Consider the following 143,845-nt stretch of genomic DNA (forward strand, 5'->3'; position numbering starts at 1 on the left):
GTAAGATAATATCAGCTTTATTATTAGTACAATATTATTAGTAACTTGCAAGAAACTGAGTAAAACACTCAGTTGTCAAGAAACTTAAAGAATTCCAGGCGCTTTTCTTTCCAAGTTTCTTAGACAGCACTGTAAGCAAATTCATCCAAGATTTTGGGGTGATCTGGTGACTTTGCCATAATTATGTTGTTTCATCAGTCAGTGAAAATGCTAGCTCAGTAAACCTTGATTGATCACTAGAGATGTGTTAGTTGGAAAGATACAAAATTTCTACCCCACTAAATGTGATCCATGATAGTCACTTAAGTGATAAGTCAGGTGGTATTGATTTCAGGCAACAGTAATGCAATGGTATAAAGCAAAACTGTGTAAGTAGGAATGTTCTTCCTCAGGGGTGGTTAGCCATTTAGGTATAAGCAGCTTATGTCATGGTCCTGCAGCCCTGGGCAGTATGTGACTTACTCTGAATATTCTTGCATCACAAGTTTTCTTTGGGTTTGGCAGACACAAAGTAAGTTGCATAAAAGGAGAGTTGATGTTGTCATGGTCCTGGGTCGGTGATCCAATGTTTTGTGTTTTATTAATTAATGCTTTCATTATTATTTATAATTTCTAGTCTCTTGGTTTCTGTGCATTCCCTGTGGTTCCGCGTTTAGTTACTCTTGTCTCCATGTCTCAGAGTCTAGTCTCGTCTCTCTTTTCATGCCCCCAGTCTCGGTGTAATGTCTGCCTCGACAGACATTACGGCATACTTCTAATTTAATCACACATTCAAACCATTTGGTGAATAATGATCAGTCAGTGACCATCTGGTAACCCCTTGTGGCTACTAAAATAATAATAATAATACTAGTAAAGTATATATTTTTTGGTGTAGAAGGAGGGGTACATACATTTTTTCTTTGACATTTAGCTTCATTTACTCTAATTCATTGAGAACTATCTTGCGAGTGCACTAAGCAGTATCGCTAAAGCTGGTTACTGCACTTTAGAATTAGTTATAAAAATGAATTTGTTTTTTGAACATAGAAGCATCTAAATGTCTTCCTGGAGGTTGGTAAAGATATTAGTTAATATATGAAGCTTTAAATACAAATGGAGTAGTTTTAGATAATAAATCCATGGTTCTGCCTTACGAAGGATTACACGACCTACCGAGGCCTCAAATACCTTGTTCCTTGTAAGTATAATTAATGAAAGTTTCTCATCCAGAGTCAGTTGTATCTGTGATTCAGTTATGAGGATGGCCTTTTTCTTAAAAAAAAAAAACTAAGCAAAAGAAAAACCACATGTAAAACCAAACAGCAGATTTATCACCTTAAAATTATGAATCTAATTTTGGTGTGACAGTAATGTTTTTACATCCTTCTCTGCTAACTTGTTTCTGTTGAATGAATTGTAAATACTAGTAATACCCCAGCTTGTGCCTTTGTGGGAAATAGAACGATCGTATCAATACTGTACTTGCGTTGTGTTACTAATTAAACTCAGTACACTACAACTTCAAGTGCTATGTACTCAACAGGATAAGAGATGCAAAACAAAAACTAGAAGCATGAATGCTGACTCAAGTGTTTTGATCGGCCAGTTATGCAACCCAGTTCCTGGAACTGCCTGTTGAGAATTATTCACCAAGAAGCAACAGGAAGACTATGACTACTGGAAAGTTTAGATATTATTTTGCCATAAAATGGTCTCAGAGAGCTGGATCTCAATTGAAAATAATTTGAATATGTTATTGAGAATGGTCTATGATTATCAATAGTGATATTTTTTTAAATATAATTTTCACTGAAGCAGATTTACATTTTGTGGATAATTTCAATGGATTGTTTTGTCAGTTGATGAATTAGTTTCAGTTTACAGAGGGATTACCCATTTTGTGTTTTCCACCTCTGTGTGTGTGTTTGAGAACCTTCATCATATCTAAAGGGGGTGTAAACAGGGATTTCAAGCGTAAACAGCAACCGTATCATTTGGTTAACTACCAGAGGAAATCCAGATAGTATATCTGTATGAGTATCAACCCACTGCCAACACAAGGAGCATAGTAACCCGAATACAGAAAACATGAGAGGCACTTTTTCCTCTTTCACCTACAGTAACACTTAAACTGTTAGTCAGTTTTCAAATAATAGATAAAACTTTATATTTAACATATTTAACTGAGTATTTATCTCTTTCCAGATTACAGATTGAACTGTCTGCAGCGCTACTTCATATAAAACATTAAAAAGCTTCTTTCATATTAAGATATTAATCACAAGCTCTCACTGAGATACAGTACTCTGCAAAAGTCTAATGCCATTTCTTCATCCACTCTTTTTGCTTCCAGATTTCTTTGAATGCTTTAAAATGGTTTTGATCAAAAGTTCTCTGGACTTTCCCAAGGTCTTTCTCAAGTTTTTCTTTGGACAGTGTTTGCTTTTTCACTCATTTTCAACGACAAAATCATTTCAGTAATGTTTTTTTTTTTTTTTTGTAAAGCCACTTTATATCTACAAAGGAATCATTGAAGGATAAAAACAGGCCCCTAACTCAAATAAGAACCAAATTTACATCTAAAAGATTGGAAATTTGGCTTATGTTAGCATGAGGAAATGAGAAAATTGGACAAGTGGTTAACAAAAAAAAGAAGTTACAGTATCTGAAAGTCATTTCTTCAATCATGAAAGCAGAAAAATGTCAGATTGTGATCCATCACGCAGTACTACTTGGAAAGCGTCTGATTGATAGCAGCTTCATTTTTAAGCACAACAGCGATTCCAAACACACTATTAGCCATTTTGGCCTCTCCAGAGCTTGAATGGGAAGAAAAGTTTGCCAACATTGAGAGCTTTGAATGTCCTTCATGAAACCTGGGAAATTATTCTTGAAGACTAAAGAAATTAAAAGGAACTTTTCTCAAGAGAGTTCAGGCTGTGCTGAAGAATGAAGGTGGACATACTAAATATTGACTTTTAAGCTAGTTAGAACTGTACAAACACGGTTTTTGCTTCATTTACATTATTTTTACTGTTTGTATGTTTAGGCGATTTAAAAAAATTCTTTTTTCAAATATACTGATTTTTCAAGTTTCCAGCAAACTGTCAATCCCATTTCATTTCAAGCAGTTCAGTGCACAGAGAGATGGTGATTTCCACAGGCAGCCTTTGTTGTCTGTTCTTCTGTTCTAGAAGCAGAACGTTGGCTACAAAGCCATAAATGCTCTAAAGGAGGGTGGAGCCTTGCATTTAATGGGTGCTTAGAGAGTTATGGTCACATAAGAAATGGAAATAAAGGATGTTTGAGCACAGGTGATAGCACACTTTCACAATCTTCCAGACATATATCTCTTAGTACATGTACTGCATCGAAAAAAAGGTTAAAGTTGATATTATTTTCTGTAAATGCAAAGTTTCAAATTAATAGGCTGCTTCTACTAACTGCAACCTCAGATTCTGGTTACGCAGAAAAAGAGTTCACATCACCAACTGCGTGTGCATATGCCATACATGCACAAGCACAAAAATAGACACTGCTGTCACCTATTGGGCACAACGAGGAATAACAGATAAAAGGGGAAACATAGCAGACAAAACAGAGTTTATCATTCTCCTTTGATTTCAATGCTTTGATTTGCTGCAATAGCTGCAAAATCCAGACATGCCAAATATGTTGTACATCACCTCACTGACTACTCTTTGATGCCTTCATCCACTCACCCTAAATGAGCTTCATACACAACAAAAGCTCTTTTCTTGTAACCTTCAGCAAACAAAAAGCTCTTGTATGTTCACATTTACAATTGGCCTTCAGTCTGAGCTTCAGAACACTCACAGAGCTTCTCTCACCTCCAACCTCAGCCTGCAGTTTGTACGCCTTCTTAATATTTTTCCCACTTCATAAATCACATATTTATTTGAAAAATAAAGTTTGGACACTGTGTAAAATGTAAATAACAACAGACTGAAATGATTTGTAAATCTCATAAACCCCCAATAGAACACAAAAAACATATCAGTTGTTTAAGGAAATGCAATATTTTAGGAAATATATTTGCTGATTTTGAAGCAACATATCTCAGTTTGTAGCATTGCCTCTTCTTTTAACAGCAGTGTGTAAACATCTGGAAATAAGGTAAGCACCTGCTGAACTTTTTGGGAGAGCACAGTGTTCCCATCTCTGTCTGATGTAGGACTAACAGTTCATTCATTCTGGGTCTTCTTTTCATTTCGTAATGCTCCACATATTTTTAACTGGTAAAAAGTCTGGACTGCAGGCAGGTCAGTTCAAAACTCTTCTACTATGAAGCCATTTTGCTGTAATAGATGCAATATGCGTTTTAGAATTGTCTTTGTTAAATATGCAAGGCCTTTTCTGAAAAAGATGCCACCTGAAAGCTACTATATCCAAAGGCACTGCCATACCTTCAGAGATGCTGGCTTTTACACTGAGAGCTGTTGACAAGCTGGATGACCCTTTTTTCCTTTTGACATGTTCCCCATGTTCTATAGAGAATAAAACAGGAGTTTGGGAGATTTGCAAATCACATTATCTGTTTTATTGACATTTTAGACAGTGTCCAAACATGTTCAGAAATAAGATTGTATATTATTTTTTCTTTCTCCAGGAACAGTTTGAGAAAACAGAAGTGACAGGACAACAGGTGTGTCTTGTGAAGTGTTTATGGAAGCATAGGTTGATTAGATATCACACATCACACACAAGAATGTTATAGGATAATATGAGTTCGTCAGTATTGAGCTACTGGGAGAGGCAACAATCTCACAATCTGTAAAGCAAACAGAGTGGAAGAGTGACATCTGGAGCTGGTTCATCTCCTGTTTTCCTTCATGCTGACTGTAAGTGACACCCTACACTACGTGCACTTCTTTGAAAAAACCCCACACACCAGTAATTCATGAATTTGGTGAAGAGTAAGTGCTTGAAAGATTTACACTACTTCGCTTACATGTTATTTCTGCTAATTTTTCATTCGAGGTCAAACACAAATGTAGAGCAAACAGTTAGGTGTACTTTGTTCTTTTCATTTCAATTTATGATTTAATTATTTTACTGTTCTTAATTTACTTAATTTACTTTATCTGAACCTTTGTATTTTACACTGGATGCAGTTATCTAAGAAAATAGGTCAGGGATTCCCGAAGCGTGGGCTGGGGCCCCTGGTGGGCTGCGAAGGTACTGCAGGTGGGCCATAGTAGTAAGAGAAATTCTGTTTAAATTTACTCTCAAGTATGTACAAGTAGATATTTATATAAATATATTATTTTATATAAAAAGCAAATTAAAACTGGTAATAGGAGGTGGGCAGTTTGTGATATTACTTGTTACTCCGACTTGCATATGACTGGATAGTATTTTATAAAAAACTGTTTGTGTTATTTATGATTTCTTAAAAAACTAATTATAAGGAAATATATCACTCTCTCGTTGGGACTTTGGGAAAAGCAGATGAAGATAATTTCCTGTCAAAGATTATTAATACTCATATGAGATTAAAACTGATCATTATTGTTTTTAGGGACATAGTCAAAGCCTAATCAAGCAAATGATTGTACTCTTAACTACACTTTTAATATTAAAATCAATTAAAGTATTCGAATTAACTTTAAGTGAAAGAATAATATTCCCCTCAGTCCTGAGCTGTGTCCATCCCCCTCAACCTCTTGACATGCTGGAAAGTGAAAGATACAGTTCTTCCAGAGAGTCTTTTGCAAGGCCATTTATGTGCATTTACTTGAGAGAGAACTCCAGCGGGATGCCATCCATTATCAGCGCAGGTGTAACACAACAAAAACACTGAGCACATGACCATTTTTGGTTAGTCGTAAGTTTTGGTCAGAGGTGTTGTCATTTCAGACTGACTGAGTCACCAGACATTCAGGACATCACTCCACCCACCTGCTCACCGGCTCACCTGTTCAGGTGAAACTTTATATTTAGGGAGTGGACCTGAAGAGCAGGTGCTGATGACGGTTCGCTGTTTCTCCATTGCCCCTCCTCCATCAGGCATTTGTACCTGCTCCACTCCTCACCCATTCAGCAGACTTGTCTGACCGGCAGAAAACTCGACTTCATCGCAAGGAAGAAACAAATATTCAACAGCCTGTATCACTCCACAGTGAGAACGTCGATACGCACTCAGAGCTTTATCAGCAACCTCTGAAAAGAGAAAGGACTTTAATTTGAAGCAGCTTGAAGAACAAATCTGACCAAAATGGTGTCTGCTGGCTTCCAAATGCTGGGTGCAGCCTTGGGGATCATTGGCTGGATTGGAGTCATCGTTGTGTGCGCTGTTCCCATGTGGAGGGTCACTGCTTTTATTGGCAGCAACATTGTCACCTCACAGGTCATCTGGGAAGGTATCTGGATGAGCTGTGTGGTCCAGAGCACAGGCCAGATGCAATGCAAGGTCTACGACTCCATGCTCGCCCTCACCGGAGACCTCCAGGGTGCTCGGGCCCTGACTATCATTTCCATTGTGGTAGGCGTCATGGCTATTCTGCTCGCTGTAGCTGGAGGAAGATGCACCAACTGTGTGGAGGATCAACAGCAAAAAGATAAAGTGGCTGTCGCAGCTGGGGTTATGTTCATCATCGCTGCGGTCCTCTGCCTTGTCCCTGTCTGCTGGACAGCCAACACTATTATCCAGGAGTTCTACAGCCCTCTTCTGAATGCGGCCCAGAAGAGAGAGATGGGTGCCTCGCTGTATATCGGATGGGGTGCTTCTGCTTTGATGCTTATCGGAGGGGGATTACTCTGTGCCAGCTGCCCCAAAAAAGAAAAAGAACCCTACAATGCAAGGTACACAGCTGCCACTAGGTCTGATGCCTCAGCACCAATATCTGGGAAAGGCTACGTCTGAAATATTTACTGGGACAGATGCACCAGAGTTTATGGGTTGTGTGTGTTGGTAATTCAGGTTACTTGATGAAACGTGACTCCTCATGAGAGTGTTGGAGTGTTTTGAGATGATGTTAACACCAAGAAAGGAACCACACCCAAGTCTACATAGTCTACAGCTGTGTGTGTGTGTTTGTGTCAAAAGTACTATGTTGTGTAAGTGCTAACAAGTCTAGTATATCCATATGCTTATGTATCTTTTTAAAATGTTCACTTTTGCTCCTGTGCTTGTAGATTGTTTTTCAGAACTATGTATACAAAATTCTCAATGCACCACTTCTACTGTAAATAAATATTTTTACTGTTTACAAATCTGAGAATATGTGTTACTGTTTTTTTGTTTCCACTCAATGTTTGTGTTCAACAGGATTCATTCAGTGGTCACCCACAATCACATTTAAAGGAAATTCTAACATTAAAAACAGTGTATTTACAGTATCCATACTCTTTTTATTGTGCGTTTGACACATTTTTAATGTATATTAATTGTAACATACATGTTCATTATGTAACACGGCATAATCAAAACAAGGATGCTTAAAAAACAAACGTCACAGTATGTGAGAAGCAACCATTCTCCGACTTTCTGGTTGAACAGGTTTGGGTGTGGCAAGCATAATACTGGCTGGAAACCGGCCTGTCTGGTTAAACTGTGAACCTACAACAAAGGTATTTGGACTTTGAATGTAGTCACAGAACCAAGTTTTATTTGTTAGGGGAGTAAATATTTAAAAAGAAACAAAGTCTTGTAGTAAGCAAACATTTCTGGAGTGTAAAACAATCCACGGTTCTTATATAGCGCTTTTCTACTCTATCTGAGCACTCAAAGCACTTTACACAACTAATTCATTCAGCCAATCACATTTTGTAAGTGTTTACTACATAACATTCATAGGCATTCACACTCCGATGGATGTATCTTGCCCAAGGATATTTGGCATGCAGACTAGAGGAGCCTGGGACTGAACCACCAGCCATCTGGTTAGTAGCTGACCTGCTCTACCACCTGAGCTACAGTCAGCTCTTAATTTATGTCTGTGAAGGTCTGTGAAGGTTTTCAGTCATCCAGGTCATCGTAGTCTAAGGAGCTTGGAAAGAAAAGCGTCTGGAGTTGCTTGAAGACATAGAAGAGCCACCTCCACAGGACAAGACTCGGCGGTCCATCTGCATCTAAAGGACAAAGGTCACTACTTAGATGATGCCAATGTTCACATTCTGGACAGAGAAAACAGATGGTTTGAAAGAGGAGTGAAAGAAGCCATCATTGTTCATTGTGAGCGACCATCTTTGAACAGAGGCGGGGGTTTACGACACCAACTCTCTGCCATCTATTATCCAGTTTTGAGATCCCTTCCCAGATGCCTTAACGCCCACTCACATCCTGGGCCATCTGACCACAGGAAATCACATGAAAGGGTGGGGCCAGGTTTCACAATTAGCTCACCTGAAACCTTGGCTGATTGTTTCAAGGTGATTCAAAGTGCTTTACAAAGACATTAGAAACAAAAACAAATAAAAAGCATGATTTAAAATTGATTAAAACAAGCAAACAAACAAACAAACTAATTAACAAACAAACAAACAATACAGTATATAAAATCAAAACAGATAAAATCAGAACAGTAGATAAAATCAGTAGTTAAATGTAAGTTTTGAAATTTAAGCTTAAAGTGTGGATTTGGTGCTTCATTCAAATGCAGCTGAGAACAGGTGAGTCTTCAACCTGGATTTAAATAAACTGAGTGTTTCAGCTGATCTGAGGCTTTCTGGGAGTTTGTTCCAGATATATGGAGCATAAAAGCTGAATGCAGCTTCTCCGTGTCTGGTTCTGACTCTGGGAACTGATAAAAGACCGGATCCAGATGACCTGAGGGATCTGGAAGGTTCATACTGGGTCAGAGGTAGAGGATCATCAGAGGCTCCATTGTCCCTCTTTGGAGGGACACACCCACAGGGCCACCATTTGACCCCAGAACTGAAGAAGCTTCTCGTGCGAGTTTGTTTTTGCTCAGAGACTGACCTTACCTTTGTGTGCATGCACGTTTGTAGGTGTGTGTGTAGAGAGAGTGTGCGTGTTTGTGTGAGGACACCTGAGGATCTGATAGCACTGTTGTTCCCACTGTTGAAGTCTTGAACGACTGAATAAAGCTTGTTTGTGTGAGGACAATGAAGGAAGCTAGAGAATAAGGTCTGTGGATATCAGGTCTCCAGTTTCCCGCTTTGTCTGAGGACACAGAAACTCCACCCTGAAACACAGCAGCAAGCATCTATCTTCTCACAGCTAGGCACAGGAACATTAGACCACAGCAAATCCATCATCAGGCAGGTGTATCTGCAGCACATACAAGACTGGAGTGTGGTTCAATTTTCTGTGGTGCCAACTTTTTCTTTTTCTTATTTCTTGAATTTTGCGTAGAAATCTGTTACAGCAGCATTTTCATGGCTTCTCAGGGCCTCCAGATCTTGGGTGTTTTACTGGCCTTCTTTGGTTGGCTGGGCGCCATTATCACCTGCGGTTTGCCCATGTGGAGAGTCACCGCTTTCGTGGGGGCGAATATCGTCACAGCCCAGGTGATCTGGGAAGGCTTGTGGATGAGCTGTGTGGTCCAGAGCACGGGGCAAATGCAGTGTAAGATGTACGACTCCATGCTGGCTCTGCCTCAGGACCTGCAGACTGCCAGGGCCATGGTGATCATCTCTGTGATTGTTGGGATATTCGGCATCCTCATGGCTGTGATCGGAGGAAAATGCACCAACTGCATGGAGGATGACGTGGCCAAAGCTAAAACCTGCATCGTGGCTGGAGTGATATTCATAATAACCGCCTTGCTGATTTTGATTCCTGTATCGTGGTCAGCTCATGCAGTAATCAGCGACTTTTATAACCCCCTATTGGTTGAGGCTCAAAGAAGGGAGCTTGGATCTTCACTTTACATAGGCTGGTGCTCTGCTGCGGTGCTGCTGATGGGAGGTGGTCTTCTCTGCAGCAGCTGTCCCCCAAAAGTTGGTGGCAGACCCTACATACCTGCCAAATTCACACCTGTAAGAAGCATATCTTCAAATGTTGACTATGTGTGAGTGTCTCAGCTACAATGCTAATAAAAAGGCACAGCAGTGTACTCGAACAATTCTGAAGGCTGAAGGCAGATAAAAAAAAATAAAACAGATCACATTTTACTACATTTAATAGGTTTCATACATGCCTTGATCATATCTTGATTCTTTTTTAAAGTATATTTTAGGTTACTGAATGAATGTCAATGCTATTTTTAGATGAAATGTGTATTTTTCACAAATAAATGTTTTGCATGAATACCACCAAGTTTGTCATATATATCTTGTAAGTTGCATGTGAAGAGAAATGGACTTGATTGTATGCAGAATTTTTTAAAGCTCCCACTAATAATGGACAATGAGCCTTCAATTGCCAGGAAATTTGAACCTTTTGAAGTGGGAGTGTTTATCTGAACCTTATTGAACCTTGTGACAAATGAAAAAAGAAACCCAACTTGCATATAATGTCTAAGTTGTATTGTTCACAGTTTAGCTCAAAAACATGAGTGACTTAGGGTTTGAAAAAAAAAAAAGATCCCACTGATGACGTCGAGGTCTGTAAAACTTGTGCATCAAATGTGACACACTTGGTGTTACAGGGTTTAAGTACCAAAAAGACAAAGCTTTGTTCATGCAGCTCCTCCTCCTTTCCTGGAACTCAGAGTACAGACACATTGTAACCCAAACTGGAACTATAAGCTACTTCTTAGTAACCTCTAATGACAAAGCGTTCAAGAATTCAAGGGAGTAGACTCCTAGGAAGTTGGCCGTGTAGTAAAGACAGGAATTTACAGTTCCTGTCTTCAGTAAAATGGACAGTCTGTTGTTCAGATTCGTGTTACTAAGGGAACCCCTTTTCACCTCTAAAGAATGGATATTTACACTTTGCCCAGTAAGAGGACATCTGCCAAGTCTTGGAAAGACGATATATCCTGAACCACCTGAATGGGGTTTTTTTTTGTTCCCTGATTCTCAGTTGAAACCAGTGAGGACAACACAAACACATCACTGTGATTTATAAACACTGTTCCTGGACCAGTTTTGGCCTCTTGGTAGATAGCAAGAGGATAAAGTAAAAGTAGCAGTACCATCAAATTTAAAAACAGCCCCCCACCAAAAAAAAAAGTTTGGCAAAGTGGTGTATACATTCAAAAGTAAAAGCAATGCAGAATTTATCTTAACTTTAATATTTTTGGGAAATTAAGTATTATCACGAGTTGTGTTTGAAAACCAAGTCTGAATTGTAAAAACAACTACCAGAGGGGTCGATCTGCTGATGGTGGTGGGGAATCAGATCCCAAAACATCTTAGTGAATTAAGCAGAATAACTACAATTAAAAAATTACATGTGGCAATAAACAGTTTATTGGTTAAAAATCACTTAAAGAACTTTAATATAGGAGTTAGAAAAAAAAACCCAGCACACCAATCCTGCAGTAATCTAACATCACACACACTTTGACAGACAAAAGGCCATAGTGTTAGTTACACCTGCACTATGCATACACTGTGATAAGAAACAGGTTTGTACTCTTTGTGAAAGAGGTCATGCTCATCCACTTCTCATGTAATGCAATATAATCTTAGACAAATTCCTTCCCGGGTGTTGTTGATTTAGGTGCCGAGTACTTCGCACCACTGTAGCGGTTGTCTCCTGCTGGGCACTGACAACAGAGAAGTGAACCACCAATCAGTAGTAACCCTGCTGCACCCCAGCCCACGTACAAACAGGCACCCAGCTCTCTCCTCTGAGCATCTGGAACCATGGGGTTGTAAAAGTCCTTTATGATGGTATTAGCAGGCAGCGATACAGTCACAAGACACAGAGCCCCACTCAGGATGAAGAAAAAGCCTGCAGAGATAGCAACTCTGGCTTTTGCCATTTTGTCCCCAACACAAGTGGTGCATTTACCTCCAACCACAGAAAGCAGCAGGCCAAACAAAGAAAACAGGATAGAGATGACGATCATGGCTCGAGCTGCCTGCAGGTCTGGAGGCAGGGCCAAAAGGGAATCGTAGACCTTGCACTGCATCTGGCCGGTGCTTTGCACCACACAGCTCATCCAGAGTCCTTCCCAGATGGTTTGAGCCACCACAATGTTATTTCCAATGAAAGCAGATACCTTCCACAAGGGCAGCATGCAGATCAGTATGTTTCCAATCCATCCAAGCACAGCCAGCCCAACACCCAGAATCTGCAACCCTAAAGAAGGCATAACAGCTTTTTCCCCCCCTTTTTTTTAGACGAGTCAGTTCTTTGCAGGGTTTCCAAATAAGAGTCCACTCTCAGCAGAAGTTTTATATGACCTACAAATCCCCCCAGAATACAGCCCTCCTCTGGGTGGGCTCTGGCTCCACTGCATCAATCACGCTCCATTTGATTTCAGAGGTTTTCTTGACAACAAAGAGGCCCACTTGTCCCCAAACAGAGCCCAGAGAAAGAAAAGAAGCTTTAACAGTGCAAATCAAGGGGGAATTCTTTTTAATTAATTTTAAATATATGGAATGATGCACAAACCCAACCACATCATGTTTGGTTTAATAAAAAAAAAATTCAAATGTCTGAGCAGCGACTCTAAAGAAGGGTAAACATTTTTATTGCCTCTGGAGAAAGAAAGTAAGAAATCCCACAATCATAAAAAAGTAGTAAGTTTGATTTGGTTAAAAATATCAAAACTATTAAAACCCATTACCTGATAAGATAGGCTCATTAAAAGAGAAACCAACCATACCAAGGAGGATCACAGGTTGAGAAACAACCAACGTGGTGCATGTCTAATTTAATACTGTTTGTTTCTTTTGTTTTTTTCCCCCAAGCCAATGCCTCACGCCTAATTACCACAGGTGGACTCACTCAGCTTGATTGCTGCACTGGTAAAAGAAAATGAAATCAGATGTAAAACCAAAAGCAATCATTATGAGCTCATATTGTTACACGAGATACTAAAGTCAATATTAAAATGCAATCTTTAAAATCACTCTTCTTCTCATTGTTATGTTCTTGGTAAAACTGCTACTTTTGTCTGAGTGAAATCATAGCCTCACAAAAAACACCCACAAAAAAATAATGAAAAAGACATTAATTTAGGTGGAAGATTTTTATTCTAAACATTCTTTTCATTTCAGTTTTCACAGCACTTTTGCAAACATTCATCCATTTTCTTATTGGCTTATCATAAGAAAATGGGTTGGAGGGGATCTGGGACATATGCCAGCTATCACTGGGCAGGAGGTCAGTCCTAATGACCACAGGTGTTTTCACTTTGAACACTTCTGAATAACCAATCAGGAGAAACCACGAGCCTCCCATGTGGATATAAAAGCTGCAGTTGAGGCAGTCATGTTGTCTTGTTGTGTTTCCAGTTGATTCTTTCTCACAGCTCTCTGGTGCGCCAGAAGAGACAGTATGGCATCTGCAGAACTTCAGATCTTGGGCATCATTTTGGCAGTGATTGGCTTTTCTGGAGACATAATTACATGTGCTTTGCCATTGTGGAAGGTGTCTGCTTTCATTGGAAACAACATTGTGACAGCACAAGTTTTCTGGGAGGGTCTCTGGATGAACTGTGTAATGCAGAGCACTGGCCAGATGCAGTGCAAGGTCTACGATTCCATGCTCGCTCTTCCTCAAGACCTGCAGGCAGCCCGTGCTCTGGTTGTGATCTCCATCTTGGTCACCCTAATGGGACTCCTGCTTGCCATCGCAGGTGGAAAGTGCACCAACTGCATTGAAGAGGAGACTGCCAAGAGTAAGGTGGCCATTGCTGCGGGGGTGGTGTTCATTGTTGGTGGCATCCTGTGCCTCATCCCTGTATCCTGGTCTGCTAATGAGGTCATCAGGAACTTCTACAACCCAATCATGTCTGACGGACAGAGGAGAGAGCTTGGAGCATCGCTGTTCATTGGCTGGGCTTCATCTGGACTCCTGATCATTGGAGGTGCACTCCTTTGTTGTCAGTGCAAGCAGCCTAAAGATGGTGGCTACTCTGTCAAATACTCTGCTCCACGCACTGCAACAGGTGGTGGAGCATATGTTTAAATGTCTGCAAGAGGTTGGAACGGCTGTAGACTGTCACCCTCAAGAGAAATGGACTAGGCTGTTTTTATGGACTAAATATTTAGGTGCTTTTACTTTACTTTTGATTTAATAAAACTCTATTCACTAACTTGACTATGGTTGTGCTTTTTTTTTTTTTTTTTAATTTTTTTTTTTAAATTAAAATTTAAACTTGGCTCTAGTGGAGGGTTTCAATGAGTAAAAGGCTGCTTTTGTAGACTGCACTTTCTAGCAAACATGGTAGACTTTACACTCCAGCTCACAACTAAAACTCTAACTCTAGGAATTTAGAAGGCAGCTAACCGTGTGCAAATTGTCTTGCAGAATTTAAACTAAAAGGCAACAAATGCCAAACCAGAATCAGCAAAAATGCGCTATAAATTCATGAGGTGCACTTGAATTGATATCGTATTTGAAGGGGGGGGGCAGTAGTACAAAATAAGCTAAAAATCTATCTGGCCCGTCTGACATACAACTGGTATGTTTGATGCTGGAGTGTTTGGTCTGCTTTTAATTGCTGGTTGCTAGATAACATGTCATGTAATGAAGGCTTTGTGGCTATCCGATTGTTCAGTCTGACGTCACTAGCAGTGTCTGGGTCTAAACTCGCTGCAGGTCCATATATCAAACGATTACTGAGAGTTGAGAAACTGTCTAAAGTCTTTGATCTTTAAAATGATCAGTGTTCTGCTCTACCAGGTGTAACAATTGAGTTTAACATCCAGGCATCCATGAAAACGGAATTTATGACATTTAACTGAGTTGAAGTTAGCAGGGAGTTAGCTCGCGCTTCTATCTAAATACAATATAGCATGTCCTGACTGCGGGGTTTTGGAAACAAATTAAAACGTACAGCTCTGCTATCACTTCCAGCATAAATGAAGACAGAAAACTAAACAGCAGAGGTGGGACCAAGTCATTGTTTTGCAAGTCTCAAGTAAGTCTCAAGTCTTTATCCTCAAGTCTCAAGTCAAGTCTCAAGTAATGTCAGGCAAGTCAGAGTCGAGTCTCAAGTCACTGGTGTAAAAGTCCGAGTCAAGTCAAAAGTCTGAAACTTTGAATTTCAAGTCCTTTCGAGTCTTTAAAAAAAAAAACGAAAAAAAGCATGTTGCAGTTATGCTAAATGTAAATATTAGACCATGTAATTTTTTAATCTGTTTTTCTCAACACATACAAAATAGTGAACTTAGAAAATATACACAAATTGTGAAATTGCACCTCTTTAAAATGCAGCTCAATTAAACCTAGCTCCAAGAATAATTTTCACCGACAGTTCTGAGATAAGCTGCATGTTATTCTTGGATGCGGTTGTAGGACCGGCTTTGAAATCGCATGACAAAAATATCATACATAAATAAATGATTTTTTTTTTTAAAATATCATTTAAAAAAAAAACTGCATCACCAACGTAGCCTTGAAAACATTTGCTAGTTAGATGAAGTCAGCTATCTCATCGTAGCATATTTATATGCATATTTATAATTATACGGTTCTTGGAGTGAGTGCATACACTCATGAAGTTTAGTAACTTCAGGTCACTGCAACAAGCCCAGGTACAGTTTACCGACGGATGGGTGCAGGACCTTGAAATGCACCGTGTAGAACGAAAGACCATCGTACGTATCATAAGTTTACCAGTCTCACAAATCGTCGTCATAAATACACATTCCTTAACCGTTTATTAATAGGACCTTTGAGCTCAACGGTAATTAATTAGTAGTGGAAATAATTTCTGGTACCCATCACAGAAATGTAGCAGTGACAATAATACTGTATGCTGTAATTGTACTGGGCAATTAGTGATACAAAAAACCTGTTTTATCCTGTGAATAAAAGTATATGTTTTTGTCAATGTACCATAATAACAGAAGCGAAACGCAATATTGTGTCAGGACAATTCACTATTTATGCACAATAAACAAAGGAGCATAGCGCGACCATTTCTGTTCAGCGCCAGACTTGCTTGTAACCTATATCACCAATTATGTTAACTACAACAGCAGACTGACCTTCGTGTAAATGCTTGGAGCAGACTAACCTGTGAGCTGGAGTGTTCTGGGACGTTATATTTGATCTTTGAATGGCTGCAATCCAGGCCACCCGTCGCGTCTTTGTCACTTCGGAAACATGGCTCGAACAATTTCTCTTCAACGACGTAATCCGATAACAACCGATCTCTTTACCCGTCGGCTTCCCGTGGCTGTCATGCGACCGGCTATTGCAGTTAATAATACAACAGCTTCTTGACATTTTTGTGTTTCTTTTTATCGCTGTGTGACTGATTTTAATTGAAAGCCTGCGTGCGCTAGTACCGCTTGCCACGAGTTCCCAGAATCCTTTGCGGTTCTACCCGTGAATGACGTCACATTTTCAATCTCTATATAATATGCATGTTAAATTTTATATTTGGGGTAAAATATCAAGTCTTTTCAAGTAAACCGGTTCAAGTCCAATTCAAGTCCCAAGTCATTGGTGTAAAAGTCCAAGTCAAGTCACAAGTCTTACAACATTTTTTCAAGTCAAGTCTAAAGTCATAAAATTAATGACTCGAGTCTGACTCGAGTCCAAGTCATGTGACTCGAGTCCACACCTCTGCTAAACAGCAGTGACGTTTGTAGGGTTACTGAAGTTTGGCTAGCTGGTATATAATGATGTGCTACGTGACCGCTAGCGACACAGCTATGTTAGCATAATATAAACAAGCTTTTTTTCCACTCGATAAAAGTTAATGTGAGTGTTCTCAGTGGTCAGGAACAAATGTAATTGCATGGCAGGATGCTGTAAAAGGACCAAACTTCAGCCAGGAGAACAACTGAGATAATCCATCCACAATACGAGGTTAGTCATTCATATACTGCTGCATGGGCTGGGCTGTAGTTACATCCTAAGGTTTTAAAAACTGAGCTTAAATAAATGATTAGTGGTAATAAAAGCCGAGGGAGGTCAACAGTGATCACTGACTGTTTTAGGAGCTTTTTGAGATCAAATAGAAGAAAATACATAACATTAAACATGTTAACAACACAAAAGCCATATTAAACGCAGACTACTTTAGGCCCGGAAGTAGGATTCGTCGCGTCATCACTGAACAACCGGATAGGTTCGAATATTGTGCTTTGGGACTTTATGTGATTGGTGCATAAAGTCCTAAATTGACAATTTTACCTTGTTATGTGGTTACTAGGCGACATCCTATCTGATATAGATTTAAAAAAATCTTCAGGGGCCTGTGATGTGTCTGTCTGCCAGTTTTGCTTGCTGACTTGATTTTGTAGAAAGAGGTCATGAGCTAACATAGGCTTTGTTTATTTAGTAAGATTAAAACATTTAAGTGCCAAGAAATATTCAGAAAAATGCATCAGTAATTTGATACTGGTCTAGTTTTTCATGCATTCTGGTAATATGTGAAAGTACTTTAAAATACAAGAAGTATACATCATGAAATCTGCAGTCTCTATATTGCTGGTTTAAATGAGCAATCTGTTTATTCTTTGCAATGACAAAGCAAGTTTTTATACACAATTGCTTCTGTTAATGGCCTTCTACTAGTTTTTCAGGTCAAGCAGGAATCAAGACAAACAGGAAACTTGCCACAGAACACCGTCCCCTCCCTGTTGCCTTTCTCATACCTGAGGAGCAAAACAACAAAGCAAAACCCAACCAGCAGCATTTACAGACAACTGAAAGCTGGAAGTAAAAATGATCTTAAACTCAACTGGAGGTTGATTTTGATGTCTTTTTTTTTTTTACTTTAAATATAGACTTTATTTTCTGAAAACATGAAGACTCAGCTCGTTGGTGTGTGTTTGGCAATCCTCGGTTTTCTTGGCACCATCCTCATCTGCGCACTGCCCATGTGGAAGGTGTCGGCATTTATACAGTCAAACATCATCACTGCTCAGGTGTTTTGGGAAGGCTTATGGATGAACTGTGTGTTCCAGAGCACGGGTCAGTCACAATGCAAAAACTATGACTCGGTTTTGGCTTTACCACAAGAGCTGCAAGCCTCCAGGGCTCTAATCTGCGTGTCTATTGCTGTCAGCGTGGTGGCCATCGGGCTCACAGTGGTTGGAGCTCGATGCACTTCTTTCTTTGATTATGACCAACTGACCAAATCCAATGCCGGCATTGCAGGAGGTGTGGTGTTTATCATAGCAGGGATCGTGTGTATTATTCCTGTCACCTGGTCGGCTTACAGCATCATCACAGGGTTTTATAATCCTGTGGCCACAACAGGAAGTCAAGGAGAGCTGGGAGCTTCTATATATTTTGGATGGGTATCTGGAGCACTCCTTGTCATTGGAGGAATTACTTTGTGCACCACCTACAGATGCTGTAGAGGATGAGAGAACATGCCGTAGAACATCCAATACATGCTGCAGTTAACAATTCACAAGACAATGTGTGCACTCTCAAAGACTTTTTTTGTTTTGGGCTTTGAACTTCTATTTTCATCATTTTTGTCAACCTGTAATTGCACAATATTGAAATTTTACAACAAATCATAATGAAATGTGACACATTAATATAGTAAATTGCATGTATAATTATGTATTTTAATATTTTTAAAGAGCTACAAGGAAAATGAAGTCTGTTTGAGCTGCTCTTGGATTGTATGTATGTTGCATATGATAATAAAAAATGTTTACTGAAAAAATGTCCGATATGCTGTGTAGAGCACATGTTTTAAAAATTTTAATGAATAGTATTTGTTTAAGGCTCATAATCTTACGCAATATTTGTATTACTGCATGTGTGAAAAAGTCTTTTTATACTTTTATACTTTCAGTGAATTTCAGTGATAGTTTTAGTGGAAGTTAGACAAAATGAAGTAAACCAGTCAGCTACAGAAAAATAAGCTATTACCGTTGATTAAAAAATTAGGTAAAAATAGGTATGAATTCAGTGGTAGACTTTGTAACATTTTTAAACGATGTGTTCTTCATTGTTTGTGCATGTTGTACTCTGTAAATGAAAAAAAAACCCCTTTGTGTATTTGTATCTTAACAAAAATTAAAAATTCACTGTATATTTGTACTTTGGATGACAATTTATTTATATTTTTGTCTTTTTATTTCTATTTTGTAAAACTGCTAATTGCACTTAGGACTGTTCGATATGACGATATATATCGGATAACGATATGAAAACATTTATAGTTTAATATCATACGCTATCATTTGTTTCGTGGTGTCGCAAAATAAACTGTTTACGGCAATATTTTTTCATCGTTTTGATGGTCCACGTAGTGGGTACATTAACTTCTTAAAGCTCTCTTTTTTTCTTATATTTAAAATAACCACACTACAGACGGATAAGCGACTGTTTTCATACATTGGTTTGTTAGCAACAACAATGGTAAACTCAGCGTGGAGCTCCGCCGTCCGCTTATTTATTTTCCACATGAACCTTTCACAATAAAGCTGAAGATCCTGTTGAGATTTTTCAAAATAAACTGAAATGATGACAAAATGCATTATTCTCAAACATAAAATTTCAGAATATGAAGATGAAACATTCACCGTACCAATTCTTCTTTTATGTTGCTCTATGTAGTAGATATACTGGTGCAGTTCTGTTGTTGAAACTAGAATGTATCCCATGATGTTCATGCTCAAAGCTAGTTGGCCTGAAACTTGCAAATATTGACGATATGAATATGAATATGAATAAAACGTTTTTACTTTGGCTTCAGTTAAACATGCTGCAATAAGTTGTCTGATCTGATTTTTATTTCCAAAGACCCCCTGCTTGATGGTTAGTCAGTTAAATTGCAATAGTAAAAGGTCTCATTTTGTGTAACAACTTATAAAAAAAAATTGGGAGTGAGTTGGGCTTCTGTTTCTTGTCTGTGGACTCTGCGGCACATAAAGGGGCTGGGAAGCCAACCTAGCAATGAGTGGTCAACCTAACCAGACCAAATACTACACAACACCAAATCCACATTTTAAGATCTGGTATGTTTTCTGTTCATTACATAGAGCAGATATTCACTGAATACATATCAAGAAATTCTATATGTAAGAGGTTGACTTTGCATTGCATCTCGCTCATACAAATTGTACCCTACAAGCCTACTCAACCCCTCCTACCTGTCACCATCACAAAGCATTACTGATGTTTCAAAGAGGAGGGGTGGCAGGAAGTGGTCAGTGTGAGATTTTTTTTAATTTAGGAAAGAAGGAGAAATCAAGAGCTTACTCAAAGAGAATCGCTGGGTTTCTGTCAATTGGCTTGGTGCTCTGAGGGCTCTGAGTGCTCTGAGGGCAGTCCATACCCTCCACCCTCCTAGCTCTTCTACTCCAAAAGGTGGAGTATATTATGTGACATGCATGAACTTGACAACTTTGCAGTCACAACACTTGATCCCACAAAAGATTTCTCACATGTTTTGCATGTGGCAGTTCACATGCAAAACACTCTGAAAACATCCAAAAGCCACAGCACCAGCCCCCCACTTCAGCCTGCCGCCAGTCCTGCTGACCCATTTAAAAAATATAGCTCTGAAGCAATGAACCACATGAAGCAAGTCTTAATCATCCACTGCAACTCCAAAAAAAGAAAAAGACATTCAACAGACTCTCATCTCCTTTAATTTCAAGTAGAGAGAAAGATGTTTTCTTAAACTGTTATACAACAGACAAGGAGCTCAATAATGATATGAATACATCCTTTGAAAAGAGGCAGCTTCTGAGCTGTTTGTGAATGTACGCATAAAACAAATATTCAAACACCTCTGGGCTACACAGTCAGGTTTTCAGGCTTTTACACTCATAGAAAGGGTTGATATTGAGCACTGAGCCTCTGAGATACTTTCATGTAGAAAGTGCAATTAGGGATGTGCGACATGACCAAAATCTCATCTCATATGAGACATTTATCGTCCTTACATTTTCTGTAAATTGTGTGAATCTCGGGCAACTCGTGAAGTGTTTCAGCTGGGTGTCATTTACCTGGAGTGTTTTGAGCCGCCATTTTCTTTGTGAGTATAACACGGTTTGCTTTCTGTTTGGAGCTACCTGGTTCTGCCTCATCTTCACTGGCCATGCCGGTATTCTCTGTGCCTGCATCCACGTGGTAACTGTAAGCGCCATTTATAGTTACTTCATGTTTTTATTTGAAGAATTGGTACGGTGAATGTTTCATCTTTGATTTTTATAATAATTTACTGAAGATAACATTAAAAAGTGCACATTGGGTAATCTTTCAAGATGTAGAATATGAAAAGTCTCATTTTTTGCTTACATTTTGATGCAAGCTTCTCCTTCTAGCCACGATTCCTTTTATTTGAAAAGAATTTTAATATAGTCATTTGTTAACACTTGCCATTGTATCTTATGGGTGTGAAATGTGGAAAAACTAATGGTGTTTACATGTTGTCATATTAATGAAGCAACGTTAGTTTCTTTAGTTTTCCAAAATCTTGTGGTATGGATGGAAAAGTTTCTCAGGATCAAATTTATCACTCTACCCTTGATGTATTCTGCATGTACACAATATTTACATGCACCACCCACAGATGCTAAACAAGAAGAGAAATCAGTACTGGAACAGACAGTGTTATCCACCAAATACAAAACAGTGCTGTAGTTGTCAGAGTACAATAATGTGTTCACTGATAGAATTCAGTTGTTTCAGACATTGATTGAAGCTCTACGTTAATTATGTATTATTATCTTGAACTTCACATCATATGAAAAATGCGGCAAATAGAGCTGTAAAGTAAATGGCTTTAGCATCTAGACCACAAATCATCAGTTCTGCAATAATATTGTCATGATGCAAGTGTATCTGGTATTATTCTGCTTGAATCCTGTGGTTTACTGTGTCCGCCCATGTGGGTGGAGCTCTGGGTGTTCACCTGTTTCTATCACCTGTAATCCATCAACAGCACTCAGCAGCTGACTCATAAGGCCAGCGCCGTCCTGTCAGTTTGTCAATGACCTCACAGCCTCCTTGCGGCTTGCGGGAGTGTTTTGTTGTTCCTTGCTTTGCATGTACCCTCATTTTCTTTGGTTGTTAGTTTTCCTGCATCTGATTAACCTCACCTATGTTTAATCTCATAAACAGTGGCTGCACCTGGTAAGAATCTCCAAACCTGCTTGCAAACCCCTTCTTGGAAATGCCACTACTCACGGGACTCGCCTTTCGTCACTCCTGGATTCTTGGAATCACCAGGTTGAAACCTCACCTTTTACCAGTGTTGGGCAAGTTACTTTGAAAAAGAAATTAGAGTTACTAGTTACTTCTGGAAAAAAGTAACTGAGTTAGTAACCTAGTTACAAGATTCTAAAAGTAATTAATTACTTGAAAAGTAACTATTGCGTTACTTTAAGAAAAATGTTTAACCCTCTGGGGTCCAGGGTATAAATCACCATTTTTGAGTACTTTTGATTTGATCTCTACATATTCCCTGTAAAAACTATTTACTTTGCCTTGTTTGGTATCATTCTTTTCAGCACAACCTCACGTGTCTGAATTTACAGTTATATTTTAATTTTGACATACTGTATTAACTAGAGATGGCACGATACCACTTTTTTATGTCCGATACCGATACCGATATCATAAATTTGGATATCTGCCGATACCGATATGAATCCGATATAGTGTTTTTTAATCAACAAAACTGTTTTTTAAAATATCTTGCTGCATTTTGCAAGTCTGCAAGTTCATACTCAAGTTTAAAACAACAACTACACTAAAGCTATTCTGTTATACCTGTATGCAAAAAAAATATTTCATAGTTCAGCAATACTGATCAATCTAATAAACTTAGACCTACACCATCCTCCCTATTCTGGTATTTTAAAGAGTACTTAGCGTAAATATTAAGCAACCTAACTAATAGGGTTCCAACTCCCAGCAACAACAAAAATAAATAAATAAAAAATAGGGAACCACCCCTCACGCTCCACCTCATGATGCTTAATCAACGTAATCAACCTTAATTTGATGCAGTGTGGAAAAAAAATGCACAGAAATCAATTATTTTTCAAGAAATATTAAATAGATTCAACATCTTTCTTCAACAAAATTGCAGACTGCACAGATGGTACCTTCCCAAAGGAAAATGTACTATAGCTTACTAGGGTATATATATTAGACTTAATAGTCACTATATACAGTAATTGACTTCTATTCATTTTACATCAAATTAAAACTTTGGGTGTCAGATAATTATTTATTAAAAGCTAGACATTTTAAATGAGAATAAGAAAGAAAAGTATGTCTTTGTGCCCCCTTTTCCCAGTTAATGCCCTATCGGCCCCCCTGGCTAAACTTTGCTAGATCCGCCCCTGCACAGTTACCAGCCGTCAGCTACGTAGAAAAAGATCCTGGTGTAGAAAGTAATATTAAATAAATTCTAACAACAGCTTATCAAGCTTAAACGTGCTGCTGTTGTTCAGCCGCTGGTTTCCTCTTTCTGGCGCAAAGTGGACCAAAAACAAACAAGAGAGACGGACTCACAACAGAAAAGCCGATCAGCTGATCATTAGCAGTTTCAGATTGAAGTAGCAGCCGGAGAGCGAGAGGCAGTCGCTAGTTAAGCTTAACGTGGGAATGCTTTACAAACATTCAGAGATGGACTTACACACTTGCTTTACTTCTCTCGGGGATAACTTTGTCGGAGATGAAATGCCGGGTTGCTAGCGAAGCTCCACATGCTATCCAGACCACCGACAGGTCCCGCATGCCACAGCTGCTCTATCACGTGATGCATACTGCTCCGACGTTCTGAGGTGAGTTACGGCGTGTTGCAAGTTTTGTGAGGTGCTTTCGTGATATTTAATGGATCGGATTACATTTTTTATTTTTCTCCGATATCCGATCCAGTAATTTAGGTCAGTATCGGACCGATACCGATATGTAATATCGGATCGGTCCATCTCTAGTATTAACAAAATGTATGGTTTTTTTTTTTTGTCTGAATTTAGATCAAATCTGAGTAGAAAAATCTATATTTCTTTACTGTAACAACCACAAACATGTTTATTGAATCATGTTTCATAATTTTAAATGCAAATATAAATTGTCAATTTTAAGATTGTATGCATAAGTTTTGCAAACAACGTTATTTGCAGCCATTTACTTTTTGCCCTTTTGTTAAAAAAACAAAACAATTTCAAACTGTTTACAGAACAATCAGGTGTTCTGCATTCAATAAGATGCCACACAAATTATTTGATGACATCAGTCATCTGCAACACAGCTCTGCACCTAACCACCTCTGCTTCAGTGCCTCGACGTCTGAGACCCTTGCTACATCCCCTCATTGTCTTTTGTACGTATTTCCTGTGCACAATAAAACCTGGTTAAATATGAACTTGTTTTGTCCATTTAGTCTGCTTCAGACTTTTGATAAACATTTTTCTACAATGTGTTATATTTACTAATGTGTTTTGGCAGTCATTGTCTAATTTAACTACACATGTTGTCCAAACGTGTGCTCCTGTTGTCATGTATAGAGAAAAAATAATAATAACACAATTTCTTTGGAGGTGCCTTTGAGAACACTCAAGGACACTGTACACAGCAGAATAATTAAAAGCAAGCAGTTTAATCAATCATAAAAGCACAAGACATGAAACAAATTTAAAATGGCAGAGTGGTTGGTTCTGTTGGATAACCATTTTATTTTAACAAGCCAAAAAATATACATTATATTTCTGCTTTTTAATGCATTTTTGTCTTACATGAAATGTATTTCAAATGTTTTTCATTTAGCAAACTAAGAGGAAAATAGCAGTTTGTCTCTGAGGCTCAGCACTCAACATAAACAATTTACATTTACAGACCGGTTTAAAGCTCCCCATCCCGGGACAACTTTTAAATATCTTGAGCTCGTTGTCTTAACCTTTAAAGCTAAAGCCAGCAGCTTTCTCTCTACTTACACAGCACAGTCAGCTTGCTTCTTTTGGTACAGTGGCTGTACTGTATTAGCAGATTATTATTGCATGAAATGAGAAACACACTAAGGATTAATATTTACAAATTTTGATGTAAGCTGGATTGAAGTGCCTGCCTGATGCTGGGACATCTGGGATATATATATATTTTTTTAAACTAAAGCGGGCCTTTTTCTAAATAAACGTAACAGCTCATCACCCCTCTACTAAAAAACAAAGATTAATGCTTATTGCCACTCCAATTATGAAAATACAGTCCATTGAAATACCTCAACATAAGGCACAATATAATATGTAGTAATATAACTAAAAAATTAACAACTAAAAAAAGCTTGAAAAGATGACAAATAAATAGCACACAACAACATGAAGCACAATGCAAAATACATTAAAAACAGTGCAGTGCAACAAGATGTAGTCATGTGAGAGTTCACTCTAAGTTAGTGGGTCTATATCTTACTTATTTTATAGTCAAACAGAGAAAGAACAAAGTATAAAATCAGCATCTAAGCAAGGAACCTTTTCACGTAATCCATCAAACTGACTAATATAACAATGGACATAAAAGGGAGACTGTTATTTATGTATTACCACTCAGTAAATCTAAACAAGTTCACCATTGTAACCAAGCTTTAATTTTATTCCCACTGTACGTCACCATGTTTTCCTTCACTATTGTTAGCTGCACATTTTTCTCCCTGTGTCTGTGTGGGTTCTCTCCAGGTACTCCAGCTGTCTCCACTCACCCCCCCCCCCCCCCCCCCACCCCCCATTTAGTTTTAATGTCCTTGCATTTAAAAATTATTATGAGTCACTAAATTTTCAACCAGTTTACAGGTACTTTAGTGTGAACATAATCCCCCTATGGGTGTGGTTACTTTTATGGGTAATCTACAAATGTTGACTACAAACTTTTCTAAACACAGTCAGTTTATTTCGACATGAGTTACCCAATCTTGCAACCCTGTGCAATTTATTGCATGGTTGCAAACTAAGAGGTAATATTCAATATTCAGCTGTGGGTAAGGTACTAACTGGGCAGGCACAGCTTGTTAGAATCAGAAAAAACAATTAATTTAGGTCACAAATTTATGGCACATGTAAGCATCCAGTGGCAGTTTTACAGTGGAAGTCATGATAATCTGATGTAGAACTGTAAGCAGTGCAACAATATTTTGATGTTACGTTCTGTAGCATTCTTGTCTTAACCTGTATTAGGCTTACATCTTTTCAAGGGATAAAGGTATTAGCTGATTTCAGTGAAGTATTTGTGAAGGTCCACCACTAAAAACAATCATGTGTTACATTCCAGGTCATACGGTTGAAACCGTGTGTGCTGTCAATGTCAATGCCTGAAATTATAACCATTTAATTTGTTTAATATTTCATTGTTTTCACTTGATTAATATTGTAAATACATTAATCAGAGCAAGAGCAAACAGCAGTGCGATACTATTAAATAAGAGATCAAAATGGAAAATTAACTGCTATTATGCCTGAGATCCATCCGAGGCTCGATTATGATCCATCCGAGGCTCGATTATTTTCAGGATAGGTTGAAAAGTCACTGTCATCATACCTCGGTTCTCTCTTTGAACACCATTGTGCAGGCTATGAAACACATAAGCCACAGTTAGTTGAAAGAGATGAAAAAGGTTTTATTGCCACTGGTATTGTTTGACTCCTTTTCATTGGAACAAAATTCACTGAGCAGATTAGGTGGCTTGGTGATCCATATAGTTTTTCCACCTCTTCATCTATCATTTCAAATATAAAGCAACACAGCTAATAGTTACCTGATCCAGTCTTAACTTTGCAAATTAAGAGAAATGGAGATTGGGAGAAATAAGGCCTCCCTTTGTCAACACGATTAGTACTTCTGCCATGACATTTTTGACCAACTGAAAGCTTTTAATAGAGCTTGATGCTAAAGAATGAAAATAGTCATGCCTTGAATTAACAAAAGCATGAACTAGTTTCTAGCATTGCTCAGTAATCAGGTGAAAGAAATCAGTGCTGCATATTTGTTTTAACATGTGGACTGGAGGATGAATCCTGGTCAAAAATGACTTCAAGATCACAGTGTAATAATAGGCGATAACTAATATTCATCCACATATAAAATACAGAAAGCTACATGAGGGTCATCCTTCCACATAAGACAGGGAGTTCTTTTCAGTTACACTTTATTTATTATTCAAAACAACAGTTGCATCAAGATTCTTTAAATTGTGGATTTGAAGACATTCAATACAACCATTAAAATGAAAATAAGCACCAGGACCAAACTCACACAGCACAAAACACAGGAGACAGAAAAAAGGAACAAAAAGGCAGACGTCAATATTTAATAACATAAAGGAAACAAAAAGAAATAAGCATAACCACAGAAACACAGGTAAAACAGACACCATGTCAAATATTTAAACAATTATTTAAACACTAAACATTAGAAGAGCAAGAGGCATCACAGACTTTGTGAATGCAACACAAATAGGGTTTCACATAAAAGAGTAAGGCTTCACCTAAAGCAGTCATCCGAGATCCAACATGCTCATTACAGGTCATAGGCTCCCACCTAGTGGCATCAACTGAATATCACATTCATATTCTGCTGGTGCAGCAAATAACACTGATTAACAAATAATCAACTGAACACAAAATATATCTTAATATTATTCAAGAGCCATTTTGAATTCCTAAAGAAGTCATCAAAAAGTAAACAGCTTGAATTTGTCTTTTCCCTGCTCCAAAATAAAAACACTCAAAGTACAGTAATTCATGGTAAATTTTGTTTTTGTTTGTGTTTTTAACAGCACTTTTCTACTCTGAGCACCCTTTGCTATGCTTAAGTGCTTTCTAGCTATGATTCAAACTCTGACGGATGGGTCAGCGATCAATTTGGGGCTAGTGTCTTGCTCAAGGATATCTGGACCTGCTAGTGACTGAACCACCAACCTTCCAGTTAGTAGATAACCTGGTGCCACCTGAGCTACAGCCATGTGGTAGAGCTATTCTTTTGCTACTGTGTATCACATTAATAACAATTCACCAAGTCACTAATCTCAGGGCACTTCATAATGTGAAGACTTTAAAACATTAAAGAGGTAATTCCAAATATTATCTCTGAGAAAGCACTTGGCACGTGCTCGGAAAAAGCTTTAGAAAAGCTATTATCAGGATGTGCCAAATGAAGCCCTTGAAGTGTCTTTGGAGAAGACCCTGAACCCCAGCTTGCTCCCAATGGCAGGTGAACACCTTGTTATGGAACTACCATGCAAGGTGGTGCACGAGTGTTTGTTTGAATGGGTGAATAAGAAAGTCAATATAAAGAGCTTAGTTTTGGGTACAAAAAAGAATAATTCTTCATAAAAATCACCCATAAAACAATGTTTTGGGGGGCAAAAGTTGCACCATGACACAGATTAACAGAAACAAACATGGGTACCTTGGATGACATCTGTTTTGTGATAATTCACTGGAGGAAACTTCAAAAGGTACAGCTTGGATAAACTTTCAATGGTCATATGAAATAACCGATTGGTCAAAACAAGTTATAAGATATATTTTTTTAAAATTCTAACATCAGGTTTGTCATGACTCCATGAGTCTTTTTCTATTATTATTTTTATACACTCACAAATGTAGCTTACACCTGTTAAACGGAGAAACAACATGTGCACATGAATTTTGTAATACTGCAATACCCCACTTTGCAGTTATTTATTTGTAAAAAATGTTTGGAATCATGTATGATTTTCGTTCCACTTCTCATGTGTACACCACTTTGTGTTGGTCTTTCACGTGGAATTCCAATAAAATTTATTCATGTTTGTGGCTGTAATGTGACAAAATGTGGGAAAGTTCAAGGGGGCCGAATACTTTTGCAAGCCACTGTATCCAAATGATTAATCTGTTTTTCCAAAGTCTGTTTTGCTTTTTTTTTTTTTACTTTCTTTCGCCTTCTTGGAACTATATCCCACACATTTGCCATTTACGATTGTAAATGGCAAATGGACTGATTCTTATCTAGCGCTTTTCTACTCTCCCTACTCAAAGCACTCTATACAACATGCCTCATTCACCCATTTGTACAAGCACTTCTATTCACAAGTGCAAACTAACCTGCATTCACACTCTGATGAACGCATTGGGGTTAGTATCTTGCCCAAGGATACTTGACATGCAGACTGGGGAAGCCAAGGATCGAACCACCGACCTTCCGATCAGTAGCTGATCTGTTCTACCACCTGAGCCACGACCACTAAAGTAAAACCGTCATAATGGTGGTTTTACTTTAGTGCAAACAACTTACGAGAATTTCAAAGCTGTTCTTAGCACTCCGACACTGGTCTCTCAATCTCCCGTTGGAGAGTCACGAGCTTCTCCGTGATGTTATCAAACTTGTGCTCAGAGAGCCGATTCTGAGAACTCACGACCGCAGTGAGCTGCTCCATGATGTGATCCAACTTTCGCTCAGAGGTGTTATTCTAAGTGGACTTCTCCTTGATGTAGTCCAATGTACGCTCAGAGGTCTTATTCTGAGTATTCACGGCAGCCGTAAGCTTCTCCAAGATCTAACCATGCTGCACTCAGTGAGCCCATTCTGAGAAGTCGCGCCTCGTCCCATCGTTTCAATCCCAGCGGGCAGCCTTGGGGGGGTTTGAACAGCCGGTTCCGCTTTCTTAATTCTCCGATAAGCCAGGGCCAAGCCAGCTCTGATCAGCAAGAACCCTGTTATCATGGTTCCAAATAGATAGATATCTTCAGCGTCCTCGATCGACAGTCCCGCCAGGCACACGACCCTCCAGTTATGCCACCCGTCCATCGTGTATCCGGCAGGGAAAGTACCTCCAGGACACTCAGGCTCACGCAAGCCCAGACTTCTCGTTGAGAAAAGGGTGTCAATAGCATTCAGAGACCAGTTGATCAAATCCATAATTCTGTTTAGGTTTTAGAGAACAGACTGTGAGAGAGTGTTCCAGGGAAAGTAATACAAAAAACATGAGACTAGACAAGGACATAAGAGCTAAGCAGGAAAGATAAGGGAGAGGAGGAGAGGAGAAAAGTGCGACCGCCTTCGCCAAGAGCCAAACGAGCTTATTATCTGTGGTACTTTTTGTGTCATAATCAGGAATCATTGAGATCATTTAGAAAATGGGAAACGTATACCTGACCTAGAAGATTTTGAGAAAAAGCATAAAGTGTAAGGAACAGAGACGTGTTTGATGTGCAGATTGTGAGAGCTCCGTCTTAAAATGTTCGTGCATAAAAGTCCCGTTTTTACCTACATTTTGATGCTCACCTGATTTCTGATCTACATTCAAATGCAGTCATATCAAGAAAGATATACTCATAAAATGAACAGAATTATAAGTCGAAGCAGTCAGATTTGCTTCTTTTTTGTTTTTTTTCCTCTGGGTCTTAATTTCAGTTTAGAGTTCAGCCAGCTGGGTAGCAATAATTTTCTGTCTGTCTTCAATTTGTTCTAAAGAGTCTTCTTTCAGCTCTCGGTCAAGAGTCTCTACCTTCAAATCATCAAGGGCCTTGTTGGAGCAGAGCTGGGATTTAAGGTCCCTGATTTCTGTGTTGAGTGTCTCTTGATCCTACCCATGTTTAACTGACTGCTCCTTCAGTTGATTTTGAGCTTCTAGGAGCTGTTGCTGGAGCATTTCTATCTGTTCTTGTTGATTCTTGCACTGGACCTCAAATTCAACCTCCTTAGAAGATTTCAGGCTTACAAAGTCTGTGTGTGAAGCCTCTGTGGTTTGAGTGGCAGACTCCGCTCTGTTGCAGGGTGGCTGATTTGTTGCTGCAGGGAAAGGATCACATCATCCAGTTTGGTAATATAAAGCAACCTTGTTAGCAACTTCCAGTTTCCAAAAAAAGCTGGTTCTGATGATAGTGGGAAGCTTGCAGTTGCTGTCTGAGAGCAGAAATCTTGTCCCATGGATTATACTGGCCTTTGCCCTTATGAAATCTAAATTTGAAATAGGGCTGATGTTGCCAAGTCCCTCCATTAGGCCTAGGGTTTTGTCCGCTGGGGTTATTCACATTTCCCTGTGTGTCCATATTCATGTCCTCCTTTGCTTCTGAAATAGTGAAGGATTCAGGGTTTCCTCTTACAGAAGTTGCTTAAGTGTTTTCTTGCATTTCTTGATTTTTAGGGCTTGTTCCTCAGCCATGCTGTTTTGCGAATCAAGAAGAGCCCGAGTATATGCCCGAGTAACTGCTCCTCAGGCACTTTTTCATTTTTTTGCACTTTTTTTTCCTTGGGTCTGGTGACCATTTTCATTTGTGCTTCTGCCATTGTAGATTCTTCAGCGTTTGCATCTACGTTTCTCTGCGTCTGCGTTTCTCTGCGTCTGCCTTATCTTAGTTTTAACAACCAGGTTGTTTTTACACTAAAAGCACTAAACAGTAAAAGCTACTCTAACAGAATTGCAGTAAAAAATAAAACAAAAGCAAAACATACGTTTTAATAAACGGATGTTAAAATAAACCTAACCGAAGTAGAAGATGACTGTTTAGCGGGAAAGTATTAGACTATCAAGAGATTCTCACTCATAATAAATTCTTTCATAATGTAAACTAAGACAGCGGTCCCCAACTCCCGGACCGGTACCGGTCCGTGAGAGTTGAGACTCGGGTGTGAAACTTATCGTTTTCAGGGTTTTTATTGGTTTTTAGCGTTATTTTGTTATCGTTTTTTTCCATTAACTCTGTTTTTCTGGTTGTGTTATGAATAAATCTTTTTTTCGGTACCGGTACTAGTTTTATTTTTGTTGTATTTATCCGCGACACCTTAAAGGCCGGTCCATGAAAATATTGTCGGGCACAAACTGGTCCGTGGCGCAAAAAAGGTTGGGGACCACTGAACTAGGACATGTAGAAAACTTTCATATTTTGGAAAAGAAATTTATTAACATTATCCAGTGATCATCATATTGTTCTGAGTGTTACTGAATGACTGTAGACAGTGGGATCTTGGTGGATGCCTAGGGGACAGAATGTCATCTATGTTTATTTTTAAATCTAATTTCATTGCTGAAACTATGAAACAACAGGCTGTAGAGGGAGACTTTAATACAGGTTGACTAATTCGTACTATCATATCTGATGTAGAAAAATCTGTATAGATTTAGCATAATATTTTAAAAGTTTATTTGAATAATCCAAGTATGCAAACTAAATAGCACAGGAGAGCTTATGAGACCCCAAATACTGACAAGGTCCAGTTCAGAGATGCAGGATTAGCAGAGGTGAAGCCTAGAAGACAGCTGGCAGCTGCAGCCATGCATGTCAGTACCCACCTGTCACAAAGAGCATTCCTAATTCTGCATAACTGTAAGCATTGAAGCAAACTGCCAATTGGATACTTCTTTACACTCTCACTGTCCTTTGGATGAACCCCCCCCCAAAATTCAGCCAACAAGATTTTGACTGGTCTCTTAATGCAATTGACACACACTCTTCGGCAAGCAGCCTGGGTTCGGAAGAGCCCAACCGTCCTACAGGGACGTTTCCTGTCGGATACACAATGGACGGGTGAAGGAATTGGTGCGTTGTGTGCCTGGGAGGACTGTCGATTGAGATTTATACCTATTAAGAGCCATGATAACAGGGTTCCTGCTGATTGGAACTGGCTGGGCTCTGGCTTATTGAAGAAAGCGGTTACAGCTGTTCAAAACCCCACAAGGCTGGCTGCGTTGATCGAAGCGATGGGAAGGGCCATGAGTACTTGGACTGTGCTCATTGAAGGCAATATGGATAAGATCTTGGAGAAGCTCACAGCTCTTCAACGAGAAATTGATAGACCAGGTGACCAGTGACGGACATTAGACCAACTGTGAAAAATGCAGTTTCCCCGAAAGTTGATTCTGTTCATCTGGATGTAGAAACTTTCACCACATACCCACCCATGTTGCTTGTCACGTGAGTTTATGGTGTTGAGGTGTGAATGCATGTTATTGTGCTGAGAAGTTAGTTTTCCATTCACATACTTATCCTCTACCAGCCCCCACCATTCCATTGTACATTTCATTGTTTGGCTTCCAAGCTACCTGTTCTGCCCCATCTCTAATGGGACTTAATGTGTAATGTTTGGAAGGGGTCCAACTTCACTGCAGGCAACTGAGAAATAGAGGCTCAATCATAATGAAAGGTAATCAGGCCTGAGGAGACTCCACTACCAGAAGGTGACACTGTAGACATTGAGAATAGCTGCAAGCACCTGGAAGTCCCACAGCGAAAAAGAAAACATGAAGTGGCTGCAAGGATAGCTGCAACCTGGAGGGTTTTCACCATACACCACATTAGTTTAGATGAGTGGGACTAAACCTGAAGTACTGGTGTGCTAATGCTACAAAAATTAGCGACTTCTTTGGAAAGGGATCAAGTAGGGTATTTGAGTGTCCCTTAGAGAAGGCTACATAGACCATTCTGATAAAATTTGATCATGCACTAGTTTAAAGCCATTTTCCTCTTAGTTTTGTAGGTATTGAGACTAGACATTCATAGACCATTGTTCTTTGTCAGAGCTGCAACCATAATCTTAAGACATTGAAGCCTAAAGTTTGTTAAAGTTGGCCTGAAGTCTAAATCCAGCAGTGACAGAAGCATGTTAAGTCTTCAGATGCACAAACTTGTCACCCAATGTTAGGGTTCACATTTCTAGTTCAAGTCAAGCCTGAAATGAATCCACTCTTAAAGGGCCTCAGGATTTGAGTACTATGCAAACACATCCGCTCAACTTGAGTCAGATTAAACCTTAGACAGTTGTGTCAAGAAAAGTTACCATGTGAAGACAAGCACTTTCTCAATTTGACTTCTTTAAGCATATGGAGCACAAAGCCATGTTAAGGTCATACATCCTTTGACACTAAACATTTACAGCACCTCAAAAATTACTAGATTACACAGCAAATAATCTAGTCAGAGATTTAAGGAATGTGGCTGAAGTAAAAAGATGAAATCTACCAGAAGCCAATCACTAAACATTTCTGGCCAATGTAAATATGGTGAAGAGCATAAATGTAGGTATAAGTCTTACACTGATAACATTAACACTTCACTGTAGCAATTTCAAGACTTGAGGTAGTAAAGTGAACCTGATCTTGTCCTCTCTGGTGTGAGGCTCAAGTTTAATGTACATGTGTGCATTAATGACAGGTGGTTGTCAAAAGCTTTAGCTAAGAGACTTCAGCTTGGTCCACAGGTTTGTTCCGCGCACCTCAAAAGGCGGCTCATTGTAGAAGATGTGGTTGCACAGTTCTTCCAGTGGGGGCTCTGGGTCTGTGGTGGCAAACTGAGCTGCATCCTCAATCTCCTTCCTCACTTCCACATCAATTCCCTACAGAAATGACAGTTAAACAAGGCATCTCCCAGTATAGGAGGCAATTCTGCAAGACATGTGATGAAACCTGGAGGATCTCATTTTAAATGGAGTTGCAGCCCTTTCATTATCCTCACATGTAAAGCATGCCATTAATACTAGTTCAAGTGAGATCACAAATGTTAGTATGCTTAGCTAGTCAGACTTCCATTACTCGCTGCAAAGAAAAGGTCTAAACTGTCAGAAGTGTTGCTCATAAGTTTGATTTCTGTATCTCCTACCTTGAGTTCCTCCACACTAGCCATGTTGTGGCTGAGCATGTGGTCCTTTAGCATGGCGATGGGGTCACTCTTACTGCGCACTTCCCGGATCTCCTCACGTGTGCGGTAGCTAGAGGGGGAGATGGTGCAGCAGTTGTAGGGATGCACAAGGGTTGCCAAAAAATGTTCTTTGAGCATTTAAAAGTGATTTAGATGCTCAAAGTGAAAAATTAGTGCCTTGAAATTTTCAATAAGCCATTTCTATGCAGATTAGAAACTGATAGACTTAAGTTATTTTGAAGCATCAAGTCTGTCAAATGGAGAAATCTAGCAGAAGATACTGAAATTCTGTAGGCAGAACTAGCCACTACAGAGGGCATACATGAGACCAAGGAGCAGAGATCAGAGCCACAGGAATGGCAAAGGACATTTGTAAGATTAAACAAGAACTTGAGCCAGCTTAAGTTGCAGCAACTTAAGCTGGCTCAAGTAGATGTTTACCTAAGTCCAGGATCGCTCATGCTGTGTCCATGATAGCGGTATGTCTGGAGTTCCATGAGAATAGGACCCTGAGCAAAGGACAAAGAATTTCAGCGAGACAAGTTTCATATCCTGCACATGACAATTAAGCATTTTAAACATACCTTCCCAGAGCGACAGTGATCAGCAGCAAATCTGGTTGCTTCCCGGACACAGAACACATCCATTCCATCCACCTGTGCACAGTTACTGAGTTTTAATCTCATCTTACCAAAAAAAACAAAAAAAACAAAAAAAAAAAAAAAACTGACAGGGTCCATATGCAAGTCCATGGTTGCACCAGACAAATTTTAAATTAGTCAAACCTACAAGGAGTCAGACTTGGTATACTTTTCTGTATTGCAGTCTGATAGTGAACTTCAGAATTCAACATTAGACTAGTGTGTGAGAATGGGTGGATGACTGAATGTTAAGTGGTTTGGGGTCCTTAGGGACTAGTATAGCACTATACAAAATACAGGCCATTTACCTGACCATTTGAGGCTGCCATTTCTCACTTCCAGCTAGTTTGCATTGTGTTTGAAACAAAGAGTTCAGACATGCATTTTTAACTAAACAAACCCAGATTGAATAATTGGCATTTTGATTAAAGAGTGCAAGACTTTGCAAAATGAGAGCAACTGTCATTTTGAGCTGCACTATTTTACAAGTAATGAGAGATGTGCCGAAGCACGCCAGACCCCCTACCCTCAGACCAGGAATGAACTCTCCTCTCTTGTAGTAATCTGTGCTGGCTGCAGCTCGCTCCACTGAGGTGCCCATGGCATAGCGGTTGTTCTCACAGACAAAGATAACAGGCAGCTTCCAGAGAGCAGCCATGTTGTACGTTTCAAAGATCTGGCCCTGTTGAATATACACAAGGCTTTTTAAAGGTTGTCCTGCAAAGTTGTGAAGTTGTGAAGTTACAGCTTCAAGACTTCCTAGAGTTTAGTCATGTTGTGCATTTAGCACATATTTGACAGATACTGGCCGTGCAGAGCCAAGCGTTGCTCTTCAACCCATTTACATACAAAATAAAAACTACATACCTGGTTGGCAGCACCATCACCATAGAGACAGACACACAGCTCATTGTTGCCCAGGTAATTGCAAGCAAGTGCAACACCAGCACCCAAAGGAACCTCGAGAAATCCCACATTGTGTGGACATTAGTGTTAAAGTCTAAATGTACAACAAGTGTCAGTTCCAAACCAATGACATGTTTAAACCATAGAAGGCAAAAAGACACGTAGATGACATTTACCTGAGCACCAATAATTCCATTTCCACCATAGAAGGTTTTGCAGTACATGTGCATAGAGCCGCCCTTGCCCTTTGCAATTCCACCTCTTCTGCCTGTGCATGGAAAACATTAGTTGACATAACGAAAGTATTTCCATCTCAGAGTACTTATTGCCATTTGTTCCTTGATTCAGTGATGCCAAAAACGTCTTAGAGCCTTAATCTCAGGGAGTAAACCACCAAGGGCAAGCCACAATTGTGCCACCTTCATCCAATTAGGGAGACATTTCTATTGTCATCTTGTAACTGTAGTACTCCATGTACTGGGCTCTTTAGGATAATCTTTAAGTTTCTGAACCTCAATAGCTTGACTTTTGGGAAATATTAAAAACCTGTCAAGTTACTCTGGCAAGAACTGAACACTTACAACTGCCACGTTCACAGTGGAGTCGCCAAAATGAGTCCCATGTTTACTGATCTTTAGTCTTCAACAACTCACCAGTGAGCTCAGCCATGATCTCCTTGACAGTCCCTCCCCGGGTGTAAGTGTAGCCATGGACACGATATGCTGTGATCAGGTGGTCTGACAAGTTAATTGAGGCTTCAAGACCAACAGCACAGGCTTCCTATTATGAGAAAACAACTTCACGTGTCTGGACCTAAAGGGAGATTCTGAAGAGTAGCCAAAGAGTATTTTACAATAATAGTACTGTGTTACTGCAATCTGCAATCAGATTGCAGTTCAAAGCCAGTTTCAGATCTTTAGCAGGTATTCAATGTATACCAGCCATGAGTTTCATTGTAGATGAAGAAAAAAACCCAACCTGGCCATCATACAAGTGACAGAATCCTCTAATCATCTTCTGCTTGTACAGCTGATCTGCCTTCAGCTCCATACGTCTCATGACCTGCATTGTGCGGTAGTACTGCAGACCCTCATCACGAGTCAAAACCACCTGAGTGGCAGGGCCCTCATCCAGCAGGAAGAGGTCACATTTCTGGAGAAGCAAATACCCATGAGTCAAAGTGCCAAGTGCCAGTCTGTGTTCAAGACCTCACTGTCAATCTTACCTTTATTTCAAAGGTAGCCCGAGTTGTGAAATCAGTGAATGTGCGTGCTGACATAATCAGTGCAGCTCCCTGTTGAAACAAATTTAAGCACTTAGTCTTTAAAAGCAATGCATGTCATATGGAGACAGCCACAGAGATGATGCTTCCAAGACATTTTCCTCAAGCGCTGTTCCCATTAATCACTCAATGCAACTAAAACACTAGTGGTTCTTTCCCCAACAAGCCAAAAGAATGTCTCCTTTGTAGAACCAGGTTTGTAGTTAAGCCATGCACTGAACAGTCTTTAAGCCAACTGTCAGTTTCCAGTAGTCTCAAGCCATCATCTGAAACAAATTAAAAGTTCTTATCCAGTGCAAATAATATTTTAGCACTAAAGCTTTAATGTTTAAATAAAAACAAGAACAAAAAACAAAGATTTTAACTCAGGTCACGATAAAATAAAAACTGAGTACTTGCATTCTTCCAGGCAGTCACTCGAAACACACTTGCAATACTGGCCAACATTTCACCTACACTAACCCAAGACACAACTGTCCTTGTGGCTTAGGGCCTCTTCCCTGTCTTAAATATTGGCAGCTAAAAAACACAGCTGACGGCGATCCCTCTGATGTGCATAGCACAGAGTGAAGTGAAAGCACCGGAGGTAATCAGGGTAAAGTGACTGCACCTGCAGGAAGGAGTGGAGTTTGTTAACAGTTTACTGATTAAAGGATTGGATGCTGTTGATTTTAAAAGAAAATGTAGGCATACTATTGATGATCACAAAGAGCCTGATACTCTAAGGTGATCTGTGTGCCGTGATAAATGGGGTGTGTTTTATTGAGTAAAGGGTGTTAAATTATTGTGTAGAAGGTGTAAAATTGGTGTGATAAAACTTGGCCATAGCCGTGTTTGGCCCACTGTGGTTGCCACATTTCATACTGTGTTGTATACTTTTTAAACAAGGAAAATTTCTGCATGAGCTTGTTAGGATCCTTGAAATCAATTTTTAAAATAAAATAAAACATAATAAAGGATCTGTCTAACTTGGGAGCTGCTGTCATACTGACGTAACCACAGTCTCAGGCCTTGATCTGTTTCTGTTACATCCTACATGTCTTTGAAGAAATATTCTCAGTCCAGCTGAGGATGTGGTCCCTGCCAGTCATAATGGTAGTTTAAATGCCCTTTTAGGTATGACCTATACGTTTCTGCAGTATGTTCATCCACTTTGTAAAGGCATTTGTATAAATTTGTGTTACAGAATCAATCACAACCATTAGTTTCATATCTGCAATAAAATATATATATATAGCATAACAGTGCAATTCTTTAATGCTTCTTTAAGCTGTTTCAGCTATTAAACTTTGATGATGGCTATAACTTCACCTCGGTGTGTCCTTGGTCCTCCAGGTAGATGCCCGAGGTTTTTGAAATCTGGTGAGTGAGATCAGACTGCAGAGATCCTGATCCTGTAAAAAAAAATTAGGAGAAAAAACATCACTGCACACTTTCATGAAATGAATTAAAGTTGATGAAAGGAAGAAAAACAGGTTAAATTAGAGCAGAGCTCTGGGAAGCAAAACAATACAACATCATCAGTTTTTATTAAATGTGATCTTCAGCCATTAAATTGTGATGGAGATGGCAAATGGTAAATGGCCTGTATTTGTATAGCGCTTTTCTAGTTCCTAAGGACCCCAAAGCGCTTTACACAACCTGTCATCCACCCATTCACACACACATTCACACACTGGTGATGGCAAGTTACATTGTAGCCACAGCCACCCTGGGGCGCACTGACAGAGGCGCCCCAGGTCGCAATACCAAGCCAAGTGTATGACCCGGGAATCTACTGAGCAGGCGATCGGTTTATAGCTTGAAACTTACACACACGATCACTGAATGCACTTCCTGCTGTGAGACAACAGTGCCAACCACCACTGTCCACATTGTCCACATTCATTTAATTTTTTTTAAAAATGTCTTTGTAGAGTTTAATAAGTTCTCTCTACTATACAGCATATGCACTTTGCACAGGCTATAAGCATTCATCTGCACAGTAAAATGGTTACATCTATGTCACTCATTTATTTTTATTTGGTTTTGATTTCCTGCCCTGTATCAAATCCATCATAGACTCTCAGCTACAAGTACCGATACACTAATAAAATATTGAAACTGATTAGGTACAGTCTACAATCTTTCCATGCATAACATGAATAATCCAGATTGAGGTTGTCATAATGAAAGGGTTAAATAGCTGTTAGTGTGCCTTGTTTTGCAGCATGTTTCACAATATAAAAAAAACATAATGTCACATCTGATTTAAAAACATGAAGACTTACACGTAAGCTGTAAATAAGCCGTCCTTATCTTTGAATCTTACCTCTCTTCTTCCTCTCTTGTGCGCTTTCTTATCTTTCTCCATCTCTGAGTGAAGTTAGGTCTCTGTTTTTTTCTCTTCCTGTGAAATATAGCAGCTGGACCTTTAGCTAGCAACACACTGTGACAAACTGCACACAAACAATTTGTGTGCAGTTTGCTAATGTTTGTTGGTTTGTTAAGGCTCAAATAGGTTTGACGTGATGATAAAATAATTACCCCCAAATGTGTTAAAGCAAAAGTAACAAGACTGTTTTGAAAAGGAATAGAAAGTACATATATTTATTTAAAAATGCATGGAGTAAAAATAAAAAGTAAAAACTACTCACGGAAAGTACAGTACCTGGAAATTGTAATTTAGTACACCAACAAAATATTTGTACTTTGTTACTTCCCACCTCATGTGACAACGAGGCAGAGAGAGGTGCTTTAGCCAAGATTTTCAAAACATGATATGTCCTACAAAAACCATCAGAGTTCAGAACAGGCTTAACTTATAAGTAAAGCTATCACCTGGGGATTTAACTGCAAATTAAACCATAACATATGGGCTCCATGGAGCGCCAGCCTGCTGCCTCAACATGCAGAAGCTGCCAGTGGCAGTTTGGTAGGATGTAGAAGGTAGGAGAATCCAAACAAAATATCACTGCAAACTTTAAATATGCAAGTACAAATCTAGCAGCACTTTCTGGATGAAAGCATGAGGAAAACTCTCTCTGGGTCCCTCCCATGTAGCTTTGACTGGAAACAGCTTCTGCAGAATTGTCTCCTGAGCAGTCCCAGTTATTATCGCCACATTCATCAGATTCACAGGATACGGTCATCCTTTCAGACAGCCCTTTTAGGAAACGTCAGAAGCTGGATGCAGAAGCTAAGCAAGTAAGAGTTAGCAGAGTTCCCCATTCTTCTAACAGTGTCATTTTTGTTTGTAGCTTAAGTGCTCTGAACTGTGGTTATATCAACATGTAGAATGTTTTTTATTGTGTTTTCCAATTGTTGGAATTGATTCTCACCAGCAAACCTGGTGGAGAACGTATAATAAATGAATACAATCAAATATAAAGTCCCTGGTGGATGAAACCAGAAGAAAAATGGTCAACATACTGGTAGCTGACTTGACAGAAAAAAATGGGTAATTTATTTCTGGCCCTTTGATTTTACTATCATTTTCAAATGATTTTAAATCTCTATTAATTCCAGGGAAGCTGACTAGTCCTTTTCCTTTTGATCTTGCAGTACATCACCACCACGACAGGTAAAAGAAATGTATGCCAGAGGAATTGTAACCTTTTTCCCTTACCTCAGTGACCCGTACTCCAAAATGGCTATGTAAGTAGCTCACAGTAATAACTGATACAACTAAAATCGCATTTAATCATTTTAAATCCTGCCAAAATGTACGTCCTTATCAACTGTTCATTGTTACATAACTGATAAATGAATAAACAAAATGTCTGTACATGTCACTCTCCAAGGAACATTATTATGATTGCGAAAGTGGCACTGGTTACTTGGCCTGGAGGATAAAAAACCATACAGAGATGGACTGCTAAAGGGAGGCGATTATCATCTGGAGGTAACACTTATAATTCAGTGGAAATACAGTATACAGTTCCAAATTGTGGTACTGTATTAATAATGGTTATCAAATGTTGTTATTAGTTTTGATAAAGCTGTATTTCGTATTGTCTAGCACCAGGAGATGGATCATCGGGTGAAGTCCGGTGTGGTGGACCAACTGTCAGACGAGAGTTGCAGTTTGTTACAGAGAAGTTACTGAGTGAGGATGAGTGCAAGGAAGCAATCTCTCTGATGAAACATTCAGCTGATAAAGACACAGTAAAGAAGAAGATTAAGTTGACATTTGTTTATCGACACAACATGGTCCTTGACCCCTGCTGTCAAGCAACATACTGTCTGTTTTTCCACATTTCAAAGATATCAAAGGCTTGGTGAATATTTGTCATTACTTTGACAATGTAAACACATTTTATTTTTTGCAGATAGCAGATATAATTCTCTATTCTCTATCCCTGTTACAGATCGAACAGGATTTTGTACTGATGTTTGGTGAGGATGTATCAGGCAGGTTGCTGAAAAGGTGGCCAACAACATTCAAAAGAAAGATTATCCAACAAGGCAGAAAGCTTCCTTCAACCAGTGACCTGAAAAAACTCTTGCTGGCAGTTGACTCTCCTGAGGATGCCACTGAATTTAATGTTGACATTGGTGAGCTTGTAACAAACCTTTTGGGTTATAGCACCACTAGGGGGGGAGTCTCCTAGGGTGTGTGTGAGTATAGCGTGGCAGCCATTACATGCTGCTCGTGTTCTGTTCTCAGGATAGACCTCACCATTGTAACGGCCTGGCACCGGCGACTACCGATCCCCGCACATGTATGTACGGACAGTGTAGAGCCGTGGAGACCTGGCTTGTATGGTCTTATGTTGCTGACAAGGAATAAAGGTCTGTTGTTTAATTTAACTGACTGGCTCCGTGTTATCCGGCTAACCTCCACACCACATGCCCGCTGGACCGGCTAGCCGCTCCTTCCTCGCCAGACTGCTGTTACAAGCTGTTGTTTCTTGGATTAGCACATTTATAGCATATATAATGTTTGTCACAGAACAGCTATCCTTTTTGTATTTTGGGTCTACTCAAACATTTTGTCAATGCAGATGCATTGAAATGTGTTGTTGATGCTGATGATTCAACTTTATTAAAAACAAATATTTTTTGCAGGCTGGGACAGTGACCTCTCAGCAATTCTATTGCTATTACATCTGATTCCACCATCCGGTCAGGGTCAGAAGAGACCAGGAAATGTATCAGCTTCTTAAACAGAACGGCATCTTGTTGTCTTCAAGAAGGTTTGTGTTTCTTTTCTATTTTTGTGTTATGAATTACCAATTTAAGAAACACTTGATTCTTATTGCTTGTCTGTATTTGTCTTTTCATACTGGAGCAAATATCCAAGAGCACCTTGATGCCATCACTACCAGCACTCAACCCTACCTCCTGGCTGTTGGGGTGAAAAAGAATGACATCCACCGGTTCTTCATTATTCTTGACAACAATGCCATACCATGCAAGTCTACCTCTTCACTTGGTGCTTTTGATGAACTGTTTAAAGCACATTTTGTGTTTGGCACATCTTACAACACCCTGCTTCACAACATGTACACATTCATCCAAACCACAGGTTTTAGAAAACATTTAAATACCAAACATGTTAACTATTTTGACCAACAGGTTGACACTGATGTTAATCTACAGCCTGATGTGGAAGTTAAAGAAGTTAGCATTACAGGGGAGGTGATGTCAACTAATGTAGAAGAAACACCCACAACATCTGAAAAGTTGAAAAGGTCAAATAAGAGCACTTTGGATATGTGTGCCTCTGCTGTTGCACAGCTCAGGGCAGCTGGATTAAGCCAATCTACTGTGAATAGTTTTGTCTCCTCAATGGAGGAAGTGTTTTATACTCAGGCTAAAGATGCAGCCTTACAGAGCGTACCTTCACAGTACACCACAAGTAAAAAAAAAAAAGAAAAACAGGATCCCACGCTTCAAGATTTGATGTGTTGGAGCCGGAGTAAGGGGCACATTATGGAGTAGACGCGCAAACCACGAGGTCCCAGTTGTTTGTTAAATTACTTTATGTTTCACCTATTGTGGCCCGATTTCAGAGATTCCTTAAGCTCTATTAAGAAAGTCAGCATTGTTTTAGTAGTTGTTTTTTCCGTCTTTTTGGCTTATCCTGAACTGAAATACCTCCTAAGCAGTCTGCTAAAAGAGCACAGGCTAGCTGCTCAGAGACTGCAGCGAGCAGTCAACTGAAATGCAGCATTTCTTCAACAAACACACCTTAAGAATAATGACCATGCCAGATTAAGACGAAGTTGGGTTGGACACATTTTTCATTCCAAATTTAATGGTAAAGCCAGAGGCGCAGCAATTTTGATCAATAAGAATATTCCATTTATAGTCTCTCACACAACAGCTGACTTATTTCGCAATTGGATGAGCAACACTCTACAACCCCCTCTCCAGATCTGTATAAACAAAGATTAACTTTACAAACTGAACTTAATTTAATCTCAACCCAGCAGTTAGAGTCTATGATTCTCAAATCTAGGGGAAGATGGTTTGAGCACAGACAAATCAAATATGAGGCTATATTATGGGAGCGTGAAGGTATGCCAGGGGGCGGGAAGGATAGAAGTTTCTCGGTTCCCCTGGTGTTAGGATTTCAGCACACTGTCCAGGAGGTGCCTTTTAGAGGTAGTCCGGCAGGTATTGCAGCCTATGAATCTGAATTACAGGAGTTAAAAGAGATTCTTAAAAGTCAGCAAGAGCAGTTGAATTATCTCGCAAGGAGCTGCTTTGAATAGTGCTTATCCTAACCATATCCTGCCATATCCTGTAATAAGGCCGTAATTTGCAGACGGTGCCAGAAGGTTGAGCATTTTGCCAGAGAGTGCCCTGGCGAGCCCACAGTTATGCCTATGCAATCCAGCGCAGGCCTGTTCAAGTAATGTTGCTTGCTCTGCAGGTATTGTTGCCCAAATCCCTTCAGGGTCAGGTTTTGTAGTACGGTTATCAGGGTGTTCGGAGAACAGTAGATGTGGTTTCTCAATGGTGATACTGGTTAGGGATGTATGGAGACATCCAAAAGTGGCGCCAGGAGTCAGCTAAAGATGCACAAACCCATCCTAATATTTATGTCGGTCATTTGCTGGCATCCCGACCAAAGCAAATCCCTGCAGCTAACTGGCGTAAGACGCCAGTTAGCTGCCCTGACCAAAATGGGTCCATGTACACTGTTGCTCTGGTAGATAACCTGAGTCACGTGAAACATGTTCGCTGTTCACAATTAAAGAAGAATGTGGAATTTGAGAGCCTTTGTCCCTTCAGTGTGTGAATGTGTGTGTGAATGGGTGGATGACAGGTTGTGTAAAGCGCTTTGGGGTCCTTAGGGACTAGAAAAGCGCTATACAAATACAGACCATTTACCATTTTACCATTCAGTGCTCCAGTTCAACTACTAGAAACTGCCCCTATAGAGGAACCTATGCAAGGTTGTGAGTGGTTTTTATTGGTTTTTGAACCTAATCCGGCCCCAAGAAATTGCCAACCAAGACCGGAGACTCCTCGCCCCCGTAGATCAGGCTAGCTAGAACCCTTAACATCCGCTGTGGTGTCGGTTTGCACAAATCCGTTGCCAGGTATTGCTGACGTCCAGAATGGTGTAGCCCCTTTTCGTAGGACTACTTGGGCTAATGCTGGGACACACTCGAATCCGCATAATCTTCGCCAGGTAGCAGGGAGTAGAGCAATCAAGGCTGGGAGTCCCCAGGTACTGGTGCCCAATACAATTACCCCGTTTAGTAGGGGTGCAACAATACTCGTATCGGTATCGAACAATACAAAATTTTTAATTTATTTTATCAACTTTTCTTCTGACGATACTGTCTGTGTTGAGAGCTCAGTTGATCTGCGTTCGACTACTCCGCCTAGGCTGCACTGTCGAGCGCAGATCCACTGAGCGCGCAAGTTAAGCTCGTTGCAACATGGCAACTGCCTCAACGCTACCCGAAATGGAACCTCCCCCACCCTCATTCAGATCTGGCGTATGGAACTATCTTGGTTTTCATGTTAGCGCGTCATGGACAAAAGTAAAACAGTATGTTGGATGTGCCACGCAATGCTCAATTACATTTGTGGGACCTAGTGCGTTAACACAGTTAGATCTTTAACGTGTTGATGCCGTCCAGCCCCACACACAGGGCGATCCGCGGTAACTCGTTAACGGAGATTTGCGACGTTATGGCTTTAATGTCATTTTAATGAGATTAACGCTGACAGCCCTATGGGAACACAATGAATATGACTGCACATTTACACCGGCATCATCCTAATGCAAAGACAAGTAAGTAGAAGCAGACAAAAACAACAAGCACGCATGCTACAAACTTTACCCGAGTCATTTAGACGGCCGTTAGCACATGATTCTCCTTATGGGGACCTGATATGTTTAATATGCTGCTGAGAATATAGCCCAGAAGAAGCGTATACTATAGCTTTTATTTTGGAAAGAGCCATTTCTCTGTAATAAACTCTCTTTTCCAAATATGAGTGATTCCTCAATCAGATAGATTTTTTTTTTATTACTTTGTTGTTTCAGCAACATTACATTTAAAAACTGTACTTTTGAGTTAAAATATATATTTATAATTTTAATAAATGACAAATTAAAAAGGAATGAACATTTTTTTGTATCGAAAAAATATCGAACCGTGACACCAAAGTATCGAACCGAACCGTGAATTTTGTGTATCGTTGCACCCCTACCGTTTAGACCTTGGCAGTAAATGTCAATAGTCAGGACAACGATTCAAATCCCGGGGGTTAATTGTAGTAAAGTCTGCGAACGCAGCGCAAAATCTAATATTCTTTCCTGGGGTGTAACTTCCCCCAGGTAGCACCCCTCCGTAATCCCTCGCACCGCTACAATTTGGTGTGTGTCGACAGGATGTAGGTTCAGTGTTAACCTGCCCCAGCCAAATCCTTTCCTCCCCTCCTCGTGCTGCTACATTATAATTGGAGTATATTTGTCTTCTCTCTTGTTTAAAACAAAAAACAGAAAAACCAAACAAAAACCCTAACACTAGGTCTGCACTTGCAGGCCTCGCTGGTTCAAAGATTCATCCCCGTTGTAAGAGCCAATTAAAGGTTAATTTTATTGGTACTGGTAAAATGATTAGAGGAGAAATATATATGTTTGATGTTAAGAATATAATTCTAGTTGATTTTAAAATACTGTTTGTTAAATGTATAGAATATAGAAGTGCAACATTCTAATGCGCTTTTTAGTATTTTGGGCTTCCGGCACACTGTAATTACGTAGTTGGGGAGTCAGATAAGCTGGAAGCAACACAGTTTTTTGACCGAGTCTTGCCATGTAAATTAAAAGTTTCAATAAACATATTTTTTGCAAGAAAAGTACCTGGACTTGCTCGCGTTCAAATGCATGTTGCCGGACTGACTCCTAAAGGTGGTACAGAAGAGTGAAATAGAGACGGAGTGCCGCCACTACACCCGTAAACAAAGCAAGACAATCAGAGATCAATCTATTTCAACTTGCAAGGGGAGCCGATCAGATCAGGGCCTTAGAGCTGAAAGCTCCTCACCTGATCCCAGACAACTAAAAAAACAGTGTCCCCTTGACGCCTTTTATTCAGTTACACAAACACCCATGGTAAAATCTCTGTGGTGTGTCATAGTTAAGTCACTGTGTGTGTGTGTGCAATTATGTGCGGGCATGTGTGTGTGTGTGTGTGTGTGTGTGTATACGTGACTTCCTGCTGGTCATAAAAGGGTCATCTCCCCTCACCCCTGTATATGGCTCAACTCTTTTAACAGTCCACCATATACGAGCATAGGTGAGCCCATAATGGTAGGAAGTAAACATTCCTTACCAAATAAGAAAACCAGGACCTTACACGAAATGTGCCTGCAGTTAAACACTATAGCTATAACCTCCTCCACCATCCTACAAGTAAGAAAGGGACAGAAAAATATCTGAACATGCAGTTCAGGACAAGGTTTACAAATTTAAGTACAATGACAACTTTTACCAAAATCACCCTAACACTATAGGCTGCACTATTTGGTTATGAAACAACATCAGCATCTTGGCCACTCTGCATGAAACAGACTTTTTGTTAAAATGTTTTTTCAGCAAGTTGAGAAGAACATTGGGTCAAAAGAGCCAGGACCATGACATTCACATTCGTATCATTAATTTTCTGTAGGGGAAATCGGGAGAGAAAGGAAAGAAGAAAACTGTTAGTAAAACATAAACATAAAGATTAAAATATACAAGAATTAATATTTAACAGCACAAACAAAGTGAAAGAAAATCAAAGGAATTAAAAAACATTAACAATTGTTGCCAGTAAACAGGCGTGATATAACACCAGAAATGAAATTGTTTTGAGCCCAACTAAAAGGTTTGGTTTGGTGCCTAATGTGTTGCCGGCTTTGTGTGGTTGTATTTCTCACACTATATCCTGCAGTGAAACTGCTTTTCACACAGGGTATTGTTTCTCATCTTTCTCCCACTGTTTCAGAAATATATTCGGTATGCAATTATTACTTCCATGCATTAAACACACACACACACAGACTACTGATCTCACATGTATATGAAGTTCTCAATCATAGTTTCCACTTTAATTTAAACACAGCATTTCTTCAGAAGGATTGAGATTAACAATATAACAACACAAGGCTCAATCTGCTGTGAATAAATCTCACTAATTTTAGTGATCCTGAACAAATTTTGATTTCTTTATTTGCACTGAAATAATTTATTTAGTGACTTTGTTTCTACTTTGTGATAAACTTCTAAGTGAATAAAAAGTTAACACTGAGATTAAAATTGTAACAGAGATGTGGCATTTTTCAGCAATGATGATGCACATTTAGTAGGTTCCAATCAAATACTACTTGCATTTTTCAAATTCAAATTATTATTAGTTCTTCTGTGTGCTATTTTTTGCCGTTATGTGTCACTTTCTCAGTTTCAACTCAGAGGCAACACTAAAAGCTGTCATCTCCTGTAGAAGTGTGAACAGGAACCGTGGAGGCCACAGTGAAATTCTGAGTATTAAAACCAAATGATAACCACTTCCTTCTCAGCGCTTCAGATAAATTCCTGAATCTCCTGTTAACACATCACCTTTACTCTTTGAAGAGTAAAGGTGCTTCAGCATCATCATGGTGGCTTGTGAAAGACAGCTTCTGGGCCTGGCCTTGGCCATCATTGGCTTTGTGGGGACCATTAGCATCTGTGCTCTTCCCACATGGACAGTGCATAAAGTCGACCATCAATCATCGAACAACGTGCAATCTGAAGGTTTGTGGAAAGCCTGTGATACCGTCAGTGCAGAGCATGTGGAGTGCAAACAATATGGAAGTCTAGACCTTGAGGTTGCCAGAGTGCTCATCATCATTGCCATTATTATTGGTGTCTTTGGGATCCTGCTCGGTGTTGTTGGGAGCAAATTCATCAACTTTGTGCCAGATGAAATGAAAAAGAGCAAAATAGCTATGGTTTCTGGAGTTGCTATTCTCTTTGCTGGCCTCTTTGTGCTAATACCAGTCTGCTGGACCACCATCACCATCACCTATGTTCTGCAGGGTGACCGTGTAAAGAGTGAACCGGGAGCCTTGCTTTACATTGGCTGGATCACCACAGCACTTCTGTTCCTGGGAGGAGGCCTCCTCTGCAGCTCCTTTATCTGCAGAGATGGAACTGACCAAGATGTTGAGTACGTCAACCCTCACTCTTTGTAAATAGTCTTTTTTACAAAGAGCAGTTACTTAGTTACTCATATTAACCTAAGCTTTGAAATCCAGCAGTCTGTTAAAGAGAAAAAAAAAGGTTGAATGAGTAGTACAAGAAAGTTTAAAATGTAATTAAAATAGGAAAAACTTTCGGCAATTTGTGGATGTAACTTAATTCTTGATATATTTTGTTGTATTTTATACCAGACAGTTTTTCTTATTATGTTTACTGTTTATGCTATGTACTATAAGAATTTGGACACAGTTTCCCTTTTTTCTGTTATCTTTGTAAAGATCAAAAGCATGTGCATTCAAAACCTCTATAAAATATGATTGTGTATCTTAAATCCAGATCTGATCTTTGACTTTTTCTTTATTAAACTGTTCAATATTGATTGTGTTATTCATTTGCAGTTGCATTGAGAATACCTTTCTGCAGTATTTGTTTGCAGTTTTTTTGATTAGGTATGATTGTATTGTAACAGTAAAATTGTCACATTAAGTTGTCGGTTAATAAGAGAATGAGATCATGTTTTGGGCATTTTGAGTTTTGCTTAGTGTTTTTAAAGATGTCTTTTTGGTGGCTGTTTTTCTGAAAGAAGCCAATTAAAAAATGTTTGTTTTCTTTTGTTTGGATTTTTAAATGTATTGCATCCAGTGTTGGGCAAGTTACTTTGAAAAAGTAATTAATTTAAATATAAATATATAAATATAAATCATAACAGACTTCAAAGATACCACAGTGTACTCCTGGTGTGGAGAGGGCTTGTGGAAGAAATGTGAATTCGCAGAAAACTCATCCTTTGGTGTGTGTATGGATTACGAGCACATACCATTACCTAAAGAGCTGAGGGCTGCCAGAGTACTTATGATCATTGCCATTATCATTGCGCTCCTTGCGATGCTGCTTGGTGCAGCTGGGAGCAAGTTTATTAACTTTGTGCCAATTAAAAGGCAAAGGAGCAAAATGGCTCTGACTTCTGGAATTGCCTACCTCATTGCAGGCCTATTTGTTCTCGTACCAGTCAGCTGGACAGCCAATACCATCAGTGATCATTTTCATCCTACCCAGTCTCCTTGCCATCCTACCCATCCTCACCATGGGATGCTTAGGAAGATGGAGTGGGGAACCTCGCTCTACATTGGCTGGTTCACCGCCATCCTTCTGTCTCTGGGAGGAGGCCTCGTCTGCAGCTCCTTTTTTTGCAGGGCAGAAACTGACTAAAACATTAAGTACTCCAACTCTTACCATGTAAGCAAGGCCATATGTAATAAGGCTTATTTTTATACATCGAGCAGTCTATTGGAAATAAGAAAAAGGTTTTCTGAAAGTTTTCATCTTTACTTTGTCCTTTGAATGAGTAGATTAACAAAGTATAAAATCAGATTAAAAAAGAAGAATTTTGCAGTTTGGTTATGTAACTTGCTTCTAAATCCGTTTTGTTGTATCACCATTATAACCACCTTTGCATTTTTTAAAAATTTATTATTTGTGTTGTTCACTTTGTTGTATGAAAAGAGACGTTCCTTTTTTGTGTAAAATCATACAAAGCATGTGCATTTAAAAATGCTATAAAATCTGACTCTGTATCCACTGGTTTAAGTCTATGTTTTATCTTTTAGTATCATCTGTTTATGTGATTGTATACAAGTAAGACTTATCTCAAATGAGAATATATATTTCTGAGCATGTAAAATGATGTGTATTTTTTTATTTCTCTTTTTGGTTCCTTTTTTGTTAAAGTGGCTAAACGCAAAGCTCATTAACCGCAAAGCCGTTTCAGCAGGCTTTTTGCTGACGGTTGCTTAGCCTACTCCAGTTACACACAACAAGAAAGAAAATATAAGGATTTATATATATTTAATACATTTCAATATATTTACCAGTACATTTCAGAATAAATGTAAATATATGTGTGAAAATACAAACAAAATAAACAATCACGTGTACTTGTAATGCTGTGAAGATGTATTCACATTTATCTGATTTCAGATAAAATATATTTCCCTATATTCTTTATATTGTGAAATAAAAACACTAGTAACTGACACAAGCACAAGACTGCAACACCAGATTTTTATGCTAACAACACCTTTTTGAAGGAATTCTCCTGAATTTCACCAGCGCAAACCGTGCTCGTCCTAAAGATTCAGAAACTAAAACTGTGACAGGAAAAAAAGGAATACAAACGCTTTCGTCTTTTCCTTCATTTTTCTTCCGGTCTCTGATTTAAAAAACAAATTAATGTGAAAAGCACAGCAAAACCCTGGTTAAAATTAGCAAGTTGATATCCAACTTTGTGTGACTGCTTATCCCGTTTGCCAGCGTTAGGGAAAGTGAACCCAGATAATTGACAGTTACCCTGGTTACGCTGAGCTCACTTTGTAGTTTAAGGTTTAAATTTACAGTAAAACTTGCTCTGTTCCATTGGTCTGCCCACAGCAGGAGTCTTCCTGCTTGAGAAGAACTTTCTGCACCTTTTCTGAATGGAGTCATTAAATCTGGTATAAGGCTAAGTAGATATGGTCAAATAAAGCTTCCTGAAGCACCGAATTACTCACAGATTTTCAACACAGTCCTCTTTGGTGACATCTGGTGGCAAAAAATATGAAGAGCAGCTTGAATCTGCAAATTACGAAATACCTCATTATGATTGCCCCCTCTACAGATGTACGTGTTTTGGCAGTTCTCTCTGACATCTGGGTACCGCAGTGGTCCTTTAACACATATTTTTGGGGTGAAAATATTATGTTGACAATTTGTGGGGAGAGTTGCTTATGAACTGGTTTTTATTTATGAAGAAGCAGAACACTGACTGAAAAATTGACAGCGTATGACCCCACTTCCTGCTCAGATCTTCCCTCACAGATAAAAATTACAGCTCTCAAGGACACACTATGTCCATCCTTCCATTCATCCTTTTCAGGGTTGCAGGAGGGCTTTAAGCCTATCCCTGCTGTCTTAGGGCAAGAGGCAGTGTACACCCTGGGCAGTCTGTCACAGGGCTAACACAGATACAGAAGACAACCATTCACACTTAAATTTACACATATGGTGGTGAGAGTCCAATTAACCAACACGAGAAGAGGAGGCTGCATGTGTAAATATATACACTTTGAGATCCTATAAAGAGTGCAACGAGAGCATAAAGTGTAAATGACATTTTCACACGATGTGCAGATACTGAGAGCTAAGTGAACTCTTTCCAACTCTCATGCAAAAGAAAAGTTACTGCACAAAGGTCTTATTTTTACCTGCATTCTCATACTCGGCTCTTCTTTTATCCATAATTCAAGAGAAGTCAAAACTATTTTAAATGACAGTCATATTTTATAATGTGCCGTATGGCTGTCAACAACATTGGTATTCACATGTTCTAAGTAATATATCTATATTTAATTTGTGGCTTGGAGATTGCAGCATCAGTACAATCTAATGTGTGCTTTCTCATGCAATGTGAGCGAGCGAGTAAGGAAGCCACTCGAGTGGTTTCAAGTGTGAAAACCACATAAAAACTAGTTCCTGCTCAGCTGCCGCTCACTGTTAAATAACTGGAGCACTCAGACCACATCACCCCTCCTCTTTGAAGCGGTGGAAGACAGTTTCTTGATTTGGCCTCGGCCATCGTCAGTTTACCTATATACAATTAAATCTATCAATCACTAAATTAACTGAAACTGAAAAGAGAGTTAAACACAAAATGAGAGTAAAGAAAGACAGACAGTCAGAGACCCTGTATACTGGCAGCTCCTTTACTTTTGGTTGTTCTGTGTGGGTGAGACAACTAATCTCACCATGTACATCTTGAATAGGTTGAGTATAGATGATATAGTTTCAATAAAAACAATTTTATGACAGAAATTTATTGGACATATCACATTAACCAACTTTAGTTCCTGAAGAAGATTTTTAAAACGTATCCAATGTGAGCACACAGAAGCACATGGATTACAGAAGATCATTAGATGATCTCATCTGAGTACGAGCCAACAGATGAGTAAACTGCACTGAATAAAAGTTTCAGACCATGTGGATGTTCCCCTCTAAATTTAAGTAAACTGAGCATAAAGGACATGCCACTTCATTTAAAACACATGATCACAAGTTGAACCAGGCACAAAGCAACAAATTGCAACAAGAACATCCGGTGATGAAGATGAGTCTGTTATCATCGTTGCAGCTACATATCAGTGACTGAACTACAAGTATCTACTGGTAATGAAGATAATCTGTAGTCACATCTTCTTCCTCGGAACTCTACATCAGTATCTGCCATGAGTAAATCTCACATTTCAGTGAGAATGAAGGAATTTATATTCCTCTATTCATGAGGAAACAATAATGTTTGATTTTGTTTGTATTTAGTCACAAAATGCTGAATCATTAAATACTTTAATGTAATTAACTTAAACCAGGATTGCCACAGACCATTTTAAAAAAATATAATCCAATTGTAATTTTCTTTAGATTTAATTAACAAAAAATTGCGATTTCCTTTGCAACCTTTTTCTAATTATACTTTTTACTCTCTCTGAGAGTCTGGGTTTCCTTCAGAGAACATTTTCAGCTTAAAGGCAACAATATGTCTTTTCCTTTAACAGCATGATTAGTGAGTTGGAAACTAGTCAGCTCCTCTGATCATGAAAAACACATAAAAACCACTTCCTGCCCAGCTCTTTTCTAAATTACTGCAACTCTCAAGAACACACTGTCTTTCCTCTTTGAAGAGCTCAAGAAAACTTCATCATGAAACCTGGCGGGAGACAGCTTCTAGGTTTGGTCTTGGCCATTTTCGGAGTCCTGGGGAGCATCATAAGCTGTGCTCTCCCCACATGGAGATCCCCTGAGCAGAGGAAATCAGAGGGTTTGTGGAAGTCCTGTTACTATCCACGACCAACAACAGAGTGCAAATCTTATGATTCTCTGCTGGCCTTACCTCAAGACCTGCAGGCTGCCAGAGTGCTCATCGTCTTCGCCATCATTGTCGGGATCTTTGGAGTCATAGTTGGTGTTGTCGGGGGCAACTGCACCAACTTGGTGTCAAATAAGAGGAAAAATAGCAAAGTGGCTATAGCTTCTGGAATTATCTTCATCATATCAGGTGTCCTGGTGATCATTCCAATCTGCTGGAGCACCATCACAACTCTCACCATGGCGAAAACGTCTTACTACGGACCTCCATGGATGGGAGCCTCACTCTACATCGGCTGGGCATCTGCAGGGCTGCTGTTACTGGGAGGAAGCCTCCTCTGCTTCTTTTGTTCACGCAGTAATGAGAATGAATACTCCAAACCTAGCTCTGTGTAAAAATATATAAATACTTCTATAAACTAAATAAATTTAAATGTATACAGTCTCTAGGGATCAAGAGAAATGTTTTAGAAAAGCTTTACTGTATTTTTCTTGACTGAGTAAAAAAATAAAGCATGGAATGTGACCAAAACAGGCAAAAATGTTTGCAGTGTAATTGTGTAAAACAAATATTTCTTTTAGTCTCTTTTTATATTATATCACAGGTATAGAAACAGGGGTTTTTCTAGGTAGTCTTCTTCATTTCAACTTTCAAAAAAGTCTGACAGGGAAACCAATGTTTTAAGTGTAGGTCAGGTCTGTGATTACTCTTTCAACTGCTGTCACTGATTTGTATCCACGGTGTGAATAGTGTCCTCATTTTTCTTTTCTTTTCCTTCTTTATGTAAGATTGCATGCCAGTAAAATTTTATAAGTGATGGTGTATATTTACTTTTTTTATCTGATCATGATGGATCTTTTTCTGTGAAGGTTTAATAAACATAATCAGAATGTATTTGTGTTTATGTAGATCTCTCATGATTTAAAAGACTAATGAGAATTAAGGTTTTTTTTTCATTGAAGATCAAGAGGAGAGGAAAATATTTTTAATAAAGACAACACTGTTGAGCTTCATTTTTTGCATTTCTAATTTACAGTGTAAAATATTTGTTGTAAAAACCAAGCAATTAGTGTCTGTATACGTGTGTGTCGGTCTGTGGTTACGCTTTATCATTCAAGCAACAGGCTACATGTACTGCAGGAAACACATGTTCATCATAGTTAATAAATGTAGTTGCATATGCAGTCTAGTTCAACATTAAAGAAAGTTATTTTGTAATACATTAAACCACAAATTAAAAATCATATGAAAGAAGAGTCAGTTTTGATTTTCTTTATTACTTTGAAAGTGCTCCTAGGCAAAGCTAAACTAAACTGACATTAAATAGCAAACCACTGCCACAGAACATTGAGCTGCTATCTCCAAGTTGTCCTATAAATAGTTCAACCTACTTTCTGCACACATTTTCTGCGCTAAATGAAATGAAATAACATGTTAGTATCAAACCCAGCATTCACATGTGAAGACTGATAACATTTGTTTAATGCTAATGTTTTGTTCTAGTTGTGAGGGGAAACACAAAAATTCTTGCGTAGATATTTTTTTCCACTTTAAAAACATGTAGTAGTTTGCCTTTGCATGCCAAATTATAACCTCAGTGTGTGAGATGCTGGTGTTTTTTCACCTCTGAATGCAAACATAGAAAAAAAGACACTGGATGGTCTGTTTGTCTTTTTCTAAATAAATGTGTTGTGAAATGTTTAATTCATATTTAACAATTAAATTATAACATTTTCTTATCCTATAATATATTCAATTATACCAACACTGTTATTAGTTTACCCACAGGGAAATGTGGCATTTCCAGTTTTAAAGCAGGATTGGAGAAGCTTGGGAAAACTTGTACAAAAATAAAGAAATTACTGTAGATCGTACATCGGTGGAAATCATACATATAGTAGCATATGTTACCACATTAGATTGGTTACTTTTTATAAATACTTAGAAGTCTACAATGTCTATAATGTGAGTGTGTTTACCTGTCAAACACGAGGAAAGTGTTTGTGTGAGAATCCATTAGTGTTTTCATTTTCTCTTTAAAGAAGACTGATATTCACACTGTCATGGTTCTGGGTCATTCGACCCAGCATTTTAAGTTTATGATTTCTTTCTGTTGTATTGTTATGTTTTAGTTTTCTGTTACTTAGTTTAGTCGTGGTTTTTCCTGCTGAGTTATTTCTACTCCTGGCACATGTTTTCACTTTTCATTAAGTTCCTGTCTTCCTGTGTCGCCTGCTCCTGGGTCCTTAACTCGCCACACATGATTTGCTTCCAGATCGTTACACACACACACACACACACACACACACACACACACACACACACACACACACACATGGCTACATGCCAGTCCAGAGAGACAGTGAAGTCACTCTGAAAATCACCTGTTCTTCCTTCAAACTCTACTTTAGCATCTGCTGTGAATAAATTTCACACTTTTCAGTGAAAAATATTTGATTTTGGTTGTGTTTTATCACCTTCAATCTTAATAAATGAAAAGTTGACAGTGAAACTAAAGTACCCCTGAAGTAGTGTTATTTTTTCCACTATTATCTGTTGGGGACATATAGCAGTTCATTTAGAACAGTTAGTATCATTCGACTAAAAAAAGAGCTTTTTCAAAATATTTCAAATGATAAAATAAGCAATTATATCTTTGTGCCTCTTTTGGTACATGCATCTCTGTAACACTATGTTTCATTTAGAAACAGTTTTTTAGCTAAAGGGTAGTACTAAATAATCAGCAAACTTTAAATATGTGAATACTCATTGAGGAAGCTACAGACATCTCTGGTTATAAAAACCACCTACAAACCACTTCCCACTCAGCTCTTTGCTCACAGATAAGCTACTGCAGCTCTCAAGAATACGCCAAGAAATCATTATAATGAAGGCTAGTGGAAGGCAGCTTCTGGGTTTGGTCTTTGCCATCTTCGGCTCTCTTGGATGCATGGCCATCTGCATCGGCTCCACTTGGAAATTTGCTCAGAATAATGGGCTGGGTTTGTGGAAGTACTGTGAGAGTCAGAACTATTACTACAGGACAGCATGTGAAGCTTATATTTCTCTGGATGTACCTCAAGAACTCAAGGCTGCCAGAGTGCTCACCATCATGGCCATCATCATCAATGTTTTTGGCATCATGCTTGGTGTGGTAGGGGGCAACTGCACCACCAATGATCAGGATGAAAGGCAAAAGACTAAAGAGGCCTTTGTTTCTGGAATTGCCTTCATCATTGCAGGTGTCTTGGTGCTCATACCAGTCTGCTGGACCACAATCACCATAGCTCATGAATCCTACAATGAAGAATACAGAATGGGAGCTGCGCTCCACATCGGGTGGGTGTCTGTAGGGCTGCTGATACTGGGTGGAAGTCTCCTTTGCAGCTCCTGGCCACTCAAAAAGGAGACTAGCTATGATGTTAAGTACTCCCAACCTCCCTCTGTGTAAATCAGGGTCTTGTAAAAAGAAAAAGCAGTTAATTAGAAAGAGTAAAAGCTCTTTGAAACTTAAATGTGTGATTTGGATGAGTAGTAAAGTTTGTGTATTTAAACTTTCTGTAAAATCTGACTGAGCAGCCACAAGTTTAAATCTATGATTTATTAAACTGGTTCAATATTGATAGTGATTTGGATTATTGTCTTACTTGCTGTTTTTAAATACTTCTTTTTATATTTGGTTTTTGCTTGTCTGTTTAATGTGTGAGCATGTACCATTAAAATGTACATTAAATTTACTCACAAGCATGTGAGAGCAGACATTTCTTCGTTGCATCTGATGGCAGTGGCTCTTTATTTTCAAACATCTAAATAAAGAGTCTGATTACAATTTGTGTTTATGTCTTCATTTATAAGATACTAAGGAGTTGTGTATATTATTGCATAAAGAGTGGGTCAAGGGAGAGAGAAATATTCAATTCAGTTCAGTTGTATTTATTTATGCAGGTACCTCAAGGTACTTTGTGCTACAATAATAGTATAGCCAACAGTAGTGTGTGCCCTCATAAAGACGTATTTCATGTTTTTTGTTTACAAATAGTCTGATAATGGAATACAGTATAATACGGGGACCTCAAACATGTGGCCCGGGGGCCACTTGTGGCACATGTCACCCGTACTTGCAGCCCATATATCGACGTGACGAAATATAATGCAGTTTGGTACTTGAAGTTACTTTTTTTGTTACGAGAGTTTGTTTGTTGTTGAGTGCAATGTTAAAATAAGTTCTTAAAAAGAAAAAAAATTAATATGAATGCAATATGAGCAGAGAGCACAAACCTGTTGAGGGATTCACAGTGTTAGTTCAGTAGTGAGAGACTTATTTCTAAAGAAAACAATTTTCACTACAGTCAAAAACTAACGTGTACATTTATGTCTGCATTTTTATTTTGTTAAATACAAACAAAATTATAGCAGAAGTGTTGCCACGTATCTGACCAGAATGAGAGCGCCAATGTGTTTATTTGGTAGTTCAATGAAAGGCTTCGGTTAGTTAAGAGTGAGAAAAAGAAATTGTGTTCATGTTTGCAGTTTTGTTTTGTTATACAATGATCAAAATTTAAAAGAACAAACAAAACACGACGTTTTCAGAAATATTTGTGGGCGTTTGTTTGTTTTTATGCTTCTTGAACACTAAAGTGGCCCTCCAATGAGATGACGGTACCAGCCGTGGCCCACGGCTCATTTCAGTTTGAAACCCTTAGTGTAGTGGGTGATTTAAAAAGCAAAACTTTCACAGTCCTCATAATGACACCGGGAAGGGCTTGATTAAACACTGAAACTGCTAAAATTAGCTTTGGACTTTTAATCATATGTTAGCTTGTAGTGATTTAATCACCAAAAATGTTTTTAGGAATTCACATTATGTACAAATGAAATGAAAAGCCAAAAAGTAATAATAATAATAATAATAATAATAATAATAATAATAATAATAATATTGTTGACACAGAATATCTACGAGGCAAAGCCTCACAAGTGGGGGGAAATACAGGAACCACCATGAGGCCACTTCTTTTTCAGTTTAGAATATAATTTAGTGCCAAACAGGTCTGATTATTAGTCTATTAAAGACACAATCATCCTTTAATGAGAAAACCGCAAATCAAAAATCAAATAAAAGTTGAAGTAAGATGTTTTTCTTTGCTTTATTATTTTTTCATTACTCTTCTAGGCATAGCTTGAAATAAAAAAAAAGTTAAGTGAGCATCAAACCATTGCTACAAACGTTTGTGGCTTTTGCTGTTTGATGTGGCAGTCCAAAATGGCTCTTAGAGCCAGATCTTTGACGTGGACGACTCGAGCCGGCTCCTTATCGCGAGCTGTGTTTTTTTTTCTTTCTCTCACCCTCTCTCTCGCACTTTTTTTCCGCTTCACTCTGCACGCGAGCCTTGTACTTTACGCTGGGAAGAGGGGGGAGGGGCGGTAGTTACACTCGCAGTAGCACAGGAACAGAGCAAGAGAGAAAGAGAGCCAGGGTCACATTAGAAAGGTATAGTAATCATCCACAACTATTTTCAGTTGCGGATGATAAAGGATTCAGAAAGTTTATTCATGCAGGCCCATATGACAGAGAATGTGCATCTTCTTTTTGTTTTCATATTTTAATTTATATTTAATTGTGTTGTGGTTTGCAGCGTTTTGTGTTGTTTCACTTTAAATTAGTTTAAAAGGAAAAAGCTGAAAATTTAATTAGTTAAAAGTTGAACTGTGAATAGTTGGTTTTTGTCTTATATGATTTATTTATTTTAATGTGGAGTGAATAAATAACAGTATATTTACGGTGGCCCCTAGAGACAAAGCATGTGCAAACTCCAAAGCACGTACAAATCACAACAGAAGTGCTCCAGGATGCTAGGGGCAGTGTTGAGCTTTTGTTACCTAGTGGCTACACAAGCCAGGAAGTACCAACGACCCGATTTGGTGTGTGGTAGTAACAGGTAAATGAACATTTTCTTTTTTAAATTATTTGAATATATACAGTGCTTGTGTATAAATACACAAACAATACACATATGCTTTCAATTGTGTAATTTGAGTGATCTGGGTAGCTCTGTTTTGGAAGTTCAGTTAACGCTAGAAATGTGTTTTGGAGTTTGTACGTGTTTTGTCTCAAGAGGCCACCATAAATATTTATATATAAACATATATAAATAAAACCACTTTTTTTTACATTAGTAATTCCTATTGTGCATAATTTTTATATTATTGTTAATAAGAAATTAATTAAAGCAACAAAAAAACCAGAAGAGCCGGTTCGGAGCCGGTTCGGAGCCGAAAGAGCCGGCTCTCTAAAAAGAGCCAGAAATCCCATCACTAGACTGCGGTTATCTCTAAGTTGTTCTTTATATAGTTCAGCCTACTTTCAGTGCTTATTTCCTCTGCTAAATGTTTCACGCTTCAACAGATTAGAATCAAACCCAGCATTTACATGTGAAGACTGACTGATCTAATTTGTTTATTGCTGTTTGTCTGTTTCCAAAGAAAGTTTACCTTTTTTTTTTTTTTTTTACTATTTTGATGTTTTGTTTATAGGGGTGGAAGGAAACACACACATTTTGGTATAGATCATTTTCAATATTAAAATGATGTAGTAGCAGTTGGATGTGTAAGTGTAAGCATCAAAAAGATACAGTGGAGCAGGTTTAACTATGCCTTTCTTTAGCAAAGAAAAAACAAACAGTCATAACAATACACAATATTTTATAATACACATATTTATCTTTAGTTGCACGGTCTTATCTGATTGTCTGTTTCTGAAAATATTTTTCTTTTTTGCTTATTTATTTGTTTTTTAAATTTGTTTATTATTCAAGGTCTGCATTTGCTAATGTGGCTGTTTAGGATTTTTGTTTTTGCTATACTTTTTGTTTTGTACTGTAAATGCAGAAAAGTAGTGTTCACATATTTTATATACTAATTTGAAACTAATGTACTCATCAAATAACTTTGACACAAGTCACAGAGCATTTGGATGTCCCCCTCTACAATTCAGTAAAGTGAGTAATAGTTGTATGCTATCTCATGCTAAAACAAAATGATCACAAGCTGAACAGGGAACGGAGCAACAAATTGCAAAGAGGGCTTCCCGAGATAAAGATAAACCTGATATCATTCAAACCACCAACATGTCAGTCCATGTGTGCCATATGTCCTTTCCAGGAACTTAACATTACCATCTGCTGTCAATAAATCTCACATTTCAGTGAAACTGAAGCAAAGACATTGTGGCAGTGCAAGGCGAGGAAAAGGGTGAGGTGAGGCAAAAAGAGAAAAGGGAACAAATGATGATGTTACAAACACAAAGGCAGTGGTGTGGTGATTGGGAGTCTGAAAGCTTCACAATTATAGAGTTGTGAAGTTGAACAACCCAACAACGTCACACTGATAATTTGAAACAGATAATCTGTAGTTTAACACTATGGTAATTACCAAGAAGGCACTCAGGTTGGTTATACAGAGATGTGGTTCAGAGTATAAAGTAAAAAATGTAATGCTTAAGTGAGGAACCCAGATTCAGCCACTTCCTGCAGAAGTCTTTTCTGCAGCTTTCAAGAAAAACCATCAGCTTAGCTTCATCATGACAGCTGGCTGTAGGCGGATTCTAGGTTTGGTCTTGGCTATCATCGGTTTTCTGGGGAGCATCATCACCTGTGCGGAGAGTTGGGTCAGAGTTGTGTTACATCAAGTGCAGCAGATATTCATATGAATTTTAGGTGATGATGCTGAGATCCATTCACTGAATTCCACCTTCATACCAACTTTAGAGTGTCCAATATAAAGACAGTATAAACAGTGTACTCTCGGTGTAGAGGATGGAAATCAACCATGACATATATACCTGTTTACACTGAACATATACTCACATATGTACTATGTCACCATATGTACTCGTATACACTGTATACATACCTACACTTGGATGTTTAGACCCACACTTTTAGATCAAATATTATTCACAAGTATATTAATGAAGTTTGTGCCACTTGTTGAATGAGCATATGTGATCAATACTGTCTGAAGTGTAGTGATTAGGAACAAAAAGTAACCTTTGATTGTATTATGGCCAGTGGTAACTAGTCCAAACAAAGAGTTAAATAAACTTGGTCCCACTAAGCTGCACCTGGGAGCCTATCCGCTGCCAGAAGGTGGTGAACCACCCATCTCTAACCCATGAAGTAAAGAAATTTTGACCACCTGAGAGTGCACCGGGGACACTTTTTGCCTGTCTCCAGTTGCTAAAGTTGTGAAAAACCCTTCTTTAACAGATATAGTAGCCCACCCCTGGCAGCAAACCTGACAAAGCTGTCAGGAGGATTCATTTTTTTCTGTCTGCAGTATGTTTGATATCTGACTTTTGCCCTTAAAACTGTCAAAAGGACCCAATTAAAATGATTGATGTTGGGAACAGCGCTCAGAGTTATGGAGTAATGCCAGAAAGTTATCTAACGCAAGGGGATGCATCCATTGCACTTTTGAATGTGTGTGACTGTTAGAAAGCACTTAAGAACAGAAAAAAGTGCTTGTGTGAATGAGTGAAAGAGGCATGTTGTCTGAAGCGCTTTGAGTGCTCTGGGAAAGTAGAAAAGAAGAATCAGTCCGCTTACCATTTCACAGATTTCTTGAAAAGTCTGTGTGGGTCATCCAATAAATAACTCCATATCTTTTTCAAATGATTAATTGATTGATTTTTTAAATCTGCTAATATCTAACATACAGATTTTCTGTATGAAATGTTCTTTTGGGGAGTGATTGGTCTTTATATGTAACTTTGCATGCATCAGTGAAGACGCAGTCAACTTCTCCTTTAATTATTACAAGCACCTAAAAACCACTTCCTGCCTGACTTTCATGCAGATAAATTACTGCAGCTCTCAAGAACACACCATCTTTCCTCTTTGAAGAGATCAGCAGATCTCATCACGATGGCTGACTGTAAGCTTCTGGGTTTGGTCTTGGCTATCATCGGCTTTTTGGGGAGCATCATCACTTGTGTGCTCCCCATGTGGAGAGTGACAGCCTTCATTGGTACCAACATCGTCACAGCTCAAGTAATCCATGAGGGCTTGTGGATGAGCTGTGTGGTCCAGAGTACGAGCCAGAAGCAGTGTAAGGTCTATGATTCGAAGTTGGCCTTATCTCAAGATTTGCAGGCTGCCCGAGCGCTCATCATCATCGCCATCCTGTTAGGGTTCTTTGGGATCCTGTTTGCTGTAGTTGGGTACAGGTGCAGTAACTGTATAATGCATCAAAGACAAAATAGCAATGTGACTATAGCTTCTGGGGTTATCGTCATCATTGCAGGTGTCTTGCTCCTAATCCCTGTAACTTGGACAGCCCACGCTATGATTAAGGATTTCTACAACCCACTCTGGTCCGCTTCTCAGAAGAGGGAGCTGGGATCATCGCTTTACATCGGCTGGGGCTCTGCAGGACTGCTGTTCCTGGGAGGAGGCCTCCTCTGCAGCTCCCGTCCTCGTATGAATGACACTGACTGTGAGGTTAGGTACTCCAACCATCGTGCTGTTTAAGTCCTACATTTAAATACAAAACTAATGAGAACAAGAAAAGTTTCATCTCCTGTTTTTCTCCTGAGTAAAACAACAAATTAGATATTTTATTTGTACGCTTTAGGAAAACTGTATTGCAGCAGAAATCACATCGTACTTCCGTCAATTAGGAAAGTAACATGATTCAAATAAGCAGCAATGTTTGCAGTACAAGTGTTTAACTTTACTGAAGTTTTTACTTCTTACTTTTTACTTGCATCCAGAATATATTGAGGGAACACAGTTCAGTGTTTTGAATCTCTTTGTGTGCTTAAAGAGATTCAAATACAGCAAATTACAATACATTTTCTAAGATATTTTACACCATGATAGAGATTTAGTTCACATTTCTTTGTTGTTCATGCTGTGTAATATATATTATATAGGTTATTCTCACTGAGTTTTTTTTCTGGGCTCTTTAGGAAATTCAAAGGATGTGCATTAGAAACTGCCATGAAATCTGACTGTGTAGTCAGTGATTAAAGTCTAGAAGTCTAGGCCTCATCTTTGACTGGTCTTTCTTTTTTTGTTGAATAGTTTTCTTCTGTTTTTTGTGTCTTTCTTATAATGTATATGTAATATGAAATTAAGGTAAACATTAGAAGCATGTAAGATCATGTGTTTGCTTTTTTAATCTTAGCATAGCCACTCTTTTTTTTTTCAAGAGTATAATAAACAGAGTAAAAAGTAATTCGTGTTTTCAGTTTATGGAGTATTTCTTATATTTATGGGACTAGATGCGAATTAAATTGAAATCAGTTTAAAAATATATTCTGTGTTTTTATTGGTTTGTTTGTAGTACATGAATTTTAGTCTTTCTGTAATTAACTGGTTCAATATTAATGATCATGTCACAGATTTGCATTTTCTAGCTGAATAGTTTTCAGATTGTATTTGTTTTGTGTTTGTTGTAATGCATATGCAGCAAAAATTATCAAGCATTTTTACAAGCAGGTGATTTCATGTGTTGTTGTTTTTTTATCATGGTGGGGGGTTTTGTCAAAAGGTGAAATAAAATGAGCGAACAAGTCTGTGTTTATAGACTTCTCCCTTTTTGAAAGACTAATGAGTTTTGTAGACTTTTTTTTATTCAAGAATGAGATGAAAGATGAAAGACAACGCTACCACACTTAGCTCTTATTTCCAAGTTTTATTAGAACATACTTAGTCATTTTGTTTCGTGTTCAGCATCTATCGAACTTAATGCAATTTATGAAATTTCTTTTTTTTTAATTCTGTCACAAAGTTGAAGAGACTCAGCATTAAAAAATTCTACCAATTATGTCATGGTTCAGGTTTTATAGGGTTAGAATAATGGTTCAAATCTTTGGTTAAAACTACTCAATTTAAAATGGGTCCAAATGTCCAACACTTTTTACAGTTCTGGTAAATTTTATCACCCTGAATAAAGTCAAACACACAGTCATTTTTATTTCTTTTGATGTGTGATACAAAGGAGATGGAACCAAAAACCAGTGGTGATTAAACGAAGGAAACGAAAGCAATTATCGGAACATATAAACTTAATCAGATGGCAGTGATGACTGGAAAAGAACAAATGAGGAAAGTAAAAATTTAGAAAAACACACAGCCTGCAAAGTAAGCCAGAAAGGTCCAAACTCACACAGAGGGGAACAGTGGACCCGGCCCACTTAGAGCGCAAAGGCCGGGTCCTCAGGAGGATGCAGCCTCTGAATTTGGACACCCCCGCTGTTTCCGGCCGGACAGTAATAACAGTGACATTTAACTTATTTTATCCGATAAATAAACACTCTAAAATTACATTTTCTTGTATATGTATATATATATATATATATATATATATATATATATATATATATATATATATATATATATATATATGTATTACACCCCCCACCCCCAACAGCACTGACGCAGTCTGACCAGAAAGAGAGTACCAGTGTGTTTATTTGGTAGTTCAATGAAAGGCGTCAGTTAGTTAGGAGGGAGGAAAAGAATCAGTGTTCATGTTTGCAGTTTTGCCTTGTTATATTTTAAAAAAACACACACACAAACACCACATTTTAGGAATTATGTGTTGGTGTTTTCTTGTTTGTTTGTTTTGTTTTTGTTCTAATTGAACACTAAAGCGACAGCTCCAGCAGTGGCCAACGGCTCATTTAAGTTTGAGACCCTTGGTGTAGTGGGTGATTTCAATTCCAAAACTTTTACTTTCATTATAATGATATGGGGAAGGGCTTGATTAAACACTTAACTTGCTAAAATTAGCTTTGGGCTTTTAATCATATGTTAGTTTGTAGTTATTTTAACTAACAATATTTTTAGGAATTCACATTATGTACAAATGAAATGAAATGAAAATTTAAAAAGTAGTAATAATAAGAAGAAGAATAATAGCAATGACACAGAATATCTGCAAGGTGAAGCCTCGCAAGTGGGGGAAAATACAGGAACCACTATGAGGCCACTTCTTTTCCAGTTTAGAATATAATTTAGTGCCAGGTCTGATTATTAGTCTATTAAAGACACACAATCATCCTTTAATGATAAATCCTCAAAACAAAAATCGAATAAAAGTAAAGCCAAAGTAAGACGTCTTATTTTCTTTGTTACTTTTTCATTACTCTTCTCTTCTAGGCATAGCTTGAAATGAAAAAGTAAAGTGAGCATCAAACCATTGCTACAAACGTTTGTGGCATTTGCTGTTTGGACTGCGGTTATCTCTAAGCTGTTCTTTATATTTCAACCTACTTTCAGTGCTTTCAGGGTTTCTACGTAACCATGAAGTGAAGACGCAGTCAACTTCTCCTTTAATTATTACAAGCACCTAAAAAACCACTTCCTGCCTGACTCCTTTCATGCAGATAAATTACTGCAGCTCTCAAGAACACACATCGGCTGGGGCTCTGCAGGACTGCTGTTCCTGGGAGGAGGCCTCCTCTGCAGCTCCCGTCCTCGTATGAATGACAATGACTGTGAGGTTAGGTACTCCAACAGCTGCCCTGTGCAAGTCCTACTTTAAATGCACAACCCGCTATTGAGAACAAGAAAAAAGATTTTCACCTCCTTTGTGTGCCCCGGGTAAAACAACAAATTTGATATTTTATTTGTACGCTTAGGAAAATTGTATTGCAGCAGAAATCACATCATTTTCTGTCAATCAGGAAAGTAACATGATTCAAATAAGCAGCCATGTTTGCAGTACAAATGTTTAATCTAAGTTTTTACTTTTGCATATATATATCTATATATATCTATATATAGATCTATGTGTGTGTGTGTGTGTGTGTGTGTGTGTGTGTGTGTGTGTGTGTGTGTGTGTGTGTAAGAGAAACAAAAGGTAGTTTCAGACTCGGTCCAGCAGATGGCAGATATCTCTCTTAACTCAAATTGGTTGAATAAACGTTAGGTGATTACACTCATGGAAAATGAAGATAAAAAAAGAGGCGGGCATTCAGAGGTTTTTTTTTACAGTTAGGAGGAGGGTTTCCAAACACCTGTGTTGTACTTCAAAGTGCTTTACAGTCAGAACGGTGCCTTAACGTCAGTGTGGCGCATCGCATACTTTTTTATTAAGAGGTGTATTTTATTTACTAGCTGTCAGCGATAAAGCCAATATCGACAATGTTCTTCTGTTGCCTACGTTGGCATTTTAGCAGACTTTTCGCGTTGGTTTTCTTTGTGCTTGCAGTTTTGGAAGCAACAGAGTTTGAGGGTCGACCCCAGAAGATGCGGGAGATTCGGGCAACCGTGGCTGATTTGGCCTGGCAGGGAAGGACCTACCTGGGCAGGCTAGTAGGGGAGCAGACTTTGCTGTCGGTGGAGAAGGTAGCTGCTATCTTTCTATATCTATCTATCTTAAAGAAAAACTATCTCTATATATTCATTGATTTATTTATTTATTCATTCATTCATTAATTTTGTATAGTTTTTCTTCAGGCTATGATTCTGTATTATTTTTTTCTCATTGTAGTTGGAATTATTTTTGTGTTTAATTCTTTATTCTGAGAATCAAGTTTTGATTTGTCTCTGTGTTTGTTTATCTTTCCCTCTTCGTGTCTGTTCCAGCGTGTTGCTTCTTCCTGTTTTATTTTGGCCGTCTTTTGTCTCTGGTGCTTTGTGCTAATAAGCAACTTCAGCAGAGTGTTCACTTGCACTTTGACATGTACTGTGTCCCTCGTGTGCTTTTCTAAGAAGAGTTATAGTTTAAAATTTTGTTGTTTTGACCTGCATTGTTACTGAAGGAAACTGTTTCCAGGGCCTACTCCGTGGATCGGCTTCCTCCGAGGCGTGGACGTCTATCAGCAGAGAATGTACCTTCACCTATCAGCAGAGAATGTCCCTTAGTCTGTAACACAGTCAAATATATTCTCAAGTAATATTCAAGCATGCCATTCAGCGTGTTAGTACGAGCAGCTCGGGAGCAGCTTGGGAGAACAAGAAAACAGAGACTGCTTCAGGTTGTCTTCCCAAAGTGACTCAACTTTATTCACAAGTACAACAGTTTATATAGAGGGTAAAATTCATGAGACAGCAGATTTATCAGTTTAAACCAGTACAGACCAAGATAAGGGAGCGTCTTCCTGCCCTTGGGTGAAGAAGCATCCTTTGTGTAGTTTATTAGTTCAGCTACAATTGTGATTATCTCAGCGACATATTTTCAAGGCACAAAATGAAGAGTTCTTTCATTAGTGAAATCTGAAACAAACCATTTGGCCTTCAACAGGCGTCTAAAAGATTAAGAAACTAATGTAGCTGAGGGAGTGATCTCTGTGGTATTTCAACCTTGTTGAATGACAGAGTTTTCCTGTATAATGTCACTATAAAACAATATCCAGTAAATGCTCCCATGGTACTAAAATACCTAACAGTTACTTTACTGAGCAATACAGCTGCCTTCTAGTTTACCTTTTGCTTCTGAATGTTGCTGTTTGGGTCCAAGAATGGAAACAAAAAGGCCTTGGATTGTTTTTCAATTGATTGAGTCATTCATCCAGTTTATTTTGGATTAGTACGGATAATAAAATTGAGAAAAAAAAAAAAAGTAAGGATAATAAAAGTTTATCAATGTCGACATTAAGCCCACACACTTTTTTAAACAAACAAAGGGCCATCATTCAGGTAGGATTTCTCACTTTGCTCTGACTCCTACTCCCTGCTCTGGCATGTTTAGCTTACCTGGAGTCATGTGACTCAGTGGCACTGAGCAGGGCCATGTTGGCTGAAGGGAGTTGTAAATGGAACACTGCAAACATAATGTGTGCTGGAGAGAAAAAATTATACTTTGCCAAAATCACCAGTTTATATAAAGATGTGAAAAGACAACATGGTTTTTAAGAAATTTCCATTCCTGTTTTATCAGTGTCTCAGTGAAAAAAAGCAGAGGCAAACTGTGACCCCACTGCTAATGCATGGTGTGCATATATAGATTTAATGACTATGGACATTCCTAAATGGAATATCAGTAACCCCTCTTCATAGATAACTGTGTGTTTGTTTTGGCCCACAGTTACTGTATATGTCTAACAAGATCAAACTGACAATTCACATGAGTAGATGCTGTTTGATACACTGAGTAAATGCAAGCAATATGAGGTATAAATGAGGTAAATCTAGGCTGTAACTTACCATGTCTCCATCTGTCCACCCCCTTCTTTTTTTCTTTTTACTTCTATTAACCCCTGTTTCCCCACCTTCCAGGATTTCCTTCAGGTTATAGGTGTGGTTGCTGAAAGTGTGGCTAATCATCTAAATGCAGTACTACAGTACATCTTACAATTCCTGAAGGCTAATGAAATTCAAGGTAAGGATGTTTTTTTCTGATGGGCCAGTGACTAGAAAACTACAATGAAGTTTTAATTTTAGACATGCTCAAAAAGTGGCATTGCCCTTCACCTACCATTTACACTCACCAGGCTCTGGGGAGCAGATGCTTAGATAGCACCAACAAAGCATAGGCTGTATGTAAAGATGGAAGACTTGTTCCTTCTGCACAAAAGGGTAATTTAGACATTTCAGAAATAGCACTGCTATTGTGACTGGCAGAGGAAGGACTGTGTCCCCACAGCCTTTAACATTCACTTAGGCCTGTTGCTGCAGTACTGAATTTTCTTTGCTGTTTTGGAGCCTTACTTTTTTATAAAAAGAAAAGATTCAAGATTCAAACCCAGTATCCCAATGCACAGCAAATTGACTGAGCCCAGATTGTTGGGTTAGGCTCAAATCTACAAACAACATTCTCACTTGGATGTTTTTTCTGGTCTAGTTTTGTAAGAGCTGATGGAGAGCTGTGATGACTGCATCCTCTGTATGCTGGATTTTCAAACTGGTGCGGGTGAACGTTAGCAGGGGGTGAGGATGTAAGAATGAGTCTCAAAACAAATCATAAGCAAACAACAAAAAAAGTAATATTAAATGTAGAAACTGATCTATAGTAAGATGTTCTGTTCAATGTAAAACTAAATAAAAATCTTGGTGTTTCACTCCACCTGCTGATCGGACCTACCAGACTCGCATTCAGATGATTATTCCCAATAAATAATTGATTCAATTCAAATCATAGAGTGATGTGCTTTATAGGAAAGCTGTTAATAAACACACAATAAAGGATTATTATATTAAATGTCATTGCTTGTGTTTGTTGTCCACAGTTGATCTCCCCATCAGCAATGTCACCCCAGAAGGACTGATCTTTATTGCACAGTGGCTTCTCAAGGTTATTTTTTGGTACTGCTTAATTTCTCATGCCTTCCAGTTGATTGGTTGGTTGCTTATACGGCTGCTGAGACTCATGCTAAAGCTGCTGAGAGTCATGGTGACTTGCTTGCTTCCAGGCTGGTCGGGAAAATTGTTGGCCTGGAGGAGCAAGTTGAAATCCTGGCCAAAGTTGAAGGGGGAAATCAAATTGAAAAGAAAAGAAGAGCAGCCAAAAAAATTGATTGAAAGATTGAAATCCCCCAGCTTATCTTTACCCAAAAGTTGAATAGAAGGACGCAACATTCAGCCTTTGTAACGGAAAAGTGTTAAAACTGAGTTTATTTACTTGTGTTTTTGCTAATAGTTAATCATGCTTAATTCTAATTATAGTATAATCAAGAATAAATCTAATCAATATGAGGAGTAAGAATATGTTGTTTGAGTAATGAAATAATTTTGATGCCTTGCTTTTTCACCTAGATTGTGGGAGCATTGTTATGACTATAGTGCATCCTTGGCTCTTTCTTTGTGAGTGAGTGTGTAAGATTGTCAAATACACAGTCATAACACAGTCATAAAGAGAAAAAGTATGTTTATATGTGATTGAGCTATTGAGAAATCATGTTGAAGTAAAACAGCATATAAACTGAATGAGACATGATGAAGAACATATTCATGTGTGGCTGAGCTACAGCATATGAATGTACAATGAAATACAGTATATGTATGAGAAAATGTAACCATTTTAATGAATGATTGAACTTTTCTTTAGTTAATCTGTCTGAAAGGTTATAGAGGGAACAAAAGGGTGTGGCTTATCTTTGGGACAATGTGAATGTCATGTGGGCTGATGGTGGGGTTAAAGAGGGGAAACGGAGATGAGAACAACATGTATAAAAATCCCATGCAGATAGAAGAAGTTGTTTTTTGTTGCAGTGTTGTTGAGTGGAGAATTAGAAGACCTTGGAATTCACAGTTAGGATTTTCTGCAAGAAACCCAGAAGATTTCACCTTCTTTTTCCAAACCACCATGGATTATAAATTGGATTGACTATTTTGGGGGTTTACTCTGCTCACTGCCACCATGTTGGATTGGAACTTCGAGGAAGTTTTGGGAACTTTGTACAGAGTTCTTTGAATGTGCATCAATCTGCCTGGTAAGGAAGAGACTCCATCTGTTGCTAAGGTGTTCTCTCTCTTCTCTTCTACAACAACATCAAGACCAGTAGTAGATATTTAGCAACATTTTAAACTTGATTATTTTTAAATTTCATAATCTTTTATACATTTTAAGATGATCAAGATGTTTTCATTGTTATTGTCTTGTTGAGCTGTTTATGTTACTCCAGCTAAAGTTGCTCAATTAAAAAAGCTTATCTGCAATTAAAGTTAATTTTATGAACGTTCCTTTTTTCGGGTTCTTTTCTTAAAAGTAAAGGTAAAACTTGTGAATGAGTACTAACATCATTTCAGGGTTCTGGGGCCTATTTTCCAGGCCACAAAAGTAAAACCTGGCAAACCATAGATCATTCGGGGGGAGCGAATGTTAATGGATGTGATTAAATCGTACTGACAGTTGCTAGTGTTGTTTTTAAAATTTGTTGTTTGTTTTTAATAGTGAGCTCATGGTGTAGTGGTATAGAACCTTGCATAATATGTGAAAGAACCCTTTGAAGTCTCTTTCCCTGGAAGCAGACATAAAACCCTTGGGGGTTGTGCAAGAAATAGTATACTTCAAAGAAAATGTGCAGGCAGCTGGGTTACCTAATGGCTTACCTGTTGTAACCCCTTGTGAATGAGGGAATAGCTGAAAGTAGCTCTTCTTGTTTTTTAGTTGGTTTGTTTTTATTTTTTAACAACATTCTGGGCCTTGGTACCGATGTGAAATGTAGGGCACATCCATGCCCTGCACTGTTGGACCCACTGTGGGGCTAGATCTGCTTAGTGTGGGCAGTCAACAGACAGCCTATACTATGGCCTCGCAACATTTCACTTTGATACTGTGATTTTGTGGACTATGTTTACTTGGATTTTCACTAATTGATTCTAGTAAAGCCACTGGTAAACATTCCTTCCACAACTGTGTGTACATACAAAAGCAGAAATATTACTCAATGCAATTTCTGGAGAAACTGCAATGGGTTTGTTACTGTGCTAAAAGGTTGAAAGTAAATAGGTTAGCTAAAAAAGCTGAGGAGAATTGGCACTTAAAAAGTAGCAAGGCCTGTACCTGATAAATTGTCCATGGGTGTACCTAATAATTTGGCTGGGTACACAGGTTAGCAGCTGTAGTGGCTAGGCACAATGGCATACTTAATAAAATGGGCGGCCACTTTATTAGCCACATAAGTGTGCCTTATAAATTTAACCAAAGGTGTATGCCAGTTTGCTGAAACACAGATAATTGGCTCAAAAATATTGGCATGTTTGTATATCCCATACTGTATATCCATTGTCAAAATCCCAGAGAGTAGGCTGTTAACTATCAGTTCTTCCCAGCTGTTTCAATTGCGTAGCTGTGAATCACCATGGTAATGGCATTTTGTGGAACTGGAAGGATGCAACTGTTAGAATTTCTCTGAAACATGCTTGGCACTCTGGCATAACGACTTATAATACTTTATAACAACTTATAATACTTGAGTAATTTAAATCTATGAGTATAATAAGAAGTTACTCTATAGATACAATGGGGCAAAAAAGTATTTAGTCAGCCACCAATTGTGCAAGTTCTCCCACTTAAAAAGATGTGAGAGAGATGACTTTGTCAAAGGGCCATATTTCCTACCTTTACAAACTAGTTTCTCCACCTAGCGAATCTCTTTTCCATAGGACCAAGATGAAATGGGAGTCACAACTCCACGTGCGTCTTTCTGAGAGGAAGCTGTAGGGGCCATTAATTCGTCTTTTAGTTGTGCCAGACTTTCATTAATACAATTTAAAGTTTTCCACCTACTACACTACAGTAAAGAAAAAATGTTAAAATTATATCCAGATAAATGTGATGATAAATGTAATAGATGCTCACAGACACCTTGCAACCTTACTCACATGTTTTGAGCGTTCCCCAGGCTGTATGAATTTTGGCATCAATTCTTCAAAACAATTTCAGATATATTAGGTATAAATCTAACTCCGACTCAACATATTGGTATTTTTGGCAAACCACCAAATAACCTTCGTATCACAGCTATCCAAAATAACCTTATTGCCTTTGCTTCTCTTATTGCCCGAAAAAGAATTTTGTTGTTGTGGAAATCATCTCAGCCACCGTTAAACAAAGTCTGGACTTCTAAAATTGGAGAAGATGCAAACAATTCTCCCTCAGACGCTCGTCGGATAGATTTTTTACTTACTGGAAACCATTACTTAAATACTTAGAAAAGTTACCAGCACGAGAAATCTTTTTGTAGTCCAACACATGACCGTGCACAAATTTTCCTGCTATTGCTGGCAGTACCACCTCATAAGAGTACTTCATTTAAGATATACCAGCATTATTAATTTGCTTTGACCGAGGAGCATGCAGTCACCAATATTAATATTAACTAATGTTGATTAATGGTAATATTAATCTATAAGGATAAGTACTAGCACTTTATTAGCACTTTATTGTTGATTTTTGTTGTTGTTTGTTTTGTTTTTGTTTGTTTGTTTGTTTGTTTGTTTGTTTGTTTGTTTGTTTGTTTGTTTTTTGAATGGGTTAATCCATCTTTCTGTAACATATTCATCTTTAAATTATTATGAGGGAGTGGGGGGTATTCATGTTATTTATGTTTCTGAATGTTATAAAAAAAAAAGAGAGAGAAAGAAGAGACTATCTTTTCTATGTGTACCTATGTGCTTTATGACTGTCTGGCATTTGAAAAATAAAAATTGGAAAAAAAAAAAAAAAGATGAGAGAGGCCTGTAAATCACAATCAAGAAAATCACATTGTCTGATTTTTAAAGAATTTATTTGCAAATTATGGTGTAAAATAAGTATTTGGCCACTTACAAACAAGCAAGATTTCTGGCTCTCACAGACCTGTAACTTCTTCTGTTAGAGGATCCTCTGTCCTCCACGCCTTACCTTCTTCTTCTTCTGTATAGGGTTTACTGGCGGTTGGCAAACAGCAAAATGGTGCATTACCGCCACCAACTGGTATGGAGTGCGGACCGAAATGACAAAAAAAAAAAAAGGGTCTGCCTTAAAAACCAAAAAACAGCCCGATAACTTCCACTTACAGAGGTCGTGCGAAACAAATCAATCAAGTCCAACTTCACTTCCATATCGTCCAGCTCACTCGTTACCTGTATTAATGGCACCTGTTTGAACTCGTTATCAGTATAAAAGACACCTGTCCACAAGCTTAGTCACACTCCAAACTCCACTATGGCCAAGACCAAAGAGCTGTCGAAGGACACAAGAAACTAAATTGTAGAGGCTGGGAAGACTGAATCTGCAATAGGTAAACTCTGGGAGCAATTATTAAAAAGTGGAAGACGTACAAGACAACTGATAATTTCCTCAATCTGGGGCTCCACACAAGATCTCACCCCAGAGTGTCAAAAAGATCACAAGAATGGTGAGCAAAAATCCCAAAACCACACAGTGAATGACCTACAGAGACCTGGGACCAAAGTAACCAAGGTTACCAATAACACACTACACCGCCAGGGACTCAAATCCTGCAGTGCCAGACGTGTCCCCCTGCTTAAGCCAGTACATGTTCAAGCCCGTCTGCTAAAGAGCATTTGGATGATTCAGAAGAGGCTTGGGAGAATGTCATATGGTCAAATGAAATCAAAATAGAACGCTTTGGCCAAAACTCTACTTGCCGTGTTTGGAGGAGAAAGAATGCTGAGTTGCATCCAAAGAACACCATATCTACTTTGTAGCATGGGGGTGGAAACATCATGCTTTGGGGCTGTTTTTCTGCAAGGGGACCAGGATGACTGATGTGTAAAGGTAAATTCAAAACATTAGTAAAGTAATCCAGGCATGTGCAAAAACACCATCAAAAGTCAAATACAGCTTATTGAATAACACACTTCACACAGGTTTACTGAGATAAAAACCTCTTTAAACATTCTTCAGTTCTATGGAAACTAAAGGACGTGTTAGATAAGACACATCCTCAAATTTCCTTAGAACCCACTGTGATGTAAAAGAGAAACTTGGCAGAAAGAACAGCTTGGCTTGAAACCCAAAGTTGAGTTATCATACCACTTGCTGTGACTGACATATGAAGTCTTTCATTTTCTGCAGGCATTTGTGATCTTTGAGATTTAAAATATATGCCAAAACTCTGTCTACAGAAGCATATGTCACAAAACTAAGTTAATCATTTTAGTATTTGAATGATGTCCCTATGACTAATAGTATGGGAGGAGATAGGTGCCAAAGCTGCAACTGATGTATCTAATATAGTGGCCGGGCACACCGGCATACATAATTATTAAAAACTTCAATGCTGAAAGCTTGAAGGTTGTTGCCTGCCATTGCTATAAACATTTGAAATGTCTGAAGCTTTATTTTATTGACCCAGCTCAACTGCATTGTATTATGAAAACATGTACCATGCATTAATGTAAAAGCAGAATAGGATGCACCGAATGAATCAGAAACTGGAGCTGCATTTGTTGAATTTGCTTTAAAAAATGTAAATAACACATAAATGGGATCAGAAGTGCCTGAAAAGCTGAAAGGCCTTGGAGTTAAATAATCATTCCTGGACAATGGAGCTGACTTAATGCCCTGCTTTATTAAGGATACTGATTAGTTTGTCAAAGCTGAACCTAATATAGTTGTTATCTGATAAACTTTTCCTGATACAGGAAACAGACTTGCCTAATAAAGTAAACAGGTATAGAAAACCTACACATTAACTTTCATTTGACCATTGTCTATCCAGACTTGAAAGCTGAGTTGGACAACTTCCACAAACCAAACAACCTCTTTAACACTAATGGCAAAAGAAAATTACAACTGTTTAGCCTCCCAGAATGTTAAGTAGGAGCATGCAATCACTATTTTATACCAGCTGCAAAACTAATTGACAACTTCTAACAGAAAAATGGGATGTGGCTCCAGAATTCTGCACAGCACTCTATTACGCCCTTATAACTACATATTAAATGTAGAGTGGAGTACGCTCCCTTGGACTTGTTCGTGCTGGTATAGTTGCCATTATCATGTTGGAGTTTTCTGAAGGAGGAGTTGGTATACTGGCATCAGGAAGTTCAAGGCATCCAGCAAGTGCAGCTTTCAGGAGGTGAGTGATTATCACCTCCTGAAAGCTGAAGTGATTCACTTCCAAAGAATGGAAATGAATCACTTCAGCTCCTGTTCTGCTTTCTTTTTCTGTGCTAGTTTATTAATATGGGTCCTGTTCTTTCCTCTGAAAAAAGGAGCACTGCAACAAATTTCTGTAAAAACTGCAGCACAGTTTTACAGTAAGAAGGCTGTATTTTAAAAATCCAGTAGTATTCTGTAATCAGCAAAGCATGGGAGCTCTTGGAAGTTAATTCGATTGTTATGTCAAATATACAGTCTATTGAGGTTTTGCAGAAACTTGACCGCCTGTGACATTAACTTGTCAGCCATTGTGGACGTGTAAAAATAATACTGAAACATAGTGAGAAAGCAGCTAACTCCATTGCAATATATTTCACACCTCAAATATTTAGTAAACAATTAAACAAATAAAAGTAAACTGCAACAAATTACAGGTAAACTACTAACTCTTTTACACTACATCCACACCTACATGGGTATTTTTGAAAACGCAGCTTTCTCTATGCGTTTGGGCCTTTTGTCCACAAAAAACTGCATTTTGATTTACCGAAAACAGAGACTTTAAAAAAAACCCCACTCCAGTCAGGTTGGAGATATTCGAAAACTCAGTTTTTGCGTTTACATGTGGACAAGGAATACGGTGTACGTCATGCAACGTCAAAGGTATGCCTTTTTTGGGGCAGGGGCGTTTGTGTGGGAGCCCCATTTATAAAAAAAAACCAAAAAAACAAACACAGTCCATTATGTTAGCAGTGTCCAAGCTAGCATAATTTATTTATACACCCCGTCCCCCAGGGCATGAAGCAGCAGATGGAGGCCCCAGAGTGCAAGAGCCCAAGGAGGACCATCAGAGGGGCAACCGTGTCACCCTCGGTTGAGGAGCTGAGTGGAGCCCCAGACGAGGGGTCACACAGCAGCCAGGGAGCAGAAGCCACAGGGGTCTGCAGTGATGTGCCCGTGGAGCTAGATTTTTATCAAATTTTAAAGAATTAGTAGAGGTATGGTAAATGCAAACCAAGCCAATTAAATCATGGTGGCTCAAGAGTTAAGGAAATACTATGAAATAACTAAGTTTTACATGTCATATCCTAATTTTCATAATATAACACAATCTCACCCATAATCAAGGCAGCAATAAAGCAGCCAAAGTGATTCATTTGCTGATTTATTTGATTGCTTAATGTATGTGTGTGTTATGATTCCTATATTATCAAATGAATAAAACCTTTCCTCCCAAAAAACATGCTGCCTTTCCGCTCCAAGCTCAAAGTACTGCTGAAATAATGTGTGCAACCAGGCGTGCAGCGCGCATCCAGACAGGAAGAACAAAGTAGGAAAAACAATATTTCCTTCAAGGGCAGAGAGAAGAAATGACCAAAGTATAGCAATCTTTCTCCTTAGATACATCTAACCTTTACATTATTGCCATCTTGTGGCCACAGTCTGCTATTGTTGATGAAAACTGATTACCTCAATCTCTGGCAGACTCTCACTTTAATGTGGGCGTGTCCATCTCCCGATTACACTGACTGAGCTGGGCAAGCTGAGACACCAGCAGCTTTTTTCCCCCCATAGTTTTCACATGCGCATTGTGGATGAAACTCTGGTATTTACCGGTATAAGCTGCCTTTCACTGCTCTGAGGCCATTGAGAGGAATGAGATTTATCTATCTAGCAGTATAATTGTAGTGCAGTATAATTAAAAAAACAAAACTAAATGTGTGTTTGTTTTTACATGTGTTGTAAAAACAAAAGTAATTAGTTACAGTTTCTAGTTCTTCAAAAAAGTAACTGAGTTACAGTATTATAAAAGTAATTAATTACTAGGAAAAGTAACTTTATTACTTTAAACTGCATTTCATTTCCTACATACAAATCCTCTTTCCCATTAATATAGCACTGCACTCATGGGTGAAAAAGGAACAGGAAGAAGAACAAATTCTTATTAGCACCTGCCCCCTATCTGAAATCTAATTATCCCTACAAGAGGGCGCCAACAACCCCAAAAACACTCTTGCATTGTTACATATCAAGACATGTTAAACTAAACAATAAATCAGTATAATCAACAATATACAACACTACTAGATGGCAAAGAAATATTGTTCCTTCCATATTTAGCCCAAATTACTTTTGTGTTCTTCATACTGATTTATCATTTTAAGTATTTAACACATTTTAAAACTGTGCATATTTGAGATTGAGATTATCTCGAAGAGAATTCCATATTCTTATACCTTTAACTGTCGGACACATTTGCCTTTGTGTGGTCCAGACATCCAGAGGCCCCAGAGTATGAGGACCCAAGGAGGAGAGGGGTTGCAGTGGCGTGCCCGCGGCTCTGCCGGCAGCCAGCTATGCCAGAGAGGACCAGGCCTCAGGCCCAGAGCCCAGAGGGCACCCCACACCCCGGAAGGGGCCCAGCCGGGCCACAGGCGCCAGGCCCCGCCAATCGGCCACCAGGAGTGAGTCAGCCCCAGGCACCAAGAACCACCAACACACCAACGTCTGAGGGCATCAACCACCGGCAGGGAGTGTGGTGAGGGGAGATAGGCCTCCATTCCTCGGAGAGCCTGAGATGTACCCAGAAAGGTGGAGTCTAAGACCCAACCTGACATATAGACACAGACGAACAGGCGCACGCAGACACAAACGTGCATTCCCACCCCCATATACACAAATAAATACTCGGCACTCACCTGACGTGGAGACAGACACAAATAGACACTGTACACAAAGTCACACTCCCCAAACATACTCCATATCCCAAGTCCAGGTACCCCTGCCCCCAGAGGGGTAAACTGCACCCGGACCCAGGAGATTCAACCCTTCTCTCTGGGGTGGAGGAAAGCAGACCACCTCCTTATCTGCAGTAGCAGGGAGGCTCCGCATCCCAGACCCCAATCCAACGGCCAGCACCTCCTCCCAGCCCCCCAGCCCCCCAGCCCCGACGGTTAACGGAACGGGGGTGTGTAAAGACCCCAAACCTCCCTCCACCTGCTCATATGTAGTGTTGCTGCCTGCTGTTCCAAAGTGCATTTAAAACACAGGAGGGCATGGTGCTTCCTGCCAGAGAGCAGCCCAGCTCCTCCTGAAAACTCTCAGTGTCTATATGCATTTAAAAATTAAGGTAGGGCACCAGCGCCAGAGGTGGGTTTGAATACACAGACCATCTTCTGGACGCTGTATAACGGCACGTTATTTTAATTTGGTCTGAAAAAAGGTCTGAAATACAATTTTTGACTCTTTGACACTATGCAATATATTCATATTTATATTTATATTCACTATTGACTGTAACTACGCTCAAACTGTTAATGCTATCTTATTTTAATAAACAACACTGTCATATGCAAAACTGGGGTGGCACTTGGGGTGGCAAGGGATCATTTTAGGGTGCCACTTGCCACCCCATGCCACCCTTCTTGATCCGCCCCTGGTGCTAACACTTAATGTGATTTATCAAAAGCAATGGATAAATAAAATGGGTCTAGTGGTTTGATTTTATGGCAAATAATCAATTTTAATAACATTTAGGTTATGTTAGCAGTAGCACCATAAAGTGACAAATAAACCATTTGGTTGACCACTTTAAAAAAAAATTATTTAACACTTAATTTCACTTTTTTAATGCTGTCCAGTGACATACATCTGTTAAGCAAGTCCTCTAACACTATCATATATCAAAAAAGTATATCTTCCTACCTTAGTTTAATCAAAAACACTCAAAATATGTTGGATGTTTTTTTAGTTTCTGACTTCCTGGTTGGGAGAGGGATAAGAAGAGCCAACCTTTTACATTCACAGTGCCTTCTGGTGGATTTTTTGGGCATTACAGATGTAAACCAATTGGTAGAAAAGACTCATTAAGGTAGGCAAATTGCAGTGAAAGCCTCAGTTAGATATAGGACCTGAAAATGTGCTCTACCAATTAGTTGAGCAGAACGCTAAAGAATTAAATAGAAAGAAAATTAAAAGAGAAATTTCTTCCCTTTAATTATCTTTTTTTTTTAATCTTTTGCAGCTTCAAGTCAAGCTTGCTGAGGTCACAAAAACAAAAGGAGAAACTCGACTTTGCAGCAGTGTTTGGAGCTTTGTCATTATCAGCAAAGCAATAAGTTCTGTACAATATTTAGTTCCTTCAGAGCTACATTTTGTAAAATAAAAAAACCCCATATAGTTAAACCCAATATTTTTTGATAAATTACTTTGACACATTAATTGAAAATGATGTCATACTGTATTCGTTCGCAATCAGGAGATGCTGCACTGTGCATTGGCAATAACTGTGAAATGCTGGATGTAATTAGAAGACACCAATATGTCTTCTAATCTCCTGTCTGTTTGTAATATTTAACCCTTTTATGCATGAATTATGACAACCTCAATCAAGTATTTTTATTCATCTTTAGGCATAAAAAAATATTTTTTTGAACTTAATTTTTTAAAACATGTGCTTTTAAAAGAGCCACTTACACATGTCCACTGGTTGACCAGTAGGTGTCAGGGTATGGAGTGACACATCAGTGTCCAATGTAGTGGTTTATGTGCAAGTCAACACTGACACAAATACAAGAAAACAGCCTTTGAATAGCTGTCCACTGTAGTGACCACTGTCCGTGAAAGGGATAATGTACTGCTGCATGGGCTGGGCTGTAGTTACATCCTAAGGTTTTAAAAACTGAGCTTTCAAATGAATAGTGGTAATAAAAATCAAGAGAGGCCGATAGTGATCACTGCCTTTTTTAGGGCCTTGTTCAGATTAAATAGATCAAGCATTAAAATATGTTGAAAGCACAACAGCCTTAATAAACACAGAGTTGTTTGAGCCTGGAAGCAGAGTTCATAGATCATCTCTTAAAGACCAATTGACCAAATTGGTTTTCGTACGCTAATAGATAGAAGTTGACATAAGAGGGAAAGATGAGACACCGCCCACCCACACTCATTGGATTAACATGTAACAGAGTTCCTATACTTAAAAAACTGAAATCAACTTTGAAGGAAAAAAGCAGCAACGTTTTTATAGGGTTTGGCAGCCATTTAACTTGTATGTAAGTATGTCAACAAATGAGCTCGCAGATGAGGGCAATAATTATGCATTTATTTGTATAATTTTTTGCCCTAAGTTTTGTCATCTCGGTTGGGGAGGTTTGTTTGTTGTTGCCATGAACTGGCTGTGTACCAGCCAGACTGAGGACATCAAGTGCAGGACTCAGGAGACAAAACATGAATTTTACACAGCTTTTCTGCAGGGGCTTATGAACTTGAGAATAAAATACGATCTAAGAAGTACTATAGCTAGGATAAGGATCAGGATGCACACAGCATTAAGAGTATGTAAGACAACAATATGACAAAGAACAGGGGGGAACTGAGGACTTACATGAGGTAATCAGGGAGATGGAGCACACCAGGGACCACAGGTGAACTACATTTGATTAACGAGACAGGGAGAGCAAAACTGAGGCTGTATCCCAATTCAGGGTCTGCAGCCTGAATTGGCCCACCTGGCAAATGCTCGGTGGGCCGAAGATGGTCACTCACAGTGGACATAAATGGCTTCTTTCACTCCTCTTTCAAAACTCAAAGGTCACTCTTTCGAGGATGCCAATCTTCACGTTTTGGACAGAGAGGACAGATGGTCCTCTTTGAACAGAGGCGGTGGTTTACGACACCAACTGTCTGCTATCTATAATCCAGTTTTGAGATTCCTTCCCAGACGCTTTAACGCCCACTGACACCCTGGGCCATATGACCTCAGGAAATCACATGATAGGGTGGGGCCAGGTTTCACAATGAGCTCACCCGAAACCTTGGCTGATTGTGACCCACACCCGCTTTCACACCTTGGCTCATGTGATTAGGTAGAGGATCATCAGGGGGTCCTTTGTCCCTCTTTGGGGGGATACTCCCACTAGGTTTAATGCTTTGTATCTTGTTCTATTTAATCTGAACAAGGCCCTAAGAAAGCCAGTGATCACTATTGGCCTTTCTCAATTTTTATTACCACCACTCAATATACCAATATACTAAGTATATTGGGTTTCACTGTATAGGGTTTTGTTTTTTTATTTTACAAAATGCAACTCTGAATGAACTAAATATTGAACAGAAAATATATTGTAACATTCTGCAATCTCAAATACAAATTTCAAAAAGTAAATTCTTGAAGAACAGAAAAGATATTCATTGTCAAAGATATTATTATATATTATAAAAATATTAATATATTGTGGAACTATGAGCAACTATGAGCAAAGTTGTGTACAGTATTGTGTACTTACTGCTTTGCTAATAGGGACAAACTTCAGGGGAGTTCATAATGACAAAAAGCTCCAAACACTGCTGTAAGTCAGGTTTCTTCTTTTGTTTTTGTGACCTCAGCATGCTGAGAGACTTAAAGCTGAAAAAGATTTTAAAAAATGATAATTTTAGGGAAGAAATTTCTCTTTCTATCTATTTAATCAAACATTTTATACCTCAGCTATCTCATTCTTTCTATAGCGTTCTGCAAACTGTGACTAACGTGAGGAGGCTTATTTTTGGCTGCAGGTATCCCTGTATCCTTCTCAGCAGCACACATGTGGGGACCATATAACAGTTTAATAATACTTCTCCCTGAGCTTTGCTTCCTCACAAGACCAAAGCTGTCATCCTTTGTTACACAGTCTTATCGTCGTCCACCTGGATGAAAAAGAATTTACACTAAACGTTGTTTTTGTTTTCTGATTCTGCAAAAAGACTGAGATCAGCAAAGGCCAGAGAACACAAGATACACAAGATCCAACAAAAAAAAAAATACCAGCAGGGAAATGGAAAATGCTGTCTTGGTCTTACTAGATGTTGCTGGTCAGAGTCCACACTTTAGCAGAATGCTTCTTGTTCCCACTGGCCCATGCGGACAGATAACTATGCAGAGCTGCCCTGGTAATCTGAAAAAAGGGAAACAAAATAAAACGGGATTTCCCTAAAAAACATCTTGGAATCCGTAATCATAAATGGATCACAAATTTATAGAAAATCATTTATTTTTATTGATTCAAATCAATTCAAATCAATCAAATTAACGGATTTGTTTTTTTATACTCGGAGATTGTGTATTTAATTGTGGCTTCCTCGGTGTGTAATGATTTTAATGCAATTGTTTAACCAAAGGACATAAATAGAAGCACCAGTAACGAACACAGGTCATCCCACTAAGACAAGGCATTACACAAGGAAAATAATACCTTTACAAAAAATGTAATCATTTAACAAGAGCAATACATTAACCTAACAACAATTCTTAACAAAAAGAATACAAAAGTTAAATAATACTCGACCAAATGCACAACACAAAAGTAAATCCATCTCATATACACTATCAAGAGGTTACTGTAAAATCTACAGCAATTAGTTGGCAGGTAGATACCAGTAACTTACTGTAAAATCACAGTAATATTACGAGTACTGTAATTTCCTTTACAGTACTAGTCCTGTACTTTTGATTGACAGCATTACTGTGATATCTTTTATAGTACTTCCAAATGTGATGATGATGATGAGATAGCCTTTATTTGTCAGTTGCAGTTGCCCACAACCGAGATGACAGACCTTGCCGACCATACATACAATACACAAACATCACATTGGGGAGACAGGTCAGGCTAGGTAGCAAGGGAAAAAAACATCAAAATGTGTAACACAAAAGGATAGTCCAGGAATGTACAGCTATCAACACACCATAGCACAATTGTTGGGTCTGCGCTTCCACAGGCCCCGTTGGTTTAGAAACGTATTCCCGTTAACGACAAGGAAGCAAGACAATCAGCGATCGATCAGTTTTACTTGCGCAAGGGAGGCCCCGGTCAGTGTCTCAGGAAAGCACTGTGAATCCAACCACAGATGACCTCGACCCCGGCCTCTGCTTGCCGCCTTTTATTGAAAACAGTTACAGTACACACAAGCACCACCCACTGTAAAACACCCCTATGGTTCTAAAAGATAAGGTACTATGTGTGTATGTGTGTGCACGTGTAAGCACGTGTGTGTATGTGTGTGTGAGTATGCATGTACGGGAATGTGTGTGTGTGTGTGTGTGTATGCATGTATGTGCTAGCATCTGTATGTGTGTGTGTGTAAGTGCACGTGAATGTGTGCGTTTGTGTGACCTCCTGCTCACCAAAAGGGTCATAAAGGCAAGAAGTTTACTAAACAAGAAAACAGAACCCTCACATAGGATGTGTCCTTATAATAAAAGACTATAGCCTCCCCCACCATTCAACAGGCCGGGGGTCAGATACAAAGGAATGTCTTTGATCATACAGTTTGAACCGAGACTTACACATTTAAGTACAATAATGGCAACATTTAACAATTTGACTCCAACAACAATAAAACACAGACAAGCAACATGGGAGAATATCCCAGTGTGCACAGCTGGATCTGGGACCGCTACAATCTTCAATCACGCCTCCAGCTGATTCGCTGTCCCCATCGGATGGGAGGTAAGCATGGGAGGAGGCGTTGGATTCAGGGGAGGGACGGTGATAGTGTTTATCAGTATCAATGTACATGTTCCGTGTGTGTGTGTGTGTGTGTGTTTCCCGTGTTCAGCTGAGAGAAAGTGTCACCACGCCCGATTAAGCAAAGGTCAACAGTCTCCAGTGGACCCAGGTGGCCTTGAAGGAGGGACAAAGAGTTCTCACAACAGTCCTGTTTAATAAATGTAATTTCATTTACAGTGGAATTTGTAGTGGAATTTCTTGTACAGCACACTTTTTTCTGTATTATCCATTTACAGTAGTAGTGCAATTTATGGTACTTTTATTGTTACTTTTACTATTTACAGTGTTACTGTAATATATTCTGCAGCACTTCTACTGTGACCTCTGTAATTTTCTGTATGGTAGGGGAGACCGGGGATAGTTGTACCATTTCTGACATTTCTGTCTGTAGCTTGGAGCTCTTTTAAGGTTGTGGATCCAAAATGTAATGCAAAGGATTTACATGTCTCTGTTATTAAATAGTACAGCTATTTTCTGTGCAACACAATTACTAATTGTATGGTATGGTCTCAAACACAAAAAGTGAAATGTTACAATTAACCCCATGGTCTGGGTTAGGAATTACACCTGTGTTAACCTGGTGTAATTCGACATATTGTGGCTGTCAATTTTGTTCGGTTTATTAGTTTTATTTTTCTGTATCAGTAGCCAGTGCAGATATTGTCTTTCACCCTTTTTTTTAAATATGTATGTTGTTGCAGACAGTGATAGTCTCTAAACTGAGCACTTCCTAACTACATTCATACACTTGATATACAAACTGGAGGAGCCAGGGATCAAACCACTAACCTTCCAATCAGTAGGTGACCTGCTCTACCTTCTGAGCTACAGCCACCCGGTAGTAAACATGAGTGAACCCTCACTAGGTTGTGGATAAAGTGTACACTCACAAACCTGTCAAACCTGCATTTGAAACGTTGGCTACCATAGCAGTATAGTATTGCAACATGGCATTCGGGTCTTCTAACTAAAATAGGAACATAAATAGTGCCATCATTGGCGGTCCTGACCCACATCTGGTTGACATACACCCTGCCATGACACCAGTCAGTTAGAAGTGCCGGCTTGATGCCGGATCGGGGCCAGACCCGTTTTCTATGGGCCACATAAACCAAACCATAATCGGGCCAGATGTGGCATGCCATCACATAGTGCTATCATTGCCAGGCCTGGCCCATATGTGGATGACACACACTTACTAGGGGTGCAACGATACTCGTATCGATATTGAACCGTTCGATACAGTGCTTTCGGTTCGGTACGCATATGTATCGAACAATACAAAATTTTTAATTTATTTTATCAACTTTTCTTCTGACGATGCTGTCTGTGTTGAGCGCTCAGTGGATCTGCGCTCGACAGTGCAGCCTAGGTGGAGTAGTCGAACGCAGATTCACTGAGCGCAGGGCAAGCTAGCGAGACAGAAGTTAAGCTCTCCTTGCAACATGGCAAATTGAACCTCCCCCGCCCTAATTCAGATGTGGCGTTTGGAACTATTTTGGTTTTCATGTGACGTATGACCCTGAAGGTAAGCGCGTCATGGACTAAAGTAAAACAGTATGTTGGATGTGCCACGCAATGCTCAATTACATTGGTGGGAACTAGTGTGTTAGCACAGTTAGCTCGTTAACGTGTTGGCCGTCCAGCCCCATGCACGGGGCGATCCGCGGTAGCTCGTTAACGGAGATTTGCCGTGTTGTGGCGTTAACGTCATTTCAACGAGATTAGCGCTGACAGCACTAGTGGAAACACAACGAATATGACTGCACATTTACTCCAACATCATCCTAGTGCAAAGACAAGTGGAAGCAGACAAAAACAACAAGCACGCATGCTACAAACTTTACCCGAGTCATTTAGACAGCCGTTAGCACAGGATTCTCCTTATGGGGACCTGATATGTTTAATATGCTGCTGAGAATATAGCCCAGAAGAAGCGTATAGTATAGCTTTTATTTTGGAAAGAGCCATTTCTCTGTAATAAACTCTCTTTTCCAAAGATGAGTGATTCCTCAATCAGATATATATATATATTTTATTACTTTGTTGTTTCAGCAACATTAAATTTAAACACTGGACTTTTGAGTTAAAATATATATTTATAATTTTAATAAATGACAAATTAAAAAGGCATGAACATTTTTTTTGTATCGAAAAAATATCGAACCGTGACACCAAAGTATCGAACCGAACCGTGAATTTTGTGTATCGTTGCACCCCTAGCACTTACCATACCAGAAGTCAGCCAGCACTGCTGGCTTGACACCAGATCTGAGCCAGACCTGTCTGCTATGTGGGTAGGCACTCTCCACCTGCTAGTAAAGTAAGACCTAGAAAACCAGTCTGTCACATCTTCATACCCAGTATCCCTCCTAACCTCTGTCTCCCTCTGTTTCAGAGACCCATGTTTGAGTTCCGCACCCCACACACATTTCCCTCGTGTACTGTCTTTCTCTTGTGTACTTCAAATCCTAGTAAAGATTGATTCCAGCTGTCTGCATCCAAATCTGCGTTTTGGGTTCACATGTACTTACTCTTCCACAGGTCCGCCTTGACAACAATACCAATGAACCAAAAAACTAAAACAGTACAAATGTACATGAAACAGCAGGGCATCCCACGGAGCGGCAGCTGCTTTAGTATCTAAAAAGTAACAAATTGCATTTATTAGATTGCCAATTAAATTCAAAGCCAAATGCAAAGGAAAGGGCGGCTGATACATACGAGGCCCAATGAAATACTCCACTTAGACAGGAGAGGAGGCTTCCCAACCCAGCAACAACAGGTGACACATCATGCCAGCAATTTCTACCGTGCAAATGGCTCAAGTCAAAGATTAGGTCCAAAACGAATAACACATCAAACAGTTAAATACATACTTCTTCTGTTGTATTATGCTTGCCCGGGGAGGAGTAGTAAACCTTGCACCCCAGCACAAACAGGAGATGCCACAAGCAAGAATCCTCTAAGTGCACAAACAAGTTGTATTAAGCAGACAGGTCATAGGTCAGCAGATTCAAAATGGCCATGATCACTCATTGACAGCAGGTTTAAATCATCCGGCTACATTAATAAAACCTTTCCCCCATGAAAGAGAGAATGCTCTTCCTGTGCAAACGGGGTGAGTGAAATGCACAACGCTGAACTGTTGCTGCATTTTCTGTAGTTAAATTTCATGTATAGTCCACCTGGTTAGTACAACCACATGTGTCAGTTCAGTTAAGTAGCAGTTTTAATGTCCACAGAAAACTAGCACAGTGGGTATATAAGTATTGTATGTTAGTAGTTGTGTAGTTGTCTACATCCTCTGAGTGCTCGATGTTTCTGGTGATAATGGTGGGTATTGGAAATTTGATCTATTTTCAAACAATAAGAAAGCATGTACATTTACAGTATTTTTTGGCTACCAAGCAAGTAAAGCAGACTTGTAACCAGTGTCTAATACATGTAGGCTACAAGAAATCAACAATGTGAAGTTAAAATATAATTTAAAAAAAAAACGTGCAGAATTTAAGTTTTTTTTAATAATTAATAGAGAGACTATGCTGTGTGTGCAGTAAACATGAGCATTGGTCAGTTATAAAGGTATGTGCAATGTGTGTGTAAAATGTAATACATTGGTTTAGCACTATTGTCCCACTTGGTTTCCTTAGAAATTTCCCGACAGGTCTTGAGTCTTGGGTTGTTGTCATTATGTTTTCTTGTGCTGACCTTTATGCTTTGATTTATTCTATTTGCTCAAATTTTTGTTGTCATTGTGCAGACTCTTCTTCTTCTTATCATTGTTATTGTTGATTTAAAAATCAACAATAACAATGATTTTTAAGAAAGATTTTTAAGATTTTTAAGTTGCCTTTCTGACTGTCTGCAAGTGCAACTGGATTTTCTCTCTGTGTTTGAGTTGAACAGTCTAGTTTAGAAAATATTATATATTTATAAGTGTAAATTGTAGATTTATCTGTCAGTGTTAATTACATTTAACTCATTCACTGCCATTGACGTCTATAGCCGTCAATTGCAGTGAATGAGTCAATGGGTTTAACTCATTCACTGCCAATGGCTGGCAGTGAATGAGTTAATTACTTATTTAATTAAACAATATTTTTGTTTGAAGGAAATCTCGGTCCCCGGTTTCTCCGTGGATCGGGTTTCCTCCGAGGCGTGGGCACCTATAAGCAGAGTTTTGTATAAGATTCAAAATTATTCAAAGTAACACTCAGGTATGCCGTTCAGCTGGGTTAGTTACGACGTCGGGAGCAGTTAGGAGAACAAAATGATACAGAGACTGTTCAGGTTGCTTTCCCAAAATCAACTCAAAGGTTTATTCATCAGACAACAGTTTATATAGAGGAAAAAGGTTCGTGTGTCAGCAGATTCTCAGTTCAAACCGGTACAGACCAAATAAGGAAACGTCTTCCTGCCTTGTGAGCAGAGAAGTATCCTTTGTATAGTTTATCAGTTCAGCTACAATTAATTCTTGGGTCACAGAGAAAGAGAAAAACAACTAGTAAATGGGCCTTATTGAGTAACAGTTTTCCTGTATAATATCACTATAAAACAATATCCTGTAAATGCTACCATGGTATCAAAATATCACAACGTTGTTCAAGTGGAAATCTAAAATGGATGTTATAAATACATATTAACAAATGTACTTAAAAATAAAAAACAAATCTGTGCTGTATTTGTTAATATTTGTTTTCTTCAGGTCTTCTTCTGTCTTTTTTAAAACAGAAAATATGTCCCAAACTAAAATATTTTTTCAGAGTCTTTATTTAGGCTTTTGACATTAAAACAGAGACAGTGATGTAAAAGATTAGCAACACATGATCTCTCATGATTAGAAATATAAATTTTAATTTGACCAAAATTGTATTGATATGCAATAAAGCAATAAAAGTAAAAAAACAACAACAACAACAACAACTCAAAAGAAAAGTATTCAAAGAGTAAAAGAAAATCACATTATCATCAATATGGAAGCAGTTTATAAGAAATATATTGAAATAGTTATCAGGCTTAGACTTAAACCACTGCATACACATTCTATAGGAATATTACACACACAGCGTAATAATTTCACACGGGAGGGGGGGGGGATAAAGAAAGAACTTAAGTTACACATTCATATTGATAACATTTCTTCTTACTTTCATTAAATTTCAGGCTCTATTATTGTCATCACTGAAGGGAAAAACAGAAGTTCATAAAAGAAATGTTTTATGAAAACACTGGAAACAAACATTACTCTTGTTTTCAATGGGCTGGGGGGAAAAAAGCAAGCCTTACATAGCTGTGATAATGAATGCCTTTCTTTCAGTATGACAGTATCATTCCTGTCGGTACAGGAGCAGGCCTCCTGCCAGGACCAGAAGCCCAGTGGTGAACCAGCCAATGTAGAGTGAGGCTCCCAGCTGTATGCTGACACCACTGTCATAGGACTCACGAATGGTGATGTTGGCCATCCAGCAGACAGGTATGAGCACCAAGAAACCTGCAATGATGAAGACAACTCCAGAAGCAAAGCCCACTTTGCGTTTTTGCCCATCATCCAACATTAAGTTAATGCGCTTGTTCCCGGCCACACCAAGCAGGATTCCAAAGATCCCACTGAGGATTGCGATAATGACGAGTGCTCTGGTAGCTTTCATGGCGTCTTCTACCAGTGGTGGAAAAACCTCATATCCAACGCATTCCATCTTGCCTGTGGTGTATATTTTACAGACTTTCCATAAACCATACCAAGTCCCATAAATGTCATCACGGTACACAGAAGTTCTAATGACTTTCCAGGCAGGGAGACCACAGATCATGATGGTCCCCAATACACCGATGATGGCTAAAGCCAAACCCAAAATCTGTCTTCTACCAGCATCCATAATGAAGCTCTTTTGATCTCTTCAAAACAGGAAGTTGGTGTGTGCTTCAGAGCTGCAGTAATGTATCTGTTCAGTAAGTGCTCAGCAGGCATCTTAAATACTCAGCGCAAATGGGTTGTGGCTTTCTCACTCACTTGGGGGTGTGTCCATATGAAGCCTGTGTTGATGCCCCTTATCATTATTATTAAGAGCAGCAAAAATTAAGAAAAAAGCTAAAATAGAAGATAAAATAGAATAGTATACTATACAAAATACAGGGTGGGCTATTTATATGGATACACCGTAATAAAATGGGAATGGTTGGTGATATTAAAGTCCTGTTTGTGGCACATTAGTATATGTGAGGGGGCAAACTCCTCAAGATGGGTGATGACCATGGTGGCCATTTAGAAGTCGGCCATCTTGGATACAACTTTTGTTTTTTCAATAGGAAGAAGGTCGTTGTGACACATCAAACTTATTGGTAATGTCACAAGAAAAACAAAAACAAACAAACTCACACTCTTTGTATGTATTTCTACTGTCATATTGCAAAATAGGAAGTTAGAACAAGTTATTTTTCCATTTTATTAGTTCCTCATATTTACTTACACTAACAATGTGAACATTGTTTCTCAATCACCATCATCCCTAACTTATTCCAGTGCTGAAATACCGCAGGTGTGGTGACACATTCCATTATGGGAATGGCCACCACTTAAGCTCTCTTCAAGAGCGATTCCAGCTGTGCAGCTTCCAGCTGGACTTTTTCCATCAATTTAGCACTTTTGCAAGTTTACACGGTTGACTATGATGTCATCATTTAACAGTTCTCCAGGTCACAAAATAGGCTTGAATGATCCCTTCCACGATTGTGTGTGTGTGTGTGTGTGTGTGTGTGTGTGTGTGTGTGTGTGTGTGTGTGTGTGTGTGTGTGTGTGTTTCTTCTGTTCAGTTTTATTGCTTTTTCAGCTATAGCCTTCATGGACGATACAGTCAGAGGTCTGTTTCTTCACTTTGTCAGTGAAGCCTTTATTGTTTTATGTGTATCTTGAGATTTGTAGCCTTGGTACACATCTCTCCTGACTTTATTTGCTAAACTGTTTTGTTTATTTTCAAGCACCATTAGTGTAACAGTGGTGGCTTGTCGACCAAGCATGAAATGGAACAGATGGTTACAGAGGTAACACTAGTTCTATGAATGAAGATCAATGACCCTGTTGGTGTGGTCACTCAACAGGCTGGTGTGGTCAAGGTGAAAAAAAACTGAAAATGATCCCATGGTGGCACAGCTGTATATATGCTATATTAACAGGAGAGTGGTTAATTTGGTATTTTATTTCTCCTAAACAGCTCACACTAGGACAGGCTGACTCATACTGTGTCATTTCGTGCTTCATTTAAAAGAAAACCCCCACAGTAACCTCTGGAGTCATTGCTCTCTTCCTGATTTCCTTTTTGTGTATGTTTGGAACGATTAACATTTCAGATCATCTAAAATATTAAAATATTAGAGAAACATAACAAAAATAAACACAAAATGCAGTTTCTAATTTAAGATGTTCATTATTTTGGCCCACATCTTTGCAGTATTCTTGTATTTCAGCCACACTGGAGAGAGAACCAGCTAATTGTAACTGACGTCCAAATACTTTTTGAAACATATGACACATACTTTTTTTTTCAAATGCAGCTTTTCATATATATATATATATTTTTTTAAAGAAAGAAAAGTAAAGAAAAGAAAAGATCTGCCTATTGCTATGTGGGTAACTAATATCACAGGTCTGTCTGTGTTGGATCTTTTTCTCCATATGTTTATCTTCGGCTTCTGTCACCTATATTTTCTCCCCATTAGGTTACAGCTGAACAATTAGTTTTAAAAATCAAATGTTCAATTAGGATTCCAGCTTCATGTAACAAAGGTTCAAGTTGAGCAAAAGAAAAGATGTCTGTGAAGGTTCTCAGTCATCTAGGTCATCGTACTCTAAGGAGCTTGGAAAGAAAAGCGTCTGGACTTCTTGTCATGATCCTGGGTTGGTGACAAAGTGTTGAGTTTCTTGTGTCTCAGAGTTTTTTTATTATGATCTTAGTTCTCTTTGTTGCCCCAGTTTTCTATAGTCTAGTGTCTTAGTTTGGCTTTCTTGTATTCAGTTTAGTTTTCCGAGTTTTCAGTAGCTGCCCTCTGTGTCTCTTTGTTGTTGTTGTTCTCTGTGTTTCTTAGTTGCTCTGTCTCCCCTAGTCAAGTCTGCGTCTGTGCTACTTCCTGTTTTACTTTGAAGGTCTGTGTCTCATGTGAGTGCATCCTACTTTGCTTCCTTGTCTCATCAGTTCTGATTTCCCTCATGCTGTGTGTGATTCTCCGTGTGTCTCCTGGTGTACATTATAATTCGTTTTTCCCAGTGTAGTTTTGTATTGTTTGTGATCTGTTTTCCAGCAATAAAGCTGTGTTTTTGTTTTTGTCCCCGTGAGTTTGCATTTGGGTCCAATTCCTGCCTGCACATAGCCGGATCATGACACTTCTTTAAATTGCTTGAAGACGTTTCACCTCTCATGCGAGAAGCTTCTTCAGTTCTAAGGTCAAATGGTGGGGAGTCCCAGATTTAAAGGGTTAAAACATGTTGAAAACACAACAGCCTTAATAAACACAGGGTAGTTTAAACCTGGAAGCAGAGTTCATAGATCATCACTTAAAGACGAGATTGGTTTTCCTACACTAATAGATAGAAGTTGTCATAAGATGGAAAGATGAGACACCGCCCACCCACACTCATTGGATTATCATGTAACAGAGTTTCTATATTTAAAATAACTGAAATCAACTTTGAAGGAAAAAAAGCGGCAACGTTTATTCCCTGTTTTGTTTTCCTTAAGTTTTGTATTCTCATAGGTTTGGGTTCTTGTTTGTTTGTTGTTGTCATGAGCTGGCTTTGTACCAGCCAGACTGATACAGGACTCTGGAGACAAAACGTGAATTTTACACAGCTTTATTGCAGGGACTTATGAACTTGAGAATAAAATACAAACTAAGAAGTACTATAGCTAGGATAGGGATCAGGATGCACACAGCATTAAAGGTAAGACAACAATGTGACAAAGAACAGAGGGAAACTGAGGACTTACATACACATGAGGTAATCAGGGAGATGGAGCACACCAAATTTGATTAACGAGACAGGGGAGCAAAACTGAACATACATGCGTGAAACAGGGGGCTAACAAAATAAAAGAGGAAGTAACACACACACTCTAAAACTTGACACTGGGATTGGGGACAAACAGACATGGAGACATGGCAGACTGATGAGACAAAAGGATGAAACGCAACAAAAAGAATATGGGAACAGGAAATGAAAAAACACAGGGACCAGGAGTACAGGTGTATTAACCTGACAAGGAATGAGAAGACAAGACAGGGAATGCAGAAAGCCATGGAGAGAGAAAAAAAACAGATGACGACAAACGGGGACAATCAACCAGGAAACGGACCCAGAAAGATGGATAACAACAGAAGTAGAATGTAAAAAATACTGGCTCAAGGAACCATGACAGTTGTTCTGGGTACAGGACTCTGGTAGACAACATTTGTGTCTATGGCAAGGAAAACAACCTCATCCTCAATACAGATATGACCAAGGAATTAATATTGGACATCAGGAAGAACCCCCCTCCCCTGCAGCCTCTTATCATCAAAGGGACGGTGTAGAGGGCCAATAGCCACAGATTCCTGGGACTGCAGGTTACATCAGACCTGAGCTGAACTTTCAACCAGAGATGGGCAGTAACACGTTACTGTAATCCAATTACTTTTTTCAAGTAACAAGTAATGTAAGGGATAACTATTGCAAAAGATGTAATTAGATTACTATTACTTTCCCATAAGCGCGCTGCATTACTGCGTTACTAAACTGTCGTGATTTTGTTTGTTGCTGTGCTCTCAACACCACAGCAACAGTGAAAAAAAAGCCCAGGAAAGACTTCTAATTAAATCTGCTCCTTACTATGTAAAATAAAACAGGACAGTGGGGTAAATTTTCGACCATCTCACACTTCTGTTTAATCAGTTTTCTGTCTGACATTTTTTCAGCTGTGTGAAAACTATAACTTTAATCTCAGCCAAACCGATTTACTCAGGAACAAATAAAACACTGAGAAAAGCCAAACAATAACATTTGTAAGTTATCTCAGTGACGTATATATCATGTTTAACTTGAGTAGCGAAAGACCACGGGGGGTTTGGAAACGATGTGCCGGGAGTTCACTGCTAGCTATGGAGCTGGTGGGTAACGGATGTCTCAGAAAACGCTGGAGCACTTTTGTAAATATGTGATATCTTGATAAACCGAGCTGATATTTGAAGTTTACACGGCATTCTCGCCTGAAAATATCTTAAAAGTTTATTTTGTGACCCAGAAAGAGTAATAAAAGTAATATTAAAACTAAGTAGATGCTGCCATTGTTGGAAACTGGAATTGGCTGAGCCTCGCTATGAATTCTGGGATATGGTGGGTCACGAAGGATACACCCGACCCATCCTTCAAATCTGGGGAAAAGAAGGACGCATTTGTCAGCTGTATTTGGAGGAGTCTTCGAATTTAGACAGCCTTTGTCGCGTCACTGTGATGTAATCAGCCTACAAATGCGGCCTCAGGAGGATGCAGCCTATGAATTTGGACACCCCCTTTGTTTCAGTCGGCTGCTTGAACCACCACCGTCTCACCCAGGGCTACAGAGGACTCATACACAGCATCCTCAGCACAGGCATTACTGTCTGGTATGGGAACACCACACAAGCAGAGAGGAAGGCTCTGCAAAAAGTCATAACGTCTGTGGAGAGGATCATAGGAACAAAACTTCCTTCCATGGGCTCTCTGTAAACACAACACTGCCGAAAAAGAGCAGAGAGAATTATTAGGGACCCACACCATCCAGCTCACCCTCTGCTCAGACACAAATATACAAACATATAATCTGAGACACAACAGAGTGGACACAACAAGGTTTTTCAACAGCTTCTTCCTCGCAACTGTCAGACCGATGGCAAAACCAAAAACCACTGAAATCTTAAAATAACACAGCACTACCTCACCTCATTTTGAATGTATGAATGTACAATGGAATTAATCACTGATTGATGTGCAATATACTCACTGAAACAGATTTGTGAAAATGTGCAATATTATGTGTGCAATACTAGGAAGTATATTGCCACCCTCTCTGTACAGTGTTTTTGTATATAGTAAATATTATGATTGCTCCATTCTTTGCTTTATTTCTATTTTGTTGTTGTTTTTTAAGTTGCTTTCTTTTTACTTTGTAAAAAATGTAACTTGACCTGGAGAGCTCTGCACAAGAATTCAAATGTGCATGGACTGTTGGTCCCATGCTCAATGTAACAGGGCGGCCCTTAGCGGCTGGAAATACAGTGAGAAAGACCAAGGCAAGTGTAGTGGAACAAAGTATTTATTTGCTATATGGCTCTCCTTAAAACAATTAACTTGTCGAGCTTCTTCACAGCACAAAAATCCCTCCTCTAATGACAACTGGCAGCCTTAAATATGTTCAGCTGTCACAGACTAAACCATTATTCCACTCTCAGGTAAATTTTTAATCCCAACCTTCCACCACAGTATACAATATATCAATAAGAATAAATAAATACATAAATACATTTTCACATTTACATATTAATAAATACTTCACACTTTAATGTTACACCAAACCCAATATTATAAAAACCCAGAAACCCAAGCACAAAAAGATTCACCACACTCTCTTTACCAATGGTCTCTCCCGGAACCTTTAAATGGTGTCTGGACCCCCGGGGAAACATTTGCCCAAACACCTTGAAGAGGACACAGGCAAGAAAGGTGAGTAATCATTAACTTACAAACACTTATTTGCACCACTTTTATCCCTAGATTTCACACACACATTTGCATTAGTTTTCCTTATTGGTAAACCTTAATCACAATCTCAATCACCATTCTTCTCTCCTGACAGACAACCACCACATTCCTTGATGAGGAGCAGCTGTGCAGGATCTGAAACAAGGCCACCAACTGATTTTAAAATTCCCAATAAATAGTCAATAAATATTTAAACTTCTTGTGTGCAAATCCATGCTTAAAGTGCAATGCTAAATAAAGTGCTTGATAAGGTGCTTTTAATAAAGTGAAAGGTGTGCTCTAAAGTGCTATACAGACAATACAATATAAATAAATGCAGTAAGGGAGTCCTCTTCCTTACACTCAAATAGCAAATGAATCTTGAAAATTCAAAATAGGACAGGAAGTGAATTGAAAGAGGAATTGGTTGGGCAGGTCACGCAGAGACACAGACAGAAGTTAACACAAAAGCCACATTTCAGTGAAACTGGTTCTTACATGGGAAATTGTTTCTCCTCATTTTCCACCGGCTTCTCAGGTAGATTCTGTATGCACACATCAGTCACATGCAACACACACATAGAGAGACCACTCAACTCACACATGTATAAAGATATGAGACAAATCAGATTCCTCTTTAATCAAATACAGCATTTATTCAGAACAATCAGATTAACAATATAACAACAAAACAGACCCTTGGTAGTAGCAATGTATAATATCAATATGGTTTAAATCCAGAGCAATAATCTTCTACATTCTGCCTTGTTTTTCTGCTATACCAACCAAGAGCACTCAGTATGGAATATAACCATCTGGAAAATGCACATCTATTCTGTAGAATAGATCAACAGTTTCATTATGACTGCTGGTGTAAGACAGCCTTGGTCATTGTCAGCTTTCTGGGGAGCATCATCATCTGTGCTACACTATCCATTAAAAAAAGAAGCCAAAAGTACACAGACAAAAACTTACATCAGTAAATGCGGCTTTTCAACATGACTAATTTCTTCTTTGAAATGTTTTTTTTAATAGTGGGTACAACTATGACAACCTGACAACGACTCAGGGTATGGACACACATAGAATCATCTTCAAAACAACCCAATCGACAAGAAAAGGCCAAAACAGATTAAAGATTGTTCTAAGCCTGTTTAAAAGGCTTGATCTCGTGGTGCACTTGCGATGGTTGGTTTGTGTGGATATTTTAAACAAGTGTTTCTGTAAAGTATGTGTGCTGCCACAATGAAACTGGAGCAATAAGAACCATAAGATACTGTGGCTCATATCACTCCACTTCCACCCTAAATACGTTCTGCATGCACATGTTATTTTCATGCATTGCATACAGAAGCAATCAGGTTAGTTTTTTTTCAATTTCTATTTAAAAAAAGCGCCCTCTGCTGCATGTGTACAAAAACAAAGTCTGAAATTTGGTTAAAATAGGCAGAAGTGTTTATCTTTTTGGTTTAAAACACAGGCTACTGTAAGAGCACGGGTGAATTTTTGGTTCCACAGGAGCAGACCAGAGAAAGTTCAATCAATCTGCCTATGTTTAAGCCAGAGCCTTTGGATAAGTCAGAGTTGTGTCAGTGGCAATTTTTTTTACCTTCTTACCATTTAAAAATGCATCTCAAACTTATGTGTGGCTATATCTCTATAGCGAGGCTAGTGTATATTGATAACTTTTAGAACTATTGCGAGAAAAAAAAGTGAACGGAAATGACATGACTCTTTCATTCAACAGCTCTGGTTTAAGCAAGTGCATGTGTAGAGAAATCAGGATTACCGTGGCAACAGGTCAATAAAGAGCAGACTCTTTTTAAATCCGGAGGACTGAGGACTAAATGAAAACGTGTCAGTCCTGACCATCAAATTTATATTATAAGAAAACAGAGAATTGTCATATTAATTTTTAATTTCATTTGAAAGCCTGATGCTTAACATTGTCCACCCCAGCTGTGAAACTCAGAAACCAGTCTTACTTGTTATCATCTATCGTCCACCTGGGCCTTACACAGAGTTTCTGTCTGATTTCTCAGACTTTATATCTAATTTAGTTCTGAGCTCAGATAAAATAATTATTGTGGGTGATTTTAACATCCATGTAGATGCTAAAAATGACAGCCTCAACATGGCATTTAATCTGTTATTAGACTCAATTGGTTTCTCTCAAAATGTAAAAGAACCCACCCACCACTTTAATCACACTCTAGATCTTGTTTTAACATATGGCATAGAAACTGAACATTTAACAGTGTTTCCTGAAAACCCTCTCCTGTCTGATCATTTCCTGATAACATTTACATTTACAATAATTGATTACACAGCGGTGGAGAGTAGACTTTATCAAAGTAGATGTCTTTCTGAAAGCGCTGTAACTAAGTTTAAGAATATAATCCTCCCACTGTTATCATCTTCAATGCCCTGTACCAACATAGAGCAGAGCAGCTATCTGAACGCTACCCCAACAGAGGTCGATTATCTTGTTAATAATTTCACCTCCTCACTGCGTACGACTCTGGATACTGTAGCTCCTGTGAAAACTAAGGTCTCTAATCAGAAGTACCTGACTCCGTGGTATAATTCTCAAACACGTACCCTAAAGCAGATGACTCGTAAGCTGGAGAGGAAATGGCGTGTCACAAATTTAGAGGATCATCATTTAGTCTGGAGAAATAGTTTGCTGCTTTATAAGAAAGCCCTCCGCAAAGCCAGAACATCTTACTATTCATCACTGATTGAAGAAAATAAGAACAACCCCAGGTTTCTGTTCAGCACTGTAGCCAGGCTGACAAAAAGTCAGAGCTCTGTTGAGCCAACCATCCCTTTAACGTTAACTAGTAATGACTTCATGAACTTCTTCACAAATAAAATTTTTATCATTAGAGAAAAAATTACCAGTAATCATCCCACAGATGTAATATTATCTACAGCTACTCTTAGTACCATTGATGTTAAGTTAGACTCTTTTTCTCTAATTGATCTTTCTGAGTTAACTTCAATAATTACTTCCTCCAAGCCATCAACGTGTCTTTTAGACCCCATTCCTACAAAACTGCTCAAAGAAGTCCTGCCATTAATTAATTCTTCGATCTTAAATATGATCAACCTATCTCTAATGATCGGCTATGTACCACAGGCCTTCAAGCTAGCTGTAGTTAAACCTTTACTCAAAAAGCCATCTCTAGACCCAGCAGTCTTAGCTAATTATAGGCCAATCTCCAACCTTCCTTTCATATCAAAAATCCTTGAAAGAGTAGTTGTCAAACAGCTAACAGATCATCTGCAGAGGAATGGCTTATTTGAAGAGTTTCAGTCAGGTTTCAGAGCTCATCACAGCACAGAAACAGCTTTAGTGAAGGTTACAAATGATCTTCTTATGGCCTCTGACAGTGGACTCATCTCTGTGCTTGTCCTGCAAGACCTTAGTGCAGCATTCGATACTGTCGACCATAATATCCTATTAGAGCGATTAGAACATGCTGTAGGTATTACAGGTACTGCACTGCAGTGGTTTGTATCATATCTATCTAATAAACTCCAGTTTGTGCATGTAAATGGAGAGTCCTCTTCACACACTGAGGTTAATTATGGAGTTCCACAGGGTTCAGTGCTAGGACCAATTCTGTTTACATTATACATGCTTCCCTTAGGCAGCATCATTAGAAGACATAGCATACATTTTCACTGCTATGCAGATGACACCCAGCTCTATCTGTCCATGAAGCCAGATAACACACACCAATTAGTTAAACTGCAGGAATGTCTTAAAGACATAAAGACCTGGATGGCCGCTAACTTTCTGCTTCTTAATTCAGATAAAACTGAGGTTATTGTACTCGGCCCTGAAAAGCCTAGAAATATGGTATCTAACCAGATTCTTACTCTGGATGGCATTACCTTGGCCTCCAGTAACACTGTGAGGAACCTTGGAGTCATTTTTGACCAGGACATGTCCTTCAATGCACATATTAAACAAATATGTAAGACTGCGTTCTTCCATTTGCGCAAAATCTCTAAAATTAGAAATATCCTGTCTCAGAGTGACGCTGAAAAACTAGTTCATGTATTTATTACTTCCAGGCTGGACTACTGTAATTCATTATTATCAGGATGTCCAAAAAACTCACTGAAAAGCCTTCAGCTAATCCAAAATGCTGCAGCAAGAGTACTGACAGGGACTAGAAAGAGAGAGCATATTTCTCCTGTTTTGGCTTCCCTTCATTGGCTTCCTGTTAAATCCAGAATTGAATTCAAAATCCTGCTCCTCACATACAAGGTCTTAAATAATCAGGCCCCATCTTATCTCAATGACCTTGTAGTACTATATCACCCTATTAGAGCACTTCGCTCTTGCTCTGCAGGCCTACTTGTTGTTCCTAGAGTATTTAAAAGTAGAATGGGAGGGAGAGCCTTCAGTTTTCAGGCCCCTCTTCTGTGGAACCAGCTTCCAGTTTGGATTCGGGAGACAGACACTATCTCTACTTTTAAGATTAGGCTTAAAACTTTCCTTTTTGCTAAAGCATATAGTTAGGGCTGGACCAGGTGACCCTGAATCCTCCCTTAGTTATGCTGCAATAGACATAGGCTGCCGGGGGATTCCCATGATGTATTGAGTTTTTCCTTTCCAGTCACCTTTCTCACTCACTATGTATTAACAGACCTCTCTGCATTGAATCATATCTGTTATTAACCTCTGTCTCTCTTCCACAGCATGCCTTTTATCCTGTCTTCCTTCTCTCACCCCAACCGGTCGCAGCAGATGGCCGCCCCTCCCTGAGCCTGGTTCTGCCGGAGGTTTCTTCCTGTTAAAAGGGAGTTTTTCCTTCCCACTGTTGCCAAAGTGCTTGCTCATAGGGGGTCATATGATTGTTGGGTTTTTCTCTGTATCTATGAAGCGCCTTGAGGTGACTTTTGTTGTGATTTGGTGCTATATAAATAAAATTGAATTGAATTGAATTAAATTGAATTGAATTAATGAGCTCAGACTGTTCTTGCATTATCACAGACAAAATATATCAAATTAATAATTTTTTTATAATGTCTATAGTTGTCTTTTGCTCAACTTGGACTTTTGTTACATGATGCTGGAATCCTAATTGAACATTTGTTTTTTTAAAACTAATTGTTCAGCTGTAACCTAATGGGGAGAAAATGTAGGTGACAGAAGCTGAAGATAAACATATGGAGAAAAAGATCAGACACTGACAGACCTGTGATATTAGTTACCCACATAGCAATAGGCAGATCTTTTCTTTTTTTAAATAAAAAGCTTCGTTTGAAAGTTTTTTTTATGTGTCACATGTTTAAAAACATATTTGGATGTCAGTTACAATTAGCTGGTACTCTCTCCAGTGTGGCTGAAACACAATAACTCTGCAAAGATGTGGGTCAAAATTCTTCCACAGTACTGTAAAAGACTCATTGCCTGTTATCACAAACACTTGCAGATTGCAGCTGTTGCTGCTAAGGGAGGCCCAACCAGTTATTAAGTTTGAGGGCCAAATAACTTTTGCACACAGATTTGGATTTAAAAAAAAAAAAAAAAAAATATATATATATATATATATATATATATATATATTTTTTTTTTTAGATGATCTGAAATATTAAGCATGCCAAACATATACAAAAAGGAAATCAGGAAGGGAGCAAACACTTTTTCACCCCACTGTATTTTGAAGCTGTTTGCTATGCTTTTTTTCTGTGTGGAAATAACAGATGACTTCAGAGGTTACTGTGGTTTGTCAAATGAAGCACGAAAGGCCACTGTGTCAGCCTGTCCTAGCAGGGCTCTAGAGTGCGACCAATTTGGTCGCAAATGCGACCAAATTTTTCAGTGGTGCGACTAAAAAAAAAATTTGGTTGCACCTGTGCGACCAACTGTTCGGGTAGCAAAAAAAAAAAAAAAAATCTGCAACCTTCCCTGTGGTCAACAACAGACACACATTATGCCCCTATCGTGGACTAAACCAATCAGAGATAGTCAGGGGCGGGACCTCTCTGATTGGCGTGGTCCAGTGCAGTGCAAGTGCAGATGGAAGTGGGAGGTGAGTAGCTTGAATAAAGCGATATCAATTCATTAAATCCTGAATCGACTTTTAAATATAACTGTGTTTTGCCAGAAACGCCAGTTTCTCAGATTAAAGCTCACAAAACCATTTCTTTTTTTTTTTCTTTTTTTTTTTGCCTGTCCCGTTTGGCTCTTTTGCCATCAGAATTGTTGTCTAAAGGCAAAGAAAGATGCCCAACGGATTTACTTTACCAAACTGACCATCCCAGCCTTGCCGTAATGGTCCATTTGATTCACCTTTTATTGTTTATTTTATTTTCATTTACTGAATACGGGACAGACTTGACTGGGGGAAAGAAGGGGAGAAAGAAAGAGGGAAAGAGAAACAGCTGAGAAGAGGGACGGGGGAGAAGGGCAAAAGACAAAAACCAACAGAACGGGCAGAGAAAAAAAAATGCATATATCAATCACCTGGATCACCTGCTGAGAAAGAAAAAAGAAAGCAAGCAGAAGAGAACAAGAGTAATAGAATAAACAACATCACAATGATATATGGGAATATGACAGTAAATACTAAATGTTAAACATTATTGTGCAGCACATAAGATCAACAGAACACAGTGTGCTTTGAGGTAGGAGCCAAAAAGGGTGTAGTTTGTGGGTGTGATCACCCGTGTGTACACCTGTGAGCATGGACGCGCTTGTTTTTTGTTTTTTAAAAGGTTCCTTCATGTAATAATCTGCTAGAGGGTGTGGGGGGGCCACAGCCCCGTCCCCCAGGGCGTGAAGCAGGTGTGGAGGAGATCAAAACTCCAGACATCCAGAGGCCCCCAGAACACAAGAGACCAAGGAAGACCAACAGAGGGGCAGCTGCGCCACTGTCCCGGAAAGAGCTGAGGAGAGTCCCAGATGAGGGCTCACTCAGCAGCCGCGGAGCAGAAGCCAGGGGGGGTTGCAGTGACGCGCCCGTGAGCTCCGCCGGCAGCCAGCTGCGCCTGAGTGACCGAGCCCCAGGCCGAGAGGCCGGGGGCACCCCACCTCCGAAGTGGCCCGAGCGAGCCCCAGGCTCCAGGCCCCGATAAGCGGCCACCAAGGAGTGAGCCGGTGTGTACCTGGACGCCCATCCCCGGACACAAAGAACCACCAACGCACCGATGTCTGAGGGGGTCCGCCACTGGCAGGGGAAGTGGTGGTAGGGGGAGATAGGCCTCCAAACCTTGGAGGGCCTGAGATGTCCCCAGAGAGGTGGCGCCTGACACCCAACCTGACATATAGACACAGACATACAGGCACACACAGATACAAACATCCATTCCCACCCTCATGCTCTCATATGCACTTACTCCACACTCAACCAACGTGGAGACAGACATAAAGAGACGTTGTACACACGATCACACTCCCTAAGCGTACTCTACAAACCGGGTCTAGGTGCCCCCGCCCCTGGAGGGGGGAACTGCACCCAGACCCAGGTGGTGTTTCCCTTTTCCCTGCGGTGGGGGGAGGCAGACCGCCCCGACTCCGCAGCAGCAGGAAGGCTCCACACTCCAGACCGCAGTCGGACGGCCAACTCCTCCTCCTAGTCCTAGCCCCCCTGCTCCAGCAGGTCGCAGAGAATGGGGGTGAGAGAAGACTCCAAACCTCCCTCCACCCGCTCATTGTAATGTTGATGCATGTGTGTTCTAAGGTGCATTTAAAACCCAGGAGGGCTTGGAGCTACCTGCCAGAGAGCAGCAGGTAAGCGCATGGTCCCTCCTGCTAGCCCTCAATGTCTACGTGTATTTAAAATTGAGAGGTGGGCAACGATGCCAGGGGTGGGGTGTACACCCTGATGGTACTTTGGACTCTGTGTATCGTGCCCACCCCCAAGATCCTATATGTATGTGTAATGAGAGTGTGAGTAATGTGAATGTCTAAGTTGTGGGATAAAATTGAGGCAGAGGCAGCCAGAAGGGGACAGAGGGGGGGGGGGGGGGGGGGGTAGCCTCCTCTGCACCCTGGTGACATACCCCTACTCCAAGGCCCTGCATGTGTGGGTGGTTGTGGTGGAGCGGGAAGAGGGAGGCAGCTGGAGATGGGGAGGGAAGGAAGGGAGGGGCAAGTGACCCCTCCCTGGGGCCAGCTCCTCCGCTGACCCCAGTAGGCACCCCCATACTCCGCGACCCGCCAGGGAAAGGGGGCCCAGGCCCATCCAGACCGGGCCCAGTGCAGCAGCGCCGCCCGGCCCCACAGAGCCCGGGACAGTCCACCCAACCCCACCACAGAGAAAACTGCACCCACCCCACCATCCACTCATCTTCCAGACTACATAAGACAATAAACACCCAGGCTGAGATCTTCCTCCACCTCTCCTGTATCTCCCCCTCCTGCAGAGGGAGCTCCTGAGGAGAGGAAAGCTCCTGCAAGATGTGACAATCTCCCCCACCAGTTGAAGAGCCCCCCAGGTGGCTCGACGCACCGGCGGCACCCTGCTCCATTTACAATAATTGATTACACAGCGGTGGAGAGTAGACTTTATCAAAGTAGATGTCTTTCTGAAAGCGCTGTAACTAAGTTTAAGAATATAATCCTCCCACTGTTATCATCTTCAATGCCCTGTACCAACATAGAGCAGAGCAGCTATCTGAACGCTACCCCAACAGAGGTCGATTATCTTGTTAATAATTTCACCTCCTCACTGCGTACGACTCTGGATACTGTAGCTCCTGTGAAAACTAAGGTCTCTAATCAGAAGTACCTGACTCCGTGGTATAATTCTCAAACACGTACCCTAAAGCAGATGACTCGTAAGCTGGAGAGGAAATGGCGTGTCACAAATTTAGAGGATCATCATTTAGTCTGGAGAAATAGTTTGCTGCTTTATAAGAAAGCCCTCCGCAAAGCCAGAACATCTTACTATTCATCACTGATTGAAGAAAATAAGAACAACCCCAGGTTTCTGTTCAGCACTGTAGCCAGGCTGACAAAAAGTCAGAGCTCTGTTGAGCCAACCATCCCTTTAACGTTAACTAGTAATGACTTCATGAACTTCTTCACAAATAAAATTTTTATCATTAGAGAAAAAATTACCAGTAATCATCCCACAGATGTAATATTATCTACAGCTACTCTTAGTACCATTGATGTTAAGTTAGACTCTTTTTCTCTAATTGATCTTTCTGAGTTAACTTCAATAATTACTTCCTCCAAGCCATCAACGTGTCTTTTAGACCCCATTCCTACAAAACTGCTCAAAGAAGTCCTGCCATTAATTAATTCTTCGATCTTAAATATGATCAACCTATCTCTAATGATCGGCTATGTACCACAGGCCTTCAAGCTAGCTGTAGTTAAACCTTTACTCAAAAAGCCATCTCTAGACCCAGCAGTCTTAGCTAATTATAGGCCAATCTCCAACCTTCCTTTCATATCAAAAATCCTTGAAAGAGTAGTTGTCAAACAGCTAACAGATCATCTGCAGAGGAATGGCTTATTTGAAGAGTTTCAGTCAGGTTTCAGAGCTCATCACAGCACAGAAACAGCTTTAGTGAAGGTTACAAATGATCTTCTTATGGCCTCTGACAGTGGACTCATCTCTGTGCTTGTCCTGCAAGACCTTAGTGCAGCATTCGATACTGTCGACCATAATATCCTATTAGAGCGATTAGAACATGCTGTAGGTATTACAGGTACTGCACTGCAGTGGTTTGTATCATATCTATCTAATAAACTCCAGTTTGTGCATGTAAATGGAGAGTCCTCTTCACACACTGAGGTTAATTATGGAGTTCCACAGGGTTCAGTGCTAGGACCAATTCTGTTTACATTATACATGCTTCCCTTAGGCAGCATCATTAGAAGACATAGCATACATTTTCACTGCTATGCAGATGACACCCAGCTCTATCTGTCCATGAAGCCAGATAACACACACCAATTAGTTAAACTGCAGGAATGTCTTAAAGACATAAAGACCTGGATGGCCGCTAACTTTCTGCTTCTTAATTCAGATAAAACTGAGGTTATTGTACTCGGCCCTGAAAAGCCTAGAAATATGGTATCTAACCAGATTCTTACTCTGGATGGCATTACCTTGGCCTCCAGTAACACTGTGAGGAACCTTGGAGTCATTTTTGACCAGGACATGTCCTTCAATGCACATATTAAACAAATATGTAAGACTGCGTTCTTCCATTTGCGCAAAATCTCTAAAATTAGAAATATCCTGTCTCAGAGTGACGCTGAAAAACTAGTTCATGTATTTATTACTTCCAGGCTGGACTACTGTAATTCATTATTATCAGGATGTCCAAAAAACTCACTGAAAAGCCTTCAGCTAATCCAAAATGCTGCAGCAAGAGTACTGACAGGGACTAGAAAGAGAGAGCATATTTCTCCTGTTTTGGCTTCCCTTCATTGGCTTCCTGTTAAATCCAGAATTGAATTCAAAATCCTGCTCCTCACATACAAGGTCTTAAATAATCAGGCCCCATCTTATCTCAATGACCTTGTAGTACTATATCACCCTATTAGAGCACTTCGCTCTTGCTCTGCAGGCCTACTTGTTGTTCCTAGAGTATTTAAAAGTAGAATGGGAGGGAGAGCCTTCAGTTTTCAGGCCCCTCTTCTGTGGAACCAGCTTCCAGTTTGGATTCGGGAGACAGACACTATCTCTACTTTTAAGATTAGGCTTAAAACTTTCCTTTTTGCTAAAGCATATAGTTAGGGCTGGACCAGGTGACCCTGAATCCTCCCTTAGTTATGCTGCAATAGACATAGGCTGCCGGGGGATTCCCATGATGTATTGAGTTTTTCCTTTCCAGTCACCTTTCTCACTCACTATGTATTAACAGACCTCTCTGCATTGAATCATATCTGTTATTAACCTCTGTCTCTCTTCCACAGCATGCCTTTTATCCTGTCTTCCTTCTCTCACCCCAACCGGTCGCAGCAGATGGCCGCCCCTCCCTGAGCCTGGTTCTGCCGGAGGTTTCTTCCTGTTAAAAGGGAGTTTTTCCTTCCCACTGTTGCCAAAGTGCTTGCTCATAGGGGGTCATATGATTGTTGGGTTTTTCTCTGTATCTATGAAGCGCCTTGAGGTGACTTTTGTTGTGATTTGGTGCTATATAAATAAAATTGAATTGAATTGAATTAAATTGAATTGAATTAATGAGCTCAGACTGTTCTTGCATTATCACAGACAAAATATATCAAATTAATAATTTTTTTATAATGTCTATAGTTGTCTTTTGCTCAACTTGGACTTTTGTTACATGATGCTGGAATCCTAATTGAACATTTGTTTTTTTAAAACTAATTGTTCAGCTGTAACCTAATGGGGAGAAAATGTAGGTGACAGAAGCTGAAGATAAACATATGGAGAAAAAGATCAGACACTGACAGACCTGTGATATTAGTTACCCACATAGCAATAGGCAGATCTTTTCTTTTTTTAAATAAAAAGCTTCGTTTGAAAGTTTTTTTTATGTGTCACATGTTTAAAAACATATTTGGATGTCAGTTACAATTAGCTGGTACTCTCTCCAGTGTGGCTGAAACACAATAACTCTGCAAAGATGTGGGTCAAAATTCTTCCACAGTACTGTAAAAGACTCATTGCCTGTTATCACAAACACTTGCAGATTGCAGCTGTTGCTGCTAAGGGAGGCCCAACCAGTTATTAAGTTTGAGGGCCAAATAACTTTTGCACACAGATTTGGATTTAAAAAAAAAAAAAAAAAAAAATATATATATATATATATATATATATATTTTTTTTTTTTAGATGATCTGAAATATTAAGCATGCCAAACATATACAAAAAGGAAATCAGGAAGGGAGCAAACACTTTTTCACCCCACTGTATTTTGAAGCTGTTTGCTATGCTTTTTTTCTGTGTGGAAATAACAGATGACTTCAGAGGTTACTGTGGTTTGTCAAATGAAGCACGAAAGGCCACTGTGTCAGCCTGTCCTAGCAGGGCTCTAGAGTGCGACCAATTTGGTCGCAAATGCGACCAAATTTTTCAGTGGTGCGACTAAAAAAAAAATTTGGTTGCACCTGTGCGACCAACTGTTCGGGTAGCAAAAAAAAAAAAAAAAAATCTGCAACCTTCCCTGTGGTCAACAACAGACACACATTATGCCCCTATCGTGGACTAAACCAATCAGAGATAGTCAGGGGCGGGACCTCTCTGATTGGCGTGGTCCAGTGCAGTGCAAGTGCAGATGGAAGTGGGAGGTGAGTAGCTTGAATAAAGCGATATCAATTCATTAAATCCTGAATCGACTTTTAAATATAACTGTGTTTTGCCAGAAACGCCAGTTTCTCAGATTAAAGCTCACAAAACCATTTCTTTTTTTTTTTTTCTTTTTTTTTTTGCCTGTCCCGTTTGGCTCTTTTGCCATCAGAATTGTTGTCTAAAGGCAAAGAAAGATGCCCAACGGATTTACTTTACCAAACTGACCATCCCAGCCTTGCCGTAATGGTCCATTTGATTCACCTTTTATTGTTTATTTTATTTTCATTTACTGAATACGGGACAGACTTGACTGGGGGAAAGAAGGGGAGAAAGAAAGAGGGAAAGAGAAACAGCTGAGAAGAGGGACGGGGGAGAAGGGCAAAAGACAAAAACCAACAGAACGGGCAGAGAAAAAAAAATGCATATATCAATCACCTGGATCACCTGCTGAGAAAGAAAAAAGAAAGCAAGCAGAAGAGAACAAGAGTAATAGAATAAACAACATCACAATGATATATGGGAATATGACAGTAAATACTAAATGTTAAACATTATTGTGCAGCACATAAGATCAACAGAACACAGTGTGCTTTGAGGTAGGAGCCAAAAAGGGTGTAGTTTGTGGGTGTGATCACCCGTGTGTACACCTGTGAGCATGGACGCGCTTGTTTTTTGTTTTTTAAAAGGTTCCTTCATGTAATAATCTGCTAGAGGGTGTGGGGGGGCCACAGCCCCGTCCCCCAGGGCGTGAAGCAGGTGTGGAGGAGATCAAAACTCCAGACATCCAGAGGCCCCCAGAACACAAGAGACCAAGGAAGACCAACAGAGGGGCAGCTGCGCCACTGTCCCGGAAAGAGCTGAGGAGAGTCCCAGATGAGGGCTCACTCAGCAGCCGCGGAGCAGAAGCCAGGGGGGGTTGCAGTGACGCGCCCGTGAGCTCCGCCGGCAGCCAGCTGCGCCTGAGTGACCGAGCCCCAGGCCGAGAGGCCGGGGGCACCCCACCTCCGAAGTGGCCCGAGCGAGCCCCAGGCTCCAGGCCCCGATAAGCGGCCACCAAGGAGTGAGCCGGTGTGTACCTGGACGCCCATCCCCGGACACAAAGAACCACCAACGCACCGATGTCTGAGGGGGTCCGCCACTGGCAGGGGAAGTGGTGGTAGGGGGAGATAGGCCTCCAAACCTTGGAGGGCCTGAGATGTCCCCAGAGAGGTGGCGCCTGACACCCAACCTGACATATAGACACAGACATACAGGCACACACAGATACAAACATCCATTCCCACCCTCATGCTCTCATATGCACTTACTCCACACTCAACCAACGTGGAGACAGACATAAAGAGACGTTGTACACACGATCACACTCCCCAAGCGTACTCTACAAACCGGGTCTAGGTGCCCCCGCCCCTGGAGGGGGGAACTGCACCCAGACCCAGGTGGTGTTTCCCTTTTCCCTGCGGTGGGGGGAGGCAGACCGCCCCGACTCCGCAGCAGCAGGAAGGCTCCACACTCCAGACCGCAGTCGGACGGCCAACTCCTCCTCCTAGTCCTAGCCCCCCTGCTCCAGCAGGTCGCAGAGATGGGGGTGAGAGAAGACTCCAAACCTCCCTCCACCCGCTCATTGTAATGTTGATGCATGTGTGTTCTAAGGTGCATTTAAAACCCAGGAGGGCTTGGAGCTACCTGCCAGAGAGCAGCAGGTAAGCGCATGGTCCCTCCTGCTAGCCCTCAATGTCTACGTGTATTTAAAATTGAGAGGTGGGCAACGATGCCAGGGGTGGGGTGTACACCCTGATGGTACTTTGGACTCTGTGTATCGTGCCCACCCCCAAGATCCTATATGTATGTGTAATGAGAGTGTGAGTAATGTGAATGTCTAAGTTGTGGGATAAAATTGAGGCAGAGGCAGCCAGAAGGGGACAGAGGGGGGGGGGGGGGGGGGTAGCCTCCTCTGCACCCTGGTGACATACCCCTACTCCAAGGCCCTGCATGTGTGGGTGGTTGTGGTGGAGCGGGAAGAGGGAGGCAGCTGGAGATGGGGAGGGAAGGAAGGGAGGGGCAAGTGACCCCTCCCTGGGGCCAGCTCCCCCGCTGACCCCAGTAGGCACCCCCATACTCCGCGACCCGCCAGGGAAAGGGGGCCCAGGCCCATCCAGACCGGGCCCAGTGCAGCAGCGCCGCCCGGCCCCACAGAGCCCGGGACAGTCCACCCAACCCCACCACAGAGAAAACTGCACCCACCCCACCATCCACTCATCTTCCAGACTACATAAGACAATAAACACCCAGGCTGAGATCTTCCTCCACCTCTCCTGTATCTCCCCCTCCTGCAGAGGGAGCTCCTGAGGAGAGGAAAGCTCCTGCAAGATGTGACAATCTCCCCCACCAGTTGAAGAGCCCCCCAGGTGGCTCGACGCACCGGCGGCACCCTGCTCCATTTACAATAATTGATTACACAGCGGTGGAGAGTAGACTTTATCAAAGTAGATGTCTTTCTGAAAGCGCTGTAACTAAGTTTAAGAATATAATCCTCCCACTGTTATCATCTTCAATGCCCTGTACCAACATAGAGCAGAGCAGCTATCTGAACGCTACCCCAACAGAGGTCGATTATCTTGTTAATAATTTCACCTCCTCACTGCGTACGACTCTGGATACTGTAGCTCCTGTGAAAACTAAGGTCTCTAATCAGAAGTACCTGACTCCGTGGTATAATTCTCAAACACGTACCCTAAAGCAGATGACTCGTAAGCTGGAGAGGAAATGGCGTGTCACAAATTTAGAGGATCATCATTTAGTCTGGAGAAATAGTTTGCTGCTTTATAAGAAAGCCCTCCGCAAAGCCAGAACATCTTACTATTCATCACTGATTGAAGAAAATAAGAACAACCCCAGGTTTCTGTTCAGCACTGTAGCCAGGCTGACAAAAAGTCAGAGCTCTGTTGAGCCAACCATCCCTTTAACGTTAACTAGTAATGACTTCATGAACTTCTTCACAAATAAAATTTTTATCATTAGAGAAAAAATTACCAGTAATCATCCCACAGATGTAATATTATCTACAGCTACTCTTAGTACCATTGATGTTAAGTTAGACTCTTTTTCTCTAATTGATCTTTCTGAGTTAACTTCAATAATTACTTCCTCCAAGCCATCAACGTGTCTTTTAGACCCCATTCCTACAAAACTGCTCAAAGAAGTCCTGCCATTAATTAATTCTTCGATCTTAAATATGATCAACCTATCTCTAATGATCGGCTATGTACCACAGGCCTTCAAGCTAGCTGTAGTTAAACCTTTACTCAAAAAGCCATCTCTAGACCCAGCAGTCTTAGCTAATTATAGGCCAATCTCCAACCTTCCTTTCATATCAAAAATCCTTGAAAGAGTAGTTGTCAAACAGCTAACAGATCATCTGCAGAGGAATGGCTTATTTGAAGAGTTTCAGTCAGGTTTCAGAGCTCATCACAGCACAGAAACAGCTTTAGTGAAGGTTACAAATGATCTTCTTATGGCCTCTGACAGTGGACTCATCTCTGTGCTTGTCCTGCAAGACCTTAGTGCAGCATTCGATACTGTCGACCATAATATCCTATTAGAGCGATTAGAACATGCTGTAGGTATTACAGGTACTGCACTGCAGTGGTTTGTATCATATCTATCTAATAAACTCCAGTTTGTGCATGTAAATGGAGAGTCCTCTTCACACACTGAGGTTAATTATGGAGTTCCACAGGGTTCAGTGCTAGGACCAATTCTGTTTACATTATACATGCTTCCCTTAGGCAGCATCATTAGAAGACATAGCATACATTTTCACTGCTATGCAGATGACACCCAGCTCTATCTGTCCATGAAGCCAGATAACACACACCAATTAGTTAAACTGCAGGAATGTCTTAAAGACATAAAGACCTGGATGGCCGCTAACTTTCTGCTTCTTAATTCAGATAAAACTGAGGTTATTGTACTCGGCCCTGAAAAGCCTAGAAATATGGTATCTAACCAGATTCTTACTCTGGATGGCATTACCTTGGCCTCCAGTAACACTGTGAGGAACCTTGGAGTCATTTTTGACCAGGACATGTCCTTCAATGCACATATTAAACAAATATGTAAGACTGCGTTCTTCCATTTGCGCAAAATCTCTAAAATTAGAAATATCCTGTCTCAGAGTGACGCTGAAAAACTAGTTCATGTATTTATTACTTCCAGGCTGGACTACTGTAATTCATTATTATCAGGATGTCCAAAAAACTCACTGAAAAGCCTTCAGCTAATCCAAAATGCTGCAGCAAGAGTACTGACAGGGACTAGAAAGAGAGAGCATATTTCTCCTGTTTTGGCTTCCCTTCATTGGCTTCCTGTTAAATCCAGAATTGAATTCAAAATCCTGCTCCTCACATACAAGGTCTTAAATAATCAGGCCCCATCTTATCTCAATGACCTTGTAGTACTATATCACCCTATTAGAGCACTTCGCTCTTGCTCTGCAGGCCTACTTGTTGTTCCTAGAGTATTTAAAAGTAGAATGGGAGGGAGAGCCTTCAGTTTTCAGGCCCCTCTTCTGTGGAACCAGCTTCCAGTTTGGATTCGGGAGACAGACACTATCTCTACTTTTAAGATTAGGCTTAAAACTTTCCTTTTTGCTAAAGCATATAGTTAGGGCTGGACCAGGTGACCCTGAATCCTCCCTTAGTTATGCTGCAATAGACATAGGCTGCCGGGGGATTCCCATGATGTATTGAGTTTTTCCTTTCCAGTCACCTTTCTCACTCACTATGTATTAACAGACCTCTCTGCATTGAATCATATCTGTTATTAACCTCTGTCTCTCTTCCACAGCATGCCTTTTATCCTGTCTTCCTTCTCTCACCCCAACCGGTCGCAGCAGATGGCCGCCCCTCCCTGAGCCTGGTTCTGCCGGAGGTTTCTTCCTGTTAAAAGGGAGTTTTTCCTTCCCACTGTTGCCAAAGTGCTTGCTCATAGGGGGTCATATGATTGTTGGGTTTTTCTCTGTATCTATGAAGCGCCTTGAGGTGACTTTTGTTGTGATTTGGTGCTATATAAATAAAATTGAATTGAATTGAATTAAATTGAATTGAATTAATGAGCTCAGACTGTTCTTGCATTATCACAGACAAAATATATCAAATTAATAATTTTTTTATAATGTCTATAGTTGTCTTTTGCTCAACTTGGACTTTTGTTACATGATGCTGGAATCCTAATTGAACATTTGTTTTTTTAAAACTAATTGTTCAGCTGTAACCTAATGGGGAGAAAATGTAGGTGACAGAAGCTGAAGATAAACATATGGAGAAAAAGATCAGACACTGACAGACCTGTGATATTAGTTACCCACATAGCAATAGGCAGATCTTTTCTTTTTTTAAATAAAAAGCTTCGTTTGAAAGTTTTTTTTATGTGTCACATGTTTAAAAACATATTTGGATGTCAGTTACAATTAGCTGGTACTCTCTCCAGTGTGGCTGAAACACAATAACTCTGCAAAGATGTGGGTCAAAATTCTTCCACAGTACTGTAAAAGACTCATTGCCTGTTATCACAAACACTTGCAGATTGCAGCTGTTGCTGCTAAGGGAGGCCCAACCAGTTATTAAGTTTGAGGGCCAAATAACTTTTGCACACAGATTTGGATTTAAAAAAAAAAAAAAAAAAAAAAAAAAAAAAAAAATATATATATATATATATATATATATATATATATATATATATATATATATATATATATTTTTTTTTTTTTTAGATGATCTGAAATATTAAGCATGCCAAACATATACAAAAAGGAAATCAGGAAGGGAGCAAACACTTTTTCACCCCACTGTATTTTGAAGCTGTTTGCTATGCTTTTTTTCTGTGTGGAAATAACAGATGACTTCAGAGGTTACTGTGGTTTGTCAAATGAAGCACGAAAGGCCACTGTGTCAGCCTGTCCTAGCAGGGCTCTAGAGTGCGACCAATTTGGTCGCAAATGCGACCAAATTTTTCAGTGGTGCGACTAAAAAAAAAATTTGGTTGCACCTGTGCGACCAACTGTTCGGGTAGCAAAAAAAAAAAAAAAAATCTGCAACCTTCCCTGTGGTCAACAACAGACACACATTATGCCCCTATCGTGGACTAAACCAATCAGAGATAGTCAGGGGCGGGACCTCTCTGATTGGCGTGGTCCAGTGCAGTGCAAGTGCAGATGGAAGTGGGAGGTGAGTAGCTTGAATAAAGCGATATCAATTCATTAAATCCTGAATCGACTTTTAAATATAACTGTGTTTTGCCAGAAACGCCAGTTTCTCAGATTAAAGCTCACAAAACCATTTCTTTTCTTTTTTTTCTTTTTTTTTTTTTTTTTTTTTTTTGCCTGTCCCGTTTGGCTCTTTTGCCATCAGAATTGTTGTCTAAAGGCAAAGAAAGATGCCCAACGGATTTACTTTACCAAACTGACCATCCCAGCCTTGCCGTAATGGTCCATTTGATTCACCTTTTATTGTTTATTTTATTTTCACTTACTGAATACGGGACAGACTTGACTGGGGGAAAGAAGGGGAGAAAGAAAGAGGGAAAGAGAAACAGCTGAGAAGAGGGACGGGGGAGAAGGGCAAAAGACAAAAACCAACAGAACGGGCAGAGAAAAAAAAATGCATATATCAATCACCTGGATCACCTGCTGAGAAAGAAAAAAGAAAGCAAGCAGAAGAGAACAAGAGTAATAGAATAAACAACATCACAATGATATATGGGAATATGACAGTAAATACTAAATGTTAAACATTATTGTGCAGCACATAAGATCAACAGAACACAGTGTGCTTTGAGGTAGGAGCCAAAAAGGGTGTAGTTTGTGGGTGTGATCACCCGTGTGTACACCTGTGAGCATGGACGCGCTTGTTTTTTGTTTTTTAAAAGGTTCCTTCATGTAATAATCTGCTAGAGGGTGTGGGGGGGCCACAGCCCCGTCCCCCAGGGCGTGAAGCAGGTGTGGAGGAGATCAAAACTCCAGACATCCAGAGGCCCCCAGAACACAAGAGACCAAGGAAGACCAACAGAGGGGCAGCTGCGCCACTGTCCCGGAAAGAGCTGAGGAGAGTCCCAGATGAGGGCTCACTCAGCAGCCGCGGAGCAGAAGCCAGGGGGGGTTGCAGTGACGCGCCCGTGAGCTCCGCCGGCAGCCAGCTGCGCCTGAGTGACCGAGCCCCAGGCCGAGAGGCCGGGGGCACCCCACCTCCGAAGTGGCCCGAGCGAGCCCCAGGCTCCAGGCCCCGATAAGCGGCCACCAAGGAGTGAGCCGGTGTGTACCTGGACGCCCATCCCCGGACACAAAGAACCACCAACGCACCGATGTCTGAGGGGGTCCGCCACTGGCAGGGGAAGTGGTGGTAGGGGGAGATAGGCCTCCAAACCTTGGAGGGCCTGAGATGTCCCCAGAGAGGTGGCGCCTGACACCCAACCTGACATATAGACACAGACATACAGGCACACACAGATACAAACATCCATTCCCACCCTCATGCTCTCATATGCACTTACTCCACACTCAACCAACGTGGAGACAGACATAAAGAGACGTTGTACACACGATCACACTCCCCAAGCGTACTCTACAAACCGGGTCTAGGTGCCCCCGCCCCTGGAGGGGGGAACTGCACCCAGACCCAGGTGGTGTTTCCCTTTTCCCTGCGGTGGGGGGAGGCAGACCGCCCCGACTCCGCAGCAGCAGGAAGGCTCCACACTCCAGACCGCAGTCGGACGGCCAACTCCTCCTCCTAGTCCTAGCCCCCCTGCTCCAGCAGGTCGCAGAGAATGGGGGTGAGAGAAGACTCCAAACCTCCCTCCACCCGCTCATTGTAATGTTGATGCATGTGTGTTCTAAGGTGCATTTAAAACCCAGGAGGGCTTGGAGCTACCTGCCAGAGAGCAGCAGGTAAGCGCATGGTCCCTCCTGCTAGCCCTCAATGTCTACGTGTATTTAAAATTGAGAGGTGGGCAACGATGCCAGGGGTGGGGTGTACACCCTGATGGTACTTTGGACTCTGTGTATCGTGCCCACCCCCAAGATCCTATATGTATGTGTAATGAGAGTGTGAGTAATGTGAATGTCTAAGTTGTGGGATAAAATTGAGGCAGAGGCAGCCAGAAGGGGACAGAGGGGGGGGGGGGGGGGGGTAGCCTCCTCTGCACCCTGGTGACATACCCCTACTCCAAGGCCCTGCATGTGTGGGTGGTTGTGGTGGAGCGGGAAGAGGGAGGCAGCTGGAGATGGGGAGGGAAGGAAGGGAGGGGCAAGTGACCCCTCCCTGGGGCCAGCTCCCCCGCTGACCCCAGTAGGCACCCCCATACTCCGCGACCCGCCAGGGAAAGGGGGCCCAGGCCCATCCAGACCGGGCCCAGTGCAGCAGCGCCGCCCGGCCCCACAGAGCCCGGGACAGTCCACCCAACCCCACCACAGAGAAAACTGCACCCACCCCACCATCCACTCATCTTCCAGACTACATAAGACAATAAACACCCAGGCTGAGATCTTCCTCCACCTCTCCTGTATCTCCCCCTCCTGCAGAGGGAGCTCCTGAGGAGAGGAAAGCTCCTGCAAGATGTGACAATCTCCCCCACCAGTTGAAGAGCCCCCCAGGTGGCTCGACGCACCGGCGGCACCCTGCTCCAGGGCTGGGCCCCCATGCACCCACCCGCCCACAACCCCGGCAACACACCAACCAGGACCCAAGCCCCCGAGGCCCGGTCCGGGTCCCAGCCCAGAGATGGAGCGCCCCCAGAACCTCACGCCCATCCCGGACCCACCCAGGGGCAGCCAGGCTACCAGGTCAGTAACCCACGTCCGTCAGCACAGACCCTCCCCTAGCCCCGCTGCACGCAGCCGCGAGGAAACAGTCACCTGAGAGCCAACAGAGCCCCTAACCGGACATGACCGCTACCCCGGGTTGAGCCCCCCAAGGAAGATGCCTCCGGGGAACCCCCCGACGCCCTAAGCCTGTCCCTACCCCCACACCAATCACAACAGTGAAGGCGGGACCAAACTATGACCCCCCACCCCCACTAGGTGATGGAGCTGATCAAAGGAGCCCAGAGCAATTGATCTGATGTGGTGGCAGAGGCTGTATCAAGACTAATGTAATCTAATAGATAATTTCTATATTGGTTAGAATTAAGATTATTTTTATTTTTCCAGTTCATGAGGACTGTTTTCTTGGCTATGCATAGGGCAGTGAAAACCATATGGGCGATATTCTTTTCTGAAGTGACATTATCTAAGCTGCCCAACAAACACACTAAGGGGGAAGTTGGAATGTTACATTTCAGACACTTCGATAAGTCTTCACATATCTCGCGCCAAAACTTCTGAACTGGTGGACAGAACCAAAGAGCGTGGATATAATTGTCCGGTGAATTGGTTTGGCAGTGTGAGCAGTTGTTGGTAGACGAAAAGCCCATCTTGAACATCCGATGACCTGTATAGTGCACTCTATGTAATATTTTGTATTGAATTAATTGAAGACTGGGATTTCTAATTAGATGAAAGGTTTTTAAGCAAATCTGAGACCAGAAGTTTAGGTCTAAGTTAACTGATAAATCCGCTTCCCATTTTGCAATAGGAAGTGATATTGATTCATCTGTTTTAGAAAGCATTCTGTATATTTTGGATAGTAATTTGGGGGGTTTCAGAGTAAGAAATTGAACCACACTTGGTGGTGTTTGTAGTTCAACTTGACCCGGTTTAAATTTCTTTTTTACTATGGATTTAATTTGTTGATATTCTAAAAATCTTTTCTTGTTGATCCCATATTGTGTAACTAGTCCGTCAAATGAAATAAATTCTGTTCCTTCTAGTATATGTTCTAAATATTTGATTCCTTTATCACTCCAATCTGAAAAGTTTATCATATTATTGTTTTGTAATATGTCAGGGTTGTTCCAGATAGGTGTACGTTTGCATGGGATTAATGAAGACGCCGTCAATTTTAGAAACTCCCACCATGCTGTCAGAGAAGAGCTGATGTTGATGCTTTTAAAGCATTCATGTCGTTGGATGTTTGAGCTGATAAATGGTAGGTCTGAGATCTCTAGATTATTGCAGAGTGCTTGTTCTACATCTAGCCAAGGTTCATCTAAGAGGGTGTGTTTTAGCCATCCTGAGATAAACTGAAGCCTGTTGGCTAAGAAGTAGTGCTGAAAGTTAGGCAGTTCTAGTCCTCCTTTATCCTTGGTCTTTTGTAGTGTTTTTAAGCTTATACGTGGGGGTTTATTTTTCCAAAGGAATTTGGACATACATGAATCTAGAGATCTGAACCAATCTTGTGGCGGTTTAGTTGGGATCATTGAGAATAAATAATTTATTTTTGGTAAGACCATCATTTTTATAGCGGCAACCCTTCCCATGAGTGATATGGGTAGACATTTCCATCTAGCCAGATCATCTTCTACCTTCTTTAAAAGTGGGATATGGTTTAATTTAGTTAGATCTGCAAGCTTGGGAGAAACATTAATACCTAAATATTTTATATTTCCCGATTGCAGTGGTGTAGAAGAGGAATTATGGAAGGAGCAATTAATCGGTAGGACTGTAGATTTTGACCAGTTAATTGAGTAATCTGATATTCTTGCAAAAGAGTTTATCAATTCAATCACCCCAGAGATATTGGTTTGTGAATTTTGGAGAAAGAGTAACACATCATCCGCATAAAGGCTGATTTTATGTTCCACGTTCTTGCATTTTATGCCCTTAATTACTGAATTCTGTCTAATTGCTGCTGCTAGTGGTTCAATAAAAATTGCAAATAGTGAAGGGGAGAGTGGGCATCCCTGCCTGGTGCCCCTCAAGAGACAGAAGCTGGAGGATGTCTGGTCATTTGTTCTAACACAAGCTGTTGGGGAATTATATAATATTTTTAACCAGTTTATGAAAGAGGATCCAAAACCAAATTTGTGTAAAGTTGCAAATAGAAATTTCCAGTTAACTCTGTCAAATGCTTTTTCTGCGTCTAAAGAGAATATTGTAGTTTCTAGGTTTTTACTGTATGAGTGTCATGGTCCTGGGCCATGTTGGCCCAGTATTCTTGGTTTCTTGTATTTTCGCTCCTTATTTAGGCCATGTTTTCTGAGGTGTCCTGTTGTGGTGTTCCCTAAGTGTTTTCCCTTTGTGACTCTTACCCCCTTTGTGCCCCTCTGTGTATTTATGAGCTCTCGTCTCTCTTTGTGTTTATTCCATGTTTCCCCCAGCCTGTTATGTCTGTATTCTCCCCGTGCTCTCTCTCCTCCTGTCTGAACCTCTGTGTACTTCCTGTTTTACTTTGACAGTCTCTCGTCAGTATGCGTCATGTTGTGTTCACTCCTGCCCTGTCTCGTTATGTTTATCAGTGTCACCTGTGTTCCCCACCTGTGTGTAATCTCCCTGTGTTCTCTGAGTGTATTTAAGTTGTGTCTTCTGTCATGGTAATTGCTGGTTCGTCTGTGTTGTTTCCCCTCGGTCTCCCTGCGTCTCCCCGTATGTATTTCTCCGGACCTCCCTGCATCCTCATTCTGGTTTGTCTTATTAGTTTACCCAGTTTAGGTTTCATGTTTTGTCGCCACCGCTGTTTGTACTTACACCCCTGTCAATAAACACTCACCTGCACCAGAGCTGCCGCCTTTTGGGTCCTTTTCTACATTCCACACGGCTTGCCTCGGCAATCCGTGACAATGAGTAGTCTATCAAATTAAGTAATCTACGTGTATTTGTTGATGAGTGCCTACCTTTTATGAAACCAGTTTGGTCAGGATGAATTAAGAGGGGGGTTATTTTCTCCAGTCTCTTTGAGAGAGCTTTGCAGATTATTTTAAGGTCTACATTTATAAGGGATATTGGACGATAGCTTGAGGGATATACAGGGTCTTTGCCTGGTTTTAGCAGGAGATTAATGTTTGCAGAATTCATATTTGATGGAAGTCTGCCCTTTTCTTTAATTTCCAACAACGTTCTGTAGAAAACTGGTGCTAGAATCGACCAGAATTCTTTGTAGAATTCTGCAGGAAAGCCATCTGGACCTGGAGCCTTATTATTGTGCATACTTATCAGGGCTTCCTGGAGTTCACCTGGTGTCAGTGGTGAATCCAGTGCCATTGCTTGAGTGTCCAATAATTTTGGAAGAGTTATGTTGTCCAAAAACTGATCAATTTCTTTTTTAGATGGGTTTATTTGTGGTGAATACAACGTTTTATAGAAATCCCTGAAAATGTTGTTTATTTGTATCGGTTCATATAATGTGTTCCCAGATGAATCTTGAACAGCACATATAGTTGTTTTTTCTTTATTTATTTTTAGCTGGTTTGCTAGAAATTGACCGGATTTATTACCATGTTCATAATTTTGTAGGCGTAGTCTTTGTACTAAGAATTTTGTTTTTTTATCAATTATCTCATTTAATTCTAGTTTTGTTTTGCGTATTTTGTTCAATGTTTCCTGATCTTGGTGGGACGCGTAGGCTTCTTCTAGTGATTTGATGTTTTTTTCTAATTCCTGAATATTTTTGTTTTCTTTTTTCTTTTTATGTGATGAGAAAGAAATTATTTTACCTCTCATCACAGCTTTCCCTGCTTCCCATAGAACAGAAGCTGATGTTTCGGGAGTGTCATTATAGTCCAAATATGAAGTCCACTCTTTTTTAAAGTATTTAATAAAGTCTTCATCTTTAAGTAGTGATATATTAAATCTCCAGTTTTTTCTTGGCGTAGTATTATTCTTGTGCATTAGTGTTAAAGATACAGGACCATGATCGCTGACAGCTATAGGGTGAATCTCAGTGTCTGAAATGTCGTTCAGCAGTGAGCTGCTGACCAAAAAATAATCCAGACGAGAGTAGGAGTGATGGACATGTGAGAAAAAAGTATATTCCTTACTGGTGGGGTGAAGGGAGCGCCATGCATCGCAAAGACCAAAGTCACTCATATACTGTTTGATTATATTTGTGGACTGCCAATTACGCTGAGTTCCCGCTGTATTGAGCCTATCCATGTCTTCATTTAGTCCAAGGTTGAGGTCACCTCCAAGAACAAGTGTGCCATCTAAGTGTTCAGAGAGTGCACTGAAAAAACCGTGAAAGAATGAGGGATCATCAACATTTGGACCATATACACTTGCAATACATAGCTTTTTATCACGTATAGATAGTTTAATGATTAAGAATCTGCCCTCTGGATCTATAACTGTATCGAGTACTGTGAAATTAATATTTTTATGTATTAAAATTGCTGCTCCCCTTTGTCTAGAATTATAACAAGCTGAGAACACATTGGGAAACTCAGGTGTTTTAAGTTCATTCGAACCTCTAAGAGGTCTGTGGGTCTCTTGTAATAGGACAACATCCGCCTGTAGTTTTTTGAGTTGGTTAAATATTTTTAACCTCTTTTCTCTGGAGCCAGCTCCATTTATATTCCATGTAATGAACCTCAGTGTACCCATAGATGTTTGTGTATAACTAGGGATGTATGCTGTGTGCGTCGCTTAGACAGGTGGAGAGAATACGTCACTTGTTCATAAATAAAGAGAAGGAGAGAGAGAAAAAATGTGTGGCGAGATGCTCCCTGAGTCTGACTTTGTGTATGCATAGTTACTAATATGAGTAGGCTTGGCTTAAGTGTGTGTGTATCTTATATGACTGTGTGCGCTGTCTGACTGATGTAAATGTGCTGCCGTTGAGCGCATGGTGCGTATGTGTCGAAATAAAGGATGTTTGTGGATGAGTGTCGAAGCAGGTGATCGAGGCAGTGAAAGGAATAAAGAAAGAAACCAAGGACAGGGGTGAGCAGCATAAAACCAAGAGGGGGAAAAGAGAGGAGGGGAAAAAAAAAAAAAAAAACGAGAAGAAAAAAAAAACAGAAACAAAACGTAAACATTCCAATTAAATCACTGACGGAGAGTGACGGTGTTAATTCTGCTATGAAATCACACTTTAAGATGCAATTTGATACTGGTAAGTTAAACAGATGTTAATGCAAGTTAGTGTGAGTGGATAGGGAAATGGTGTAGCTGATTCTTATCTGGTGTGAGGTTAATACAGCCACGGAGTGATGTTGGGGTCGCGGTGGAGCTGTCCGTCCACGTACAGCCGGTCCACAGCGATGACAGCGCAGGAGCCCTTCTGGATGAAGCCGCGTCGGATTGGGAAGAGGACCCTGCGTCGTTCCAAGATCTCTTTGGGGAACTGGTCGTTCACACTGAAGTCCGTTCCTTTTAATTCCCTGCCGCGGCTTTTCACATGTTGCTTTTGTTTGAAGTGGCCGAATTTGGCCACGATAGGACGTGGTCTCCCGGCCGTAGCCCGAATGGGGCCGAGGCGATGTACCCGATCGAAGACGATGTTCTTCACAGTGACCTCCGGCAGCTTCAGGTGGGTTTTGATGAAGCTTTTTACCGTGGTCTCCGCGTCCTCTCCAGCGGCTTCTGGAATACCAGAAAATACCAGATTATCACGCATGCTACGAGCTTGTAGATCGATAACTGTTTCTTTTATTTTTTTATTTTCTCTATTGAGCTGGGTAACATTATCTGTGAGACATTTCACCGACTCCCTTAGCGTGGCATTTTCAGCAGCAAGCGTTTCCACCTGCTGCTGGCTGTACTCCAGGGATTCTCGCAAGCATTTAAATTCTCGGTGAAGAATCTCCACCAAGGACAGCCTTGCGTCGAAACTGGACAATCGCTTGTCGATTGACTCCAATATGTCGGCAATATCTTTGCCGGCTGGCGATGTTGAGCCGGGGGAATCTGCCGGGCGTTGTCTTTTCGACGACGGCGTCTCAGCTTTGGCCGGGGAAGCTGCACACGGGGTCTTCTTCATCACGAGATCCTGAAAGCACTGATCGATGTAATCTTGGAGAGTCTCTAAACTCTCCTCGTTGTTCTCCAGGGTGTTGGAGAACAGCAAATGAGAGCAGGTACACGGATTCCACACAAAGACGTAAACACAGAACGGACCGACGCATCAGAATCAACTTTGTCTTTCTCGGCTTTCTCACCCGACGGCCCGTAGACGGACACGCTGTCGGAGCTTAGCAGTTCTGATGCGTCCGGTCCGCGCTGTGTTTACGTCTTTTTGCGCTGATTCTGAGCTGCAGGTTTTGTCTCTCTCCAACCAAAATTCACCGAGCCAGCAGCAAAAGAAGCAGCAAACTGCGCTTCACATTTGATCAATGTCGTCATGAATTTTGCTGTTTTGCTTCCACGACTATTAAAATCACACTTCATGCACAGCTAGCTCTCTCTCTATCTCTCTCTGTACTTCAAGAACAGTTTTCCGTCTCCAATCTCTGTTTTCTGTATTATTCATTCGCTTATTACCCACCAGTCTACCGTTGTTTACAGCGCTGTCGGCTGCTGTCTTTTTCTTTTCTTTTTTTCACTTAAATGACGGACAAGAAAGCCTATTTTTTCTGTTGTTCAATACTGAAGAAATTTAAACTTTATATGCAGAACATTGTAGAATATTTTTAAGCTTATCTGCTATAAAAAGCCAGACCAGGAAAATCTCCTTCATGTTTTTCTGTGTTTTATTCTCAGTTACTTTCACACAAAGGCATCTGCTGTGATGTTCACAATTCTGAAGAAGTCAGTACTGATAAATGATCAGAATTATAATATTTCTGACTGACTGAGGCTAAGTTGAATCGAATCGGGACTTTGAAAACCGGAATCGAATGGATTATAAAAATCAGTGATGATACCCAGCCCTAGTGAGCAGCCTAGGCATGACAGAAGTGGATGTAGCTGTAATAGGAAAAGAACTATTGCTAACTTTTCTGTTAAGTTAAGGCCTGATCCTTCTGAAATTCATAGCCAGTGCTCTGACACGGTGTCATCAATCTTTGAATGCTGAAAAAGCACAGTGTATCCAGAAAAACACATTATATTATATAAGTTATTATAAAATTTGTGTGCGCCTAACTTGTGTGCCGGTACGCCTAACTTTTTAAAGTTAGGCGTACCGGTACGCCCATGGCAAAAAGTTAGTCTAGAGCTCTGCCTAGTGTGAGCTGTTTAGGAGAAACCTTGACCACACCAGCCTGTTGAGTGACCACACCATCAGGGTCATTGACCTTCATTCATAGAACTAGTGTTACCTCTGTAACCATCTGTTCCATTTCATCCTTGGTAAACAAGCCACCACTGTTACACTAATGGTGCTTGAAAATAAGCAAAACAGTTTAGCAAATAAAGTCAGGAGAGATGTGTACCAAGGCTGCAAATCTCAAGACACACATAAAACAATAAAGGCTTCACTGACAAAGTGAAGAAACAGACCTCTGACTGTATCGTCCATGAAGGCTATAGCTGAAAAAGCAATAAAACTGAACAGAAGAAACACACACACACACACACACACAATCGTGGAAGGGATCATTCAAGCCTATTTTGTGACCTGGAGAACTGTTAAATGATGACATCATAGTCAACCGTGTAAACTTGCAAAAGTGCTAAATTGATGGAAAAAGTCCAGCTGGAAGCTGCACAGCTGGAATCGCTCTTGAAGAGAGCTTAAGTGGTGGCCATTCCCATAATGGAATGTGTCACCACACCTGCGGTATTTCAGCACTGGAATAAGTTAGGGATGATGGTGATTGAGAAACAATGTTCACATTGTTAGTGTAAGTAAATATGAGGAACTAATAAAATGGAAAAATAACTTGTTCTAACTTCCTATTTTGCAATATGACAGTAGAAATACATACAAAGAGTGCCCGTCATATCAGGTGTGGTTTTCCATAATCAGAGCTTATTTATTTCACTAAAAGAATAACTGCTGTCAAAGAAAGTGCAAAATCCTTCAAAGTAAACGTACTTTTCGCTTGGGTAGCTCTGTGCTGCTGAGTGGGTCACACAATGTGATCAGCTGGATCGTGTGGTATGCTGAGTAGATTATGACCTGGCTCCATTTGGATATCAGTGGCTTGTTTTAGTTTAGTTGAATTGTTGAATAGTTTGGCCTCAAATAATAAGGGCCTAAAAAATCTCTTCTTCTATTTTGGACTGCGCTTATTTCTAGGTCATGCTAAAAATAGTTCAACCCACTTGTAGTGTTCCTTTCACCCTGCTAAATTCATATATAAAGAAGAACTGATGGTCTTTGTATACTACAGGTGTATTTTTCATTGTCTGGAAGTAAACACTGTGTTATGTGGGTGTTTTTTTGTTTTGTTTTTTTAAATCACATTCAGAACATGTAACATCTTTAAGTATCATTTTTACTTTGGATGTACAATGGTTAGTCTGCATTTTGAAATGTCACATTCCAGGCACTATAAGTGAGATACTGATTATAGTGTGACACACCGTATTGTATAGTCACGTTATATGTTTTCGTGTGCAATTTTGTTCATCAAGGGCCTTAATTTTGTGATTTTTGTTGAAGATCCAACAAATTGTGCGACCTTAAGTTGCGCCACAAGGGGGCACTTCCGTCCTAGTGACACGGTTTAGTGTGCTACCAGCTCTGTCTTGTCGTCTATCTTATCATTTACCTGTTTTTTCCAGGACCAGATATAATCTGTTGGTTGCTGTCTCACTAGGGACGTGTTACAATAGCATGTCAGTGTGTGTGTATCAAAAATATTTTCTATTTTGATGCTTATTGGCATTTTTTCAATAAAGAAATAATTATATGAAAATTACATTGTTATTGTGCTTCCATGGCTTATTGTTTTTTTTCCAGGCAAGTTTTGATGGGTTGTTATTAGGGGTGCAACGATATTCGTATCGATATTGAACCGTTCGATACAGTGCTTTCGGTTCGGTACGCATATGTATCGAACAATACAACATTTGTAATTTATTTTATCAACTTTCCTTCTGACGATGCTGTCTGTGTTGAGCGCTCAGTGAATCTGCGTTCGACTACTCCGCCTAGGCTGCACTGTCGAGCGCAGATTCACTGAGCGCTCAACACAGACAGCATAGTCAGAAGGAAGAGTGCAGGGCAAGCTAGCAAGACAGAAGTTAAGCTCTCCTTGCAACATGGGCCTCCCCCACCCTCATTCAGATCTGACGTTTGGAATTATTTTGGTTTTCATGTGACGTATGACCCTGAAGGTAAGCGAGTCATGGACTAAAGTAAAACAGTATGTTGGATGTGCCATGCAATGCTCAATTACATGGGTGGGAACTAGTGTGTTAGCGCAGTTAGCTCGTTAACGTGTTGGCTGTCTAGCCCCATGCACGGGGCGATCGGCGGTAGCTCGTTAACGGAGATTTGCCGTGTTGTGGCGTTAAGGTCATTTCAACGAGATTAACCTGAAAGCACTAGTGGGAACACAACGAATATGACTGCACATTTACGCCGACATCATCCTAGTGCAAAGACAAAAACAACAAGCATGCTACTAACTTTAGCCGAGTCATTTAGACAGCTGTTAGCACATGATTCTCCTTATGCTGCTGAGAATATAGCCCAGAAGAAGCGGATAGTATAGCTTTTATTTTGGAAAGAGACATTTCTCTGTAATAAACTCTCTTTTCCAAAGATGAGTGATTCCTCAATCATATACAGGGCTCGCAAAATCGCTAGCCCGAAGTCCTGGGGCTAGCGATTTTTCCAGTCGGGCTACCAAAATCTAGCTCTGCCCTGCCCGTCGGGCTATTGTAGGAAGGAAAAATATATGTCAATGCTTTTGCATTCTTTCAGAAATGTAGCTGGGTAATTATGTCATTGGCATCGGTGAGCCACTGTCAATATGTGACATATTGAAATCGCGTTTGAATTTGCGCTTGTTTTTTTGCTTTCACTTTGCAATCATGCGAACTGTGTATAGAGAGCGACAGCACTGATCTGTGAGTGATGATAATTTGTGCACCAATTCCTCTGACATCGTCTTATTAATCGTTAGCTTACTATGCAAACATGACAAGTGAAATCTCCCGCAGCAAGCTTAAACATGTGAGAGGTTGATCGCGCAGAGAATCGCTGAGCTTATGTGAGTCCGTGTGTAAAAGCAGCAGGATTTATATTTTAGTTCTGCTGAGCCAAATAAGACAGGTCAGGGTGAAGAAGTGACAGCCAAAGAAAAGCTTACCACAAAACGGAGAAGTTATGACAAATCAGACTATAAGGCAAAAAGAAAGTGCAGCTTTATGGTTTCATGGACAAAATAATTTCTGTGGCTGCAATATGACGAGCTAAATAACCAGGGCTGCACATAAGTGGTCCGCAGGTGCGCATTCGCTGTCAAAATAAAAAACACGCACAAGGGTTAGGGTTAAATTTAAAAACTGTACTTTTGAGTTAAAATATATATTTATAATTTTAATAAATGACAAATTAAAAAGGCATGAAAATTTTTTTTTGTATCGAAAAAATATCGAACCGTGACACCAAAGTATCGAACCGAACCGAACCGTGAATTTTGTGTATCGTTGCACCCCTAGTTGTTATGGGTTATGTTCTGTCTGGCATCCTGTGCCTGATCTCAGTCAGATGGTTAGCAGCTCCTCAGCTGTCATTTTGAGCTAACATTTTATATTCACATGGAATAGGTGACTGGTTAAAAAGAAAAAAGAAAGCCGTATCTTCTACTTGTAGCATAATGAGTATTTTTCCGTTTCACCATCTCAACGTTGCTGTGGTTTAACTGCTCGGCAGTTTGTAGAAACTGTGTAGGTCTGGTGTGAGTCACTACTCCCCCCACTCGTGGTGCAGAGTACACCCTCTTGTTTTTCCACACTGTGGCCAAGTGAGCCCTCACTTGTGGAGTGAGTCACAATAAAGCTAGCCGCACTGCCAGCCGCACCTAAAATGTTGTTGCACTCTTATACAGCTACTGAAAAATATATCCACCTGTGCATATTTTTCTCCCAAAAATGTAGTAAAGCAGGTAAAAGATACCTCATGCCAAAAGAAAATTATCATACGCTAAACAGACAATGAAGCAGGAAGCTTTAACAAAATGACTAACACTGAGCAGTGCTGATTTTCTAACACTGGAATATTTCTAACATTTTGAGTTATTTTCCAGTGTTAGAAAATCAGCACTGCTCAGTGTTAGCCATTGTTAATCTTCAAAACTGACTAGGTTACTTTTAAACATATAACACTGCCAAAAGTGTTAATTTAACACTCAACAGTGTTGTATTTAACACTCAGAGGTGTGGACCCATATAGACACTCTCTAGTGTTAATTTAACACTGGAGATTTTGCTGTGTGTAAATAAATACTCAGCCGTTACCTGCCTGCCTCCACTCTGCCACTCTTCATCCCTGGATTGCCTTGTTTTCCCTCTTCACCAGTAAACTAAAGCAAGAGGATCAAGAAAGCAATGAATCCACAAAATAAGAGTAATACTGTCAACTGCGGTGCAGGGAACCCCCGAGGATCGCCAGCCTGAGGTAAGTATAAAAATACGTAAGTCCTGCCTCCTCAGACCCAGACCATGATATTGACTGCATTTAGCTGGATTTGAACAGACAGTATGTCTCTGAACACCTCAGAATTCATCCGGCTGTTTCTGTCCTGTGTCACATCATCAATATACAGTAGTGTCTCAGTGACACTGGCAGCCATGCACACCCAAGCCATCACATTCCCTTTGCCATCTTTTACAAATGATGTGATACGCTTTGGATCATGAGCTGTTACATGCCTACTCCATACGTTTTTCTTGCCATCATTCTGGTAGAGGTTCATGTAGGTTTCATCTGTCCAAAGAATGTTTGGTCTCTTTATGTTTTGATCAAGAGCCATTTTTTGTGCATCTGAAGAGGAGAAGTCTATCTTATGGCCAACCTCTGGCTGTATCCAGTGTTGGGAAGGTTACTTTTAAAATGTATTCCATTACAGAATACAGAATACATGCCCCAAAATGTATTCTGTAACGTATTCCGTTACGTTACTCAATGACAGTAACGTATTCTGAATACTTTGGATTACTTAATATATTATCATGCTTTTTACAACAACGTGAATGTACTATTGCTGTGTGATTTATTACTATTACTGAAGGTCCGCGACTCCGAACTGTAGTAAAGGGACCTCTGACTAATACGGCGGGGTCCCTGTCGGCTCGTAGCCGAAAAATAGCTTTACTTTGTTGTGTGGGTCAACTTTGCTTGCGAGAGACAGAGAGAGGCGTTGAAAGGCTGCTCCAACGGAACTTATTGTTTTCGGAGGAAAACACGAACAAAGTGTACAGTCGAGTCTTAATAGCTTACTTACAACTGGGCTCGTCAGGCTCTCTTCTTGGCTGCAGTGGTTATTATTATATTTACATGCTTCCAGCTCCCGTTTTTCCTCGATGACAACTCGTACCTTTCCACTCCCCTTTTTCTCCCTCCTCGCGCTCACAAACCCATAACGTGTATGGCAGTCCATTCTCCCTGCAGCACGGACTACACTGCCCATGATGCTACATTCTTTAGAGCTATGCTTGTAGCATTCTGCCTGTTAGCTTAGCACAACAACAACAACAACAACGAAAAGGCGCTCTCTCACCCAGAAACACACAGTCGCAGAGAGAGAGAGAGCGTCGCCCTGTAACCATGGCAACCGTAACGCTGCCGCCTGGAACAACAGAACGTAGCTGTCAAACAAAACCCAAACAGTCCTGACCCGCGACAATATGAAACAGGAAAGTACCGCAGTGTAATCCATTTATTTCAACAAAGTAACTGTATTCTAAATACCACCTTTTTAAACGGTAACTGTAACGGAATACAGTTACTCATATTTTGTATTTTAAATACGTAACGGCGGTACATGTATTCCGTTACTCCCCAACACTGGCTGTATCTTCCTCTGGCTGTAACTTCCTAGATACGGGTTTGTTGGCATATTGATCAACGGGTTAAAGGACTTACGGTGAGCCTAGCTACAGTGCTGAAGAAAAATCGAGGGTTGTTCTTATTTTCTTTAGTGATTAAATTATAAGATATTTTCAATCAATCAATAGATTCAAGTACTTCCAAACAAGTTGAGTTAAAGAGAAAGAGTAGGTTGTCAGTAGTTAAATGGGTGGGCCTATTTGCAGGTAATGCATGATTTAAATTTTTACACAAACAAGCGAAGCGATCTGCAGTATTTGAGTTGATCATACGAGATCTGCATTTAGGCACATCTGATTTCATGGGCTGACCAAAGAGAGGAAGCTCAAATACTACAGGCATGTGGTCAGAAAAATTTATGTCACAGATTTCAATGTCAAGATGTGACAAGCCACAAAATGGAACCAAATCAAAAGTATGACCATGTTCATGTGTTGGGCCGTTAACTGATTGAACAAGAATAAACGAGTCTATCAGATTTAAAAAGTTATTGGCCAGCGGAGTGTTTGAGCAGCAAACGTGAATGTTAAAATCCCCCACAATTAAAACACTTTCAGAACTTGGTAAATTCTTGTCAAGAATTCAGAAAACTCTTGTATGGAGTTCTTATTATATTTCGGAGCACACATTGCACCGGAGTAGACAAACAAATTTCAAATAACTGCAGTTCAAAGCTGCTGTAGGCGTCTGCTGTTAACTGACAACAGTTGAAGCTGTTTTTATAAACAGTGGCTAATTCTCCGCCCCGGCCCGTGATTCAGGGTGAATTGAGGTAGTAGCAGTTTGGAGGAAAATGGGCTAAACTCACACAAGTGGAGGCATGTTTCAGTCACCAGGAGAAAGTCCAAATTACGAGTGGTGAAAAAGTCATTCAGGATGAAGGTTTTGTTAGCTAATGACTTGGCGTTAACCAGGGCCAGTTTAGCTAACGTATTCACCGCGGGCTCGGATGATCGACGTAGAGGGCGAAGATTCTGGTAATCCACTCCACCCCTGCGAAGACTAGGGGAAGGATACTATGGATGCTGGATATCTTGAAGTGGAGTCACCAGTACAATCCAACGAAGTGCCAATTACAGGGAACGCCAGGAGATAAACGACTTGCTGTCCGAGGCAAAGTTCTTTAGAAGAGCATGAAGATTAACCAACGAGAATACTGCCGTGTAAGTAGCAACGCAGTTTCTGAGTTTTACCAGTATTCCACCCCGTTTCCCTCATCTTACGTAGGAATTCTTCCTGAGGGGAAGGCTAGGTGGATAATGGCGGAGAAACAGTGGTACGGTTAAGGTGGGACTGGGTAATTGTTACACAGTGGAAAATTGTGTTTTTATATTTTGTTTTGGATCAGACTGTGTTGGTACATAGTGTCGATTTTATTTGCATGATTTTATTGTAATAGTGATATTGCATGTTTGTTTATTGATATTCCTATTGCATGATTTTATCCCCATATTTATAGTGTGTGTTTAGTGTTGATTGAACAATATGCTTTTTTTTATTCCACTGTGGATTAAGCGGACAATTGTAGGCACCTGTGAGGTGGGGGCGTTCCCCGAGGTGGCCTATCAGCCGCCAAACTGACTTAAGGGAGATAGTGAGTGCAAAGACTGAAAGAGAGACACACGAAAAGTGAAGAGCTGGAAACAAAACGTGTGCAAGCCAGCATATGAACAAAAGGACCTCCGGCCTAACTGTGGGGCGCCACGAGACATTCGGGGATCTGCTAGCATAACCCGGCGATCCAGTCCCAACGGACAGAATAGCGACCGTGGGAGGCGACGCGTGAAATCAACAGTAGGGCAGGGGTACGCCTCTGCCTGCATCTGTGAGTATCGCTTTCCCACTGTTGGGCGCTAGGCGTAGCTTTGCCGGGGAAGGGTAACAGCGGCTGCGCCGACAACATTGCTGGCCCGTGTCTGTTGTTTCAGGGCGGAGCTACGAGGGAGGCCGTGCGCGGGTGTGGAGAGTGGCTGGACTGCATGATCGCGCACAGTCAGGTGGAGATAGGAGCCTCCTCCCTGGTCGAGTTTTTAGCATAGGGAAAAACATTCATTAAGCTTTGTATTTTTAGTGTTTAATCATTCCTGCCGGCAGGGTTTTTAGCGGGTTGTAAACACTATTTTTATTGTATACGGGGATTTTAGCTTGTATTTGGGGTTCTGACCGTGTTTTATCCTGAAAATAAATGGTGTGTTTGAAGCCAGCTAAATTTCTGTGCTCTGAGCGCTGACCCACTCACTCCTCTTTCTGCTTGTATGTATACAGACGTGGTGGTGAAGATTTAGGTCCACCAGTTTAGCGGCTACATAATTTTGGCGTTTGTCGACAGGATACAAGTTTGGGGAGCAGTGTTCCGCACCTGGAGTGCAGATATAGAGATGATGATGCCAGTGTATCCGGGTGCCCCTTGGGTACCAAAATATAAGGGTCCTGAAGCAGATGTTTCATATGGAGACTGGAAAGAACAAATACAAGGTTTATTCAATGCTCAAGAAATAGCTGAGGCCCGGAAAGTAGAAATTTTAATTGGGGCTTTAAGCGGTGAGGCAAAGCGTCAAGTAAGCGTGTTAGAAGAAAAAGATAGAGACCAGATTAGGAAAATATTCGCATATCTAGATTCTCTATATGGTGACAATACCTCCCTAGCGGTTTTGAGGTCACCGTTTTTTAGCTGTATACAAAAACAAAATGAGTCTGTAAAATCTTTTACCTTAAGGTTGAGGGAGTTGCACTGCAGGCTACAACAGCGCAATCCAAATCAAGCACCTACTGAAAAGTGTTTACAGGAACAGATGCTGTTGGGCCTGCGGGAGGGCCCGTTGTCACAAACCCTGCGAGCCTACGTGCGTCACCATCCAGAAGAGGATTTTTGCAACAGTCCATCGGGAGGCGTTGCTCCTAGAGGAGGAACAGTTGGGACACCAGGGATTGCAAACTACGTGCTTGGCAGTGGGTGAGTCCAGGTGTGTTAAGCCACCTTATGAACCAGACTGGAAAGAGACATTTAAAAAAGAAATTATGGAGGATGTCAAGGGTCAAATGCGAGATCTCGTCAAAGATGTTGTTAATGAAATTAAACCGCTCTTGCCACAGCAAAGCCCAGCCGGCTCAGCTTTTAATAAATCAAGGTTTAAGCCAAAGCGTTCTGGGTATGCTAATAACTGGACCCGAGAGGGAGCACCCATTTGCCATCGTTGTAAACAAGCTGGGCATATTGCCAGATTCTGTCCGAGCACACTAGACCAGCAACCACCTTTAAACTAATAAACCCCGCTGCCAAGGCCCAGGCGGTGGGGACAAGGGACTATTCAAACAATCAGGGGGCCAGTACAGCTTTTGTGGGAGAATGTCCACTCATTGAGGTGTGTATGGGAGGGGTTAAGATGACGGGATTATTAGACACAGGCTCTCAGGTTACACTAGTGCAACAGCAGGTAATGGATCTCCATTTCCCTGAAGTGAATAAAACTGACACACCCCTGTTGTTCGCCTTAAAGGCAGCCAATGGACTTGAGATACCATACTCAGGCTATGCGATTATGGATTTTGAGGTAGAAGGGGTGGAGATACCAGGTAAAGGGGTTGTGGTTGTGAGAAATGACTGTTCCACGCACCCTTTAATTATTGGTATGAATGTTATTAGTGCATGCTGGGATGATGTTTTTGCCGAAGGCAAGTCTGCTTTTCATCCTCAAAAGCTGAAGTCCCGCAGAGCATGGAAAGAGGCATTTGCCATCTGTCAACAGACTGCTACCACCAAGACTGATGGCTTTCTAGGCTATGTTCGACCTGCTAGCCGCAGAGGAGTCAAGGTGCCCCCAAACTGTGAAGTGATGGTCTGGGGCCGGACGTGTAAAGGTAAGGGTGGGACAGAACACTTGACACTAGTGGAAGCCTTACCTGATGCTGGACCCTGGGGGGTAACCCGAACCCTGTCAGTAGTCAAAGGAGGGAGGCTCCCTATCCGGGTCTGTAACCCTAATCCATACGAAGTGACTATAGGACGCTACCAGAAAATGGGCCAGTTGTATCAGGTGGAGGAGTCGGACGTGGAGATGGACAGTGATCTTAGCCTGACAATTGGATCCGATGGTGTGATCGAGGTGGGCGTAGTTGAAGCAGCTGGGCCCGAAGAGCCTGGGATCCCTGAAGAGGAGGTGAGTCAACTGCTTAACGGCATAGACTTGACCCCCCAGCAGAAGGCCGAGCTCCAGACCCTGCTGCAGAGGTGGCGAAAGGTGTTTGCTGTGAACGAGGAGGATTACGGAAGAACTGATTTGGTCCAACACCAGATCCACACAGGTGATACACCACCCATTAAACAAAAATATCGCCCTTTACCACCACTGATGTACAAAGAGATTAAGATACTTCTAGCAGATATGCTGAAAAAAGGTGTCATTCAGGAGAGTAGCAGTCCCTGGGCAGCCCCAATTGTGTTGGTGAGGAAAAAGGATGGCAGTTGGCGATTTTGTGTAGACTACAGAAAATTAAACGCAGTAACTCATAAAGATGCGTTCCCGCTCCCCCGAATTGAAGAGACTTTAACATGTCTGACCAGAGCTGAGTGGTTTTCCACACTGGATCTTGCCAGTGGATACTGGCAAGTGGAAATGGATCCTAAGGATCGGGAGAAAACTGCATTTACCACTCCTCTGGGTTTGTTTGAGTTTGATCGCATGCCTTTTGGACTCTGTAATGCCCCTGCCACCTTGCAGTGCCTGATGCAGCGGTGTCTAAGTAGTCACCTTTCTGAATCTGTTTTGGTATATCTGGATGATATAATAATCTACTCACCTGACTTCTCTACTCATCTACAGCAATTGGAGAATGTCCTGCAGAAGCTGTGGCAACATGGTCTGAAGCTGAGGCTGGACAAATGTAAGCTGTTCCACCGTCAGGTGAAGTTCCTGGGGCATCTTGTCGCCCAACAAGGGGTAAGACCGGACCCTGAGAAAATCCAAGCTGTCCAGAACTGGCCTGTTCCCTCTACCACCCATCAGGTCAGAGCTTTCTTTGGCCTGGCAGGTTATTACAGGTGATTTGTCCCAGGGTTTGCTAGGTTGGCTCGACCTTTAAATGCTCTGCTTGTGGGAATTTCTAGCAGGTCAAGCATGCAGGTCCAGTGGTCTGCTGAATGTCAGGAAGCCTTTGACAGCTTGAAATGTGCTCTGACCGAGCCCCCTATTCTGGCTTATGCAGATTTCCTGGAGCCCTTTGCACTTTATACTGATGCCAGCAATCAAGGCTTAGGTGCTGTGTTAGCTCAGGTGCAAGATGGCAAGGAACGGGTGATTGCATATGCCAGCAGGAGCCTACACCCCACCGAACGAAATGACAAAAACTATAGTTCCTTCAAACTGGAACTTTTAGCTCTAAAATGGGCCATTACTGAGAAGTTCAAGGATTACTTGACAAGTGCCAAGTTTGTCGTGTATACCGACAACAATCCTGTGGCCCACTTACAGAATGCTAGACTTGGGGCAACAGAGCAACGCTGGGTGGCACAGCTGGCATCCTTTGACTTCGAGGTTAAGTACAGGGCTGGAAAAGAGAATGCTAATGCTGATGCTCTCTCTAGATTTCCCACAGACTGTCAAACAGCTTACATAAACATCACGAGTGCTCCACGTCGGGATCCACAGGGGCTGGTGCCGCAGATGAATGACTGGAAGGAGGCTCAAGAAAAGGACATGGATCTGCGCATCCTGAGGGAGTATGTGGAACAGGGAATCCCCCCTGATGCACCAACGAGGAGATCCCTACCTAGCCCTGTACAGAAGTTATTACAGCAATGGAGAAGGCTGCAGGTTTGCGAGGGTACGCTGTGCAGAGAGGTAAGGGACCCTAACACTAGGGCTGGGTGATATGACCCAAAATTCATATCTCGATATTTTTTAGCTGGATGGCGATATAAGATATATATCTCGATTTTTTTTTTAAAGCCATAAGTTAAGAACAAAAAGAGAGTTCTTAGTCACACTGTGTCCCAGATGTCACACGGGCACTTTTATTTACATACAGCGTAGATGTACATGAAGAAATTACTCAAAAATAAATTATCAGCATTTAATAAATAATCATGGTCCATAAATGAAAGAAAACTGTTGTTTTTGTGCATAACAAAAAGCTCACAATTGTGCAGTCAAAATGTAAACTAATAGACGCTGAGCATAATAACAAAGAGACAGATTTCACAGCTGCACCACGTCTCTGAACAGGTGCCATTTGTGGTCCTTATACACACAGTACGTATCACTCCGCGAGGCTCCTCCTCGGTAGCCGTAATCCTCCGACAATCCATCAAGGGGTGCAGCTCCGTAGTTTAGCAAAGTCATATTAAAACATTTTTTGACAGATTGCTGAGCGCTGTGTCCCACATAAAATCGGTTCGCGGTCAGTAAGCACAACCAGAATTCATACATAAGGCGCGCTGTCGATTTTTGAGAAAATGAAAGGATTTTAGTCCGTGCAGCCCCTCCTGGCTGCATGTCGTTAGCGCGGTTAGCGTGGTTAGCTCGTTAGCGCGGTTAGCTCGCTAACACGTTGACACCATCCAGCCCCACGCACGGTAACTCGCTAACGGAGATTTTCCGCTTTCATCTTGTCATTGCCTGCAGGTGAAGCTATGGGGGAGGGGGAGTTGTGTTCAGTGAAGGAGAGGCGAGGCCGAGTAACGTTGCGTAGAGACAAAAGTGGACCAAAGAGAGGCAAACCTGCGGCTCCACAAGTATAATTATAACGTAACATAGACTATATCGATATAAACGATATTGTCACATCTTATATCTCGTATGAAAATATATCGATATTTTTAAAAAAACTCGATATATCGCCCAGCCCTACCTAACACTAACGAAATGTACCTTCAGATCCTATGTCCTGCAGAGAGACACAAGGAGGTGTGGGAGAAGTATCACGAGGCAGCGGCGCATGCGGGAGTGGAAAAGACACTGTCCAGGATACGTCGCTTCTTTTATTGGCCCAGCATGGAAGAGGAGGTGCGCGAATTCCAGCTAGGGTGCGCTGCGTGTGGCCTACGAGATAGAAATTGGCCTAGAGCCCCCTTGCATCCCGTTATTGTGTCCTATCCCCTTGAGGTTGTGGCCCTGGACTTTCTTACATTGGGGAGGCCCACAGACAGGTACCAGAATATTCTGGTTATGACTGATCTTTTCACACGGTACGCCTGGGCAGTTCCTACCAAAGACCAGACTGCTCAGACTGCGGTGCATGCTCTTTGGGCTCACGTGATTCAGACCTTCGGTTGCCCGACCAGGCTACACTCAGATAGAGGTGGTAGTTTTGAGTCTGCCCTGATGTACCAGCTGTGTAAGTGCTATGGCATTACAAAAAGCAAGACCACCCCATACCATCCGGCTGGAAATGGTGGGGTTGAGAGGATGAACCAGACATTGCTGCAGATGCTTCGGTCCCTAGACAATGACAATAAATAAATAAATACTAGAGTCAGAGAGACAACAGAGGTGGCCAGAATATCTCCCAGAGCTCTTACAAGCATACAATAATACTGTCCATAGTGCCACAGGGTATGCGCCGTCATACCTGATGTTTGGGCGGCATTTGAGGCAGCCAGTGGATTTGAACCTAGGTGTTGAGCGGGATTCCCCATGCCACAACCTGGGAGGGTGGGTTAAGGACCATCACCAGAAACTATCTTTTGCCTATGAGATGGCTAGGAAGAAGATGAGGGCAGCAGCCACCCAAAACAAGAGGGCTTATGACCGAAGTGCGCGGGCCCTGCCGTTGGTGCCAGGCGAGAGAGTTTGGATAAGGGACAGGAATAGGCAGGGACAAGGCAAGTTGCACCCAGGTTGGAGCTCAGAGCCGTATGTGGTAGTGGAAGAAGTTGGCAATACAGGTGTAGTATATAGGGTGCGTCCGGAGAAGGGGGGGGGGAGAAGGTCCTCCATCGGAATGCACTACAGTTGTGCGTTACCCCTGCAGCAGACTACCACTCAGAGGGGCAGGAAGTCAGCCTTGAGGGAGAGGTGCTAGTTGAGCCTCCATTTTATGGTTTTGTGCCCAGCGCTCCAGCCCAGCAGCCGGGAGAGTTGTCGGAGGTGCGGCGCTCGACGAGGCCTAATTTTGGTCAGCCACCCGCCCGTTACAGGTCGCTTGACTAGGGTGACAGGGACTGTCACAGGTAAAATGTGGGGGGATGTCACACAGTGGAGAATTGTGTTTTTATATTTTGTTTTGGATCAGACTGTGTTGGTACATAGTGTCGATTTTATTTGCATGATTTTATTGTAATAGTGATATTGCATGTTTGTTTATTGATATTCCTATTGCATGATTTTATCCCCATATTTATAGTGTGTGTTTAGTGTTGATTGAACAATATGCTTTTTTTTATTCCACTGTGGATTAAGCGGACAATTGTAGGCACCTGTGAGGTGGGGGCGTTCCCCGAGGTGGCCTATCAGCCGCCAAACTGACTTAAGGGAGATAGTGAGTGCAAAGACTGAAAGAGAGACACACGAAAAGTGAAGAGCTGGAAACAAAACGTGTGCAAGCCAGCATATGAACAGAAGGACCTCCGGCCTGATTGTGGGGCGCCACGAGACATTCGGCAATCGGCCAGCATAACCCGGCGATCCAGTCCCGACGGACAGAATAGCGACCGTGGGAGGCGACGCGTGAAATCCACAGTAGGGCAGGGGTACGCCTCTGCCTGCATCTGTGAGTATCGCTTTCCCACTGTTGGGCGCTAGGCGTAGCTTTGCCGGGGAAGGGTAACAGCGGCTGCGCCGACAACATTGCTGGCCCGTGTCTGTTGTTTCAGGGCGGAGCTACGAGGAAGGCCGTGCGCGGGTGTGGAGAGTGGCTGGACTGCATGATCGCGCACAGTCAGGTGGAGATAGGAGCCTCCTCCCTGGTCTTCTGCTGGCGAGATTCCCCATCCCGGAAGAGGAGTTCCCCTCCTGTCTCTTTCAGCTCAGGCAGAATCTTTTATTAGTCTTCTCCTTCCTCTTTGCTCCCTCCTTTAGCTTTTTAGACTTTTTTTATAGAGCAACAAACTATTTTTCCAGGATAAATGATGATCTTCTGAGTTAGTGAGAAACCATTTCCTCCCCAGCTTATGAGTTATGAGCAAACAATCTCTGTAAGGGAATGGGGTTCTGGAGGGAAAACGGGAAGAGAGAAGCTGCAGATAAGTGATGAAGCATTTCTCCCACTGAAAACACTTCGTCCAGGTGAACAGAATCAAGTTACTAGCCTAAGTTAAGAGCTAGGTAAGAAGTAAGTTTGTCTTGTTCAAGACAAGCAGACCTGTGGTCTGACAATGTTTAACTGAATTATCAAATTAAATTCTTAAATAAAACAGGTAATCTGTGTCAATTGATCAGGGACACACAATATTGCATGCCGAGGGGCAAATTCCAAGCTCCAAATGAAAATTTGCCTCAGACTCTGATGAAAACATTTTGGCCTGTCTTGAGACTCTGAATTTGCCAGCATCCATACAAGGAAGTTGATACATAAATCTATTATTTCCAAGAACTTAGGGCACAATGTAATGAAGTTTGACCACAGAATGGATTCTGGAAAACGCATGCAGGCAACCACACATATTGTATAAACTACACTTCTTTTTAATATATGTAGTACAGTATTTTTAGAATACATTTTTATGGCGATATGCCAAATTCTTGAAGGGAATAAACAAATAATTTTGCAAATAGGTGACTGAATTATCACCTCAGTGATGTCTGACAGTAACATTAATATAAAACTTCCATCACAAAACGATGGCTTTTCAAAATTACTCATTTCTTTCTTAACTTTTTTCTCCACAATGTTTCACACCAGCATGAGAAAACATTGCCAACCTGACAAAGAATCAGGCCATAGAAACCCACAAGACACTAAAACACTAAAAATGAAACCCACATATGGGTCTAACATTTAAACTAAAGGAAGGAAACAGACAGAGGCACCAAAACCACACTGACGTAGAGAGACACAGAGGGGCACAGAGGGTGTAACTGCTCCTGAAGGTTTTTCATGTTCGAAGTAGAATAAAGGGCCATGCTCCAACTGATGTTCAGCCAGTATTTTAATCTTCTTTTCACCAGCAAACACCGTGAAAAACTATGGTGAAATGATCAATGAAAAACACGGATATTACATCAGCAGAACAAAAATTACAACTCAAATAAAACATACACACAAAGTAAATGCACCAACATACCGTGTGCGCCTTTCTACTGAACATTCATGAGCAATTGTAGTCCATATCTTCTATATTTCCACCCTTTACACAGGCCAGCATTCTCTTTCTGGCTCGAGCCTTCAGTCTCTGGTGACACGTGCGCTTAATTGAGCCTCACCCCAAAGCATGCGCACCACAAAGCACCACACTCAGGCCCACCAGTAGGTGGCGAGAACACAACATGAATCCAGATTAAACACCAAATTTTGAACATTGCAATCACATAATAATTACATTTCAATGCGACGGCTACAGAGGGTGTTACGGATTCAAATATTGGGGATGGATACAAGAGGGAAAACCACAATAACAACACTGGTCCGGCCGGGATGAGTCAAACGATGATTTTAATGATCACACGCGTGGGAGATGGACACCGTACGCAGACAGCATCAGATCTCAAAATGGTGGAGCATTGATCAAACTCTTATTGTCAGGGTCCTGGGTCTGAGCGACCCAGGATCCCTGGGCAGTCATGGACTGGCGATATTATATGTATTTTTGGTGTTGCTGCTGCTCTTCTCCATGCTTGTAGATGCATGTGTGTGTGTGTGTGTGTGTGTGTGTGTGTGTGTGTGTGTGTGTGTGTGTGTGTGTGTGTGTGTATGGGTGCAGGTGTGTATGTACACTGGTTTACAGGCGCCTTCAGGGGGAGCTACTTAGGAGAGTCTTGGAGCTCCCACCGACGCGGGATCATTCCATGAGACTCCACGTTAGTCATCCAGTTGAACTAAGTTAGTGTGTGTATGCCCGCGGTTATATGTGTCCTGACAGCTGCGTCTATTGTGTCCCCAGGAGAAGTGTAGAGCGCCAGACAGCAGCCAGCACGAGGGGTGCTGAGACACGGGAGCGGAGAACAGGGAGCACAGACTTTTTGGGAAGACACGACACGGGAGTCACGGGAGAGCACGGGGATTTACTGTTATTGTTTCCAATAACAATAACGCACTGTTATACACAAAGCACCACACCTGGGTCCTCCTTCCCCACACCTCCCACGGTTTGCCATGCCGAACCGTGACACTTATAGCCTCTAGTGGCCTCCACCTAATCATAAAAGCCTAAACATTCACATTCTTTCTCTCACACAGCGCCTAAGCTACGACCTTGGCTCCCTGTTTATCTGCTCCTGCTGAGATGGGGCAGAAAACCTCTCCAGTATGTTCTGTTCTCTTCTAATCAGACAAATAAGGCGATGACTTTCTGCGAACAGTATTTCTTATAACTCAGCAGTATAATGCATCATAAAACAATATCATTCATTCACAATAAATCAGCAGTCTAATGTAATGCAAATCAGTTTAACAAATGCAATAGTTATCACCTTCTTCTAATTCAGGAGAATAATGCAAACTAAAACTACATAATAATTCACAATCTTTAATTAAGGGTCTAACATGGCATAAAATAATATTATAATCCCACAAGGGGAATTCAGGGGGCAAACAAAAGAAGAAAACTCTTAGTCAAACATAAACGTAAAGGTTACAATAAAAACACAATAATTAATATATAAGTAATATACAATACAAACAAGGAAGAAGAAAGTCAAAGAAATTAAAAAGATTAACACTTGTTCTGAGCATGTGGTAAATGGTTTGATTTCATGTTGTACTTGTGGTCACTGGTTTGTACGGTTGTTTCTGCAAAGTATACATGTTGCCACAATGAAACTGGAGCAAAGAGGATCACAGGTGGTTCTTATTCACACACATTTGTGCACATTGCATGCAGAGGCCCCTGATCTCACAAATCAGATACCTTTTTATACAGTTTGAGCTTTTCTTCAGAAAGATAACCAATTCATAACTAGTCAGCACAGTCAGTGTATTAAATGTTACAAAATCAACTGGCCCACAGTTGATTGCATGACGATCATGCAGCAAAGTGAAATCTGATGAAAAACAAAGCCAGGTGCAAGTGCATACAGTGGAGGTGGGGTGGCGTGCAGAAGGGGCTTGAGCACCTGCACCCTTTTTAATGTGTATGTGTGTGGAGTCCTGGCCGTGCTCCTCAACAATAACATTTCACAAAATCATAACTTTTCTAATTAAAAGGATCTAGCTTGCATCAGTTACATGACTCTCATTAACCAATGGTCAATCTTAACGGCACAGAGAATGCTAGTCAATGACTGTAGAACAGGGGTCTCGAACTCCAGTCCTCGAGGGCCGGCATCCTGAAATGTTTCCATGTGTTCCCGTTGCAACACACTTGAACAAAATTAGTAGGTCATTAGCAAGTATAGAGTATAGAACTTGACTGCATGCTGAAGTGGCAACCCCAAACCCTACTCAAGTAAATTTAAGTAAATGTTACTGTTTGAAAAAAAAAATGCACTTCTACAAGTACTTTTATTCCAGCATGTTCATTCACTCATGAGCTGCTGTAACATGAATCATATGGCTGAATTGCCACCTCAGGTATCAGGACATGATAGCGGGGCTGGTGGGAGGAGAAAAATACACCAAGTTAGATATGAGTCACGCATATCAACAGGTTGTACTTGATGAGGAATCTAGAAAGTATGTCACAGTGAACACACACAGGGGTTTGTTTACATACACCAGGTTGCCATTTGGTGTGAGTTCAAGTCCTGCCATTTTTCAGCGCACCATGGAGAGTGTGTTGCAAGGTCTGACCAATGTCGCAGTGTATCTGGATGACATCATACTGACGGGAAAGAATGACAAAGAACATCTTCAAACACTGGATGGAATGCTGCAGTGCTTGGAGGAGGCGGGCCTGTGCTTAAAAAGGAGCAAATGTCAATTC

General features: G+C 40.5%; 10 protein-coding genes and 3 long non-coding RNA genes across 17 annotated transcripts; 9 read left to right on the forward strand and 4 right to left on the reverse strand.

Annotated features, from left to right (window-relative positions):
- Positions 1-5,943: 5,943 nt before the first annotated feature.
- On the forward strand, positions 5,944-7,226 carry LOC309715495 (claudin-4-like). Its single transcript, XM_082548673.1, has one exon. The coding sequence runs from the start codon at positions 6,221-6,223 to the stop codon at positions 6,866-6,868; it is 648 nt and encodes a 215-aa protein (XP_082404799.1). The 5' UTR covers positions 5,944-6,220; the 3' UTR covers positions 6,869-7,226.
- Positions 7,227-9,271: 2,045 nt separating this feature from the next.
- Positions 9,272-10,068, forward strand: LOC309715496 (claudin-4-like). The gene has a single exon (XM_082548674.1). The coding sequence runs from the start codon at positions 9,346-9,348 to the stop codon at positions 9,982-9,984; it is 639 nt and encodes a 212-aa protein (XP_082404800.1). The 5' UTR covers positions 9,272-9,345; the 3' UTR covers positions 9,985-10,068.
- Positions 10,069-11,245: 1,177 nt separating this feature from the next.
- Positions 11,246-12,888, reverse strand: cldn29 (claudin 29). The gene is made up of 2 exons (XM_082548675.1): positions 12,654-12,888; positions 11,246-12,374 (listed from the first exon to the last, which is right to left on the reverse strand). The coding sequence occupies exon 2, from the start codon at positions 12,174-12,176 to the stop codon at positions 11,544-11,546; it is 633 nt and encodes a 210-aa protein (XP_082404801.1). The 5' UTR covers positions 12,177-12,374; positions 12,654-12,888; the 3' UTR covers positions 11,246-11,543.
- Positions 12,889-13,288: 400 nt separating this feature from the next.
- Positions 13,289-14,131, forward strand: LOC309715498 (claudin-like protein ZF-A89). The gene has a single exon (XM_082548676.1). It carries the CDS (start codon positions 13,367-13,369, stop codon positions 13,997-13,999), a length of 633 nt encoding a protein of 210 aa, XP_082404802.1. The 5' UTR covers positions 13,289-13,366; the 3' UTR covers positions 14,000-14,131.
- A 411-nt stretch (positions 14,132-14,542) lies between these two features.
- LOC309715504 (claudin-like protein ZF-A89) lies at positions 14,543-19,030 on the forward strand. Of its 2 annotated transcripts, none has more exons than XM_082548684.1 (2): positions 14,543-14,954; positions 17,567-19,030. In XM_082548684.1, exon 2 carries the CDS (start codon positions 17,797-17,799, stop codon positions 18,361-18,363), a length of 567 nt encoding a protein of 188 aa, XP_082404810.1. In that variant the 5' UTR covers positions 14,543-14,954; positions 17,567-17,796; the 3' UTR covers positions 18,364-19,030. The 2 variants fall into 2 exon arrangements, with proteins under 2 accessions (XP_082404810.1, XP_082404811.1); XM_082548685.1 differs by lacking the exon at positions 14,543-14,954 and adding an exon at positions 16,626-16,855.
- A 14,285-nt stretch (positions 19,031-33,315) lies between these two features.
- LOC309715488 (pyruvate dehydrogenase E1 component subunit alpha, mitochondrial-like) lies at positions 33,316-37,940 on the reverse strand. Of its 3 annotated transcripts, none has more exons than XM_082548659.1 (11): positions 37,806-37,940; positions 37,354-37,418; positions 37,107-37,280; positions 36,782-36,908; positions 36,305-36,396; positions 36,090-36,182; positions 35,749-35,904; positions 35,166-35,237; positions 35,023-35,090; positions 34,543-34,651; positions 33,316-34,279 (listed from the first exon to the last, which is right to left on the reverse strand). In XM_082548659.1, the coding sequence occupies exons 1-11, from the start codon at positions 37,855-37,857 to the stop codon at positions 34,115-34,117; spliced, it is 1,173 nt and encodes a 390-aa protein (XP_082404785.1). In that variant the 5' UTR covers positions 37,858-37,940; the 3' UTR covers positions 33,316-34,114. The 3 variants fall into 3 exon arrangements, with proteins under 3 accessions (XP_082404785.1, XP_082404786.1, XP_082404784.1); XM_082548660.1 differs by having other exon boundaries at positions 33,317-34,279; positions 37,354-37,422; positions 37,806-37,884; XM_082548658.1 differs by having other exon boundaries at positions 33,326-34,279; positions 37,354-37,422; positions 37,810-37,932.
- Positions 37,941-48,484: 10,544 nt separating this feature from the next.
- On the forward strand, positions 48,485-49,220 carry LOC309715503 (claudin-4-like). The gene has a single exon (XM_082548683.1). It carries the CDS (start codon positions 48,502-48,504, stop codon positions 49,078-49,080), a length of 579 nt encoding a protein of 192 aa, XP_082404809.1. The 5' UTR covers positions 48,485-48,501; the 3' UTR covers positions 49,081-49,220.
- A 4,471-nt stretch (positions 49,221-53,691) lies between these two features.
- On the forward strand, positions 53,692-57,763 carry LOC309715716 (uncharacterized protein). Its single transcript, XM_082549056.1, has 2 exons — positions 53,692-54,375; positions 56,814-57,763. Exons 1-2 carry the CDS (start codon positions 53,819-53,821, stop codon positions 57,433-57,435), a joined length of 1,179 nt encoding a protein of 392 aa, XP_082405182.1. The 5' UTR covers positions 53,692-53,818; the 3' UTR covers positions 57,436-57,763.
- A 2,080-nt stretch (positions 57,764-59,843) lies between these two features.
- On the forward strand, positions 59,844-64,214 carry LOC309715501 (claudin-4-like). The gene is made up of 3 exons (XM_082548681.1): positions 59,844-59,923; positions 62,841-63,484; positions 63,955-64,214. Exons 2-3 carry the CDS (start codon positions 62,909-62,911, stop codon positions 63,994-63,996), a joined length of 618 nt encoding a protein of 205 aa, XP_082404807.1. The 5' UTR covers positions 59,844-59,923; positions 62,841-62,908; the 3' UTR covers positions 63,997-64,214.
- A 2,832-nt stretch (positions 64,215-67,046) lies between these two features.
- LOC309715506 lies at positions 67,047-71,525 on the forward strand. Of its 2 annotated transcripts, none has more exons than XR_014279216.1 (3): positions 67,047-67,342; positions 69,215-69,317; positions 70,165-71,525. It is a non-coding gene; the product is annotated as an uncharacterized lncRNA (long non-coding RNA). The 2 variants fall into 2 exon arrangements; XR_014279217.1 differs by lacking the exon at positions 70,165-71,525 and adding an exon at positions 69,780-70,052.
- Positions 71,526-90,311: 18,786 nt separating this feature from the next.
- On the reverse strand, positions 90,312-91,079 carry LOC309715505 (claudin-4-like). The gene has a single exon (XM_082548686.1). The coding sequence runs from the start codon at positions 90,916-90,918 to the stop codon at positions 90,370-90,372; it is 549 nt and encodes a 182-aa protein (XP_082404812.1). The 5' UTR covers positions 90,919-91,079; the 3' UTR covers positions 90,312-90,369.
- Positions 91,080-126,741: 35,662 nt separating this feature from the next.
- Positions 126,742-135,750, forward strand: LOC309715507. The gene is made up of 3 exons (XR_014279218.1): positions 126,742-127,109; positions 129,301-133,783; positions 135,651-135,750. It is a non-coding gene; the product is annotated as an uncharacterized lncRNA (long non-coding RNA).
- Positions 135,751-140,896: 5,146 nt separating this feature from the next.
- On the reverse strand, positions 140,897-141,176 carry LOC309715508. Its single transcript, XR_014279219.1, has 2 exons — positions 141,050-141,176; positions 140,897-140,949 (listed from the first exon to the last, which is right to left on the reverse strand). It is a non-coding gene; the product is annotated as an uncharacterized lncRNA (long non-coding RNA).
- Between the last annotated feature and the right edge of the window lie 2,669 nt (positions 141,177-143,845).

This window comes from Aulonocara stuartgranti (genome assembly GCF_965226115.1).
Source record: "Aulonocara stuartgranti genome assembly, chromosome: 10".
NCBI classification, from domain to species: Eukaryota; Metazoa; Chordata; class Actinopteri; order Cichliformes; family Cichlidae; genus Aulonocara; species Aulonocara stuartgranti.

What these genes read in the sequence shown, in the direction of transcription:
- LOC309715495 (XM_082548673.1), top strand. Translation starts at nt 6,221, where the DNA reads ATGGTGTCTGCTGGCTTCCAAATGCTGGGTGCAGCCTTGGGGATCATT.
- LOC309715496 (XM_082548674.1), top strand. Translation starts at nt 9,346, where the DNA reads ATGGCTTCTCAGGGCCTCCAGATCTTGGGTGTTTTACTGGCCTTCTTT.
- cldn29 (XM_082548675.1), bottom strand. Translation starts at nt 12,176, where the DNA reads ATGCCTTCTTTAGGGTTGCAGATTCTGGGTGTTGGGCTGGCTGTGCTT.
- LOC309715498 (XM_082548676.1), top strand. Translation starts at nt 13,367, where the DNA reads ATGGCATCTGCAGAACTTCAGATCTTGGGCATCATTTTGGCAGTGATT.
- LOC309715504 (XM_082548684.1), top strand. Translation starts at nt 17,797, where the DNA reads ATGAAGACTCAGCTCGTTGGTGTGTGTTTGGCAATCCTCGGTTTTCTT.
- LOC309715488 (XM_082548659.1), bottom strand. Translation starts at nt 37,857, where the DNA reads ATGTTGGCCAGTATTGCAAGTGTGTTTCGAGTGACTGCCTGGAAGAAT. An exon ending in GGGCTACCTTTGAAATAAAG is followed by an intron (nt 37,281 to 37,353) that starts GTAAGATTGACA and finishes TTGCTTCTCCAG; the next exon opens with AAATGTGACCTCTTCCTGCT. An exon ending in AGTTCATTCCTGGTCTGAGG is followed by an intron (nt 35,238 to 35,748) that starts GTAGGGGGTCTG and finishes AACTGTGCACAG; the next exon opens with GTGGATGGAATGGATGTGTT.
- LOC309715503 (XM_082548683.1), top strand. Translation starts at nt 48,502, where the DNA reads ATGGTGGCTTGTGAAAGACAGCTTCTGGGCCTGGCCTTGGCCATCATT.
- LOC309715716 (XM_082549056.1), top strand. Translation starts at nt 53,819, where the DNA reads ATGAAACCTGGCGGGAGACAGCTTCTAGGTTTGGTCTTGGCCATTTTC. An exon ending in TACTCCAAACCTAGCTCTGT is followed by an intron (nt 54,376 to 56,813) that starts GTAAAAATATAT and finishes CTTCCCACTCAG; the next exon opens with CTCTTTGCTCACAGATAAGC.
- LOC309715501 (XM_082548681.1), top strand. Translation starts at nt 62,909, where the DNA reads ATGGCTGACTGTAAGCTTCTGGGTTTGGTCTTGGCTATCATCGGCTTT. An exon ending in TGAATGACACTGACTGTGAG is followed by an intron (nt 63,485 to 63,954) that starts GTTAGGTACTCC and finishes TGGGCTCTTTAG; the next exon opens with GAAATTCAAAGGATGTGCAT.
- LOC309715505 (XM_082548686.1), bottom strand. Translation starts at nt 90,918, where the DNA reads ATGGATGCTGGTAGAAGACAGATTTTGGGTTTGGCTTTAGCCATCATC.